General features: G+C 41.7%; 2 protein-coding genes across 2 annotated transcripts; one reads left to right on the forward strand and one right to left on the reverse strand.

Moving 5' to 3' along the window:
• Positions 1–6,897: 6,897 nt before the first annotated feature.
• On the reverse strand, positions 6,898–66,215 carry CAGE1 (cancer antigen 1). The gene is given in 15 exon segments (XM_046004139.1): positions 6,898–8,026; positions 8,028–8,054; positions 8,056–8,112; positions 8,323–8,362; positions 11,058–11,126; positions 18,797–18,867; positions 19,845–19,949; positions 34,854–34,934; positions 36,976–37,086; positions 39,315–39,446; positions 46,375–47,430; positions 57,721–58,232; positions 61,942–62,029; positions 64,774–64,991; positions 66,136–66,215. Coding segments are annotated over 15 exon segments (2,703 nt in total). The 5' UTR covers positions 66,149–66,215; the 3' UTR covers positions 6,898–7,903.
• A 238-nt stretch (positions 66,216–66,453) lies between these two features.
• RIOK1 (RIO kinase 1) lies at positions 66,454–90,011 on the forward strand. Its single transcript, XM_046006826.1, has 17 exons — positions 66,454–66,729; positions 69,554–69,758; positions 71,536–71,626; positions 72,811–72,880; positions 74,513–74,555; positions 76,437–76,529; positions 77,281–77,393; positions 77,495–77,575; positions 79,107–79,193; positions 79,628–79,765; positions 80,334–80,437; positions 80,645–80,751; positions 82,854–82,919; positions 85,998–86,117; positions 86,971–87,024; positions 88,613–88,765; positions 89,666–90,011. The coding sequence occupies exons 1-17, from the start codon at positions 66,659–66,661 to the stop codon at positions 89,774–89,776; spliced, it is 1,707 nt and encodes a 568-aa protein (XP_045862782.1). The 5' UTR covers positions 66,454–66,658; the 3' UTR covers positions 89,777–90,011.
• The last annotated feature ends 35,202 nt before the right edge of the window (positions 90,012–125,213 follow it).

Below are 125,213 nucleotides of genomic sequence, written 5' to 3' on the forward strand. Positions count from 1 at the left end.
TCCTGTCCGGCTCCTCACTTAGAAGGAGGGCTTATATTCCCTCTCCGGTCTCCCAGGCATGCTTCCCATCTGGTTCTCTTTCTACACAATTCACAGACCTCCCCAGATCAGATTTCCTTGAAAAGAACTGATGGACAAAAGCATAGTCACCTGATCACTGTCCACAAAACCCGCCACTTACCTCCATTTGTACACTTGGCCTCTGCCCTCCATTCTGTTAAGATTAGAAATGTTTATAGGCCTACAAAGGGCACCCACCATCTGTTGTCTTTGTCCTATGGTCTGCTCAGAAACGTGTAATTCTAAGAAAAGCTCTCTCTTCTCTACCTCATAATAAATTTCTATCTCTCCAGTTCATCATTCCGGTCAACATTCAAACATACCCATCTTAAACAAAACTCTCTGTGGCCACTATCCCCTTCAGCAACAGCCTCATTTCTCTGCTTTCTGACACAGTAAAATGTCACTATCTCACCTTTCAATCTTCTCCCCCACCTTTCCAACTAGGCTTTTATTTTCACCGCTAAAACGTCTCCATCTTGCTAAACCCCAAAGTCTTCATCTGAGCCCTGCCGTCTTTCATACTTGTTTTTCTAGGCTCAGTGACAAGCTTACTCTCCTAGTTTTCTTCCCACTTCACCGGCCCTTCCTTCTCCTCTGCCTGCCCCCTAAATGTAGGCTTGTTGGAACAGATGTACTATGTAAGGCTGGAAAACTTATCAGCTCCCATTCTCTGAGAGGACCTGGAAAAGACTCCATGTACCAAAGAAAGAAGGAACGCACAGGTGAGAAGGGCTCCAGCCTCACTGAGAGGAGTGGTGGGCTGACCTCTGGAACTCAGCTGAGGGTTAGAGACTCTGTTACAGAATGGGGCTGATTACAGTGAGGATGAGAGGATGAAAATGAATGGAGGCCAGGTGGGACCCCTTAACCATCAGAAACAAGGTGGGCTCAGTAATCACCAGGAGCTGCGAAGTCTGAACAGGGGAGAAGAGTGGAGAACAGGCAGGAGGAGTAACCTGGAGTGAGACAGTGGTTACCAAGATCAACAATACTACCCAACTTAATGTTAACTTATACCATTAAAGAAATCAAGAAAGATCATGAGGAGGCTGAGGGCAGTTGTCCAGTAAAGTCACGATCCCCTCCAAACCCAGGCATGACCCAATTTTGAGTTCCAGAATCCAGTAACTGAAGAGAAGCCAGGGTGCTATGATGAGGAGCCTTGAAACACAATTCAGTAGTGAATGTGCCATCTTTCTTCGAGGGGGCCTATGGACATTTGCTCACAGTAATCGTGCATGGAGTAAAGGGGAACACCCAGACCTTTGGAGGATTGTTGGACACATGGTCTGAACTGATGTTATATCTAGGACCAACACAGCCCCATTTTAGGGTAGAAGTATAAGGGATCCAGGCAATAAATGGAATCCCAGCCTGAGTCCAGCCAACAGTGGGTCCTTTAGGTTATCAGACCCACCCATATTTGGTCCCTCAAAGTACAAATGGAATGGACATACTTAGTGGTTGAAAGAACCCTTACATTGGTTCCTAGGGGGCCATCAAGAGTATTAGGATAGGTGCCCGGGTGGCTCAGCCGGTTAAGCGTCTGACTCTTGGTTTCAGATCAACTCGAGCCCCGAGTCAAGCTCACGATCAGTGTGGAATCTGCTTGAGATTCCCTCTCCCTTGGCCGCTCCCCCATTCATGCCTGCTGTCTCTCTCTCTCTCCAATAAATAAAATCTTGGGGAAAAAAGAGTATAATGTGTAGGAAAAGCTAAGTGGAAGCTTCTCAAACTGACACTACCACTTCCCTTCCTAACAGAGATAGTAAATTAAAAGCACACCCAATCCCAGGGGAAAGGGAAGGTGTGTGCCACTCCCATAGTGGTGGGGGGCTCTGTCAAATTCCTATTTAATTTGCCAGCTGGCCCCTCCCAGGACTAGAAGGATCGTGGCAGGTAACAGGGAAGTACCGGAAGTCACCAAGTAGCCGCCCCAGAGCCTCATGCTCTAGCCCAGCAGCTGATCTGAGTTTGTCCTACTAACCCTTCTCTTGTATGTTCCCCAAGAACGAGATTGACCAGAATCCTGAGGAAATGGGGCCATAAGCAGTGACTAACTGCAAATAGGCTGGAGGAGATTGGGGGGGGGGGGGTGTGATGGAAATACTCTAAAACTAGGTTGTGGTGATTACTGCATGAAATTTACTTCATAAATCACTGAGTTTTACACTTAACATGGAGGACATTTACAGTATGTAAATCATCCTTCAATAAAAGGAAGAGTATATTTAAAGATTTTATGTATTTGTCTGTGAAAGAACAGAAGCAGAGGGAGAAGCAGGCAGAGGGAGAAGTAGGCTTCCACCGAGCAAGGAGCCTGATACAGGACTTGATCCCCAGATCCTAGGATCATGACTTGAGCTGAAGGCAGATGCTTAACGGACTAAGCCAAGCAGGCATCCCAGGAAGAGTATATTTGAAAAGATATATTTATTAGTTGTAGTAATTCCTTGTACATTTATGCACTGTAGTTTTATACTTACTTGTGAAATAAGAGAGACTATATATATACTGGTCTCTGCCCTGGTTCCTGGCAGAAAGCACCTGAAACTTTTGTATATTCCTTCGTGGGGCTCTGTGCTCAGACCAGACTCTGCTTGGGATTCTCCCTCTCCCTCTGTCCCACCCCACCCCCCCCATAAATAAACAAATAAAATCTTTAAAAAAAAACCTTTAAAATATATATATTCTAATTGTTCTTTGTGCAAGCTTGGCCTTGCTAAATACAAGAGGATCTGTGTTTCATTTCACAGCTTACCCCCGAGGTACCATCGTGAATTCACACTGACTCCCAGAGTCCTTTGTAAGGATTTCAGAGTGGAGCTGCTAGGCTTGAATTACACACGTCACTGGCTCCTACCCAAAGTTGCGCTTCTGTAGGCAAACATCACTATCTTTTAAAGATAGACATAATATACAAAATATTTACATTTTTGCAATAATATTAACACAGTCCTATAATTGTTAACATAACGTGACTATGAACTCCGTTCTCACAACAGCTATTACGGGGGAGCTGGGTCTTGAACCTGAATCTTATGATTCGTTGGTGAGGGCTATTTTTTCCTGCAGGACAGTGTCTTCCATGTGCTGTGGTTTAGAGAAGAGCCTGCTAAATACCATGAGAAAGTCTCAGGTAAAATAGAGGAGAGGCACGTGGCTGGTTCAGCTGGTGCAGCATGCGACTCTTAATCTTGGGGTTGTGAGTTCGAGCCCCACGTTGGGTGTAGAGATTACTTAAAAATAAAATCTTTAATAAACAAACAAATAAATACACTGATTGCTTTCAGATAAGGATGAGGGTGATATTTAAATTAGGCATTGAAGGGTACAAATGTGTTAACTATGAGGAACTGGTTGGTAGGGGTGCGGAAGGGAGGAAATTTCGTTGAGTTAGGGCAGGGAAGGGCATTCCCAGAAAAGGTAACAAGATGGGCAAAGGCACGCAAGTAGGGTGGGGCCAGAGCATGTAAAGCAATAGATGTGGGACTACAAAGTAAGAATTCGAAACTGTGTCTTTAAAATATAATTCAGTAAATTATGGTACACACAACACACACACACACACACACACACACACACACTCCATGAAACATTATACAGCCTTTAAAATTGAGACGGGCATATTGAGACGGCCAATATAGAAAAACATTCATCCAGAAACACGATGAGTCGAGATGCCTGGTTGGCTAAGATCAGGTGCTTTGTAAACTGTCGATCATTTCTCAGAAGGTATAACGGGGCAGGAAAAGAGCAACCACGACAGCATTAGAGGACTGCAGGCAGGATGTTTTTCAGGCAAGAGCAAGAATTCAGTGGCGAGTTACAAACTAAAGGTGGGAGAGAATCGAAACAATGGATGAGGCAAGTCATGAAGAAGGTACAAGGAACAAGGAACTAGAGGGAAGGAGAACCAAGTGGAGAGAAAAACAGAAATTGTGAGGCAGAGAGGAAATTGCACCTCCTTGTCATATCCTGTGATGAGACTCAAAGCTGTGCTCTCTGAAGGCAGAGGCTGTGCCTATTTCAAAACTTCGCCTCCCCTTTTGAGCCTCCAACTGCAAGAAGAGAGTGAAGCTTTCAGCCATGAGCTCCCACTTAATGACAGCACAGCCCCTGGCTGCCCTGAGCATGCCTATCCTGATTTCCTTTCTTCCCTGCTCAGTAGAAGAGGTGTCCCTGTTTCTATGAGGTGCTCGTGAACCGAGTCTCTCTTTCTGCTCCAGAAACCTTGACTCATCAATTAAACTCTGCTCTTCCCTTTATCTTTAGTCCCTTCCCTGGCCTCTGGATCCTTCTCCGCGTATATGTAACGACTTCTTAAATATCTCCTAGATGTTTCACAGCAACCTCACACGCATGCTATCTTTCCCTGCAAACCAGCTGTCCCTCTTGTGTTCTCTACTTCAGTTAGGACAACACAACCAGAACCCTGCTAGGTTTCCCAGGCTTCTCTGTCTTTTAGCTCTGCAGCTAACCAATTACCAAATCCTTTTCACTTTACCTTTGACATCGCCAGGCATCCATATATTCCTCTTGATTTTCACTGTCATGAGTTTAGTTTCTGGTATCAGTATTCCTTGCCTGGAGCCCTGTAGCTGTCTCTCAACAGGTCTTCCTGGTTCTGGCATCATCCGTCACCACCGTACCCTTCACCCCACTTTTAGCGTGATCTTTCAAAATGCATATCTGACCACATCACTCCTCGACTTAAAATCTTTCAGAGCTTCTCATAAGGATAAATTTCACATTTTTTGGCAAGGCATACGATGTTATATTCATCATCATCTTCGTCTCCTGCCATATGAAGAACGTGGGCTTTTTTTGTTATTATTTTTTAAAGATTTTATGTACTTGTCAGAGAGAGAGAAAGAACACACAGGGGGAGCGGCAGGTGGAGGAAAACGGAGAAGCAGGCTCCCACTGAGTAGGGACCCCGATGCTTGGTTCCATCCCTGGACCCCGGGATCATGACCTAAGCCAAAGGCAGACACTTAACCTACTGAGCCACCCAGGTGTCCCAAACATGGGTTTTAGACATGACTTGTGGTTCAGGGGATATGACACAGCGTGCTCTGAGTGTGCCTCCGTGTTTGGAGTGTGCCGTGGCTTTCCTCTTCCATCTGTCTGGGGACTATCCAGTCGCGATAGATCTGGCTCATGTATCACCCTCTCTGGAAAATCTTCCCTGAATTTCCCATACATAGTCCTGAGCCATTTCATCTATGCTTCTAGAGCACCCTGGGCAGGTACACCAGCACCCCGCTCTAGAACAGAGTCTGTCTCCCTCAGTAGATGACGTAGTCCTTGAGTATCTTTGCCTGGCTACATTGTGTCCTTGGCATCTGACACTGATGCTATCACATTATTTATTGAAAGTCTCTAAATGTTTATTGAAAGAAGCACAGGCTTAGACTCTGTGTCCTTGAGTCATGTACCAAAGGAGGTACATTCATTTTGAGACAACCCATGGGTAAAAGATCATAAATGTCTAATAATGTACACGGCAAACATAGAGCTTATGCATGGGCTCGTTTGCAGATGACCTATCTTAGTCCTTCCTTTCCAACTGCTTCATCACATTCGTGTGCGGATCCCAGAACTGCCTTAGCCATCCTTATGTTAATATTTGCCCTTCTCCTATCAAATTTTAATTTTTCTTAGAGGATCTCCTAAAACTATTAATAATAATGTATCTTTTAAAAAAAGATTTTATTTATTTATTTAACAGAGATCACAAGTAGGCAGAGAGGCAGGTAGAGAGAGGGGGAAGCAGGCTCCCCGCTGAGCAGAGAGCCCAACGTGGGGCTTGATTCCAGGACCCCAGGATCATGACCCAAGCTGAAGGCAGAGGCTTGAACCCACTGAGCTACCCAGGTGCCCCAATAATGTATCTTTTTAAAACCTGAATCACTTCTAGAACTTTCAGTGCTTAATGTTCTGAAACACAGCACTGTTGCAGTTGAAACGGGCTATGCATTTCTCATCATTCGTCTTAAAAGGTGTTGCAATTTGCTGAATTTTGTGAAGTTTACATTTAAGATTTGTCTTACAGAATTCCTCAGCAAAAATGACAATAATAATAATAATAGCTTTTATTTATTCATTTAAGTCCAGATATATATTCTCTGTATATTTTCCTCTTGTACTTAGCTGAGTAATTTAAGTGCAAAACTAATTTCAGCAAGCTAAAATCATCTCTTCCCTTCCAATAGTTGATTCAACAGCTACCTCGCCATCCTGGCTTTAAGATTTATCAAAAGAATAATACGCATGTATGTATATTTGTTTTTCTGATACATCTCACAAAATCAGTTGCCGCTGGTTCCTTTGTTTAAATTCAGAACTAATTCCTGAAAACTGTGTTAAGGTAGAATTATGAGGGTTACATCTTAGACCAGTCCTCTCCTTTCATCTGGGTTTTAATTCCAGAGGATTTCAGAATTAGTGTCTTAAAATTTGGTTGGTAGTAGGAAGAGCCTGCCTAGAAGAAAAAAGGATCTGTCCAGGGGGAAACAAACAGTTGAAATGAGATAAATTACTATTTTTATGTGTCATCCAAGAATTGATAATATGGAAGTGCTATTCTGTGTGAATGAAAATAGACATTTGGAAAAGAAGCCACTGTATTCCCTTGTTTATGCCAAAGTAGAATATGTTTCATTGTTCATGGGAATAAATTAGAAGAAAAGTAATCACATTTTTTGGAATGTAAAATTTTATCATTTATGTAGATTTTAATGTATTATTTATATGATGGACCTGGGTTCTATACTTAGTAATAATGACTCTGTTCCTGGATTGGTTGACAAAAATGATTAATGTTTAATCTTCAGTCCTGTTTAACCTAAATAATTTATATTTTCTTCTAAAACAACTGGCATCTAAAAACGAAAGGAAAAAATATATCTTTTAATTTTTAGGAAACACAGGCATTCAGTGATAGAACAGCTGATTCTTGATTCCATGTGGAATTCTTGATTACACATACAATTCTTATTCCATAAACAGCTAATTCTTAAACACACGTGGAAAAGGGATACGACCTATAGATAGATGAACTTCTCAGAAAATACCGATACTATATTTTAATAAGGATTTTTATTTGTTTCAACCTTTTTGCCATTAAGGAACATGACAAGGAATAAGGATGGTTGAATTTCCTCTTCCTTGGTTTGGTTGCCAGTTGGCAGAATGAAGACAAAGGAACAGAAGCAAGAATCTAAGTAATTCATGAAGTGACTCATCAGTACAGTATAACAAAGAGTTGGTAGTGTTAAGGTATTCTCATAACTCAACTATTAGAACAGCTGGGGCTCGGTGGGGCATATAGAGACATGCCCTTTGATTGTACCCTCTTCCACAAAGCTATGCCAGATATAAACCATGGGTTTTCATGAACACATACTCTTGGCCCAGGGTGGGACAAGGGCAACAGTGGCTGTATCTTCTATTAGAATTACTCCAGCATGGGTAGCATTGGTAATGGGTCCTGAGTCTGCCTAACACTCCCTCCTATTTCCTACCTATTCTGGGGTAGGTGCTTGGGAATACCAAAATGAACACGAGATAATCCCTGCACTCAAAGGGTTCTGGTCAAGCTGAGCTTGAGCTGGCAGATAAGTTTGTAAGGTGGGAACTAAAGTAAGAGGACACATTCTGAGAGAGAGCATTCTTGGCAGGGGAAACTGTATAGGCAATATCAGGAAGGCACGAAAATAACATAGCATGTTTGGAAAGGGGCAAGTGGTTTGATATAGTTGGGAGAAGGAAGCAGTGAATCAGAAGACTGGATAGGAAGGCGAGGGCCAGGTCATAGAGGACCTTATGTGCTATATTAGGGAGCTCGAACTGATTCAGAATGCAAAAGGGAACCATTGAAGAGTTTTATATAGGGAAGGGGCTTCATCTTATTTGCTTCTGAAAGATCTCGGCCTACTTGGTGGAGGATGGAAGGAAGGGGCACCCAGCTGGAGGCAGAAACACCAAGTAGATGTCTGTCATCCGCCAGAGAAGAAATGATGAGGGCCCGACATGAAGCAGTAGCTGTAGGGATGATGTGAAGACACCGATACAAGGAAAATTTCAGAGGGAGGGCTTCCCAGTTACAGGACGTATGATGATCAGAGGCCGAAGAGGCCTCATCTGAGGACAGAAAGGAAAACTAAGCTGAACATTCCTGAAATTTAATCTTGTGCTACTGTCAAATTACATGGAGATACAACATTCTTTATAGCAATCATCAATATGACTTACCGTGGTCAAGGACTTTGGGTGATTTTCTAATCTTCTGGGCCTGTAGGGAAGAGAAGAAGAATGAAGTTAAAAAAAAAAACAAACAAAAAACCAGGTGGTGGCAAGGAGGGCTTAAACAGTGAACCTAATGAACAAGGATGCCATTATTTGATAAATTCGTGCCCTCACTTTCAAGGAGAAATTGCCACTTAGTATAGAACTATCAGACCCTAAAAGATCAAGCTTTTCAGTGTATGTCATATATGGATCAGTCTCATTGCAATTGAATAAACATATTGAGCCACAGTCTTGCTATGTTTTAACATTCTCATGGATTTCTTTAGGATAAGATTATGGCTCCTTGAAAGTGATGAAGAACTAGAGGCCAAAAAAAAAAAAAAATCTGAAATTATTAACATGCTGGGCTCCCTCTTATCTCCTTATTTCCCACTCTTCCACTCCTGAACACAATCAGCACCAGGAGCACCATAATTCTGAGACAGTGCGGAAGTAGTCTAAAGCACATTCCCATTGTTGAATTTACTGAGGCCCATGGGAAGCTTCAGGGATGGGGACCGAAGGCTCCCGTAAGTCTCCAGTTTTCTAAGAAACAGCTTTGATCAGCTGGAAAGGGCCTTGCGAGGTCTTTAGCTCACCTGCCTTCCCCACCCCCACCCCTGGGCTTCAAGGCCAGTCTAAATCTATACAAAAGGGCCTCAAATCCACTTTATAATTGGCTAAATATCCGTGAACAACTATCTGAACTAGTGAAATATGTGAATTTATATACTAACTTTCTAATTTTAAAAGATTCCGGGGGAAAAAATATTCCACAGTTTCTGTCAGCAACTCAGAGAAGACTCATACTCAGTTTAAATCAGCAATTACTGAGCATCTGTAATATGCCAGGCATCAGATCATGTTCTTTCATATTAGGAAAAAAACCCTCATAGTTATCACTTTGCAAACACTAGTATAAATCTGCTAAGGGGTTTTACTTTTCAAACATAGTTGTATTGCAAATAGTATGCTGAGTATTCATGTCTTGCGACAAAGTCCAAATGCAACTTTAATGTCTGCCTCCCGTTTCTACTTTAGACTTTCTGCACTCGGGAGATTTTCCTTTGCCGACAGCTGAATGTGCAGCAGTCCCAGTGAGGTTTTGCTTACTCTGAGATAAGGTCAGTCCTCCCTGTGAGGCAGGCACACAGTCTCAATTTGGTAAGCAGCATGTCCAAGACTTAAATGTTAATCCTTTAATCGTCATTTAAAAGTGGGGTTTCTCATCCCCTCCTCTAAGTTAAGCCTTGTAGTTGGTGGACACCATCTGCCATTGGAGGTCAACTTCTGCTCTCTCTAGGTTTTCGACCTTATCCATTTGCAGGAGGAGGGAGGAGAAGCAAGGTGATAGGACATTTTCACTTGGCTTGGTGGCTTCAGAGTCCCTGGGCCTGGAAAGTAGCTAAGCTGAGTCTTTCTCTGTGCAGCTAACCAGGGCGAAGGACCTCTGTCCTACAGTTGCCCTTGACTGAGGCTGATGCATCTCTCCTCTGGTGGTCACTTGATACTCCTTCATCAGCTTGTAAGAATCTGGTATTCCCTTCCTGACTCTTGCTGCTGGTGTCCTTCCAGAAGGCTTTGGGCAGAGCCCAAGATAACTCAACTCCCTCCTGCTTGGTTCTTAACAAACTATCACACACATTTTTGGTCCTGGGGACAAGCTCAGAGAGAACAGGCAACCCCACAAAGCCCCTCTGGGGGGCTGCCACGGCTTGCTTTAGTTTTCTCAGGCAGGGTGCATCACGGATTCCCTGTTCCCCAAATTTTAGGAAATGCAGATCAAAGATCTCCAGGTGATCTTCTGGAAACCCCCTCACGAGGCTTTCAATAAAAGAGGTAGAATTATTTGAGGGCGATGGGAGTCCACAACATGACGGATTCAAAGAAATTTCTTCTCTAGTCTTCCCTACTCTCCACACTTTTTATATATGGGATCTGGCCAAGAGATACGAGTCATGAAACAGGTTCTTTGAAATTTCCTTCAGAAACTCTACATATGGGGAAAACTCACTCTCACTTTAAGAACGGGTGACTGGGGGCTCTTGGGTGGCTCAGTTGTTTAAGCGACTGCCTTTGGCTCAGGTCACGATCCTGGAGTACCAAGATCAAGTCCCGTATCAGCCTCCCTGCTCAGCAGGGAGTCTGCTTCTCCCTCTGACCCTCCACTTCTCCTGTGCATGAGCTCTCTCTCTTGAATAAATAAAGTATTAAAAAAAAAACCAACTTGTGACTATTTTATTAACACCTCAAGGACTAGGCCAGGAAGAATCCCATTTTAATATTCTACTATGGTCTTAATCAACCCCATATGGTTTGTGCATATCCCTTGCAGCATCAAATCCACAGAAATAATGGGTGGTAAGTTTGACATTCGTATAAGAAAATCTGGTCATAAAATACAAATGTAAGCTGTTTTGCTGTAGACAGAATCTTAGCTCATAATCTTTATAGCATCTTCCTTAGAGGAGATTGTAAGTTCCATGAGGGTAGGTATTCTGACTTTCCAATTCAAGTCCTACCAAAAACATTTATCAAGAAACTATTTTATGCTAGGTAAAATACCAAGAACTTGCATATATAGTTTATCTTAAGTTAAGAGAAGGAAAAAAGGTTTTTCTGATGTATTATCTATATGCTTATGTTTTAAAGTTAAAGACATTGTTATTTAGAAAAAAAAGAGAGAGAAAAAAACTTACCGTGGTTTTCTTGCTTTCTCTCTGGGCCTCCTAATTAAATCTTCCAAATGTTTATTTCTCTCTTCTAAACTGAAGGGAGGAACAATTGAATTTTATGACTAAAATTGACTTTTCCAAACTAATATTTTGTTGGACGATTTGAGAAGGGAGGATTTGAAAAGGTGAATTTAAATGGCAAACTAACTTTTTGGCAAAGTCTCTCATCCATCTACCTCAGCATATGACAATTTGGAATTCTTTCCTAGCAACTCCAATGATTTAATCAGCCTCTCCCTTTAGGGGGTCCAGCAGTGAGGAGGGAACGCAGACAGTGGTAAACCCACGAAGTGACAGTTCGATGTCCTATTCATTTATGCACACTGTGGGTAGAGAACTGATCCCTGCCAACATAATCCTGGGGGGTAACATGTTAAAAGCCACAGCCCCTGAACTGTGAACTGCTTGAACATGGGGAAATGTGTAGTAGCGTCATAGGAAGGATCACAGCACTCAGGGGCCTGTCGGATATTTACTTCTGTTCTACTTTAATGGCTTCCAGTAAGAATGATACTGGCAGGTTCCCTTCTTGCCTCTAGGAGGGCAAATTAATTAAAATAGTCTCTTCCCAAACTGCTTTCCCGGCCAGGGACAGTTTATCACTTTCCTGCAGCTGCTGAACAGATTACTACAACCTTGGTGGCTTGGAACAAGGCACATTTATTCGGGAGGTCAGAAGTCTGAAATCAGATGCACTGGGCTAAAATCAGGGTGTCAGCAAGGACATGCTCCCTCCAGAGGCTCCGAAGCAGTATTCTTGGCCTCGCCTTTTCCATCATGTCTGGCTGCAGTCCTAATTCCGTGGTTCCTGGCTTGTCAGCACAGCGCCTTTTCTGCCTGCTTGCTTGCTTGGTCATACTGCCTTCCTCCCTCATCAAATTTCTCTCTGCCTCCCTCTTACAACAATTGTGACTGTCTTTAGGGCTCCCCTGGATAATCTAGGATAATTTTGTCATCTCAAGATCCATCATTTAATCAGGTGGGCAAAGTCCCTTTTGCCAGATAAGGGCACATTCACAAGTTCCAGGGAATTTGGCTATCTTTGGGAAGCCATTACCCAGCCTACCACAGAGATAGGAAATTCTCTTGCGGAAGTCATAACCTCCAATGCAAATACCTATGGAAGAGTCAGGCAAGTATGTGAAATGAGTGCAGCCAGCTAAGGGGGGATTGGGGCAAACCAGAGAGCGTACACCCCTATTGTAGAGTCCTCTTCTAGACAACAGGTTTGAGCAACAGAAAATTGATCAAGGCAAAAGGGCCCGAGATGACCCCAACCCCTGAAATGAATACAGACAGGCCTATGAGGCAACTCACCTCGAAATATCCAGAAGCCCTCACTAACCAATGGGCTACTTACAACCAAACACAGTTACCCAAAAAGGGAAAATTCCAAATGTCCCATATCTCATTCCTTTTTCCTTTAAATACGGCTCCCACCCACTGCCTCATGGCAGACAGGGTCTGCTTTGATGTCCTGCCTACCACTTCTCTGCCGTGTATACAGTTGGATTTACTGAATAAACTCCTGTCTCCTTTGTTCTGCCTCCAGTGAATTCTTTCATGGCCTGAGAGCCCCAGCTTCCGTCAGATTAGGTCACCCCACATTCGGGGGCTCCCATCTGATGCGAAGAGACACCACACCTATTATCTGCCCGAAGAACAAAGTGGCAACTTGCGTCTTGCCTGATGTTGCCAAGTGGGAATGTTACAGCAATGATGGCAGATCTTACTTTTAAAGAGGAGCTGGAAATCAACATTTTTACAGGAAAACTTCCTTTTTTTTAATGATTATTTATTTATTTATTTGACAGAGAGAGATCACAAGTAGGCAGAGAGGCAGGCAGAGAGAGAGGGGGAAGCAGGCTCCCCGTGGAGCAGAGAGCCCCCGATGTAGGGCTCGATCTCAGGACCCTGGGATCATGACCTGAGCCGAAGGCAGAGATTTAACCCACTGAGCCACCCAGGCGCCCCGGAAATCTTCCTTTTTAAATATTGGCAGTCTTTCAAAAATAAGCATTATATGGGCAAAACAAAGCATATATCTCAGGATAAGACATGTAGGGTGGCATTTTGAAGCCTCTGCATTACTGTCCAGAGATACCAGGCTTTTGTTTTCCAAGGTTAGAGAGGAGACATTGTCCAATCCAGGAGGAGATGACAATCTTAAATAGGCCCTCTGTTTCCAAACAGCTTGAATCTATCATTTTGTCCTTCTTTCTCAGAGTTCTTTTGACCATTCTATGGTCCTTTGAATTTCCATATGAATTTCAGAATCAGCTCGTCCATTTCGATTTTGAAAGCCTGCTGACTTTTTATTGAGATTCCATTGACTCTGTAGATCAGCGTGAGGAGAAACGAAGGCTTCACAGTAATGATTCTGAAGAGCCATGAAAAGGTGTATCTCTTCATTTAGCTCAGTCTTCTTTATCCTCTCTCTACAGTGTTTTATACTTTGTATAGTCTTTCACATTTTTTGTCAAATTTATCCCTATGTAATTCATATTTTCAATGCTTTTAGAAATATTTTTATTTTTTAATTTAGATTTCTGATTGCCCATTGCTAGTATATAGAAATACTATTGATCTCATGTTCTGCAACTTTGTTCATCTCTCTTGTTTTTTTTAATAAAGATTTTTATTTATTTATGACAGAGAGTAAGAGAGGGAACACAAGCACAGGGGAGCTGGAGAGGGAGAAGCAGTCTCCCCGCCGAACAGGAAGCCCATATGGGGCTCGATCCCAGCACCCTGGGATCATGACCTGAGCCGAAGGCAGATGCTTAACTGACTGAGCCACCCAGATGCCCCTGTTCATCTCTTAATAGTCTTTTTTGTAGGGGTGCCTGGGTGGCTCAGTGGGTTAAAGCCTCTGCCTTCAGCTCAGGTCATGATCCCAGGGTCCTGGGATAGAGCCCCGCATTGGGCTCTCTGCTCAGCAGGGAGCCTGCTTCCCTCTCTCTCTGCCTGCCTCTCTGCCTACTGGTGATCTCTCTGTCAAATAAATAATAAATAAATAAATAAATAAATAAATAGTCTTTTTTGTAGATTTCATCATATTTTCTACACAGATGATCATGTCATTTAAAAAACAAATACATGAGGGTTTTGGAGGGGTGAGAGGTGGGAGGTTGGGTGAGCCTGGTGGTGGGTGTTATGGAGGGCATGTATTGCATGAGCACTGGGTGTGGTGCATAAACAATGAATTCTGGAACACTGAAAAGAAAAAAATTAAAATTGAAGTAAAAACAAAAAACAAAAAAACAAAAAACCCCCCACAAATTCATGGGCACCTGTGAGGCTCAGTCACTAAGTATCTGCCTTCAGCTCGGGCTATGATCCCAGGGTCCTGTGATCGAGCCCTGCATCGGGCTCCCTGCTCAACAGGAAGCCTGCTTCTCCCTCTCCCTCTCTCCCTGCTTGTGTTTCCTCTCTCGCCATCTCTCTCTATCAAATAAATAAACTCTAAAAAAATTCATTTACTTGTTCATTTTTAACTTGAATGCCTTTTATTTCCTTCTGGTTGCATTGGGCAGAACTTCCAAGTACAATATGAATAGAAATCATTTCTGATCTTGAAAAAGTATCAGTCTCTCATCCTCAAATAGGACTTTAACAGTATTTTTTCTATGGAGGTTCTTCATCATATTGAATGAGTTCCCTTCTGTTCCTAGTTTGTTTGGTGTTTGTATCAGGAGTGGCTTTTGTGAAATGTTTTTTCTGATGATCACAAGCTTTTTCCTTTTTAATTTTTTGTACGTTGTCCTATGTTAACAGGATTACTTCACATAGAGCTGACCCCCCCCCCCCATTTTTTGCCCATATAAGGTAACACTCACAGGTTTCAGGGATTAGGACATTATTATCTTGTAGGGAGCCATTTTTTCTATCTGCCGTAATTACTGTTCTGCCATTTACTTTTACCTCTTCTTTTTCTCATGCCAAACTTTTTTCATTAAAAAAGAAAAAAGAAGTCAAAGAAATACAATGGAATTGTGATTATAGAGCACTGTCAATGCTCTTTTAATATGTTACATATCTAAATGTGGCTATTTTGTTGGGGTTACATCTTAAAGGTTAACAACTGTTCACTTTATTATTCTCTGTGATCAAGATATAAAAACCATGGATTTTAAAAAAGATTTTATTTATTTATTTACTTGGTGGGGAGGGGCAGTGGGAGAGGGAGAGAGAGAATCTCAACCAGACTCTATGCTGAGCGCAGAACCTGACTCAGGGCTCAATAACATCACCCTGAGATCATAACCTGAGCGGAAACCAAGAGTCGGATGCTTAACTGACTGAGCCGCCCATGGATTTTTAACTGGGTGATGGGCATTTAAAAAAACCTCTGGGTTTTTTTTTTTATTTTTTATTTTTTTTAGATTTTATTTATTTATTTGACAGAGATCACAAGTAGGCAGAGAGGCAGGCAGAGAGAGAGGAAGGGAAGCAGGCTCCCTGCTGAGCAGAGAGCCCAATGTGATGCGGGGCTCGATCCCAGCACCCTGGGATCATGACCTGAGCTGAAGGCAGAGGCTTTAACCCACTGAGCCACCCAGGCGCCCCAAACCTATGGGTTTTTAAAAGCATGTTCAAGCCAGAAAAATACTATTGATCACCCTGTGTTTAGACTATAATGGAATTAGGAAGAAAGGTTATGGATTTACCCTCTGGAATTTTCTGTGATTTCTGATTTGGTTTTGCACAGAAAAACATTTATAGGGACTTCACATGGCTAGAAACCACAGGTGCTGTGAAAGGGCAGGAACTGTTATCTGTGAATGCAGTGTTGTCTATAAGAGACCTGCATGGCCATGGAAGTATGCTTTGAGGACTCAGTAGGTACTCTGGATGATAAATAATGACTACATTAATGTAAAGGAGACTGACAAGTGCCCTCAAAGCCTATAGACTATGGTCCACAATGGTCCACGATGGACAGACAATGAAATGGAAGATCACCCAGAATAACAAGGTAGCATGGCTGGAGAATATGGGAGGCCAGGATAGGAAAATGAACAGAGACTTTTTTTTTTTTATAACCCTCTACCCATTACTCCATGGGTATTACTGTGCCCCACTTGCTTATTCTTTAATATTCCAATAAGGACTAAGGTTTCTTCCCAAAGTTCATGCATATTTTTGCTAGGGAACTTTTGTTTGCTATTATATAGAGAGTTTAAAAAATTGGAATTATTTACAACGTGTTGCTCATGTACAGAAATTCAATTGACTTTGGAAGTTTTTCTTATAATTGTCAATTTTGCTAAAGTCATTTATAAATATCAGTAATTTATCTGTAGATTGTTTTGGGCTTTCTTTGTAGACAATTATATCATTGGAAAATAATGACAGTTTTGTTACTTTCATACCAACCTTTAGGACTTTTATTTCTTTCTCTCTTCTTATAGCACTGGTGAAGACTGCTAGCATCACTATCGCTAACTGCTATCGCTAAATAAAATTGGCAACAACCATGGGCTTATTTATCTTGTTCCTGAATTTTAGATGAAATACTTGGGAGTGTATCAGTTGATTATTATATTGGCTTTGGTTTTTTTTGGATGGAGGGATGGAAACGTAACTTTTTATCAAAAAGTAGATTCCCTTACTTGTATTTTTGTTATGAGTTCTAAAAAAAAATTCTTATTGTATACTGCTGTAGAATTCCAAACGTATCGAAATGGTATTTTCTCCTTTAATCAGTTAATGTGGTGGACTTAATAGACTATTAATAGACTTTCTAACGCTGATCCTTTCATTGTTGCAATAAATTCAATTTGCTCAGGATGTACTGTTGGTTTTTCTTTTCATTGCTGGATTCAGTTTATTTATGATTTTTGTTTAGAATTTTTGCATCTATATTTATGATGAAATTAGCTTATCAGTTATTTCTCAGGCTGTCCTTGTCTGTTTTAATGTTAAGATTATATTGTTTTTCTTTTTTTTTTTTAACAGAGAGAGACACAGCAAGAGGGAACACAAGCGGGGGGAGTGGGAGATGGAGAATAGGCTTCCCGCAGAGAAGGGAGCCTGATGTGGGGCTTGATCCCAGGGTGGTGGGATCATGATCTGAGCCAAAGGCAGACCCTGGTGAGTAGAATTTAGTGATTCATCACTTACATGTAATACCTAGTGCTCATCACAAGTGTCCTCTTTTTTTTTTTTTAAGATTTTATTTATTTTATTTGACAGAGATCACAAGTAGGCAGAGGCAGGCAGAGAGAGAGGAATGGAAGCAGGCTCCTTGCTGAGCAGAGAGCCTGATGCGGGGCTGGATCCCAGGACCCCGGGATCATGACCTGAGCTGAAGGCAGAGGCTTTAACCCACTGAGCCACCCAGGTGCCCCACAAGGGCCCTCTTTAATGACCACCACCCAGTTACCCCATCCCTCACCCACCTCCCTCCAACAATCCTCAGTTTATTCTCTATTGTTAAGAATCTCCTGGGGCTCCTGGGTGGCTCAGTGGGTTAAAGCCTCTGCCTTTGGCTCCGGTCATGGTCCCAGGGTCCCAGGGTCCTGGGATCAAGCCCCACATCAGGCTCTCTGTTCAGCGGGAGCCTGCTTCCTCTCTCTCTGCCTGCCTCTCTGTCTACTTGTGATCTCTCTCTGTCAAATAAATAAATAAAAAATCTTTAAAAAAAAAAAAAAAAAAAAAAAAAAAAAAAAAAAAAAAAAAGAGTCCTTATGGTTTGTTGCTTTATGATTTCACTCATAAGTGGAACTGAAGAAACAAAACAGGTGAAACTATGGGAAGGAGAATGGGGAGGGGGAACAAACCATCGCTTTTAGATAAAGACAAAAATTCTTAACATGGCCTTATCATCCTGAAGATGATACGGTTTCTGCCTGCTTTTCCAATCACATCTTGCCATTCCCCCTGCCTTGCTTTCAGCCACAGTGGAGATGTTATATCTCCTCAAATGTGAGTTAGCCCTGTAGAAATTTCATATTTGTGGTATCTTCCTATGTAAGATTAGACCTTTTGTTTAAGCTCTAGTGATAGCACGGTATAAATGAAATTGTGGGAAGGATTAGGAAACAGCTTATGAGAAATGAGGATAAGAAATGAGTGAAAAAATATGCAGAATTTTGCGGGGCACCAGGGTGGCTCAGTGGGTTAAGCCTCTGCCTTTGGCTCAGGTCATGATCTCAGGGTCCTGGGATCGAGCCCTGCATTGGGCTCTCTGCTCAGCAGGGAGCCTGCTTCCCCCCACCCCCGGCTGCCTCTTTGCCTATTTGTGATCTCTGTCTGCCAAATAAATAAATAAAATCTTTAAAAAAAATAAAAACACAAATTTTGGAGTATTTTCAAGCTGAATCCCATTCTAATGAGAGTTTAGTTTCATGCATGTTTCATGTGGTGTGCATTCAGAAACTTTTTTTGGATAAAGTCTAAGCATTGCAAGGTTATTTTACTTGAATACCAGGGAATAGCTTCTGAAGTTTTTGGATGTCTCTCACTAAGTCCGTCACCTCCTACCTCCCTGAAATCAAAGGGAGCTCTGAGAAAGGAAAATGAAAATCCAGTGATTCAAGCAGTCAGACGTTACACATACTATTTCATTGAAGAAATGGTCTTAATGTACAAAAACTGTACATTTTTCCTCCTCCTAGGAGATTAAGAACAGAAATTTGGCAAGCCAGAGAGCAATATGAGTACATGAGTACATTAAAAACTATGCTTTTTCAACTTACTGTGCAATTTGGGAGTGGGATATCGTGAGCCTTTGGTTAGCACATTCGATGATTTCTTCGTAGGATGTAACCTTGAGAAAAGAAGCTAAAAATTATTCTCTGACATAGAGTTTTTATTTTTTGCTTTAAAAAAACTCTACATACTGACATTCAATTATGTGACTCCCACCAGTAGTTTTACAGTAGGCAAAACAACTTTCTTATAGTTCTGAAATCAGGAATGTGAATAGAAATAGAATTATAAAGTGCCTACTCATCATGAAGGAGTGAAGTGTCAGAAAGCGGATAACTGTAGTGGGTCAACTATAATCCAGTTGTCCGGGTGCCTGGGTGCTCAGTGGGTTGAGCCTCTGCCTTCGGCTCAGGTCATGATCAGGGAGCCTGCTGCTTCCTCTCTCTCTCCCTGCCTCTCTGCCTACTTGTGATCTCTCTCTGTCAAATAAATAAATAAATAAAATCTTTAAAAATATATATATATATATATATATAATCCAGTTGTCTTCCTTACAAGCAGTGGATGTATCCACTAAGGGTAGGAGCCTGTTTGGTTAAAGTTAATGCAGCTTTTAGGAGGTAAACTAGAACGTTAAGTTGGCAAGATTTATAATTACCCTCAAAATGAAATCGCAATGCTAAGACTTGAAATTGCTGATGGCCGAGGTAAAGATACACAGAGTGTTCTTTGCTAGGTTGTCAGCTAAAAAAGCTAATGAGAGGGTTTTATAATGTCATTAAGAAGTAAAAGGAATCAATATAAATATTTCCATCACTCCTCAGGTACTTTGCAGCACCAAAATTCTATTATTTTAGTATTTGGCATAAGATTTCATTCATTCATTCATTCATTCATTCATTCATTCATTTATGAGAGATAGAGAGAGGGAGAGACAGAGGGAGAAGAAAGCTCCCTGCAGAATCTTGATGTAGGACTCGATCCCAGGACCTTGGGATCATGACCTGAGCTTGAAGGCGGACACTTAACCAACTGAGCCACCCAGGCACCTGGCATAGTTTTTAAAGGCAAAGATTTCTATAAGAAAATTTGTACCTTATTTATTAAGTTGCCTAAATGTCTTTGATATTTGTCATTTTCTTCAATGAGTCTGCTGCAGTGGTCTTCTTTTGATTCTAGAAGATTTCCCAATTTTGCAATCTATGGAGAAACATCAGTAAAAATACTAACCTAAAAACTGTCGTGTAAACCACGGACTGAGAATAAATGAGAACAGTGACCTAATCTTTATTCCAGGATTCTCTTAAACCAAGTTGTACCGTAAGTGAATCAATAGATGCTAATCCTAGTTAAAATGCATTTAGATAAGCAGAAATTATAATTTTATAATTAGTTATAATTCTCTCCAGTTTAACACTATGAAACAGCTTTGCAAATAATTTCACACTTGTTAGTGAATCCAAATGTCAACCCAAATCTTTACTACCCTACTACCTTCTTTTTTTTTTTTACCCTCTTTCCATTTATAACCAATACATAAACATATTTGATTCTGTCTAAAGCGCTGATGTGCTTGAGGATGCATGTTCAGGCTTGATAAATATTCTCAACTTGCATTAATAACGGCAAGTCTTAAAAAAAGTTTCAGTTCATATGTCATGTTCTGACCTAAGATCCAATGTTTAGTTGCAAAAATAAACAAACATCAAAAATTGTATTTCTAAAAGTGACATCTTGGACTGATTATCAAGAAAGGGTATTCACAAGTTCCCTTAGCAGTTACTTTAATTTTCAATTATAGAAGAAAAATGACAAAAATGTCCCCATTAAATACCAATGTTAAGGGGCACCTGGGTGGCTCAGTGGACTAAGACTCTACCTTCAGCTCGGGTCATGATCTTGGGGTCCTGGGATTGAGCCCTGCATCAGGCTCTTTGCTCAGCGGGAGCCTATCCCCCCCCCCGGGTACTTATGATCTCTCTCTCTCTGTCAAATAAATAAATAAAATCTTTAAAAAAAAAGAATGGCCATCAATCTTCTAATATTTTAGATATACTTATGTGTCTGTAGTAAAATCCCTTAGGAGAAGCAATGGCCAAACAAATTTCCAGCAGAAACAGCAGCTTTTTTTTTTAATATTTTATTTATTTGACAGAGAGAAATCACAACTAGGCAGAGAGGCAGGCAGAGGGAGAGGAGGAAGCAGGCTCCCCGCGGAGCAGAGAGCCAGATGTGGGGCTCGATCCCAGGACCCTGGGATCATGACCCGAGCTGAAGGCAGAGGCTTTAACCCACTGAGCCACCCAGGCACCCCAAACAGTAATCTTCTTATTCTTACTTTTTAAAAAAGATTTTATTTATTTATTTGACAGAGAGAGAGAGAGCGAGCACACATGAGCATGAGGAGGAGCAAAGACAGAGGGATGAGTAGACTCTGTGTTGAGCAAAGAGCCCAGAGGGAACCCAAAGGTCTCAGGACCCTAAGATCATGATCTGACATGACGTCAAGAGTCAGACCTTCAACCAACTGAGCCACCCAGGCACCCCTTATTCCTACTCTTTTTAAATGAATGGGGTCAATACCAAGTTAGTGATCCTATTCCTTTGACTACAGACATTATTTAAGGCAGGGAGTACAGATATTATACCTCAATTTAACAGATGAAATCAAGGTGAAGAAAATCTAAAAGTTTTAGAAAGGTATGTTTAGAATTGGAAAGACTGAAATCCATATTTATCAACCATTAGCATAGGGTTTTTCCCATTTTAGTCCTTTGCTTCTCCTCACCTGGACTCCTCACCTGGAGCTTCATATAGCTAATGGCCTCTTACTGAGGCAATATGGAATTGTTTCTTACTTCTGTTTTTCATTACAGACTTCATGACAGCATTTGGATTTCTTTAATGGGTTTCAAGATAAGAACACTTTTAAGTCCTTGGATTGAATTTTTAAATTTGCTAATCTCAAATTAAAGGAAGAAGAGGAAAACATTTTTAAGGGATATTTGTTTTAGAAATAAAGGAATAAAGAAGAGCCATCTGTACCCCAATGTTTATTGCAGCAATGGCCACGGTCGCCAAACTGTGGAAAGAACCAAGATGCCCTTCAACAGACCAATGGATAAGGAAGATGTGGTACATATACACAATGGAGTATTATGCCTCCATCAGAAAGGATGAATACCCAACTTTTGTAGCAACATGGACGGGACTGGAAGAGATTATGCTGAGCGAAATAAGTCAAGCAGAGAAAGTCAAGTATCATATGGTCTCACTTATTTGTGGAGCATAACAAAGAACACGGAGGACATGGGGAGATGGAGAGGAGAGGGAGTTGAGGGAAACTGTAAGGGGAGATGAACCATGAGAGACTATGGACTCTGAAAAACAACCAGAGGGTTTTGAAAGGGCGGCGGGGGGGGGGGGTGGGAGGTTGAGGAACCAGGTGGTGAGTAATAGGGAGGGCACATACTGCATGGAGCACTGGGTGTGGTGCAAAAACAATGAACACTGTTATGCTGAAAATAAAAAAATTTAAAAAAAATGAAAAAAAAAAGAAATAAAGGAATAGCTCTTGTAAAGCAATTTTTTGAATTATGGTGAAAAAGAATCAACATTTTAAGTTTTTGCTGAAGCATGTAAAATTTAGCTGCTTCAAGAGTATGAGAACATGATAAATTGCACAGATTTAAAAAGAGTATAGTTTGTTAAATTTTCACGTATGTGTACAACTATGAAGCCATCACCACAATCAAGATGATAAGCATATCCATCACCGCCCCTCCTCTTGCCTCTTGGTAATTCCTCCCTCCGGCTTGCCTGTCTTCCCTAACTCCCAGCCTCTATGGGAGCCCTGGGCAAATACCAATCTTGCTTTCTGTCACTAATGATTTGTCTTTTCTAGAATTTTAGGGAATAGAAGCAAACAGTATTTATTGTTGTCTGGCTCTTGTCATTCCACACAATTCTGAGATTCATCTATGTTGCATGTGTATCAGTAGTTCATCCCTTTTTCATTGCTCAGTAGTATTCCACTGCATGGACATGCCATAGTTAGTTTATCTATTCATCTGTTGGTTGGCATTGGAGTTGCTTTCAGTTTTCGGCTATTATAAATAAAGCTCCTAAGAAACTTCATGTGTAAGTCTTTGTATGAACATATGCTTTCTTATTTAACAAATATTTTATTTATTTGAGAGAGAGAATGTAAATGGTAGGGAGGGGGAGAGAGAGAGGGAGAAGCAGACTTCCTGCTGAGCAGGGAGCCCAACATGGAACTTGATCCCAGGACCCCAGGATCCTGATCTGAGCCCAAGGCAGATAATTAATGGACAGCCCCTGAACATATGCTTTCATTTCTCTTGGGTAAATACCTAAGAGTAGACCGATGGTATATCTTTTTAAGAAACTGCCAAAATGTTCTTCAAAGTGGCTGTACCATATTACATTCCCATCAGCAGCATTCCCGTCAGGTGCTCCACATCCTCATCAATCCTTGGTGTGGTCAGTGTTTTAACAGACACTGTAATAGGTATGTAGTGGTATTCATCATGGTTTTAACATGCATCTTAATGACGGCGAGTTTCTCTTCAGGTGCTTATTTGCTATCCGTGTATCATTTTAGTGAAGCATCTGTTAAAATCTTTTTGCCCACTTTTAAAAAAAAATATTTTATTTATTTATTTGACAGACAGAGAGGTCACATGTAGGCAGAGAGAGAGGGAGAATCAGGCTCCCCACTGAGCAGAGAACCCGATGCGGGGCTTGATCCCAGGACCCTGAGATCATGACCTGAGCCGAAGGCAGAGGCTTAAACCACTGAGCCACCCAGGTGCCCCTCTTTTTGCCCACTTTAAAAACAAAGATTATATTTGTTTTGAGAGAGAGAGAGAGAGAGAGCGTGCACACACACACACACACACACACACATATACACACACGCACACATGAGTACGGGGAGGAGCAGGGAGAGCTGGAGAGAGAGAATCTCAAACAGACTCCATGCTGAGCACGGAGCCCAACACGTGGGTCCATTTCACGACTCTGAGATCATTACCAGAGCCCAAATCAAGAGTCGGACACTTGACCCACTGAACCACCCAGGTACCCTTTTGCCCACTTTTTAAACTGGGTTATTTTCTTATTACAAAGTTAGGGTGCTTTACATATTCTAGATACAACTTATCTATTAAATCTGTGATTTTCAAATGTTTTCTTCTAGTCTGTGGCTTGCCTTTTCATTAAGACCTCAAATTTTAAAGCTTAAAAAAAATTCCAAAACAGAAAAGTTGTAGAAGACAGGGTACTAGAGCCAAATTACCAAAAAAGTCTAAAACATTTTCATGAAAACATACCAAAAAGTACTTTTTAATGTATAAAGTAATATTTACGTAATAATTTAAAGGATGTGGGGGTGGCAACATTTCTCTTTGGTAAAGGAAGATAACACAAAATAACATTGAATGTGGCTATTTGACTAATATTAATGAAAGCTTTCCTTTAATGTCATGTCTTTCCCTTGATGTCTCAGAGCTGCTGTTATGCTTCAGAGCTAAATGCTAGGAAATCTGAACCCACACCAAGTCTCCATCAAAAGAAAGCAGATTTGAATGAAGGGAGAGAAACTGAACATTAGTAAGGTGGCTTTCTATGTGCTTGGCTTAAAATGGCAGGAGGTAGGGGCACCTGGTGGCTCTGTCTGTTAAGCATTTGCCTTCCTCCAGGTCATGAACCCATGGTCCTGGGATTGAACCCTGAGTTGCGTCGGGCTCTCTACTCAGTGGTGAGTCTGCTTGTCTCCCTCTCCCTCTCCCTCTGCTGCTCTCCCTGCTTGTGCGTGCCCTCTGTCAAATGAATAGATATAAGCTTTAAAAAAATATGGCAAGATATAGGGGCACCTGGGTGTCTCAGTGGATTAAAGCCTCTGCCTTCTGCTCAGGTCATGATCCCAGGGTCCTGGGATCGAGCCCCGCCATCGAGCTTTCTTCTCCGTGGGGAGCCTGCTTCCCTCCCTCTCTCTCTGCCTGTCTCTCTGCCTACTTGTGATCTCTGTCAAATAAAAAAAAATATGGCAAGATATATGAGTCAAACAGATGACAGAACTCTGATTCACCAGATGGTTCACAGAGAAGAGCCTTCCCCGGGCTCTATTCTAGCTGGCCCTAAATTTCTGGATCCATAGATACTATCTATGACTGGAGCCACTGCCCCACCCCCAAGTTTGGTCAGTAATTCTTGTGGCTTCCGTTCTAGCCCTTTCACATGACATCTGTGCATGGTTTTGGCCCTGTTTCGTCTTAGTTCTTTGATTTTGGCATCCTCTGTTGCCCCCAGTGAGGATCTCTGCTCTCACTGGGAAACTCCTCCCCCTACTCCCACACCTTCAGCCTCCCCAGACAGTCACCATAACTAAGTGAAGGTAGAAGAGAAATCAGATTTGGGGACAAGCTAAATTGAAGATAAAGCAAAAAATCTTTAGATGGGTATCAGGCCCAGGAATAGGTATCGTACAAATTTAAAACACTATGGCTTGGAAGGTGGTGTGAAATCTGCACATAGTGGATATTATTAATTCTATCATAACTCTTATTCCTGAAAATATGTGTGTGTTGAAACCTGTGTTAAATGACAATTATTAAACTCCACATATATTAAAATCTACAGGTGAGACCATCCCACAGATACAACGGAAAAAGCAATATACTGAAAAACGTTCCATCTTACTGCAAGTATAAAGTAAAAGGCCAATTGTCTAGAAAAATTTCAGTGATAACATTTAATACTGCAAGGTTTTGGTGAAATAGTACCATGAACACACTGCTATCTGCAAGGTAAAGTTTAAGTCTTGAAAATTCATTTGATAGTGTACATAAAGCTCCACATGCTTCTTTATAGCTTGAAAAGCAGTAATCCCACTTTGATAATTTATTCTAAGGAACTAACACAATGGAAAAACCTCTCCAGGTAAAAGTAAAAAGAACTCAAATATCCAACAAGGGGAAGGGCTCAAAAAATATTTTATTTTCACTCTATGGAATATTGTGGAGTCATTGAAAATGATATGTACTCTACATACAATCTCTAAGGATAGCATAGTAACTTATAACTATGTAGCATAGTAGCATAGTAACTGATACTTAATTGAAGCAAAACTCAAGAGTTTACATACAGTATGATTTCAAGTCTGTAAAAACATGTGGACAAAGACTGGATGTATCTGAAATGTTCTAGTGTGAGCTACGATTTATTCTTATGTCAAAATACTACAAAGGCGTGGAAAAGGGTAAGTTACATCTACACCTATCACAAAAAAGAATCTTGCAATTATAAGATTGGGGGGGAATTCAGGAAAGGATATATAAGATGCAGTAAAGAAGACAGGCAAAACAATATGCACATCGTTTAAAGATAAATAAGCAGGAAACACAGACATGCATGGTAAAGGTAAACACTAAATTCAGGATAATGGTTACCACCGGGTGGAGGGGAGAAAAATGCAACTGGAGAGGGACACAGCGGGCTTCACCCATATTCACAATTCATTTCTTTATCTGGACAGTAGGTACCTGTCTATTTATTATATTAGTTTTTACACGGTTTGTTGTGAAATGTTTAAAATAAATACTTTTTAAGTTAGCATCAAAGCCCTCATAAAGTCCAGCAAGACCTCCTCACCCCAGGGTACATGAGGGCTGACAGCGGGGCAGTGGCGTGCTCTCCCATCTCCCCAGCACCTCCTCTTCCGTGGCATCTGCCCACGTGTGCTGGAGGGCATGGCACAGAGGCAGACCCACGGCAGCGGGGATGGGCCTTGACAATCAGCCCTGAAGCAGCAGGTTCCAAGGGTAGGGCTGAGTAAGGCAGAGGAAGAGTACCCATGTCTGGCCCTGTCCACAGCAACGTACACTTGACCAGAGCACAGCAGGAAGTTCTCTTGGAAAGCTGATTTCCACGATGTGTGGACGTGGCACTGAGCGGTGGAGAGAGAGGTGGAGAAGCCAGCCGGCTGCCAGAGCTGGCTGAGGGGCCCTCAGTCCAGGTGTCCATGTTCAGTCATGAAGTCCTCCAGCAAAAGATTCCCTAGGTGGGGTCCCTGCTATGCCCCTCCCCCATGTTCTAGATTTGTAGAATCAGTTCCAAGTTAATAAGGTATGAACTGCTCTAATATATTATGAGGCACTGAAATCCAGATTGCTAAAATAAATAAGGTCAACATATCTTGTATTAGTTTATTGGTGCTGTAAGAAACCATAAACTTAGTGGCTTACACTAACATAAATTTATTATCTACAGTTCCGTATGTTAGAAGTCTGACAGGGGTCTCCTCCTTTGGCTAAAGTTAAGTGTCAGCAGGTCTGTGTTCCTTTCTGAAGGCTTTAGGGAGATTTTCCAGCTGCTGAAGGCTGCCCACATTCCTTGGCTTGTGGTTCCTTTTCCTCATCTTCAAAGCCAGCAATGTTGCCTCTCTTACATTCTTCAGTCCTATCTCAGACAGGGCTGGATGCCTGAGATTAGATTGGGCCCATCCTGATAATTCAGGATAGTCTATCTCCATATCTCAAGGTCCTTGATTTAATCCCATCTGCGAAATCCCTTTTGCCACAAGTGCCCAGATTTCTTATTTTATTAAGGGATGCAAAGTCCCCATTGCCTTGTTCCAGGACTAGGATGTGGAGATCTTTGGGTGGCCATTACTGTGCCTACCACACACCCCTCTACTAGGATCACTGAGACCTTCTGTGATGAGGGGTACAAGTGGCCTGGTTGATACAGTCAAGCTAATTGGCTCTACCTAGTTCATAATTCCAGGTTTCCTAAGGAAAAAAAATGTTATTTTGCTTCCGTTAATACTTTTTCCCCATGTGGGTTATCTTACATTCTGCTCTTGTCAACTTAGAGAGAAAGTGTGTCAATGTAGAAATAACATTTCACCAGAACAGTAGATGTATCTATCATTGTTATGAATGGCCTAGGAGACTGGGACATCTGAAGGCTGACTGATTGATTGATTTTTTATTTTATTTTATATTTTTAAAATGTTTAAAAAAGATTTTATTTATTTATTAGACACAGAGAGAGAGATCACAAGTAGGCAGAGAGGCAGGCGGGGGGGGGGGGGGGGGGGAGGGGAAGCAGGCCCCCTGCTGAGCAGAGAGCTCAATGCAGGACCCGATCCCAGGATCCTGAGATCATGACGCGAGCCAAAGGCAGAGACTTAACCCACTTAGCCACCCAGGGGCCCCTGATTGATTGATTGATTGAACTTCCCTATAGCTAAAGTAAAACTGAAATCTGGCCATTTACATGGGTTTCATTATTAATGTGATGCAAACACACCTGTTTTCTCAAAGGAAGCTCTTATCCCCATGGCACTAAGTGAAACAATAATCTCTAAGAAATGGAGAAAGAGGTTTCCTAAGATTGCTGAGGGCATAGCACCAACCACCGCTTGGTAAAAGCAATTCTGTGAAGGCCAAGCCAGCATGTTCCACACAGCAGCTGAGAATAATCATGACCCAGTTTGTGACTCCTTATTAAGCAGTGAAATGAATTTATGACCAACACAAAAACATGGAATAGAAGAATAAAAAACCAGTGTTTCTTCTGTGTAGGGGTACATATGTATCTGACCAAGAAGCGAACTGTGTTTTCTACTGTGCAATACTCCGAGTGCCATGAGATGGCTGCACAGACAATCCTTCAGGGATGACAAGTCCTTAAACAAACTCTGAGTTGGTCAGCAAATAGGTTGATATTAGATCCCACAACAAGGGTCCGAGGTATAAGCATTGGTTCTTACGCTAGGGTCAGAATAGGATTTAGGAAAACTGAAGCCAGGAAGTTGAGGAATAGGGTGTGGTAGGCACAGTAATGGCCACCCAAAGATCTTACACCCTAGTCCCAGGACATGGCAATGGGGACTTAGCATCCCTTGATAAAATAAGTGCCCAGGGTGCTTGAGAGAGCAAGGAAACAGATGGTAAGGTTGACATCTTCCTGTGGAAACCAAAGAGCACACGTTGTACCTGACTGGACAGCCATCTCATCTGTGTGGCTGGAGTTCAAGTGAGCCCACAGTCTTCCTCAGGAGGCTGCTCAGTGGCAGAGAAGCCCACTAAACTCTAAAGCTTGCTCAAGGGAATACTGTGTCCAAACCCAGGAACTGGTGGGTATGTTTAATATTCAGAGGAACCATAAGACACTGGGTTGTGACTGTTTTCTTTTGTCTCCCTTAGAACATTTTTCCTAGAGTAGTAATTTTCTGTCTTACATCATATTTGTTTCCTTATTTTGTGGTTATAGGAGATGAACATGAAAATAATCTGCTACCTTCTAAGTATTTCCTTGACTAGAAATAAACATCTAACTGTGAAGATCATTAAAATAATAAATTAAATGTTTTATGTAATGCAGAGAATACTATAGTAAAGTGTGTGTGTGTGTGTGTGTAGTGAAGTGTGTATATATACATAGTAAAGTATAGTGAAGTATATGGTATTTTTTTAAATCTTCAACTATTATATAATAACAGTTAAAGGATATCTTCTATATTATCGGTTTAAAATATTTTATTTTATTTCTTTAAGGATTTTATTTATTTATTTGACATAAAGAGATCACAAGTAGGCAGAGAAAGAAGGGGGAAGCAGGCTCCCCGCTGAGCAGAAAGCCCGATGCGGGGCTCCATCCCAGGACCCTGAGATCATGACCTGAGCCGAAGTCAGAGGCTTAACCCACTGAGCCACCCAGGTGCCCCAGGATTTTATTTATTTATTTGACAGAGAGAGAAAGAGTGTGTACCGTACAAGCCAGGAAGCCACAGAGGGAGAGGGAGTAGCAGGCTCCCTGCTGAGTGGGGATTGCATCCCAGGATCCTGGGATCATGACCTAAGCTGAAGATAGATGCTTAACTGACGAGCCACCCAGGTGCCCCTAAAAATTTTTATTTTTATAAAAAGATTACTATTTTACTGAAGATGGGCTCTAGGAGGACCTTGTGGAATCATTATTATTAGCCTAACCTGAACCTTAAACCCCAGCACTATTAACTAGACTCTTGTCTGTTCACTCTGACCAAATCCCTGACTTCAGTGTACTTTATCCAAGGCTCCTAGGATCAGGAGACATTTTTGTCCCTGACAGTTAAATACACGTGGTGTTATTAGAGCCCAGCAGCAGGTGAAGCTGGGGTCAAAGACCCTATCTCAAGCTGGAGGAGGTCAGGAGGTGAAAGGAACAACGGGAAGTTCAGACTTGTGAAGAACCAAAAGCAAGGGGTCAGAAGGGCCACGAGATAAGCACATGACAAATAGTAAAGGACATATAAGCCATCAAATTTCACTCTAGCAGACCATGTCTTGCTGGCCTAGAGTTCCTTAGAGAATGAGAAGTGAGCCTTCTGGAGCATGCTTCTGCATTTCAAAAACTCTTTTACTTCAGAAAATTCCAAACACATACAAAAGTAGAGCAAGGAGTATAATGAAGCGCTGTGTGTCCATCACTTCACTTCAACAATTATCAGTATTTTTCCGTTGTCTTTTCATCTGTCTCCAACCTCCCGCCTCCCCAATTCTGCCATCTTTTCATTTCCCTGGAGTATTTAAAAGCAAACCTACTCACTCTATAAGAAAAGATACTTGCAAATGACATATCAGATAAAGGGCTAGAATCTAAAAGCTATAAAAAACTTACCAAACTCAACACCCAAAGAATAGCCCAATCAAGAAATGGGCAGAAGATATGACCAGACTTTCAAAGAAGACACACAAATAGCCAACAGACACATGAAAAAATGTTCCGCATCACTCGGCATCAGGGAAATACAAATCAAAACCACAATGAGATATCACCTCACACCAGTCAGAATGGCTGAAATGAACAAGTCAGGAAATGAGAGATGCTGGCGAGGATGTAGAGAAAGGGGAACCCTCCTACACTGTTGGTGGGAATGCAAGCTGGTGCAGCCACTCTGGAAAACAGCATGGAGGTTCCTCAAAAAGTTGAAAACAGAGCTACTCTATGACCAGCAGCTGCACTAATGGGTATGTATCCAAAAGATATGAATTTAGTGATCTGAAGGGGCACCTGCACCCCAGTGTTTATAGCAGCAATGTCCACAGTAGCCAAACTATGGAAAGAGCTCAGATGTCCACTGACAGATGAATGGATAAAGATGATGTGGTATATATTTACAATGGAATACTCAGCCATCAAAAAAAATGAAATCTTGCCATTTTTGCAACACTATGGGTGGAACGAGGGGATATTATGCTAAGCAAAATAAGCCAACCGGAGAAAGACAATTATCATATGGTTTCACTTATATGTGCAGAAGATCATAGGGGAAGAGAGGGAAAAATAAAACAAGATGAAATCAGAGAGGGAGAAAAATCATAAGAGACTCTTAATCATAGGTGATGTATATTAAGGAGGGCATGTGATATAATGAGCATCGGGTATTACATGAGAATGATGAGGAATGCCTGGGTGGCTCAGTCAATTGGGTGTCTGCCTTCAGCTCAGGACATGGTCCCAGGGTCTTGGGATCAAATCTGGCATTGAGCTCCCTGCTTGGCTGGGAGCCTGCTTCTCCCTCTGCCTGCCATTCCCCCTGCTTGTGCTTGTGTGCTCGCTCTCTCTCTCTCTGACAAGTGAATCTTAAAACAAAACAAAACAGAACTAAAAAGCTGTACTGGCTGTTACCCTCTTCACTTATACTCAAGCTTTAAAAAAATAAAAAGAATGATGAATCACTGAACTCTACTTCTGAAACTCATAATACATTATATGTTAATTAATTGAATTTAAGAGAAAAAAATAAAGCAAAATTAAACATTCTATTAATTCACTCATAAGTACTTTTCTATATGTAACAGATAAGGGGTTTTAAAAACACAATGATACTTGGGTCCCTGGCTGGCTAAGTCAGAGAAGTATACAGTTCTTGATTTCAGGGGCTGTGAGTTCGAGCCCTGCATTGGGTATTATGAGATTACATAAATAAAACTTTAAAAAAATTAACTAAAAGCACAATGATATCAATATTAAAATTAATGATATTAAAATATTAATATTATCTAATACCAGACTGTGTTCCTTTTTCTGCTATCTGACAAATACCTTTTTAGAGTAGGTTTGTTCGAATCAGGACCTACACAGGTCACACACTGCATTTGGTTGGTGTGTTCGTTGTCTCCACTGTCTATACCAACTATCCCTTTACTCTCCCTCCCTTTTCTCATACCAAGTGTTTACTGATGCAAATCTTCCCCACTCTGGATTTGTTATCATGGTGTCATCTATATTTATCCACGGTCAAGGTAGTTCGGTCTAGAAGCCTGCTTTCGGATCCAGCAGTTTTGGTGAGAAGACTTCATAGATCTGCGATGCCTGTCCTCTTATATCACATCAGGGGGATGTGCACGGCTCACCTTTAGCGGCTTGAGATTGATTAACAAGCTCAGGTGCTTGTCAGGTTGACCCATTCATTAAAAGCTCCCCTCAGGGGCGCCTGGCTGGCTCAGTCGGTTAAGCATCTGATTCTTGATTTTGGCTTGGGTCATGAACTCAGGGTGGTGAGACTGAACCCTACATTGAGCTCTGCATCAGGCTTTGTGCTGGATCTGGAGTCTGCTTGGAATTCTCTCTCTCTCTCTCTCCCCCTCTCCTTCTGTTTCTTCAACACCACCAACACCTCTCTCAGGAAAAAAAAAGCAAAAGCTTCCCCTCAGTCTTGAATGTAAGGTTTTAGCAGCCATTATAATTGCCCCCAAAAGATCCCTTTTCTTTTCTTTTTTTTTTTTTTAATTTTATTTATTTATTTGACAGAGAGAGATCACAAGTAGATAGAGAGGCAGGCAGAGACAGAGAGAGAGAGGGAAGCAGGCTCCCTGCTGAGCAGAGAGCCCGATGCGGGACTCGATCCCAGGACCCCGAGATCATGACCTGAGCCGAAGGCAGCGGCCCAACCCACTGAGCCACCCAGGCGCCCCTCCCTTTTCTTTTCTGCTTTTAGTAGCTTACCTCTTCAGTGAGAGGCTCTCCCTCCCTCATCAATTATTCGGTTTCTCTGAGAGACAGTTTGTACAAGTAGCCTGCGGCACATTTTAGAAACAACATAGTGTGTCTGACATGCTTCTAGCTGTGTCCTTTTCTCATTCCAGCTTCCCACTGCTGGGAAGAGGAAGGTCCACTTGTATTAACTTTTATGCCCAAGGCATAGAAACTACTAATGAATGACAGAATTGATTGAGGGCTCTCCTCTCATCTCCCTATGCTCAGATTTTATTAGTCTTCAAAGTCCAATTGCCACTGCCTTCATAAGGTGTCCCGTGACTCCCCCATTTGGACAGTATCTGTTCCTCATCTGAGCTTATCATTAGACAAATACTGCCTCTGTTAGACACTGGTCACTGTATCACTTTTTAAGGAACTTCCCCTTTATCCCTCGTGAACAGTTAGTTATGTATTTTATCTTCTTTTCCAGGTTTCTTAGAAGCAGAGATCATGTTTGATTTTGCGTTCTGCCCCCATAGTGACTAGCATTTTTAGCCTTTTGTGAAAAGTCAATAATCACTTGTTAAATTTAAAAGAATAGTGAATTCTGAGAAGCTTTTGAGCCCTCACCACATGAACCTTCTCTCTCAAAGATGAATGGTTATGCTATGAATTTATTGCAGAATGCCAATTTTTAATAATTTAGAAATATGGTAGACTTCTCTAACTGCTGTTAAAAATAAATTACATTAACTAATCACCTTTTCTTATGTGAGATCCAGTTGGATTGCAACTCTGTAACTACCTAGATACCAAGATCACATTTTTTTAAAAGATTTTATTTATTTATTTGATAGAGATCACAAGTAGGCAGAGAGGCAGGCAGAGAGGAAGGGAAGCAGGTCCCTGCTGAGCAGAGATTGATGTGGGGCTCGATCCCAGGACCCTGCGATCATGACCTGAGCTGAAGGCAGAGGCTTTAACCCACTGAACACCCCCAAGATCTCAGCCTCCACGATCACATTTTTACTTTCTTATAACATATTTTTCCTGTTTCATCTGCCTTTATTTTTTTTTCCAGCTTTATTGAGATACAACTGACACATAGTACTGTGTAAGCTTAAGGTGTCCAGCATGCTGATTTGATACACTCTGTACTGCAAAATGATCACCACCACAGCCGTAGCTAATGTCTCCATTAAATCACATAATGACCGTTTCTTTTCTGTAGTGATGTCTTCAACTTTCGATGGCATCTAAAGTGAACTATTTCCGAAAGTACTCCTTAATCATAGCTGTTGTAAACAGCTACTGATAAATTAAGAATGGTGGTGGCTGGCTCAGTCGGAAGAGCATATGCAATTCTAGATCTGAGGACTGTGAGTTAGAGCCCCATGTTGGCTGCAGAGATTATAAGTAAGTAAGTAAATAAATAAATAAATAAACACACTAAAAAAAAAAAAAGAATGGTGGTAGCATAAATGTGTTTCAATCACTGTGAAAAACAGCACCCCTTTTTTGATTTTTGCATTTGGAAAGAAATAAATCTGATTAGTCTAAACAAGAGTCAGGTAGAACAAGATGTAAAATTTCAAAACCTGAAAATGCAAACTTTAATTCTGTGTTTTTATGGTCGAATGAGACTGCCACAGTGCCAGCGTGTGACTGTTTTAATGAACGGTCTGATATAGTACGAATGGTGGTGGCTTAAACTTGTTAATAAAATGGTGCTGTGGATAAAAATGCCAGCAAAGCCACAAAAGGTGTTTCCTATCAAGAAATCAAGTTCTTCATTCAGACTGTGGTACTTATTCAATTTGGCTCCCAGTAAGACAGGTACATCTCCAGCATTTGTGGCTTCATCGGAATCAAAACCTGTAAACTGAGATTAAATACATTTGTGCTCACTTCCAATACTGGCACATTCCTTGGGAAATTTGATAATAAATACTTTATAAGCGTAACAATCAAAGAGCTCTTCAGTGGCTAGAATAATAGAAGTGTAGAACTTGGAGCTAGAAGGATTTCAACAAATATACCAAGAGAACATAAATGGTGGAAATCATTTTTTGCATGTTAAAGACAGTACATGGGAAATGTTAAACTCACCTCAAAAACCTGATCTTGAAGTGCTTTTTCTTTTGCAATTAACTCTCTAAAAGCTGTGATTTTGTCTTTATGTTCCAATAGCTAAGGGAAAAAGCATTTTATATTTCAGAAAAGGAGAAGAAATAAAACTACATTCGATAACATTGATAATAAAATCATCAAGCCATGCCCTGTCTAGTCCCTGGTCTCCAAAGATCTACTGTTTTTACAGCTCTGGTGCAGAAGAACGTTCACACAGCAGATCAGAGACTGCTCCCTTCAGGAAGGCCTGCTCGTCACGCTGCCCCCGACTAGCATCTGGGAATGGGCATTGCAGGAGGAGTGCCATCGTTCTGTAATCTGAATGGCTCGTTGTGCCTAACCTATCTGTACAGAACACGTCGTTTATGCTGAGTGCCTCTTTCCTTCTGGAGGGTCCAGTTTGGTACATGCTAGGGGGACATGCCTACCTGAGCAGCCCCCGATAAAAACCCTGGGTGCTGGGTCTCTAATAAAACCCCGGTAAAAATTTCACACATATTATCACAGCTCATTGCTGGGAAAATGAAGTGCATCTTGTGTGATGGGGAGGGGCTCTTGGCAGCTTGAATCTGGCTTCCTCTGGACTGTGCCCCAAGCCCCTTTCCCTCTGCTGACTTTGCTCTGTAGCTTCTCATGGTGAAACACAGCTGTGACTATCACCGGGTCCTAGCAGATCACAGAACCTGAGGGTGGGCTTGGGATCTCTGGGAGCTTATCCCAATATTCAGTTGTTTTTACAGTTAGGCTATCAGAATTCTTCTTTAAAGGGGGAAAAAAAAACGACCAACTTTTCCTAGATGTAATTTATAATCATTTCTTATTTGTTCGTTTGCTCCTTTATGAAAATGACAATAAATTTTAATATTCAGTATTCATATTTCTCCCCAAATCAGTGAGGCAATCTCTGCACCCAGTGCGGGGCTTGAACTCACAACCCCGAGATCAAGAGTCGTATGTTCTACCGACTGAGCCAGCCAGGTGCCCCTCAAATCAGTGAGGTAAAGTGTGATGCACAGAATTATTTTTATTATGAACTATTTCCAGTATTTATTTTTTAATTTTTAAAAAGATTTATTTATTATTTATTTGAGAGAGAGAGAGAGGGAAAAGCAAACTCCCTGCTGAGTGTGGAGCCCTACACAGGGCTTGGGGCTCGATCTCATGAACCTGAGATCACGACCTGAACTGAAATCAAGAGTTGGACATTTAACCGACTGAGCCACCCAGGCACCCCCCAAATTTCCAATATTGAAAAAAACAGAGAAAAAAAAATGGAATGAACCTCCATGTAATTATCACCCAGCTTCGACTACTGATGGCTAGTGGAACGATATTGTATCATTTATACCCCCAACCATGCCCTCTTCCCTCCAATCCCCCTTCAGGGAGTCAAATTACAGACACCACATCATTTCACCTGGCAATATTTCAGTAAATTTACCAAAACAACACAAATATCTGAAATTGTATTTCTGTAACATCCTGCTCCAACCCTCAATGGGGCTTATTTTTGAAGGTTGGTTTAAAAAATGGAGAACAGTAATTTCTCTGTGTATCTGTTATTCCTTCATCAGGTTAGCTAGGAGACAAAGAGACTCCACAGAGTACCCATAACAAATTTTCTATTCACCTCAGTTCAGAGAATTAATTTCCTCATAACACTGGACTGAATTTGTTTCTACAATCAAAGATCCCATATTCGACGATGTTTTTATTCCATTAGCTGATAAACTTGCCACTTCTGTATTCCTCTCACATTAAAACTGGCACAAGTTAACATCTTGCTATCGCCTTTTCTTTTAGAGAGAGAGAGAGAGAATGAGCGGGAGGGGCAGAGGAAGAGGGAGAATCTCAAGCAGATCCGGAAGCTGAGCAAGAAGCCTGACATGGGTCTCAATCTCACGACCCTGAGATCATGACCTGAGTGGAAACCAAGAGTCAGATGCTTAACCAGCTGTGCCACCCAAGTGCCCTGCCAAAAACAACTTTTTTAAAAATCCCAAACTTGCAGAATTTCTTTATACTATGATGTTATCTTTTTCTTTGATGATTTTTTCACCAGACATGATACAATTTTTAGAATAAACAATAAATACAGTACCTCTTTATCTAAACTTTTCTTCTTAAGATGGAAGAGCTTCAATTTTTGTAGCATCGTGTCACTAACTTTCTCGCTCTCTTTGAAATGTTCAGCATCGGGAGTGGTGATGTCCTAAGAGGAACAGTTTGAGAAGCTGTATTAAAAAGTTTTCAGTAAAGCTAAAGGGAGGACAGAAACACACACACAAAATTTCCAGAATAAGTGACCAAACCAAAAGAGATAAAATACTGAACCCAATTCTTCAATTACTTGTAAGACATCCAGTAAAGTGTTAGTGTGGAAAGAATTCTTATAGAGTCACACTTGTATATAATCTGTTATCGGGCCAGAGTAGTATAATCGCTGGGAAGTTAATACTCATCTATAATAACAATACATGCTTTCACATTCACACATACACCCCGCTTAGCCTAGCCTGGTCAGTTTATAAATCCAAACTTCAGCCAAATTGCTATATCTGGCACCAGAGTAACCAGATACCCTCAACAACACTGAAACTCTAGATATTTCAAGGGTACCCAGAATGAAGGTAGTTGTATTTATAACCTCAGGGTCAAAAATGTGTGCATGAGTGGACTGCCTGAGTTTGTATCTGAGTTCTGCTGTTTCACCCTATGTGAGACTTTGGATAAGAAACCTGACTGTTTTAAGCCTCAGTTTGTTTTTCTATGTTTTATTTTATTTTATTCTATTTTATTGTTTTATTTATTTTATTTTTATTTTTATTTTTTCCATTTAAAAAAAAAAAAGCCTGATGATATAAAGAATGGTATAAGGACTGGAGGGAGATAACCCACGAAAAGCAGGGAGCAGTAAACTTGAAAGTCTTCAAGGACAGGTTGAGTGCTGATTAAGGGTTCAACCTGTATTAGGGACAGGGCATACAATGTACCACGTCTCTGATGTTGAAGGCTTCCGTTCTAGTGGATGTGGGAGACCCAGAACAAGCAAACATAATGTTTGTTTGATGTGGGAGGACACTGACAGGAGGGCTGAGGACACATTTTTCCTTGGGAGGTGTGACAGAGAAGCAGCCCCCTTCAAGTAAGGCAGAAAGAATAGTAGCCTCCAGTGACATAGGTGGGAGGTGGGGAACCAAGCCTTACGGTGAGTAAGCAAATGTTCAAAGGAACAAAGTGGGATGGGAAGGTTTGTATCTAAGAAGAGTCTGTGCTACATTCAGACTCACATGTGTAAAAACAAAATTTCAGGTGGATATAGTCAGTGGGCCACCACTTTGTGATCTTCTGCATAAAATGCTTGGCTCAGTTTTAGCACTAAATAAATGCTAGTGTTCAACAAACGTTAGCCGAAACTCAATAAAAATAAGCATTGTGTTGGATCAGGAACATCACAGACCATGCCCCCGCAATTTTGGCTCAGATGACTGGACTTAAGATCAAAGAAATGGTGAACCCAGGTGGCTCAGTTGGTTAAGCGTCTGCCTTGGGCTCAGGTCATGATCTCAGGTCCTGAGATGAGTTCCATTTCAGGCTCTCTGCTCATCTGGGAGTCTGCTTCTTCCTTTCCTTTGCCCCTCCCCTTTGCTCATGCTCTCTCTCTTTCTTGCTCTCAAATAAATTAAAAAGAAAATCAGAGGGGTATTTGGGTGACTCAGTGGGTTAAAGCTTCTGCCTTCAGCTCAGGTCATGATCCCAGGGTCCTGGGATTGAGCCCTGCATCGGGCTCTCTGCTGGGCAGCGAGCCTGCTTCCCTTCTTCTCTCTCTGCCCCGCTCTCTGCCTACTTGTGATCTCTGTCTGTCAAATAAATAATAAATAAAATCTTTTTAAAAAATCAGAAAGATGGACATTAAAAGAAGAGGAAGAAAAATAATAGTTCATTTGAGAAGCTAGCATATGCCATGCCCTGTAACACGTTCTCTCGTTAAATGCAGTGCTTGTCACCTCCCAGGGCAGTGGCAAGTATCATTTCTCCTACTTCGGAAGAGGAAGCTAAGGCTGATAAAGATAAAGTCACTTGGCCAAGTCACACAGCCAGGAAGTGGTGAAGTCAGGATTTGAACTCACCTGACACCAACTTCGTTCTTTATTCCACCAATGTACACAACTCCCTACTGCCCTCCCTCTGCCCCAAAGCTAAATTTTGGGTTGGGTGAGCAGCTTGCTGATAGGAACACTTACCAATCACTAGGAGCAGACTGATTCAGACAAGACTGCTCTGATAGAGTTTCTAGGACATGTAAAAAGTATTAAATGAAGCTTCTTCCAGTTTTTGATCCCATAACTTAACTCTGTGGCTTTAGATTGCCTCTTTGGTTTAGTCTGACCTTGATATTTTTCCCTCCCCCAATAAAAAATATGAATTTTTTAAAATTACCTGGGATGTGAGAAGTCCTACCATCAGAGTCGGAACACTGTGAATTTTGGAGACTAGCTGAGAAGTTCTTTTCACATCTGGGGGACTCAGGCATTTTTCACCAGGTGAGCAGTTCAGGAACAAATTAGAATCCTAAGTGTACATAATTCAGACATGTTGGGATAAAGATAAAGAATCTGGATTGCTCTTTAAGTAAAATGCTGAATTAAATACAACTCTTAAAAACTCTGAGCAAGGGTGGTAAACAAGAAAAAATATGAAGCCAAGAATACTTTATCTGGCTAGGATGTCACTGAAAATAGAGAGCTAAATGCTTCCAGAACAAACAGAAACTAAAAGAATTTGTGATCGCCAAAGAAGCCCTAAAAGAAATATTAAAAGGGGTCATCTAAGCAAAGAGAGAGCCCAAAACTAACACAGACCAGAAAGGAACAGAGACACTTTACAGGCAATACAATGGCACTAAATTCATATCTTTTAATAGTTACTCTGAATGTAAATGGGCTAAATGCCCCAATCAAAAGACACAGGGTATCAGAATAGATAAAAAAGCAAGACTCATTGATATGCTAATTGCAAGAGACTCATTTTAGACACAAAGACACCTCCAGATTGAAAGGAAGGGGATATTAAACCATTTATCATGTTAATGGACATCAAAAGAAAGCTGGATGGAAATCCTTATATAAGAAAAACTAGATTTTAAGTCAAAGACTATAATAAGAGATGAGGAAGGACACCATATCATAACTGAAGTGTCTTTTCAACAAGAAGATCTAATAATTGCAAATATCTATGCCCCTAACATGGGAGCAGCGAATTATATAGACCAATTAATAACAAAATCAAAGAAAATCATCGATAATAATGCAATAATACTAGGGGATGTTAACACCCCCTCTCATTGAAATGGACAGATCATCTAAGCAAGAGATCAACAAGGAAATAAAAGCATTAAATGACACATTGGACCAGATGGCCATCACAGATATATTTAGAACATTACATCCCAAAGCAACAGAATACACATTCTTCTCAAGTGCACATGGAACATTCTCCAGAACAGATCACATCCTGGGTCAAAATCAGGTCTCAACTGTTACCAAAAGATTGGGATCATTCCCTGCATATTTTCAGACCACAGTGCTTTGAAACTGGAACTCAATCACAAGAGAAAAGTTGGAAAGAACTGAAGTACATGGAGGCTAAAGAGCATCCTACTAAAGAATGAATGGGTCAACCAGGAAATAAAAGAAGAATTAAAAAAAATTCAGGTAAACAAATGAAAATGAAAACACAACTGTTCAAAATCTGTGAGATACAGCAAAGGCTGTCCTAAGAGGGGAGTATATAGCACTACAGGCCTTTCTCAAGAGAAAGGTCTCACTCAAATGCACAATGTATCCTGACATCTAAAGAAGCTGGAGAAAGAGCAGCAAATAAAGTCTAAACCTAGAAGGAGAAGAGAAATAATAAAGATTAGAGCAGAAATCAATGAAATAGAAACCCAAAACAAAAACAGTAGAACAGATCAATGAAACTAGGATCTGGTTCTTTGAAAGAATTAATAAGATTGATAAACCCCTGGCCAGACTTATTAAAAAGAAAATAGAAAGGACCCAAATTAATAAAATCATGAATAAAAGAGGAGTTCACAACCAACATTGAATAAATACAATTATAAGACCATATTATGAGCAACTTTATGCCAACAAATTAGGTAATCTGGAAGAAATGGATGTATTCCTAGAGACATATAAACTATCAAAACTAAACCAGGAAGAAATAGAAAACCTGAACAGACTCATAACCAGCAAGGAAATTGAAGCAGTAATCAAAAATCTCCCAACAAACAAGACCCCAGGGCCAGATGGCTTCCCAGGGGAATTCTACCAAACATTTAAAGAAGAATTAATACCTGTTCTTCTGAAGCTGTTTCAAAAAATCAAAATAGAAGGAAAACTTCCAAACTCATTCTATGAGGCCAGCATTACCTTGATCCTAAAGCCAGATAAAGACCACCAAAAGGAGAATTACAGATCAATGTCCCTGATGAACATGGATGTAAAATTCTCACCAAAATAACTAGCCAAGAGAATCCAACACTACCTTAAAGGGATTATTCACCCCGACCAAGTGGGATTTATTCTTGGGCTGCAAGGTTGGTTCAACAACTGCAAATCAATTAATGTGATACAATACATAAATAAAAGAAAGGACAAGAACCATATGATTCTCTCAATAGATTCAGAAAAAACATTTGACAAGGACAGCATCCTTTTTTTTTTTCTTTTCAGCATAATAGTATTCATTGTGGGTAATAGGACAGCATCCTTTCTTGATTAAAACTCTTCACAGTCTAGGGATGGAGGGTACAAACTTCAATGTCACAATAGCCACCTATAAAAAACACACAGTGACTATCATTCTCAGTGGGGAAAAATGGACGGCTTTCCCCTAAGGTTAGGAACACAGCAGGGCTGTCCACTGTAACCACTGCTGCTCAACACAGTACTAGATATCCTGGCCTCAGCAATCAGCAAACAAAAGAAATAAAAGGCATCTGGATTGGCAAAGAAGAAGTCATACTCTCCCTCTTTGCAGATGACATGATACTCTATGTGAAAAACCCAAAAGACCCCACCCCAAAATTGCTAGAACTCATACAGGAATTCAGTAAAGTGGCAGAATATAAAATCAATGCACAGAAATCAGTTGCATTTCTATAAGCCAACAATTAAGCAGAAGAAAGAGAAATCAAGGAGTCAATCCCATTTACAATTGCACCTAAAACCATAAGATATCCAGGAATCAACCTAATCGAAGAGGCAAAGGACCTGTACTCAGAAAACTATAGAATTCGCATGAAAGAAATTAAGGAAGACACAAAGAAATGGAAAAATGTTCCATGCTCATGGATTGGAAGAACAAATATTGTGAAAATGTCTATGCAACCTACACATTCAATGCAATTCCTATAAAAATACCATTATCTTTTTTTCACAGAGTTGGTCTATCAAAATACCATTACCTTTTTTTCACAGAGTTGGAACAAATAATCCTAAAATTTGTATGGAACCAGAAGAGACCCCAAATAGCCATAGGAATGTTGAAAAAGAAAATCAAAGCTGGTGGTGTGGCAATTCCAGACTTCAAGCTCTATTACAAAGCTGTCATCATCAAGACAGCATGGTACTGGCACAAAAACAGACACAGAGATGAATGGAACAGAACAGAGAACTCAGAAATGGACATTCAACTCTATGGTCAACTAATCATCAACAAAGCAGGAAAGAATATCCAGTGAAAAAAAGACAGTCTCTTCAACAAATGGTGCTGGGAAAATTGGACAGCCACATGCAAAAGAATGAAACTGAACCATTTCCTTACACCATATAAAAAAAAATAGACTCAAAAGGGATGGAAGACCTAAATGTGAGACAGGAATCCATCAAAATTCTTGAAGAGAACTCAGACAGCAACCTCTTTGACCCTGAGCACAGCAACTTCTTGCTAGACACATCTCCAAGGACCAGAGAATTATAGGCAAAAATGAACTATTGGTACTTCATCAAGATAAAAAGCTTTTGTGCAGCAAAGGAAAGAGTAAAAAAGAAAAAACCCAAAAGGCAACCAACAGAATGGGTGAAGATATTTGCAAATGACATATCAGATAAAGGGCTAGTATCCAAAATCTATAAAGAACTTAACCAAACTCAACACCCAAAGAACAAATAACCTAATCAAGAAATGGGCAGAAGACATGAACAGACATTCCTACAAAGAAGACATCTAAATGGCCAGCAGAACATGAAGAATTGCTCAACATCACTTGGCATCAGGGAAATACAATCAAAACCATAGTGAGAGAGCACCTCACACCAGTCAGAATGATTAAAATTAACAAGTCAGGAAATGACAGGTGTTCTTGAAGATGCAGAGAAAGGGAAGCCCTCCTACACTGTTGGTGGGAATGCAACATGGTATAGCCACTCTGGAAAACAGTATGGAGGGTCCTCAAAAAGTTGAAAATAGAGATACCCTGTGACCCCGCAACTGCACTACTGGATATTTATCCTAAAGAGGAATGAAGTGATCCAAAGGGGTGTGTGCACCCCAATGTTTATAGCAGCAAAGTCCACAATAGCCGAACCATAGGAAGAGCCCCGATGTCCATTGACAGATGAATGGATAAATCAGATGTGGTGTACACACACACACACACACACACACACACACACACACACACACACACACACACAGGAATATTACGCAACTACCAAAAAGAAATCTTGCCATTTGCAATGACATGGATGGAACTAGAGAGCATTATGCTAAGAGAAATAAGTCAATCAGAGAAAGACAATTATCATATGATCTCACTGATATGTGGAATTTAAGAAACAAGGCAGAGGATCATAGGGGAAGAGAGGAAAAAATGAAACAAGACAAAATCAGAGAAGGAGACAAACCATAAGAGACTCTCAATCATAGATGCAAAGGGTTGTTGGAGCGGAATGGGTTGGGGGGATGGGGTAACTGGGTGATGGACATTAAGGAGAACACATGATGTAATGAGCAGTGGGGGTTATGTAAGACTGATGAATCACAGACCTGTACCCCTGAAATAAATAATACATTATATATTAATTATTGAATTTAAATTAAAAAAAAGAAAAAAAGGGGGAAAAACCCCAAAACCTCTGAGCAGCCCTAAAAACATGGCACTCAAATTTAAATTTGTATAGATAAATGTTAAATTTATTAAAAAAAACAAACAAACTCTGAGCTGTGGTTCTCAAACTTTGGATTCTCAGGACCCCTTTATAGATTCAAAAATTTTGAGAATCCTAAAAGGCTTTTGTTTATGTGGGTTATATCTACCAATATTTATTGTATTAGATATTACAACTGAGAACATTTAAAATTTATTTGCTTACTAATCCCTTCAAATAACAACAAATCCCTTGTATAAATATAAATAACAATTTTAATATGAAATTACCACATTTTACAAAAGAAAAAATTCATGAAAAGAGTTGCACTCTTTATATTTTTGTAAATATCTATAACGCTGACTTCATAGAAGACAGCAAAATTCTCACATCTGCTTCATACATTGGTCAGACATAAAAGCAATGAATGACACACAGTTTCTAGAAAATTCCACTGGAAGCACTTGTGAAAATGAGAGTAGTAGGCTCACAACACCTTCCTATTACTATGAAAATACTTTGACTTCATAGATATACCAGACCATACTTTTGAGAAAACTACCTAGAGTTCATAAAAGCAAAACTAAAAGCAGAGTAAGGATGATTTGGGCATATTAAAGAAATTGATTTGTCAAGATAAAACAAAGAACTTTACTTTTTTTTTTAAAGAAAGCTCAAAAAAAAAATGTACTGTGATAAACTTCTATACAGTTGTGCTAATTCATTCAGAGTTTACCAATACAAAATTTATGATGATTTGTTTAGCAGCTATTTGGAAGACAAAATACAGACCCTTAAGATGACTTAAGGTCATCTCTGCTTAGGTTGGTGGTTCTCAAAAGTGTGACCCTTGGCCCAGCAGCGTTGGGGAGACTCAGGATCTTGTTAGAAACATGCATTCTTGGGCCCCACAGCACACCTACTGAATCAGAAACCCTGAGGCAGACCCCAGAAATCTGCATTTTCACGGCTAGGGCTGATGAATGCTAAAATCTGAGGAGCATTGGCTTAGATAACCCTAATTTCTTTCTGGAGAAACGATTACAGAGAGAATTCTTTAAACAGAAGAGAACAATATTTTCCTGAGAATCATTAAAAAATAATAGAACTATTTACTTGCAAACAGTACTTATACTAATTAAGGATTCCTGAAAAAAATCCCTCTAAGGACATCCTCAAGGGAACACAATCAGCTGAACTTAGTATTAAGAGTTTTAAAATAAACATACATTTTTCTAGTTAAGATTAGCCCTCTTTCTAAGTAGTCAGAATTAATAAGGTTAAACTGTAAATAATTTAAAACAGGACTACAAAACTTTAATAGTATAAAAACAATAGATGTGCTCTGGCTTGTGAAAAACATTTTATCTGCCAAAAAAGCCATCTGAACTGCAGAGAATACAATATTATATCCTCTCCAAACCTACTGATATGAGGCTCTCAGGCTGTTTTTTTTTTTTTAAGATTTTATTTATTTATTTGAGAGTGATCACGAGTAAGCAGAGAGGCAAGGCAGGGCGGGGGGAAGCAGGCTCCCCGCTGAGCAGAGAGCCCCATGTGGGGCTCGATCCCAGGACCCTGAGATCATGACCTGAGCCCAAGGCAGAGCTTCCTGTTTTTTTAACAGGTGTTAACTAGACTTATTGTGGTGATCATTTTGCAATATATACAAATATCAAATCATGTTACACACCTGAAACTAACGTTATATGTCAATTACATCTCAATCACCAAGTTTATAATGTCACAAAATTAACATGTGATATATAATATTGGCTTGTTTGACCTTGTAAACCAACCATCTAATTGCATTATTTAGTTTCATTTTTAGGCAGATGTGCATGAAAACACTGAGATCCCCCACCTAGAAGATCCTTTCTCAAGGGATGCTTGAGATGATTGATCACAGGTACCCAGAAAATTCCCACATTAACTTTCACTTCTACCAAAATAATCACAAGAGGCCAGAAATGGCTCTTCTTTACCTGGGTACCCAAGAACCGCAGAAACTTCTGTACACCTGTGGTACATTTTCCATTCTCTCGTTTTCTCGTTAATAATTCTTTCTACCAACAAATGTGAGTGCAGTGTCTAAATGTGCATCAGCCGATTGCCAGCAACTCATGAAATTCTGAGCTTGAAATTCCGAATCTGTGCCGGTACTTTATTTATTTATTATTTATTTATTTGACAGAGATCACAAGTAGGCAGAGAGGCAGGCAGAGACAGAGGAAGGGAAGCAGGCTCCCTGCTGAGCAGAGAGCCTGATGCATGGCTCGATCCCAGGACCCTGGGATTATGACCTGAGCCCTTAACCCACTGAGCCACCCAGGTGCCCCTGGTACCTTTTTGATATCCACCTCGACCGCTTCTCCAAAGTGCTCCATTAACCAAGCTGTGTCAAACCCAGGGGCATCGTTTGGCTCCTGGCTCCTTGCCACCTGTTGCCGAAACCTTGTGTTTTCCTGTTTTAGTTCGTTGACCTGCTGCTGGAGTTGGGCGTTCTTTACCTTCTGGTTTTCAGATACGAACTGCAAATGATTAACTCGAGTAAGCAGCTTTTTGAGTGTTGTTTTCAGTTTCTGTCTTTCTTCCAGGTGTTCCTTCTCATGCTTCTGAAATTCCTCCTGTAAAGACTGGAACTCCTGTTCTTGGGCCTTCTCCCTTCTCAGCAAGTCCAGAGTGGAGGTGGTGGCCTTTTCCAGCTCCCCCTTGAGTAGCTGCAGTTTCTCCACCTCCTCTTCTTTCTCCCTTAGGGTTCTGTCCATCTCTAGGCACTGACTGACGGTTTCATCTTCCTGTTGCATTTCAGTCATGTACCTTTCCTGTAGGTGAATGTAATTGCCCTTGATCTTCTTAAGCTCCAGCTCTAAGGTTTCCTTTTCATGCCTAGCTTCCTGAAGATGCTTTTGGGTTTGAGTTAAGACCTCGTGCAAATTCTGCAGTGTCTTGTCAGTGTCATTCTTCTCTAGCATCACTCTGTATTTGTCTTCAATTAATTCTTCCATCTTGGCCTTCAGCTTATTTATGATGTCCACGAACACCTGCTGTTTGGTAGTCTGCTTCTGCAGTTCTTCGACCTTCTTCTCTAAATACGTGTTGCTACTCTGCAGGTCTTGGATCCAAGTTTGCTGCTGTTTGTTAGTGTGCTGTGATTTCTGTAAGACTTCATGTAAAGCCATATCCTCTTCTGGAAGTTGTAAGCTTTCCAAGCTCTGCTTTGTGTCAGGCATCTTGCCATCATCTGGAGATGCTCCACTACCCCAAGTAGTGCCTGCAGGAGACCAAGGTGAGCCCATCCGTGGCCTGTCCACACCCTCCACAGCGACCTCATTATGGTGACAGACTGGCATTTCAGGAATATCCCCAAAGGTCTGTACTCCTTTCGAAGACACTGAGATCTATAAATTAGAGTATATGAGTGTGAAAAACAGTATAAAGATCATGAGTTTTGAAATCATATATAGCTGGATTCGAATCCTAGGCCTCTAGTTTAGTTACAAAAGTTATAACCTCAGTCATAAAAGAGCAATGATAAGGTCTTCTTCCAATAAAATAACACCTACTTTTTTTTTTTCTATGATTTTATTTATTTATTTGACAGAGAGAGAGAAACTGTGAGAGAGGGAACAAAAGCAGGGGGAGTGGGAGAGGGAGAAGTAGGCTTCCCCCCGAGCAAGGAGCCCAATGCAGGACTCGATCCCAGAATCCCGGGATCATGACCGGAGCCGAAGGCAGACACTTAACAACTAAGTCACCCAGGCACCCCCAATAATAATACCTACTTAACAGACATACTTAAATAGTAACTACTAAATGTATATGTAGCACCCAATACCACAGCAGAGCACAAACAGTAGTTATTATGATAGAGGTATGGATCACATTTACTTTTTCGGAAGAAAAACTCAGCTTTGATACCAACTTTTCTGAACACATGTGAGGTACTTTCTTTAACTTCAAATGAATTCAAAGAAATTTATCAATTACCCTATAGTCTGTGATGCCTCTTTTGAATGAATACTTCTTTTGCTGCTCATTAAATCATGATCTCATGGCTATGACTCCTGTGAATCTAAGAATGTCAGATGAACATGCCTCGTGATTGATTTTCTCCCACAATACAGGTTTTGGGGGCTTTTTCAAAGGATAATAAGTGATAGTAAGAAAATGTTCTAATGAGTATGATATTTAAAACCCTGTAAAAGGGGGTGCCTGGGTGGTTCAGTTGGTCAAGCATCTGCCTTCAGCTCAGGTCACGATCCCAGGGTCCTGGGATCAAGCCCCACTTTGGGCTCTCTGTTCAGTGGGGAGTGTGCTTCTCCTTCTCCTTCCGCTGCTCTCCATGCTTATGCTCTCTCTCTCTCTCCCTCTCTCTGTCAAATAAATAAAGAAATACATACATACACACATATATAAAATCTTAAAAAATAAAATAAAACCCTGTAAAAGATATCTGCAGGGGTGGGCGTATAACTTTCTAGAATTTAGAGATACTGGATCCCTGTATTTTAATGGTTTACCATTAAATGGTAAAATGGTTTACCATTACCATTGTTCTGGAATAAAGATAACTATCCCTACTGAGGCCTACAAGATGCCCATGTCTGGTCTTGATGCCTGACCCATCCTCCAGATGAGAACAGATGAGGACCTGTCCATCCTCATCTACTACCTGCCACCTTCGATCCCAGAACACTGGGCTCCTGCCAGGTCCTAGTGAGTGCCTTGCTCCCTGAAGCCACATGTTACTTCTGCATGGAATGCTATTCCCACCCATAGTTATTTTAACTCCTAACTCATCCTTCAGAGCCCAGTTCAATTACCACTACCTTAGGAACAGTAAGATTCCCATCATTTTATTCATAGCATTTACCATACTTACAGTTTATAGTTTATATGTAATGTTATGTAACATACACAAACTTTACATACACTTTATATTACTATTCATAGCACTTACCATAGATGAAAGTTTACATTTACTTTTATCATTAATGTGAGTTTCCTCTATTAAGCTGTTATTTTATGAGGACAAAACCACATTTTTTAAAAACCATTAACAAAGGGGGAGGAGTCAAGATGGCGGAGAAGTAGCAGGCTGAGACTACATCAGGGAGCAGGAGATCAGCTCGGTAGCTTATCTAAACATTGCAAACCCCTACAAATCCAACGGGAGAGCGAAGAGAAGAAGAACAGCAATTCTAGAAACAGAAAATCAACCACTTTCTGAAAGGTAGGACTGGCGGAGAAGTGAATCTAAAACGACGGGAAGATAGACCGCGGGGGGAGGGGCTGGCTCCCAGCAAGCGGCGGAGCAACGGAGCACAAAATCAGGACTTTTTTTTTTTTTTTTTGTTTATTTACAGTATAACAGTGTTCATTGTTTTGGCATCACACCCAGTGCTCCATGCAGTACGTGCCCTCCCTATTACCCACCACCTGGTTCCTCAACCTCCCACCCCCCCCACCCCCCCACCCCCCGCCACCCCTTCATAACCCTCTGGTTGTTTTTCAGAGTCCATAGTCTCTCATGGTTCATCTCGCCTTCCAGTTTCCCTCAACTCCCTCTCCTCTCCATCTCCCCATGTCCTCCATGTTATTTGTTATGCTCCACAAATAAGTGAGACCATATGATACTTGACTCTCTCTGCTTGACTTATTTCGCTCAGCATAATTTCTTCCAGTCCCGTCCATGTTGCTACAAAAGTTGGGTATTCGTCCTTTCTGATGGAGGCATAATACTCCATCGTGTGTATGGACCACATCTTCCTTATCCATTCATCCGTTGAAGGGCATCTTGGTTCTTTCCACAGTTTGGCGACCGTAGCCATTGCTGCAATAAACATTGGGGTACAAATGGCCCTTCTTTTCACTACATCTGTATCTTTGGGGTAAATACCCAGCAGTGCAATTGCAGGGTCATAGGGAAGCTCTATTTTTAATTTCTTCAGGAATCTCCACACTGTTTTCCAAAGTGGCTGCACTAACTTGCATTCCCACCAACAGTGTAAGAGAAAATCAGGACTTTTAAAGTCTGTTCCTCTGAGGGACATTGATCCAGAGGCTAAACCGGGTGAAGCCCATGAGGGGTCAGCGTGGTCCCAGGTCCCACAGGGTCACAGAAGGATCGGGGGTGTCGGAGTGTCACAGAGCTCGCAGGTGTTAGAACGGAGAAGCCGGCTACAGAGACAGAGCCGAGGACTGAGCTCTCAGCTCGGGGTTACCTTGAATTGGTCGCCTGCTGGGTGAGCTCGGAGCGCGGCTGGAGGCTGGGGATACGGGAGTGATTGGGTGCTGTCCTCTGGGGGCGCACTGAGGAGTGGGGCCCCAGGCTCTCGGCTCCTCCAGGCCGGAGACTAGGAGGCCACCATTTTCATTCCCGTCCTCCGGAACTCTACGGAAAGCGTTCAGGGAGCAGAAGCTCCCAAAAGCGAACCCAAGCAGATTACTTAGTCCGGCCCCTGGTAAGGGCGGTGCAATTCCGCCTCGGGCAAAGACACTTGAGAGTCACTACAACAGGCCCCTCCCCCAGAAAATCAACAAAATATCCAGCCAGGACGAACTTCATCTATCAAGGAAAGCAGGTTCAATACCTAAGACAGCAGTGGAATTCCAGAGGAGGAGAAAGCAAAGCACGGAACTCATGGCTTTCTCCCCATGATTCTTTAGTCTTGTGGTTAATTCAATTTTTTTTCAAATTTTTTTCTTTCTTTTTTCTTCTTCTGCTAAATTTTTAAAAACTTTTACCCTTTTCCTTTTTAACGTTTTTGACTAGTTTATCTAAAATATATATTTTTCTTTCTTTTTTATATTTTTCCTTTATTTTATTTTTTAAATTTTTTTCTTTTTTTTTTTCTGAACCTCTTTTTATCCCCTTTCTCCTCCCCCACAATTTGGGATCTGTTCTGATTTGGTTACAGCGCATTTTTCTGGGGTCTTTGCCACCCTTTTAGTATTTTATTTGATCCTTCATATCCTCTTATCTAGACAAATGACAAGGCGGAAAAAATCACCACAAACGAAAGAACAAGAGGCAGTACCGAAGGCTAGGGACCTAATCAACACAGACATGGGTAATATGTCAGATCAAGAGTTCAGAATGACGATTCTGAACATTCTAGCCGGTCTCGAAAAAGGCATGGAAGATATTAGAGAAACCCTCTCTGGAGATATAAAAGCCCTTTCTGGAGAAATTAAAGAACTAAAATCTAACCAAGTTGAAATCAAAAAAGCTATTAATGAGGTGCAATCAAAAATGGAGGCTCTCACTGCTAGGATAAATGAGGCAGAAGAAAGAATTAGTGATATAGAAGACCAAATGACAGAGAATAAAGAAGCTGAGCAAAAGAGGGACAAACAGCTACTGGCCCACGAGGGGAGAATTCGAGAGATAAGTGACACCATAAGACGAAACAACATTAGAATAATTGGGATTCCAGAAGAAGAAGAAAGAGAGAGGGGAGCAGAAGGTCTATTGGAGAGAATTATTGGAGAGAATTTTCTTAATATGGCAAAGGGAACAAGCATCAAAATCCAGGAGGTGCAGAGAACCCCCCTCAAAGTCAACAAGAATAGGTCCACACCCCGTTACCTAATAGTAAAATTTACAAGTCTTATTGACAAAGAGAAAATCCTGAAAGCAGCCCAGGAAAAGAAGTCTGTAACATACAATGGTAAAAATATTAGATTGGCAGCAGACTTATCCACAGAGACCTGGCAGGCCAGAAAGAGCTGGCATGATATATTCAGAGCACTAAATGAGAAAAACATGCAGCCAAGAATACTCTATCCAGCTAGGCTATCATTGAAAATAGAAGGAGAGATAAAAAGCTTCCAGGAGGGGCGCCTGGGTGGCTCAGTGGATTAAAGCCTCTGCCTTCGGCTCAGGTCATGATCCCAGGGTCCTGGGATCGAGCCCCACATCGGGCTCTCTGCTCAGCAGGGAGCCTGCTTCCTCCTCTCTTCCTCCTCTCTCTCTCTGCCTACTTGTAATTTCTGTCTTTCAAATAAATGAATAAAATCTTAAAAAAAAAAAAAAAGCTTCCAGGACAAACAAAAACTGAAAGAATTTGCAAACACCAAACCAGCTCTACAGGAAATACTGAAAGGGGTCCTCTAAGCAAAGAGAGAGCCAAAAAGTAGTAGATCAGAAAGGTACAGAGACAATATACAGTAACAGTCACCTTACAGGCTAATAATGGCACTAAATTCATATCTCTCAATAGTTACCCTGAATGTTAATGGCCTAATGCCCCAATCAAAAGACACAGGGTATCAGAATGGATAAAAAACAAAACCCATCAATACGTTGCCTACAAGAAACTCATTTGAGATGCAAAGACACCTCCAGATTTAAAGTGAGGGGGTGGAAAACAATTTACCATGCTAATGGGCATCAGAAGAAAGCTGGGGTGGCAATCCATATATCAGATCAATTAGATTTTAAGCCAAAGACTATAATAAGAGATGAGGAAGGACACTATATCATACTCAAAGGGTCTGTCCAACAAGAAGATCTAACAATTTTAAATATCTATGCCCTTAACGTGGGAGCAGCCAACTATATCAACCAATTAATAACAAAATCAAAGAAACACATCAATAATAATACAATAATAGTAGGGGATGTTAACATTCCCCTCACTGAAATGGACAGATCATCCAAGCAAAAGATCAACAAGGAAATAAAGGCCTTAAATGACACAGTGGACCAGATGGACATCACAGATATATTCAGAACATTTCACCCCAAAGCAACAGAATACACATTCTTCTCTAGTGCACATGGAACATTCTCCAGAACAGATCACATCCTGGGTCACAAATCAGGTCTCAACCAGTATCAAAACATTAGGATCATTCCCTGCATATTTTCAGACCACAATGTTCTGAAGCTAGAACTCAATCACAAGAGGAAAGCTGGAAAGAACCCAAATACATGGAGACTAAACAGCATCCTTCTAAAGAATGAATGGGTCAACCAGGAAATTAAAGAAGAATTGAAAAAATTCATGGAAACAAATGATAATGAAAACACAACAGTTCAAAATCTGTGGGACACAGCAAAGGCAGTCCTGAGAGGAAAATATATAGCGGTATAAGCCTTTCTCAAGAAACAAGAATGGTCTCAAGTACACAACCTAACCCTACACCTAAAGGAGCTGGAGAAAGAACAAGAAAGAAACCCTAAACCCAGCAGGAGAAGAGAAATCATAAAGATCAGAGCAGAAATCAATGAAATAGAAACCAAAAAAAAAAAATAGAAAAAATCAATGAAACGAGGAGCTGGTTCTTTGAAAGAATTAATAAGATTGATAAACCCCTGACCAGACTTATCAAAAAGAAAAGAGAAAGGACCCAAATCAATAAAATCATGAATGAAAGAGGAGAGATCACAACTAACACCAAAGAAATACCGACAATTATAAGAACATACTATGAGCAACTCTACGCCAACAAATTTGACAATCTAGAAGAAATGGATGCATTCCTAGAGACATAGAAACTACCACAACTGAACCAGGAAGAAATAGAAAACCTGAACAGGCCCATAACCAGTAAGGAGATTGAAACAGTCATCAAAAATCTCCAGACAAACAAAACCCAGCGCCAGACGGCTTCCCAGGGGAATTCTACCAAACATTTAAAGAAGAACTAATTCCTATTCTCCTGAAACTGTTCCAAAAAATAGAAATGGAAGGAAAACTTCCAAACTCATTTTATGAGGCCAGCATCACCTTGATCCCAAAACCAGACAAGGATCCCACCAAAAAAGAGGACTACAGACCAATATCCTTGATGAACACAGATGCAAAAATTCTCACCAAAATACTAGCCAATAGGATTCAACAGTACATTCAAAGGATTATTCACCACGATCAAGTGGGATTTATTCCAGGGCGGCAGGGTTGGTTCAACATCTGCAAATCAATCAATGTGATAGAACACATTAATAAAAGAAAGAACAAGAACCATATGATACTCTCAATAGATGCTGAAAAAGCATTTGACAAAGTACAGCATCCCTTCCTGATCAAAACTCTTCAAAGTGTAGGGATAGAGGGCACATACCTCAATATTATCAAAGCCATCTATGAAAAACCCACCGCAAATATCATTCTCAATGGAGAAAAACTGAAAGCTTTTCTGTTAAGGTCAGGAACACGGCAGGGATGTCCATTATCACCACTGCTATTCAACATAGTACTAGAAGTCCTAGCCTCAGCAATCAGACAACAAAAAGAAATTAAAAGCATCCAAATCGGCAAAGAAGAAGTCAAACTATCACTCTTTGCAGATGATATGATACTATATGTGGAAAACCCAAAAGACTCCACTCCAAAACTGCTAGAACTTGTCCAGGAATTCAGTAAAGTGTCAGGATATAAAATCAATGCACAGAAATCAGTTGCATTTCTGTACACCAACAACAAGACAGAAGAAAGAGAAATTAAGGAGTCAATCCTATTTACAATTGCACCCAAAACTATAAGATACCTAGGAATATACCTAACCAAAGAGGCTAAGAATCTATATGCAGAAAACTATAAGTACTCATGAAAGAAATTGAGGAAGACACAAAGAAATGGAAAAATGTTCCATGCTCATGGATTGGAAGAATAAATATTGTAAAAATGTGTATGCTACCTAAAGCAATCTATACATTTAATGCAATCCTTATCAAAATACCATCCATTTTTTTCAAAGAAATGGAACAAATAATCCTCAAGTTTATATGGAACCAGAAAAGACCTCGAATAGCCAAAGGAATATTGAAAAACAAAGCCAACGTGGGTGGCATCACAATTCCGGACTTCAAGCTCTATTACAAAGCTGTCATCATCAAGACAGCATGGTACTGGCACAAAAACAGACGCATAGATCAATGGAACAGAATAGAGAGCCCAGAAATCGACCCTCAACTCTATGGTCAACTCATCTTCGACAAAGCAGGAAAGAATGTCCAATGGAAAAAAGACAGCCTCTTCAATAAATTGTGCTGGAAAAATTGGACAGCCACATGCAGAAGAATGAAATTGGACCACTTCTTTACACCACACACGAAAATAGACTCAAAATGGATGAAGGACCTCAATGTGAGAAAGGAATCCATCAAAATCCTTGAGGAGAACACAGGCAGCAACCTCTTCGACCTCAGCCGCAGCACCATCTTCCTAGGAACAAGGAAACAGTTAACAAAACCAAAAGACAACTGACAGAATGGGGGAAGATATTTGCAAATGACATATCAGATAAAGGGCTAGTATCCAAAATCTATAAGGAACTTAGCAAACTCAACACCCAAAGAACACAAACAATCCAATGAAGAAATGGGCAGAGGACATGAACAGACATTTCTGCAAAGAAGACATCCAGATGGCCAACAGACACATGAAAAAGTGCTCCATATCACTCGGCATCAGGGAAATACAGATCAAAACCACAATGAGATATCACCTCACGCCAGTTAGAATGGCTAAAATTAACAAGTCAGGAAATAACAGATGCTGGTGAGGATGCGGAGAATGCGGAACCCTCCTACACTGTTGGTGGGAATGCAAGCTGGTTCAACCACTCTGGAAAACAGCATGGAGGGTCCTCAAAATGTTGAAAATAGAACTACCCTATGACCCAGCAATTGCACTACTGAGTATTTACCCTAAAGATACAAATGTAGTGATCTTAAAGGGCACATGTACCCGAATGTTTATAGCAGCAATATCTACAATAGCCAAACTATGGAAAGAACCTAGAGTCCATCAACAGATGAATGGATTAAGAAGATGTGGTATATATACACAATGGAATACTATGCAGCCATCAAAAGAAATGAAATCTTGCCCTTTGTGACGACGTGGATGGATCTAGAGGGTATCATGCTTAGTGAAATAAGTCAATCAGAGAAAGACAACTATCATATGATCTCCCTGATATGAGGACGTGGAGATGCAACATGGGGGGTTAGGGGGATAGGAGAAGAATAAATGAAACAAGATAGGATTGGGAGGGAGACAAACCATAAATGGTTTGTCTTAATCTCACAAAACAAACTGGAGGTTGCTGGGGGGAAGTGAGGTTTGGAGAGGGGGAGGGGGTTATGGACATTGGGGAGGGTATGTGCTATCGCGAATGCTGTGAAGTGTGTAAACCTGGTGATTCACAGACCTGTACCCCTGGGGATAAAAATACATTATATGTTTATAAAAAAAAAAAAAGAAAGGATGCATACCCAACTTTTGTAGCAACATGGACGGGACTGGAAGTATTATGCTGAGTAAATAAGTCAAGCAGAGAGAGTCAAGTATCATATGGTTTCACTTATTTGTAGAGCATAACAAATGACATGGAGGACATTGGGGGATGGAGAGGAGAAGGAAGTTGAGGGAATTTGGAAGGGGAGGCGAACCATAAGAGACTATGGACTCTGAAAGACAACCTGAGGGTTTTGGAGGGGCGGGGGTGGGAGGTTGGGGGAACCAGGTGGTGGGTAATAGGGAGGGCACGTATTGCATGGAGCACTGGGTGTTGTGCAAAAACAATGAACACTGTTATGCTGAAAATAAATAAATAAATTGGGAAAAAAAACCATTAACGAACAGAGAGTACAGGGCCCAGCACATAATAGATTCCTGAAAGAATTTATTGGCTGAATAAATAACTAAATGCAGTGGAAATAAGAAAGAGCAATCTTGAGAAACACTAATTAAACAGATTTTTAAAATGTCATTTTCCAGAATCAACACAGGGAAATAAAGAAAGTTCTCTTTTATATACTGCTTCCAAATAAATGAACAAAAAAACAGCTCATACTTGCAAATGAAACATAATAGTCATAGCTTTTCTTATCACACTTAAAATAAAAAGGTACTGTTTTTGTTATTCTAGGATTATACCTATTTGCCCAAACCAATTCTTAAAATTGTTACTTTTTTTTTTAAGATTTAATTTATTTATTCGACAGAGAGAGACACGGCGAGAGAGGGAACACAAGCAGGGGGGTGGGAGAGGGAGAAGCAAGCCTCCCACTGAGCTGGGAGCCTGATGGGGGGCTCGATCCCAGGACGCTGGGATCATGACCTGAGCTGAAGGCAGCTGATTAATGACTGAGGCACCCAGTCATTACCTTTTAAATTGTTACCTTTTAAAAATTTTCAGAGTACGTAGAATTTATACTATTGGCATCTTCAGAGTTCTTAGGACACTACATGTGTGTTGGGAAAGAATAGGCCAACAGACAAATTAATATTTTCACTTTGGTAGAAAAATTACTATTTTGTGCTTGTCACAGAAATAAGGTTTTCTTGTCAAATGACCTAATATCACTCTCCTTCTTCTTTTCAACCTTTTCCTTTCTATAAACTGAATTCCCGTCGATTTGATTCACCAAACACAAAAGCCTATTATATTCAAGGCACTATGTAGATGCTAAGATACAAAAAAGTATGAGCAAGACAGAGCCCTGATCCTCAAGGAAATTCATTTGGTAGAGCTAAACTTCCAATATGGACTTGATTTTATTTGAGAAATTTTGTTTCTAAATTAAGAACTCAGAAGGCATCTTCCCAGAGAAGCAATGTCCTTTGTGATTAGATTATCTAGCAGTACTTCAAGTCTCAGATTATATTGCATAATAGGGAAAGCACATATTTTAACACTCTACAAATTATACTGACCATCAAAAATCTTACCTCCTCTGTTGTATAATCAGCTCTCAGATCAAAGAGGTTAAAGCTATTCTCTTTGTAAAATGGTTTTTCAACATCTCTGTGCACAATCTCCTCATACAGGAAGCTTTGAGGTTGACTAGACTCCATGTAAGCACTTTTAGGCAGTGACATTTCCCTGAATTTCAGTGTTTCTCCACTGCTGTGGACTAGAGGTGGGCTTCTAGAAGGCTGTCTGACACATTCGTGAGCAAGCTGGTCTTCATTTGTGGAGCTGCTAGTTCCCACTGGATTTTCTTCCTTAAATGAATCTTCCTTCACATTGGTGTCTTCTGCACAATTACACACACAACTTTGCCTTTCTGGTTTCTCTGTGTAAGGTAAGCTTTCTGTCGGATTTTGAAATGTTATCATTCCATTATTAAGTGCTTCTCTGAGATGAAATTTGCAAATGGGTTCAAAGTGCCTGAAGGAGGAAATGCCGGTGTCAGCTGGCTGAGTTAGTAGGTTCTGTGAATCATTTCCAATGCTGACATCTCATTAGAAAGAGAAAGATGGAAATAAGAATTAGCTGACCGTAAACTTATATGTTAACAGTTATATTTACATTTATGAAACTGTTGGAGTCTATTTAAAATTACATTAATTTCAACATTTTTTATTGAGTGGATTTCAGCATGACTCTGTGCTAGCAAACAAAACAGAACTGCTTTTCCATGGGGGCTGGAAGTTCTCATATGACTGCTACAAAAAAGCTTGTTACAGTGATTCTGGTAAATACCACTGCAACAAATCCTAAGGTATCTTCAAAATTCTTTTGTTATACTGTAATTTTAAAATGTTTTGATTACGTTTCCAAAGAATACACAAGCATGATAGAATAATAACAAACACATATAAACTTGTTTCATCTCACAACAATCCCATGAACTAGGCATTGTTATCATTCCTGTTGTTTAGATAAGGAAACTGAGACATAAGAGATATTAAGTCACTTACTTGCCTAAGTTCACAGAGTAGATAAGCAGTACAGCTGCAATTCTGGAATACTGTTTCTTTTCTTTTTATTTTCTTAAATATATTCATTTATTTTTTAAAATTTCTTTTCAGTGTTCCAGAATTCATTGTTTATGCACCATACCCAGTGCTCCATGCAATACCTGCCCTCCCTAATACCCACCACCAGGCTCCCCCAACTTCCCACCCCCCTCCCCTTCAAAACCCTCAGTTAGTTCCTCAGAGTCCACAGTCTCTCATGAAGTTAGTTAACATATAGTGTAGTATTAGCTTCAGGGGTAGATTTAGTGATTCATCACTTACACACAATACCCAGTGCTCATCCCAACAAGTGCTCTCCTTAACACCCATCACCCATTTAGCCCATCTCCCACACCACCCCTCCAGCAACCCTCAGTTTTTCCCCATAACTATAGTTTCTTATGGTTTGCCTCCTTCTCTGTTTTTTGGTTTTTTTAATTAATTAATTAATTTATTTATTTGACAGAGAGAGAGGTCACAAGTAGGCAGAGAAGCAGGCAGAGAGAGAGGGAGAAACTGGCTCCCCACTGAGCAGAGAGCCTGATGCGGGGCTCGATCCCAGGACCCTGAGATCATGACCTGAGCCGAAGGCAGAGGCTTAAACCACTGAGCCACCCAGGTGCCCCTCCCTCTCTGTTTTTATCTTATTTTTCCTTCCCTTCCCCTATGTTCATCTGTTTTGTTTCTTAAATTCCGCATATAAGTGAAATCATATATTTGTCTTCCTCTAACTTAATTCACTTAGCATAATACCCTCTAGCTCCATCCACATTGTTTCCAGGGGCAAGGTTTCATTTTTCTTGATGGCAGAGTAATATTCCAGGGTATTTATACACCACATCTTCTTTACCCATTTATCTGTCGATGGACATCTAGGCTCTTTCCATAATTTGGCTATTGTGGACATTGCTGTTATGAACGTTGGGTACATGTGCCCCTTTGAATCGGTACTTTTGTATCCTTTGTATAAATACCTAGAAGTGCAATTTCTGGGTTGTAGGGTAGTTTTATTTTTAACTTTTTGAGGAACCTCCATACTGTTTTCCAGAGTGGCTGTACCAGCTTGCATTCCCACCAACAGTGTAAGAGGGTTTCCCTTTCTCTGCCTCTTTGCCAACATCTGTTGTTTCCCGTGTTGTTGATTTTAGCCATCTAGAATACTATTTCTAAATGCTATGCTATACTGTTTCTCAATATGATAAATTATCCAGACTTAATGGGTTTTCAAAAATCAGAAGCAGAAGTGGAAAGAAACAAAGTGTTACAAAATTAATGATGCCTCCTTTCTATCTCAGTTCCCTCCTTTCCCCCTCCCCAGAGAATAACAAAAGATGAACTTATTTTTCTACTTTCCATGTACCTTAAATAACACATATCAACTTCCCAGAATTTCTCATTTTGTGACATCTTACTGTCTCAGTAGTTTTTCACAGCACCAAAAGACCAAAAGAAATACCTAACAGTTCCATTTATTAAGTAGTTAAGCTCAATGTAAGTATTTTCCCTGACTAGATATTTGAAAATATACATAAACTGAAAGAAAAATACAATGTTTTATATCATTCTTATACAACTGAACTTACTACTTGGATGAACTATTGGATACTACATGTCTCAAATCTTGGAATCAGATAAGATGATTTTCTCACTTTCTATTCCACATTGATTTCATTACAATACTTGCTTTTTATCATGGCAACCTCCCAAAACCCAGCTTTGCAAATGATATTTTATGGAAAGGGCTGGAGTATGGTTTTACATTGAAATAATGAACTCAAGTTAGTATTTTGTGGGTCCCACAGATGTCCAGTTTCATATTTCCTAAATATTTCAAAAGCTCCTGCAGCACCCTGGGTTAACTGTGACTATATAGTATTACTTTCTGTATTTTAAAATTTTATGTAATTAGAATCAAATTATATTTGTAACCTATCTATTACAAATAAAAATATATATGCATATCCATATAAGGGTCTTTATTTCACTTAAAATTTTGCTTTTCAGATTTAGCCATGTAAATACATGTAGATCTAGTTCATTTGACTGAAGGATTACACTTTCTTTCCTTTTTGTTAGACATTCGTTTCGAATTTTGCTACTAAAAACAACCCTTCAGTGAAAATCCTTGTACGAGGTTCAATGTATACTAAGAATTTTTGTTTAGGTTCTGGGTGGAATTGCTGGATTATAGAAAATATGTATCTTCAACTTCACAAGACATTGCAAAATTACTCTTCAAAGTGGCCGTTCCAATTTATACTCCCACCAATAGCAGAAAAGTTTCTTTGCTCTGCTACATCCTTCAAGGCATGTTAAACTGGTATGTATGAAATGGAATTCTGTGGCCTTTTTAATAATCTTACAGGTTTCTTTTTCTGTGATCTGCCTATTAGATACCATTGTGGTCTGCACTGCATCTCTTCAAAATTATTTTGTTGAAAGCTTACCCCCCAGTATTTTAGGATATAAATATACTTGGAGGTAGGGCCTTAAAGAGGTAACTAAGGTTAAATGAAGTTACGAAACTGGGGACCTAATCCATTATGACCAGTGTTCTTAAAGGAACAAAAGACACCAGGGAGGCATAGGGAAAAGGCCACATAAAAACATAAGATGGCGGCTATCTGGGAGGTCTAGGATAAACCAACTCTTCCGACACCTTGATCTTAGACTTCCTGCCTCTAGAACTGTGAGAAAATACATTTCCGTTGTTGAAGTCACTTGTGCTGTAGTGATTTGTTTTGGCAGCTCTAGCAAGCTAGTATGAATTCTTTGCCTATTTTTCTCTTGAGTTATATGTGTCTCTTTCTTTTTGGAGTTTTTGTCTTGGATACTAATCTTGACAATGTACATATTGCAGGTATCTTAGTCTGAGTCCTGTTTTTTTATTTTCTTGATTATAATTTGGTCATATAGAAATTCTAAAAAATTTTAATGGAGTCAAATGTGTTGCTTATGGTTTGTACTTCTCAAGCTACTCTCTGAGCCTCAGGTTTCTCATCTGTAAAATAGAGACAAAACAACCCTTATTCAAAAAGAAAAAAAAAAGTCCTATTTCATAGGATTGCTTGTAGATTAAATGTAATTGTGCATATAAAGCATATATTAGCACTTGGCTATTACTATTACTATTATTGCTGTTATCACAGGACACATATCAAAATCTTAGTGTCTCTGTTTGCATACTGCCAACAAAGAGATACTCACCACCTAACCAATCATCTAGTGTGCCATACATTTCTTCACAAAGTGTGAATTTAGACTCATCTTCCCTTTCAGCATTCTTTGTTTCATTCTGTATTAATAATTAAAAGGTATTAATATTACTATTTCAAATAATATCATAAGCCTCTTCTGAACATGGATATGCATTGCTATGTAACTTGTTAGTATTTTTTGTTGCATGGGTAGAATGTAATTTCTGGTACCCTTCCCTACTGTATATCTGAACTCCTTTTTAGTAAAACCATGCTAATGGAGTTATGATGGTAAATGACATTAAGCAAGTATCTTGGTATTTTAATATCTTGGTTTTTTGGTAAGTCAAATCATGTTACTATAAATATAAGGATGTTTGATAATGTATATATCTTTGATCATCCTTTGAAGTTTGCTAAATCTGGTCTAAACAACTTCTAGGATACTTGTTATTCAGGTTTTGACAGTGAAGATCCAAGGTTCCAATAATGAATTGAAGCATGATTTCAATTGATAGAAATCTAAAAAATTCATGGAGGGCTTATTCTCAAAGTTACCTTAATGTTATCTAGGATAAAGGTTTTGTGAAGTAAATTAATAGTATAAGTAAGATAGTAAAGAAAGTCTTATTTTGGACGTTGGAGGAAAGTATTGGTTTAATCATGGATAGTGTATAAAGTATGTGAGACCCAGAGGATGTTCTAAAAAAATTGTATCTCTTACTAAAGTCAGCTGGTTACAAACCTCTATTCAATCATGCTTTTTATAACATTGTTGCACTTTCTGAATGTACCTCAAGTACAAGAAAAACTGAGTTATATTTTACAACAATTTGTTTTTTAGACTTCTTGGTAATTTAGACCATTCCTGCTAATGCGATTTTAAAAATATCAAGAACAATATGCTCGAAAAATAAAATAGCATTATTCACATGTATTGATGTTATATTTACACAAATTTCTTGGAACTCCACTACTTGTCAAATTTCAGAGCTCACTTCTAACTCTAGCCTTCTACGATAATACTATTTTTAACTAAAATATGCCTTTTGTTTTTTTAGTCTGTAAATTTTTTTTAAAGAACAAAATACTCAGTGAATTCCAAGAAAGAGAACCTCATTACATAATTTATGACACTCATTCTTTATAATTTGATAATGTTAGACCCTGATTATACTACTATAACCAAATTTTCTTTTAAAATGGAAATATGATGAAATTATCATTATAAAAAGAGTCCTTAACATTATTTTTAAAAAGAAAGTAAAAGAAAAAACACTCAGAAGCCCGCTACCCAGTGAGAAGCAATGTGATCATTTTTCTATAACAACAAATATACACTTCATCCTGGAACAACATGAGTTTGAACTGTCCAAGTCACTTATAAAGAGATTTTTTGGAGAAACACAGTATAGTGCTGTAAATGTATTTTATTCTAATGATTTTATTTTTTAAAAAAATTAATTAGTTTATTTGACACAGAGAGAGAGAGAGAGAATAGGGGGGAGGGGCAGACTGAGAAGGAGACAAAGTCTTAAAGCAGACGCCATGCTCAGGACCTGAGCTGAAACTGGGTCAGATGCTTAACCATCTGTGCCACCCAGGCACCCCCACTCCTCATGATTTTCTTAATCACATTTCTTTCCTCTAGCTTACTTTATTGTAAGAATACAGTATATAAATAAATATAACACACAAAATATGTGTTAACTATTTATATTATTGTTAAGGCTTCCAGTCAATAGTAGGCTATCAGTACTTTGGTTTGGGGGGCCTCAAAAGTTACATGAAGCCTTTTGACTGTGAGGGGAGTTGGTACCCCTAAGTCCTCCATTGTTCAGGGGTCAACTCTATCTGTATTACCATATTTAAGGTTTACACCTTACATATGTAAGGTGTACATCAGTGAAGTAATTTAACTAGTTCCCTATTGATAAAAATTTAGGTTGCTTCTAATGTTCATTTATTTTTTATTTTAAATGATACCTTTTTAAAAGTTTATTTATTTTAGTAATCTCTATACCCAACCTGGGGCTCGAACTTAATGACCCTGATATCAAGAGTCACATGCTCTTCTGACTGAGCCAATCAGGCACCCTTAACATTTATTTATTAAGGGTAATTCTGAATGTATCTCATTTGCATACTTCCTTGAGGTAGAATTAAAATAACACGTGTTTTCTTATCACTAAATAGCCCTTTAGACAGGTTATGCCAATTTATGGGCTAACCCACATGAAATTGCTAATATTTGTCCATTTTAGAACTACAAAAAGTCAATTACATATGGCACAACTTAATTCACTCCTATTATTTACCTACTTGCTAATAATTGTGAAACATTTAGAACAACATTCAGTTGCTCTAAATACTGATACTAAATACTGATTTGGGACAGTCTAACCTTTTATTTTGTGAGAAAGGGCACTTAGAATTTTCATTAAGATAGAAAATCATTGACATGTAGGGTCTTGTCAATGCCATTAGGAATGACATTTGAATCATTTGCATACTGATGTGTTAGAACACGCTCTAGACCAGATGTCCGGTCCCTTGGACTCTTTTTCTGCCCCTGTCACTAGTTGTCATGGCCATGTCCTCTGGTTGCACACTTAAGACTTCACAAGGAGGCTAGAAAGGATCAGTTTTAACATTATTTGTACAATTCTCTCTTTCTTTGTACACTAAGGGAACTGGGAAAACCAAACCCTGTATTCCCCTCCTCTGAGCCTCTACTGGAAATTCTTTTATTGTTCCCCATATTTTTGAGGAAATTTTCATATGGAAAAAATGTGAAAGCTGCATACATCTGTACCTTCTAGAACTTATAAGCAATGCACACCTGAGGCAAGTCTGAAGTGGTACTGTTGGTTTCCATGTAGAAGGGAGAATGTGAGTGGGTTAAGTCTTGAGAAAGACTGCAGAAATTCATGGCCTCCACTTCCGACACGCTTTCTAATTTTTCATGAGAAACATCCGTTTCAAAATGTACAGGATCTGAAGATGACGACAAAACTTTTTGATAGTCCTTGTTCCTAACTGTTGAATGATGGAAGGCTTCTTTAAAAAAAAACAAAACACATAACTTTAATGTTTATTAGTATATGCAAACAAAGGGTTCCACCCCCCACCCCAATCCCTCCTTGCATTAAGAAAGCAGCAACACTCCTTGTCCTAAATTTTTAAATGTCCATTGTCAGGTTATTAGAAAAATAAAAATTTTCAGTTTGAGTATACGATGGTCACTTCGTGTAGTAGTAAATACTGATTTGAACAAAAACACATCAATACACATGTGGCTACTATCCAATAATTTCCTAAAAGATCTAGGAGGACGAAGGGACCCCTCAGTTACTTAAAACATATTTTCAAAATATTATCAGAGGACAGGGCGCCTGGGTGGCTCAGTGGATTAAGCCACTGCCTTCGGCTCAGGTCATGATCTCAGGGTCGTAGGATCGAGTCCCACATCGGGCTCTCTGCTCCGCGGGGAGCCTGCTTCCTCCTCTCTTTCTGCCTGCCTCTTTGCCTACTTGTGATCTCTCTGTCAAATAAATAAATAAAATCTTAAAAAAAAATATTATCAGAGGACAATCGGGTTCCATTATACTACATACCTGACACTACTATGTCATTATCTAATCAAATCCAACATTGTAAATCAGTTTTCTTCCACTTTCCCATCCGACACTATTCTCTCAGGCACTTGGATTGGAGAACTTGGGAGACACCTTTGGTATTCTTCTACCTCATCATCTGGGCTATCCAGTTACCAAGTCGTATCCATCTCTCCTTTAACAATGTTTTTTCTAACCCATGCTTTCCTTCCACCTCGTACATCATCACTTCCGATTACACTTTTAGAACTTTGTTCATATGGCACCGTCTGTCAGCTGACATTTTTTTAAAATACTTTATTAATTTGATAGAGAGAAATCACAACTAGGCAGAGAGGCAGGCAGAGAGAGAGAGGAAGCAGGCTCCCTGCGGAGCAGAGAGCCCGATGTGGGGCTCGATCCCAGGACCCTGGGATCATGACCGGAGCCAAAGGCAGAGACTTTAACCCACTGAGCCACCCAGGCGCCCCTGTCAGCTGACATTTTAAAAAATTTTTTCAGTCGTATCACAAACTTTTAAAGTCACTTATCTTATTTTCCCCTCAAAACAATGCACCAAACTACTTAAGTCTAAAAAACGTGCTCACTTCCAGGGTCCATAGTTTCTGGATCCGCAGTAAGGGTTTCGTTCTTCCCCCCTCCGCGTACGGTTTTGCGGGAGGAAGACCAACACTTTAAAGAGCTCTCCCACCGAGGCTATTAAAAACTAGCAGAAGACAGGCAGGCGGGCTGGAACGACCCTGTGTGATGTCAGTCCGCTGCGCCAGCCAATCTCCGCGGGGAAGTCAGACGCCCGGGCTCCCACGCCCTCGTCCCCGCCCCTCGCCCTCCAGAGTTAGGCTGTGGAGGGCGGGACTTCCGGCTGGGCTGAGACATCCGGTCGAGCGGGAGTTTCCGGTCGGGGAGATCCTGCTTCCTCCCGTTGCAAGTGCGTTTGCCTTTTAGCACGTGGCGCTCGCTTTTAGCTTCGGAGCTTCTTAGTGGTTTGCTAGGAGGGCATCTGCCGAAAGGCGGTTTGGTGGCCTGCGGGTAGGACTGTCCCTGTGGGGTTCCTGTTTCAGCGCTGGGCGGACGGCCTCACCGGGCGTCGAGGCTTTGCGCGCTTCCGTCATGGACTACCGGCGGCTGCTGATGAGTCGGGTGGTCCCGGGGCAGTTCGACGACGCGGATGCCTCCGACAGGTGGGCGCGGGTTGGACACTGACTCCGCTGGGATTCTGCTGTCTTCTCCGCCATCCGCCCTCTTGGGCTTTTGAGGGAGACCGGTAGTTGTTCCACTTCTTTCTCCATCCCAGCCGGGTCTTTTATAACCTGCTTTGCGGCAGAGTTAGCATCGCGGGCACACACAGTTGGGATAGCGGTTAGGAAACACAGATTTTTGCTCTTTAACTGTATTGAGCGTTCAGAAATATTTGAGCACCTATTGTGTGCCGGTTTGGTGCTGGAGATGGTGATGAACAAAACTAAGTCCCTGCTGTCAATGAATTTTCCTTTGTACTTGGGAGGGACTGACAGTTGAGTATCTAGAGATATTAAAAAAAAATAGACACTATGTAAATAATTAAAATCAGTTGGTAGACTAACGACAATGTCAGGAGAGAGCTAAGTCAAGATTTGAACGACGAAAAGGAACTAATCTCAAGAAGAGCAGAAGGAACAGTCGTTCAGCAAAAGACAACAGTGCAGAGGCTTAACGTTGGTATCGCTCTTGGCTGTGAAGGGGAGATTTAGAGGCCATTGTACCTAGAGCACAACAGAAGTGGTTGAGAAGATGGCTAGGTATGATGTAGAAGTGAGAAGGAGCCAGATGGTGTAGAGCTTTGTAAGTGTTGAGGAGTTGGGATATTTAAGTATTAATAGAAAGCCATAGGAGAGATTTTAGCAGGGGAATGACATATGACTTATGATTTAAAGGAATTGCTCTGTTATGGAGAGGGTGGTTTTGGAGGGCATGAGTGGAAGCAGTTCAAAATTAACACAGTAGGGGTGCCTGGGTGACTGACTCAGTTAAACATCTGACTCTTGATTTCAGCTCAGGTCATGATCTGAGGATTATGAGATGAGTCCCGCATCAGGCTCCACACTGGGCATGGAGCCTGCTTAAGAGTCTCTCCCTCTCCCTCTGCAACCCCCCACCCCAACACATGTAAGCTCTCTCTCTTAAAAAAAAAAAAAAAAAAAAAGACAAAAGTAATTCAGTTCAGACTTGATGGGAGCTAGATACAGGGTAACAGGATTATGTTTTAAGTAGAAGTGATAAGATTTGGTGTATTGGATGTGGGCTACCTGTGAGGCAAAAGGAATTAAGGATAACTCCTACATGAAACATTGAGAGTTCCTTTGGAATTCCAAGAATACCATTTTTACTTTGTGTTTACAGTAAGGATTCTTTACATATAGATTTATTAATCAGTTGGGGATTTTTTCAGTAAATATATGTTGATCGTTTTCTGTGTGTCAGATCTAACATTCGTGGGTAGGGATGCATTGATGAACACCAACCTGATTGACACAGGGCTTGCATGGTAGGAGGGGAAACATTAAAGGATTAGACAATTGATATTTGTATTAGAATCGGGTTACTAGTACAGAGGAAAAATGGGTGAGGAATAAGGAATGCTTCCATGAGCAAATGATCATTACTGGGAGGTTACATTGGATTTAGCCAGAAAAATAAGATTTTATTTCAAATTAATTGCAGATTTTTGTTTCCAGATAAGCATGTATAAGGCTTTAGGGAAGAAGTAGCAAGGTGAAACACAGCCCAGTGTCACTGGTGAATAGTTGACAGTAATGAGTGGACGCTGGTTTACCAACCGTCACTGGATATTGTGAGGATAAACCAGTGGATTTTAAACATCCTATGAGGCACAAAACGACCTTCCAGAATAAAAAAATTGTCCAGCCAAGGTTGAGAAGTTCTGGTATAAATGAAGTATAACTTAAACATGCCACTCTAGGTTACTGGCAATTGAAGGATCAAATTAAGGATTGTATTTGCAAAATCATAGTAACTATAAATAGCAGGTGTGTAGTGATTATTTTCTTCCCATCCATATTTATGGAGATTTGGAGCCCTGTAAGCTGTGGCTAATTAATAATCAGGATTGATCATCTGAATTTACTAAACTCTCATCTGTTTTTTAAGCTAGTAGTTCACATTATCAGCTGTTCTATGGGGTTCTATCTTTGTTTTCTACATGGGAGGTCAAAACTGGTAGTTCCTCTATTGACTATTACCTGCGGACACATATTTTGTTTGGTATGCAGTGTTTTGTTAAAATTAAATGTACCAGTTAAGTAGGATTTGCCACAAAAATCCACACTTCTGGCTTCTCTTGAATAACTAAGAAGATACGGTAGCACTTGGTCTGAATTTTCCCATGGCAAGAAAACACCCCATTGGTTGTGCTCCCATTTTACTCTGGACCTGTTCTCTGGTTTGGAGACTTACCACTTCCCATACTGCATTACACGCATACTCCCACTCTCATTTGTGGTGCTTGTGTTGTTCAACATTCCTTCGCTTCGCGAACAAGGGTGATTTAAAGTTCTTTGTCTGACACAAATCTTGATACAGCTCCTTTTGTGGGAGTGGCATTAAGATCAAGGTAAGGCTGCTTTAGACTTACTCTCAAATTTTGTCAAAAAGCCCTTCCCCCCCCTCTTAAGGCATATCTGTGAATGGTTTTTCTGGAGGCGGGTCTGGTGTATTGGTCAGAGTCCATTTGTTCAGCAGAGAAAGTGACAGCGTAAATCCTAACTTCATTAAGGCAGAAGTGGGTTTCATACCGGCTGTATTTCTCCTTTAGTAGGACCAGGAGAAGAAGCAAACAACGGGAATGGCACTGTGAAAATCAGTTTGGTGTTGAGTTTATGGGGAAGTACTTTGGAAGGAAACTTTTAGATTTATTGGTATAGATTTAGTCTGTTGTATCACAAATAAATACATATGTAGACCCAGTTAGAGGTATGTGTAAACATGCTGAAACATTGTTATTTCTAGTGAAAGCATTGACCTGAAGACCATCAGAGAACAAGATGGTGTTCTGTTTGAAGACCTGCAGAATGTGTCTGAGAAGACGGGGGAAGGTGAGATGGAGGAGGAGGAGGAAGAGGAGGAGTATGATGATGATGACGACTGGGACTGGGATGATGGAGTTGGGAAACTCACCAAGAGTTGCATCTCAAATGCAAGGAGTAACCCCCAGGTATTTTATAAATCATTTTATAAATACGTTACTGTTTACGTTGTCTTTTTTCCAAAGAACTTTTTGTCATTCTGGGATTGACTAACTGAAAGATTTCCATCACGTTATGTTGCCCTGTAGTTCTAGGTTTTAACCATTTTCATTCTTCATCCTTTTTGTATTTCTGATAATTTCCTGGATGTAGATTCCTTTCATAATGAGTACATTTAAAAAGAGTCATTTAAATTATGATGACAAGCTTTAAAATGTGCACAGGAAAGGATGTAAATAGGCAGTTTACTACAAATGGTTAGGAAGCATGGAGAAAAAAGTTCAACTTGCTTAATAATTAGAGAAGTGCAGATTAAATATATAGAGATGCCATTTTTTTCCCCTATGAAACTGACCAAGACCCAAAATTATAATTGCTGATTGAGTAAATAAGCACAGTTATTTGGAAGATAAACTGGTATGTGAAAAAAAGTATTTAAAACATAAAATAAGTGCTTTGACTCAGCAGTTCTTCTAGGATGTGCCAAAAATAATGTTAAAAGAATGATCCTCCGGTATTGCTTATAGAGAAACATTGGAAGTAAACTTAATTACTGAGGGACTGATTTCCCTCATGGGATCCCTGATGGGATGTTATGCGACTTTAAGATACGTTGCAGTGGAAAGCTATATTAATGACATACGTTTATGATCTACCATCTCTGCTGTGTACAAAATGTGAGTTACCAAACTACATAAAGTCTTCATCTCAGCTGGAAGTGCTTAATGTTTTAGGAGTTTGCAGAGTCCTAGGATTAGCATGGTACATCTTCCTAGAACATAACAGTTTCTGAAAGAGATGGAGGGGGAAAAAGCCAAAAATATTTCTTTGACTGTTGAGACTATTTTGTGGACTAGAATGCTAGCAATTAAAAATAACCAGATGAACTTCACACTAGTGGTCTTGTGTTGGTAACTCTTCCATTGATTTGTTGGTGAGACACTGAGCTATTTCAACTTAGAGTGTAATCCCTTTGAACAAAGCTAGAAATACAAGTAATTATACGTCTTTAAATGTTAACTATTAATCTTGGGTGTTGGGAGTTATAGGTGATTAAAATTTTACCTTTGATTTCTACTGTGAACCTGTATTTAGAAATGTTTTAAAAATTGTATTTAGTAGAAAACTTGAAAGAGGTCTGTGCAAACAAGAAACAAGTCAGCCTCACACTTCCAAGTTGAGATAACAGGATTAAGTCAGCAATTATTATGGACGCTTTTTATCTGTACTGTATTCTCTTATTTATGGGTTTTTTCTTCTCTTTTTGCTATTACTTAAGTTTGTGCGTAGTGCCAGTCTAAGTTATTAAGTCTCATACTTAATCTTTCCCTTTCTTGAGATAGTAGACCCAAACTGAGATTCTTAGAACCAGTTTCATGTTGGTCTAAGCTCTTCATTATACACTTTGGGTATAAATGAACATTTTCAAATTTTGAATCTATAAAGCAAACAAAAAAATGCATTTAATTATAATTTGTTATTTGTAATAATGAGGAATACATTGTAGAGAGGTTAAAAAGAGGCAGATGGTATAGACTCCTTTAACCACTAATTTTGTCCTATTTCAGATGTCTTTAAAAAATTTCTTGCACAAATGTGATTGATTCTTAACCTTTTATTGGGGTACTCATTCAAGTATTGATTCTTTAATAGTTAACTGTGGGCTAAGGAAAAAGGGATGTGAAAAAGAACCTGACGTCTTTATTTAAAACTAGTGCCTTCAACTCTGAAACTCGTTTCTTCTAGGCAAATCGACAGACTTCCAATTGCAATTCAGCCAAAATGTCTACTCCAGCAGACAAGGTCTTAAGGAAATTTGAGAATAAAATTAATCTAGGTGAGTTCATAAAATAAATTTGGGATCTGAGGAAGTTCTTCAGAAACCATAAAGTATTACAAAATGTTATTAGATCAAGAAATGAGCGTATTCAGTGTTACCTGCTGACTGATTACATTTAGAGAAGATAAAACGCAGTGACTTAAAAGCCTGGCTTCAGGAAGAGACTTTAGTTTTGGCTTTTTTAGTTCCGTTTTCTTCTCTGCTGTAGAATTATAAAATTACAGGTGTCTGTCCAAGTTTTTGTCTGTTTTGTATTAGATTTTATGGTAAGATTATCTAATAATAAGATGTTGAAAATACACTGACCCTTGAACGTAAAAGTTGGGATGCTGACTCCACACAGTTGAAAATCCATGTATAAGTTTGACTCCCCCCAAAACTTCACTACTAACAGGCCACTGGTGACAGGAAGCCTCACTGATAACACAAACAGTGGATAGACGCGCAGTTTGTATGTTATATGTGTTACATACTTCATTCTTATAGTAAAGCAAACTAGAGAAAAGAAAATGTTAAATCATAAGGAAGAGGAAATACATATGTGGTCCTATGCTGTGAAAATTCTGCATGTGAGTGGGCCCGGGCAATTGAAACGCATGTTGTTCACGAATCAGCTATGCTAGAATACAGAACCCAAGTACATTTGGCTTTACTAGACACTCAGTGTGTAGGCGTCAGTCATTCAGTGAGCTGTCGAATGCTGATTTGAACCACCAGCTCTTGAAAAATGCAGGGTCGTCTTTGTCTTGCAGACGTTGACTCATTATAAACCTAGCACGTCTCTCATAGCCCATCGTTGACCTATAATTTAAAATGAAACTTGAAGTTTTTAGAATTCGACTTGGAATTCAAGCAGTTATTTTGTCTGTATTAGTCGTGTAAAGTATGAACAAGTGTCTGAAATTCAGCATATGCAGGTGAAGTATTTTGCGGGGGAGGCCTGGGTCCGGGTTTCTGTGACTCAGAAATCATAGCTGTGGTGATGACAGTGACAACAATTGTCACTACGGAGACACAGTGTCATGCCCATCTCTAAAAACATGAACATTTTTTTAGTATGCAAAGATACTCTCTATACAACAAAATATTTAGAAAATAAGGAAGAGGGAAGAAGTATTCTATTCAGACTGTTGTCTTTTTGTCTTAAATGTTGTTTACATTGTGTGTTTTTTAATTTTCAGATAAGCTAAATGTTACTGATTCTGTCATAAATAAAGTCACCGAAAAGTCTAGACAAAAGGAAGCAGACATGTAAGTAATATTTTAGCTATAAAACATGGCTGATGGGGACTAATTTGAGACAAATAAAGTAGCATCTTGGTCATAAATCTTTTGGAAAGGACATTTCCTTATATACTTAAACCACTTTTTTCGTTTTGTTTGTTTGTTTTTTTGTTTTTAGCTTAAGAGAGGGTATCCTTTCCTTTATAAGTTGAAAATACTGAGTCTTAAGATACGTATGGTCAAATGATAATTTTGTGAAATTCACAGATACACTCAGGAGGGTAATGGTTTTAAACTAAAATATAGATTGTAGTTTAAAGTAAAATGTTAGAGCATAAAAATACTCCCTTTTTAGAGCTTATTAAAATTTCTTCCTTTCCATGAAATATTTTTAAAAATTCAAGGGAAGTTTTAAAACTGAATAGTGATATAACTAAGAACAGTTTTTGTTTATTCTTCTCAAAAATCAGTTGTTTAAGATCTGGCTAACTTCTATGTCCTAGTAACTCTAAGGCATTAACAATATATTGTAGAAAGTGATATTAAGGTTATACAACTAGTAGTATTGCAACCAAACTTAAGGAGCACTTGGGTGGCTCAGTTAGTTAAGTGTCTGACTCTTAATTTTGGCACAGGTTGTGATCTCAGGGTTTTGAGGTCGAGCCCCTCATTGGGTTCAGCAGGACTCTGGTTGCAGAGTCTCTCTTTCCCTCTGCCCCTCCCCCTGCTAGGCTGTGCATGTACATGTCCACTCTCTCCCTCTAAAATACATCTTAAAAAAAAAAAAGAACTGAACTTAAAAATCAGTTTTCTTCTGGTTTATTGCTATACCTAGGAGATAATCATCTTTTCTTTTCTTTTTGTAAAAATTTGTTTTGAGAGAGAATGTGCACCCCCACTGGAGAGGAGGGAGGGGGAGAGGGAGGGAGAGAATCTCAGGCAGACTCCCAGCTGAGTGCAGAGTGTGGGAGGGTGGCGGGGGGAGCTTGATCTCACAACCCTGAGATCATGACCTGAGCTGAAACCAGGAGTCTGACACTCAACTGACTAAGCCACCCAGGCACCCCAAGATAGAAACTTTTTGAGAACGGCCATAATCACTTGTTATTTCATGAAAGTGTTTGTTTGAATCTTTGTGTTTGAATCTTTATGAGTTTAGATGAGTGCTAATAGAGTCACTTAGTGTATGAGCTGAAACCAACCAGAGTTTGCATTTAAACGTAGAACCCAGTAAATATCTTAAGATGATAAAAACTTGTGTCTTTATAAAAAGGAACTCTAAAGAGAAGGCAGTATCAATGACTTTAATCTGTGTTAATAGAATCATTGAAGATTTAAGGACAGTATTAATAGACTCGCTATTTTCTCTTTTGCGGCATAGTTCACTTTATCCCAGCTGTTCTTTTTATCTAATCCTTCTGAAATAAGGACAGAAATATGAATGAAATATGCAGATGTGTTCCTTTTGCTCTAGGGAACTGAATTGATGATTAAGGGGACATGAAAGAATCATCACTGAGCAATGAAACTACAATGAGATTATGAAATCTGTTATTAAAGAAACTACCCTTACAGGAATTTCAGGGAATGATACATTTGGAAACTTTATTTTGGCTTCTAAATTTTGAATGTCCCATATACTTTTTTGGTTTTGTTTAGGTATCGCATCAAAGATAAGGCGGACAGAGCAACTGTGGAACAGGTAAAATTTCAGTGTGCTGCAGGCTCTCTATTTTATTTATTTTATTTTATTTCATTTTATTTTATCTCATTTTATTTTATTTTAAGATTGTATTTATTTGAGAGAGAGACAGAGCATGAGCTGGGCAGAGGCAGAGGGAGAAGCAGATTCCGGTGCTGAGCAGGGAGCCCAGTGTGGGGCTCCATCCTAGGACCCTGAGATCACGACCCGAGTAGAAGCAGACGCTTAACTGACTGAGCCACCCAAGTGCCCTGCAAGCTCTCATTTTAAATGAGCATTACTTTTCTCTTGGGTTATCGTTTGCGTTCATTCTTCTTGCTTAATGCTAATGTTACCTAAAACTACTCCTTCCTGTAGTTTTGAGTTTAGAAATCTACATTTTTGCTTTATTTATAATAGGACTGTTAACAGATAAATTAGAGTCATGCCCGGCTCTGGCCATCATGCAGTGCTTCCCTCTTCTGTGGGGAAGCAGAATTCATTGTAAGATCGGAATCTTGTCTTGTCTTAAGGTCAGGAGGAATTTTTCTGAGCTTTCGCAAAGGATAGGTATCTGCCACAAAGTGGGGGTATATGTGTGTCTGTAATTTTCAATTAGAAATTCATTACTTGGTTTAGAAATTATACTTGTTTTTATTCTTTCTATTCAAGAGTTGGAGAAGAATTTTCTTTATTTTCCCATATGTAGAGAGTTGTGATTGGATGTTAGCATTTGCCCAGATTTTTGATGTGAAAAGGTGATAGAAAGGATCAGAACATGGCTGCAGCCACCTCAAGATTGATTGCGCTGACTTCAAAGGGGACCCTTTCCCTGATTTATTCATCTGTTGCAGAGGTGTGCAGACTCCTTCTTTAAAGGGTTAAATACTTTAAGCGTTATGGCTTACAATTTTTTTTTTCTCTTAACTATTTTAAAATGTAAGGACCATTCCTAGCTTCAGGCTATAGAAAAACAGGCTGTGGCCTGGATTTGACTCATGAGCTGTAGGGTGCTGACCCCTGATTTTTTTTTTAATTTTTAATTTTTTTTTTAATTTTTAATTTTTTTTTAATTTTTAAAATTTTTTTTAATTTTTAAAATTTTTTTATAAACATATAATGTATTTTTATCCCCAAGGGTACAGGTCTGTGAATCACCAGGTTTACACACTTCACAGCACTCACCATAGCACATACCATCCCCAATGTCCATAACCCTACCCCCCTCTTCCGACCCCCCTCCCCCCAGCAACCCTCAGTTTGTTTTGTGAGATTAAGAGTCTCTTATGGTTTGTCTCCCTTCCAGTCCCATTGCTGACCCCTGATTTAAAGTTGCATGTCTGGGACAGCAGCCACTGAGCACTTGAGATGTAGTTAGTCTGAATTGAGACGTGCCGTCATTGTCAACACACTGGACTGTGTGAGGGCTTGGTGTAAAAAATGCAGTGTTAAATCTCTCACTGGTAACTTCTTATATCAATTGCATGTTGAAATTGATAGCATTTTAGATATATTGGGTTAAATAAAATAGAACAAATTTTACCTGCTATTTTTTACTCCTTATTATAATGTTACTAGAAAATGTAAACCTAGTTATGTGAATTGTATTATATTCTCTTAGCTAATGTCAGTCTATGGTCAATTCTGCTTCCTTTTGACTTGGTAGACTTTAATTTCTGTGACTGAACTTGTCGGTTCGTCTCTTGTCTCTCTGGCCTTTGTGTCTCATTTTATTTACTAAAATTCAGAGTGAATAAAAACACCACAGTTGATACTTATTGAGTCAGCCAGGATGGCCTAGTACTTAAGCTCTTCAAATTATTAATGATCAGCTGTTTTAGTGAGAAATATTTGGTACTGTCTCTCTGAACTTTCTTTTTTTTTTTTTTTCCAATTTTTTAGGTGTTGGATCCTAGAACACGAATGATATTATTCAAGATGTTGACTAGAGGAATCATATCCGAGATAAATGGCTGCATAAGCACAGGAAAAGAAGTGAGCTTTTCTTTGGATGCCCAAATGTTTTCATACTTCAGATACTAAAGGGAACTAAGGCACTTGGTACAAACATGGTGCCTTTAAAAAGTAAAGGAAGGGGGAAAAAAAAAAAAAAAAACCACACAAGTCAGAATAGCTTACTCTTTCCAAAAACAGCTTTATTAATATTTATGGGTGGGGAAGGAGTTGGGCACACAACTGTGCATTTTCACCTCCGTCACAGTACTGGATCACTGGGTCCAGGGGTGCCCAGGGTCAGTGCAGATGGTCTGATTCCTGCAGGCCCGAGTCCTTATTGCATAGTTACTAATGGGGGCAGGGGCTTAGTCTGGTTTCTGTGAGTCAACCAATCTCTTTCCTGTCTTTCCTTTGCACATGGATATGGAGAAAGACCGACACAGCATTATTAAATTAGCAACTCATTCTATGGGAAGCACTTCTCAGTAAAACTCAATTTATAAATCAGATGTAAGAGTGTCTTAAAATATTTTTCAGCTACTTGAGATACAAAAATGTTTGGAACGGCCTCTTGTATATAAATTGGATCTTAATATATACATAAATTAGAGCCCTACTTACTGTACCGTTTGGTGATGATGTTTTGGATGATGATGTTTCTCATACATGTTACTTCAGTTCGCTTGACTTTTTTTTTTAACTTTTGAGAATAGAATCAAATAGAGTGAAAAATTGAAATACTATGTGTAGCTATTTAACACAATGTCCTTTTGTTTTTTACACAAAATAGGCGAATGTGTACCATGCTAGCACAGCAAATGGAGAGAGCAGAGCAATCAAAATTTACAAAACTTCTATTTTGGTGTTCAAAGATCGGGATAAGTATGTAAGTGGGGAATTCAGGTAAGCTCCAATTCTTTTTCCAGTTGGCCTAATTTCTGTATCCTGAAATACAGACTGAAATAATGGAATGATTGGAATAACAAATATTTTTCTCGTTCAAGATTTCGTCATGGCTATTGTAAAGGAAACCCCAGAAAAATGGTGAAAACCTGGGCAGAAAAAGAAATGAGGAACTTAATCAGGTGACTCTCTGGGGGGTGTGGCTGTGCTGTGTCGGCCATACTGGCCCTCGCTCCTTCCTGCTGGCAAATCCCAGGGTGGTTCTGTCCAAAAGTGGGGAATCGGAGTGCTGTTCATTCCTGTTAGATCCAGCACATTCCTGGACAAATAAGAACTACCTTGTCTTCTCTGTTTTGGGAACCCAGTAAGGAAAAATTCATATTTATTCAGCAAGGCTGGGTCATTCCAAGCACCTTGGAAGCCATGTGAAAGCATTTAAAATTTATGATGGGGATGATAGGGGGCTGTTGCAAGATTTTAAACAGGGAAATGACACCGTCGGGTTTTGAGATTGATGTGTCATTTTTTATAGGCGTTGGAGTTTTAGACAATTTTGTTATCATGGTTACCTTTTTCTGATTTCAGCCCAATCTTGGACATATTTATCCATTCTTTGTGCTGACACTTTTATATCAGGTGAGGGCAACTTATCGAGCTGAGACCAAGTTTTCTCAAAAAATTGAAGTTTTGGGGTGCCTGGGTGGCTCAGTTGTTTGGTGTCTGCCTTTGGCTCAGGTCATGATCCCAGCGTCCTGGGATTGAGCCCCACATTGGGCTCCCTCTCGGCCGGGAGCCTGCTTCTCCCTCTCCAGCTCCTCTGTGCTTGTGTCCGTCTCTCGCTGTGTCTCTCTGTCATAATAAATAAAATCTTAAAAAAATTTTTTTTTGTAGTTTTTTTTCCCCTCTTTCAAATACCTTTTTAACGTTTTATCTGCAGTGCATTAATGACATACATTGGATATTTTAGTATTAAATACTTGTTTTGAAAGTACTTTGAAGGGGCGTCTGGGTGGCTCAGTGGGTTAAAGCCTCTGCCTTCGGCTCAGGTCATTCACCCAGGGTCCTGGGATCGAGCCCCGCATCGGGTTCTCTGCTCAGCAGGGAGCCTGCTTCCTCCTCTCTCTCTCTGCCTGCCTCTCTGCCTACTTGAAATCTCTGTCTGTCAAATAAATAAAATCTTTAAAAAAAAAAAAAAAGAAAAGAAAGTACTTTTGAAATCTTCCTGTGTTTAGCTAGCAATTATGTATGAGTACAAGTGTTTTTAAGTAAACTGCACCCAGTGTAGGTGGGGCTCTAACTCCCTACCCCAGAATCAAGAGTCACATGCTCACTCTACCATCTGAGCCAGCCAGGTGCCCTGAGTCCAACTGTTTTATTAATTGTTGTTGAGGCTAATCAACTCAGAAGACAGATCTACTATAGTTCACCAATTCCAGGATGCACAATTCACAGTTTCAGATCCCTGGAATTGGGCTGAGCCTTAGAGGCTGTGAGATGTAGGTTAATTGCCAGTGTTTTGTCATTCTTGGTTGTGCATCACGGTGCTACCCAAAGTCTCTGGGGTCTTCAAGTTTCTGAAATGCAGTAACACCGTTGAGACATGTTGATACTGTTTCTTAACAGCCGTATTAATCTTGTGTTCTGTAGCTGTTGTCATTTGTTTTGGATACTGGGTCACCTTTTCCCTTGTCCTTTTGTCTTTGAATACCACAGGCTAAACACAGCGCAGATCCCGTGCCCAGAACCTATCCTGCTGAGAAGTCATGTTCTTATCATGGGCTTCATTGGTAAAGATGACATGTGAGTACATGGAAGGCCTAAGAATTACATGCTCAAAAGTGTATTTAAAAAAATTTTTTTTTCAGAAATGTATTTTTAAGTGCTTTGAATTATCCAATATAGGACTCTTTCCCATTTAAATAGCTCCTTTCATCTTGGAATTTTTTTTGTGAATCTTTTCTGCTGTACTCGTGCATAGAGTTACTCATTTATTCTACCTTTTTAAGTCTCAGAATGCTTCAGAATAACAAAATTCACCCTGTTTTGAGGAATGTTTTACACAGTAAGCTGGGAGGACACCTGTTTCTAGACAACTTTTCGGATTGGTACATCTGCAGTGGTATAGTTGTTCAGTGATAAGTTGTTGGAAGTAAGTCCATGTAGCCATGCGTGGTATAAAGCAAGAAAACTTGTTCTGGGGCATTTTATCTTACTTTGTTTTGTTTGTATTCAAGGCCAGCACCACTGTTGAAAAACGTCCAGTTATCGGAATCCAAGGCTCGGGAGTTGTATCTACAGCTCATCCAGTATATGAGAAGAATGTACCAAGATGCCAGACTTGTCCACGCAGATCTCAGTGAATTTAACATGCTGTGAGTGCGTTTTGTCCCTTAGAAACCTCCTGTACAGCACCTTGTAGCCTTCAAGAAAATAAAATCCAAAGCAAGAAGTCATTTTTATTTTATTTTAAAATTTATTTATTTGAGAGAGAAACAGAGACAGGAAGAACACGAGCAGGGAGGAGAGGGAGAAGCAGACACCCACCCGAGCAGGGAGCCCAACCCGGCCCTCCATCCCAGGACCCTGGGATCATGACTTGAGCCAAAGGCAGACGCTTAATGCTGAGCCACCCAGGGGCCCCCAAGAGGTCATTTTTAAATTCTAGAGTTTTCAAGTTGGCTTTCACATGGTCATAGTGTAAGATGTGTTCTGTGCCCTGCAGTGGCCTTAGTCACAGAACTGACCATCTGATCCTTAACAGACTCATAGGACTTTAGAAATTGTCTCAATTTTCATCTCCGCTAGTCAGAGTGGCCTCTTACCCTTACCCACCTTGTTCGTTCTATTGGTTATTTCCTTTGTTCTTAAGATAGAATTTTTTTGAACAAAAAAAATGCAGGAAAGTAGTTGATCCCAAGTCCCTGTGTGTCTGGCCCACAGGTACCACAGCGGAGGTGTGTACATCATTGACGTTTCTCAGTCCGTAGAACATGACCACCCACATGCCTTGGAGTTCTTAAGAAAGGACTGTGCCAACGTCAACGGTGAGTGGAAATTGGAATTTCCTACCAAGTTACCTGTGTCTTAGTTCTGCTGATACCAAATCAAGGCACTAAATCATTTCATGTAGTGATACTTCTACCATTTGCTGGGAGATGGTATATTTTTATTCTTCTCTTTGTTTTTCCATAAAGTAGTTGGAATAATAATCTTTCCCCTCCTAAGGCTGTACTGTATTTTCCTTCCAACAGATTTCTTTTTGAAGCACAGTGTTGCTGTGATGACTGTGCGAGAACTCTTTGAATTTGTCACAGATCCATCCATCACACATGAGAACATGGACGCTTACCTCTCAAAGGTGAGATGGGGCAAGAAAAGGAAAGAACAAAAAATAGTAATTTGCACTCAACGTGCTAATCAGAGGGATTCTGATTGCTCAGTGTATGTTCGTTTCAATAGCTTCTTGAGACCTCTTGATTTCACACGTAGGGAATCAGAACAGTAAAAAGCCAATGGGAAAGCCAGGTTTCTTGACTTGAAGCATTGGGCAAGATCACGTAGACCACCAAAGTTCGTGAATCTTTAGTGAGAAACTGGTTTGGCTTTCGGTCTTTCCCTTGTTTCTCAGGCCTTTTTGAATTCTAGAACTTTTGCAAGTGTGGCAAAGTGCACATAGTGTAAAACGTACCATTGTGACCGTGTGTATGTGTGTGGTCCAGTGGCATCGTGTACATTCACACTGTTGTCAGCTGTCACCACTGTCCGTCTCCACAACGTTTTCATCTTGTAAAATACAAACTCTGGCCCATTTAACGTTAACTCCCCATTTCTCCTGCCCTCAGCGCCTTCTGCTTTCTGCCTGTGAGGTTGTCTACTCTAAGTACCTCCCATAAGTGGAATCATGCTGTTTTGTTTCCTTTTTCTGGTTCCTTGTTTCCCTTAGCGTAGTGTCCTCAAGATTCATTCATGGTGAACTGCCACACCCTGTGCACCCATCCGTCTGAGTGGACACTGGGGGTGCTTCCGAAACCCCTTGCGTGTTGCAAATAATGCAGCTGTGAACCTGGTCTCTCTTCAAGACCCTGCTTTCGGTTCCTTTGGGTGATACCCAAAAGTGCAGTTGCTGTATTAGCTAGTAATTCTGTTCTAATTTTTTTGAGAAACTGCCATCCTGTCTTCCTTAGCAGTGAAACCATTCTACATTCCAGCCCAACACTGTGCAGACGGTTCCAGTTTCTCCACATACATCCTCACCATGTTCTGGTTTTGTTTTTGTGTTGGTCTTTCTTTTTTTCTTTTTTTTTTTTTTTAACGGAAAGAGAGCACAAGTAGGCAGAGAGGAAGGCAGAGAGAGAGGGGGAAGCAGGCTCCTCACTGAGCAGAGAGCCTGATTCGGGGCTTGATCCCAGGACCCTGAGATCATGACCTGAGCTGAAGTCAGAGGCTTTAACCCACTGAGCCACCCAGGCGCCCCTTTTAAGTTCTTTTTAATGTTGGCAGCCTCTGCTAGACCGTGAGCCCACACGGGGCAGCAGGCTGATTCTTGTATTACCAGTACCTAATCAGTACCTGGCACTCACTAAACAATTACGTATGTTAATTGAATAAATTCATACTGTTTTTATTCTTAAATTTTTTAGCACTAATTTTAGTGTCTAACTGTAAAACCAAAAACCCTAGTACAGTTCTTTCCTTTTTTCTATGTATTCCAAGTAGAGAACAGATCTCCAGTTTTCCAAGGCCAGAGACTGTCACCTTTGATGCAGCCACTGCTCAAAGAGATTCCTCTGGCAATTTATTTTTCTGCAGCGTTAGACACACGTGCTCGAAACTAGAGGACAGTCCACTTTTCCTCTTTGATTCCCTTCATTGACTGCTACAGAATTAAAGGGTGGTTCTTCCATTCTTTGGGTCTCAGCTGTCCTTTAGTAAATATTTTTGCTAATCATTTAAAAATTAGGAAAAGTCAGGTCTTGAATTCAACCCCCGCAGTGGGCATGCAGCCTTCTTTAAAAAAAAAAAAAAATTAGGAGCACCCAGGTGGCTCAGTCGGTTGAGCATCTGCCTTCAGCTCAGGTCCTGATCCCAGGGTTCCTACTCAGCGGGGAGTCTGCTTCTCCCTTTTTCTCTGCCCCTCCCCCTGCACGCTCGCTCGCTCTCAAATAAAATCTTTCAAAAAAAAAATTTAGGAAAAGCAGTTTTACTCTTGAGGAAAGGAGTAGGGATTCTGCAAGGCCAAATAGTTTGATTTATGCTGTTACCTTTGAGCTGAGAGCAGCCTTTTTGGTGAGGTCTGACAGAGAGAGCCAACCTGTATCACCCCAGGCCTCGGAGTCCTTTTTCTCAGAAGTGAGAGGTGAAACTGAGAACGATGAGAGCAAGTTTATACTAAAACTCAGAAATGGATGCATCTTCTGTAGGTCGACTATAAAGGAATGTAACTTTTGATTTCTTTCCAAGGCCATGGAAATAGCATCTCAAAGGACCAAGGAAGAACGGTCCAGCCAAGATCATGTGGATGAAGAGGTAAGATGGATTATCTACCCACAGTTGGAGGAAACACTTTTGAGTTTTTGTTTTTTAAGGACATGCTAGGTCATGAACTTGATTTTAAGAGAGAAGCAGTTTTCAGATGATGAGAATATTTCCTTGTACATAATTGAACCGAGCCAAATTGGATAAATCACATTTCATTATATCATTCCACTCAGCAGCCTATTAGCACATTGTCTTAGAGAGCTTTACTTATTTGTTTGAAGAATAGTTCATGCACGGTGTTGTATTACTTTCAGATGTGCAGCACGGTGATTCGGCGTTTATGTACATTACTGAGTAGTCTAGTTGCCATCTGTCCCCATATATATTATTATAATGTTACTGACTATATTCCCTATGCTGTCTTTTAAATACCTGTGATTTATTTATCTTAAACCTAGAGGTTTATACTCTTAATCTTCTCATTCCTCCATCCTCTCCCCATCTGGCACCCACCAGTTCTCTGTTTTTCTGAGCCTGTTTCTGTTTTGTTGTTCATTTGGTGTTTCTTTTTTTAAAGAGTCCACATATAAGTGAAATCCCATAGTATTTGTCTTTCTTGGTCTTATTTCACTAAGCATAATACTCTTAGGTCCATCCATATTGTCACAAATGGCAAGATTTCACTCTTAAGACTGAGTAGTGTTTTATTGTGTGTGTGCGCGCACACACACACACACATTTTATATACACATATGTGTATATATATACATATATATATGTTTTTATACATATTTTAAAAACATATATATACGTACACACACATAGATAGATACACACACATACATTTTCTTTATTAATGGGCTCTTAGTGTGCTTCTTCCTTACTTTGGCTATTGCAAATAATACTGCAGTGAACATAGAGGTGTATGTATCTCTTCAAATTAGTATTTTTGTTCTCTTTGGATAAACACCCAGAAATAGAATTGCTGAATCTTGTGGTAGTTTTATTTTTAGTATTTTGAGGAACCTCCATACGGTTTTTCATAGTGGCTACACCATTTTGCATTCCCACCAGCAGTGAATGGGGGTTCTCTTTTCTCTACATCTTTGCCAGCACTTACTTCTTTTTGGTAATAGCCATTCTGCCTGGTGCGAGGTGATCTCTTATTGTGCTTCAGATTTGTATCTCTGCAGTGAGGCTGAGCATGTGTGCATGGGTGTGTTGGCCATCTGTATGTCTTTGGGAAAATCTCTGTTTGGGTCCTCTGCCCATTTTTTAAATCGTTTTGTTTTGTTTTTTGGTGGTGAGTTTTTGGAGTTCCTTATATCTTTTGGATATTAACTCCCTATCAGATACATCATTTGCATAATTATCTTCTCCCACTTGGTAGACTGTCTTTTCATTTTGTGGGTGGTTTCGTTTGCTCTGAAAAGGTTTTTAGTTTGATGTAGCCCCATTTGCTTATTTTTGCTTTTGTTGCCCTTGTCTGAGGAGAAAGGTCCAAAAAAATACTGCTAAGACTGTGTTTAAGTGTACTATCTTTGTTTTCTTTTAGAAATTTTAAAGTCTTGGGTCTTACATTTAGGTTTTTGCTCTTTTGTGAGTTTATTTTTGTGTGGTAACATAGTCGTCCAGTTTCATTCTTTTGCATGTGGTGGTCCAGTTTTCCCAGTACCATTTTACTGAGGAGACTGTCCTTTCCCATTACATGTTCATATCTCTTTGTTGTAAATTAATTGACCATATATGCATGGGCTTATTTCTGGGCTCTTTATTCTGTTCCTTTGTGTCTGTTTTTGTGCTAGTGCTATATGCTGTTATTACAGCTTTTTTTAAAAAAGATATTATTTATTTATTTATCAGAGAGCGAGCAAGATTACCAAAGAGTCAGCAAGAGAGAAAGAGAGCACAAGAGTACAAGCAGTGGGCGTGGGAGGGGCAGCAGGCAGAGGGAGAAGCAGGCTCCTTGCTGAGCAGGGGTCCCAATGGGGGACTCGACCCCAGGACCCTGGGATCACATCCGGAGCCGAAGGCAGACGTTTAACTGACTGCACCACCCAGGTGTCGCTTATTAGAGCTTTGCAGTGTAGTTTGAAATTAGGGCATATAGTGCTTTAGAGAACATTTTTAAAGAACTCATTGAAACATGATTCAAGGGGCGCCTGGGTGGCTCAGTGGGTTAAGCCTCTGCCTTCAGCTCAGGTCATGGTCTCAGGGTCCTGGGATCGAGCCCCGCATCGGGCTCTCTGCTCGGCAGGGAGCCTGCTTCCCCCTCTCTCTCTCTCTGCCTGCCTCTCTGCCTACTTGTGATCTCTGTCTGTCAAATAAATAAATAAAATCTTAAAAAAAAAAAAAAGAAACATGATTCAAGAAGGAAGAGCCCATTTCAGTTCACAAATGTGAATTTTTAAATGATTTAAATGTTGATTTTGGTACCATTGTAGACTTTAAATATTTATGTGTGGTGAAAAAGAAAATTATTTTAATCTTGGGGATCAGGGTATTTTTTAGAGATTTATTTATTTGTTTGAGAGAGGGAGAGAACAATTGGGAGGGGCAAAGGGAGAGGGAGACAGAATTTCAAGCAGACTCCACACCAAGCTCCAAGCCCGACATGGGGCTCGATGTCAGGACCCTGAGATCATAACCTGATCTGAAGCCAGGAGTCCATCTCCCAACCAACTGTACCACAGGTGCCCCTATAGTGGACTTTTTATCAAAAGTTCTCAGACTGTTAGTGTGATGGATGAATATAAGGCACCCTGTATTTATCAGCACCTGTGAATTTTCACTATAGTAGGTGTGATTTCCAGGTAAGACCATGTTCCTTGGTAAGGCATGGCCAGGGCAGTACTTGCTAACTGCAGCTCCATTCCTTTCTTTCCCACTCAAAAGCTTTTGGGAATGCAAACAAGGGGAAAGAGGGTACTTCAAATCATTTCACATTTTATCATTAGTAAAAAGTCCTTTTGGGATGCCACACAGCAACGCCACTGTGCGCAGAGAGCCTGGCTGAGAATCAGTGCTGTAGATGGTGATGGACTGCTCTGACAGAGTGGGGGTGGGATGCTCAGGGAATGAGAGAAGCATGTGAATAACTGTTTTGATTTTCCTTTTCTCCGTTAGGTGTTTAAGCGAGCATATATTCCTAGAACCTTGAATGAAGTAAAGAATTATGAAAGAGATATGGATATAATGATGAAATTGAAGGAAGAGGACATGGCCATGAATGCCCAACAAGACAATGTGAGTAGCTTGGTTGGTATGTAGATTTATCTTGTAGATAAGTATCTTATAGATATTTATATCTTATATCTCATAGAGGAAGCTCCTGCCCCACACCTGCCATCTTGAATGGTTGTTTTCTGATCTTCCGAGATGGCTGATTCCCTTTGCATTGATAGGTCCTCTGTGCCCATTGGATGTAAAGGGAATTCACTGGTATTTGTGAAAGAAAATGGCACATTTGAGTCCAACAGACTATATTTGCAAAAAATGGAAGATCTGTGTAAAGTCTGGGCTGTAAATAACTATTAACACTAGGTCCATTAACATACATATTTCAAGGTCTGCAACATTTCTTCCTGTGGAAAGGCCAGATAGTAAATATTTTAGACTTCGCAGGATAAGAAGCAAAACTGAGGTTATTATTATAGGTCATTATAAAATAAGAAAAGAAATTTTTTCCAAGTTTTTATTGATGAAATTAAAAGCCCTTTAATAATAATTGAATACAGCTTTTCATGATTCTTAATACTGCGAGAAGAATGGAGTTACTTCGGGGAGGAGAATACGTTCCATTTAATTGAGAATCAAAGTTAGAGTTTTGTATTATACAATTGGTGGCAGAGGTTCATTTGTAAAAACGGTCAGGCTGTGGGTGGGTTGTGGGCCAGAGGTTGCTCATGCCTATATGCTTGGGGGGCAAGAATAATACACCACGCTGTAAACTCTCTGTGTTAGCCAGGGGATAAATTTAAGCACCTTTTAATAATCATAGAAGATTATGAGCCCACAGTGTTCACTTGTAATATTACAATGTGTGTTTTTCACTGCCTAGCTTTATGTTGATTCTTCTTTTTGTCTTTCTCGTTTTAAGATTCTGTACCAGACGGTTACAGGATTGAAGAAAGATCTGTCTGGAGTTCAGAAGGTATAAGAACTTGTGTTACTGCTCATTTACACAAATACCCTTTGGAGGTGTATAAAACCTACTGCATACTAGAATTAAACTAACAATAGTATTACTAGTATAGATACTTTAGAAGTTTTTGAGCATTTTCAGAAATGCTATATTTGTGTTCACTTTTTTTAACCGTAAAAGTGAATTATAGGAATTTGTGGCTTATTTCTGCCTCTCAATTGTTCTGTTTTTGTTGCTGAGGCATTGATACTTTTTATATCCTGGTCTTTATTTATGGAGTTTTTAATGATAACCAGGTGTTTCTTGATGTTTTCACAGTAACAACAACAAGGGTATCTGGTCTCCTACTAGTATAAAACCTGTTGCAGACCATTCCCACGGGTTTAGCAGTCTTACAGTTCTGGATTTCTGTAATGTTTTTTCTCGAAACAATCTTGTTTTGTTTTACATTTTTAGAATGGTGTGGATTAACTCTAACATAAGCAAAAATAAGCCACTTTTTGTTTATTTTAATGTTTTGTTTTGTTTTTACATGGGCTCCATGTGGGGCGCCCAGGTGGTTCAGTTAGTTAAGCATCTGCCTTCGGCTCAAGTCATGATCCCAGGGCCCTGGAATCAAGTCCCACATTTGAGTTCCCTGCTCAGCAGGGAGCCTGCTTCTCCCTCTGCCTCTGCCCTTTCCTTCATCCTTCCCATGCTTGTGCTCATTCTCTCTCTCTTCCTCACTGTCTCACTCTCTCTCTCCCAAGTAAATAAAATCTTTTAAAGAAAGAAAGTCTCCACACCCAGCATGGAGCCCAGTGTGGAGCTTGAACTCATCTGAGATCAAAACCTGAGCTGCGAACAAGAGGCAGACATTTAACTGACTCAGGCACCCAGGCGAACCTATTTTAATACTTTTAATTAAAGGCTGAAATATGAAGGATCATAGTTTGCTTTTCGAAAATTTACTGTCTTTGTTTTTGGAAGAATTGAATTAGAAAAACTCACACGTTCAGTACGTGTTACGTCTAGTAAGTGCTATGGGGCGGTCGTGCCTTGAATTCCAGCCCATGAAGGTTTTGTGAAAACTTGCTAGAAAACCTTTCTGTACAGTTGCGTTTTAAAGATCATTTTTTCTTATAAAAGGAAAATCTCTTGCTTTTTAAAAAATGGTTCCTGCTCGTTTAAAAACTGCTAAACTTCCTCGGGGAGAAAAAGCACAAATTTCTCTTGTTTAAATATTGTTTTCCCTCTTGATTGGAGTAATAGTAAGTGTTGCTTGAAATTCAGTTCATAGGGAAACAGCTGTGAAGTTATCCAAATAAATATTTCTTCACTTTAATCTGTATTTCTCGTCCTTCCAAACCCCAGCTCAGTTCTGTTGGTGATCTGGGTCCCCGTGCAGCCCCGGTTCCTTCATTTGGGTGTGTTCTGGAGCCTCACTTGATGTGCTGCTTCCTCGCGTCCTCTCTGATGTCGCTTCTGTTGTTCTCGATGTTTCAGTACAGGATGTGATTGTTCACCGTATACCTGGAAGGCTGAAAAATCTGAATTCTGGCATTAACGCATTGGACAATAGTGGTTTAGAGTAACATGGTTTTGTAATATTTTCAAGGTCCCTGCACTTCTAGACAATCAGACCAAGGAAGAGGCTTGTTCTGATTCAGAAGATGCTGGAGGCTCTGAGTGTTCTGACACAGAGGCTGAAGAGCAGGAAGACCAGGCCTGCGCCAGGAAACCCACTGCAGATACCGAAGTTGATAAAAAGGTGAGCCAAGGATGGAATGTCTCTTGTTCTTCAGCATGGCAGCAAAGCCAGTTTCGTTTCTCTGAGCGCAAGATTAGTTGATTAGGGAAAAAAAAAAATTAAAAAAAAAAAAAAAAAAAAGATTAGTTGATTAGATTAGTAGATTGTAATGGCTGGAAATATTACTGATCAGTAAGTACTTGTAGTTGTAGTGCTAGTTTCTACACGTGAACTTTGCCTTTGGAGGTCACATCGTGTGGAGATTGGGCTTCTCTTAGGAGCTCCCTGGGCACTGCCTAGAGAGAGGACACACTGAATTCATTGATTAGAAATGATTGTCATTCACTTGAAACACAACTGATGTTGGAGTTGTCCCGTGGTAAAATCCTGAAGGGCCATTTCGCAGGGGATTTGCAACTAAGCCAGTGTTTCCAGAATCTAAAAGACTGATTCCACTCTTAGCCGTCAGCATGAGACGAATGATACATGATTGCTGTCTAAATGTTACTGTTCATTCTTAGCTTAAGCCTTTAAACCCTACAATGTTCTGGTCCCTAAAACTTCTGAGAGACATACCCAAGTTAATGCTCACATTTTCTCTCTTCGTCTACTGCAAATACTTTGTCTCTTTCCAACATTTATTTCTGTTAGAATATGCAACTGATGAAGAAACAGTTGCAAACATTTAATAGTCCTCCCAGATATTTCTGTTTGGTATGCTTCAGATTTCTATTAAGAAACCCTAGAGACAAATTTGGAACCCAACTGCACCACCCCATCCTAATCATTTTCATCTTTTCCCGTTATACTCACCTTTATCCTTTCATGTATATTTTCTTACTTAGTTGTAATAGTAAAATGAATACTCTTGAATGAAATCTGCAGGTTCCTTTCTTTATTTTGTTTTGTTTTGTTTTACAGGAAAGAAAAAAGATGGTCAAGGAAGCCCAGAGAGAGAAAAGAAAAAACAAAATCCCAAAGCATGTGAAAAAAAGAAAGGAGAAGACAGCCAAGATGAAAAAGGGCAAATAGAACGAGAACGCGAGACATGGAATAATCTTCCATCAGTCGCTTTTCCCACTCGCGCGTGTTGAGCTGCGTCTGGAAGGGGTTCTCACGGCGGTGTCGTGAAGACGGGGTCACATGTTCTCATGTAATCATGTAACAAGCTCTAAGCTCTCCTGTCTAGAGCCTCTCACTGCCTCTGGGTGGTACTGACAGGATTTATTTAAACTACTATTTTAATGAAGAGCTTTATATAATTTTATTTTTATATGTATTTTTTTCTCCTGCAATACGTTTTTGGAAGCATCATGAATGTTTAAATGTGACCAACGTCCGTAGTCTTAACGTAAACATCAAGGCACTCTGGACAGACTTGGGCGGATTGTTTTCGCTTTGCTCGTACCTATCAGAGACCCATCTTAACCCTCTGATCCCAGGGCCACAGTTTCTGTAGAAGAGAGTTTCGCTTCTAAGAGGATTCAGTTGGCTCTTGATGTCATCATCCACTGGGACTCTGTGCTGTTGCTGCTGGTTTGGGATGCCCTTACTCCTTGCCTTTATTACTGTTTTGGTGAAGACATCGCAGTCCGTGAGCTATTTCACATTCAGCTCTTTGGCCTGTTCGCTCGTTCATCGGGTATTTGAGTGTTTTAGGTGCTAGGATACAGCAGGAAACAAAACTGAAAAATTACCGCCTTCAGGTACTTCACATTTTGAAAGCAAGACATTGCACAGATAAATAAAAAAAACAATGTATCAATAGGTGGTAAATTCTGTGGTGAGAAATAATGCTGAGCAGAGAGAATGCCTGGGGAAGTGGGAGTTTGCAGTTGAAAAACAGGCCGCACGGAGCAGCTACATTCGAGCAAATACTTGAAGAATGTGAGTCATGTGCATGTCAGGAGAGAGGAGTGTTCCGGGCAAGGCAAACAGCAAGTGTGAAGCCCCCGAGGCAGAAGTGTGCCTGAAATGTTCCAGAAACAAGAGGTTCCCATAACCAAGAAAGAGATCAGGTGGTGCGAGGCTCTTAGAGGGTTTTGAGCAGAGGAATGTTAGGCTCTGACTTGTGTTTTGGAAGGCTCTCGCTCTCTCTGGCCTTGGTGGGGACCTGAGTTGGAAGCGAGGGTGGGAGACCAGGGCTTGGTTACTATAGTAACCCACGTGAGAGCTCGCGATGGCTCGGTTCTCACACAGTAGCTGTGGACGCAACAGTGGCGGGAGTCTAGGTTTACCAGAGTGGAGCGAACTGGATGCACTAAGGGAATGTGGGAGGCGTCTGACTGAGGGATGGTTTCAGGGTTTCTGACCCACGCGACTGCGAGGCTACAGCAGTTGTCACTTCCGGTGCTGGGAAGCTGTGCGGCTGGGGCTGAATTGGCAGTAAGCTTCCATTGCAGCAGAGCGCGGAAGTCCAAAGAAATGACTGACTTTTTAAATTTTTCTTACTGTATATTTTCTGTTGGAAATCCTACTTTAGCCCTTGCATCAGAAACAATTGCTACAAATAAATTTAGTTTCCCTGAAACTGAAGCTTGCACCTGGTTGTTTTACGGTTGGTGGGCTACTAGGGAGGGCGGGGCACGGTCAGCTGAGCTTTTAAAATTTTAGGTCGTATTTATTATTGTTCATATTCTCCTCCCCTCCTGAATTTAAAAAAGTTCAAAATCCAAAGTGTAATTTCAGTGAACTACAACAGTAGCCCCTCTGAAATAGTCTACAGTTAGCCAGAGAGAAACCGACTTAGCCATCCTGTACGCATTCAGGGATTTTATGTTCAGGATCTTCCTTTTTTCGTATGTGTTTGATCTTCCTCTCGGACAAGGTGTGTTTGGGGGGTCAAGCTCCTCAGTGTTCTCTTTTGCTGAATCTAATGTAGTTACAGAGTTTGTAATCCACGTCTCCTGGGTAGAAGTAGTGTCAGCAAGGTAACAGGAACAGTACATTCTCATTGGCATTACTGCGGGGAGGAAGTGGCTTGTAAGACCCCAAAATTTGGGACTGTTGGGGGGTTCTAATTTGAGGAACATTCTTCTGATAACTGTCTTGCTGATAGGCCATTCCTTGTTTGGATTCAGGGCTGCAGGCTGTACCAACCAGTAACCACTGCTGATCTTCCTGGGAAACTTGTTTGAAACCGTGTTTCCCCGTTCCTGTCTTTCTCACCCGAAGGCTTGGAAGAAGGAGCCTATTCTTAAGCAAACCTAGAGGGCTACTTGCTGACTTTGACTGCAGTTGAATTTTGAGTGCTTGCAGGTTTGAAGTGCCCACGGATTCATTATTGGTACAGTTACTTTCCTTCTGGGGAGGTGGGGTTTGGGTCTTGACTCAAAGGCTGGGACATAACTTTGTCTGTTGTCGATGTGTCTGATTTCTTGTCCTATTTTGTTGATATTTAACCCTTCCACATAATGTGTTTCTGTTCACTGTGAGAAATTGGGGTCAGTTCTTTAAAGCACAAAATCACAGATCTCTCCTGTGCCACTCTAGTTGTCCTTCTTCCTTTGCTAAAGCAGTTTGGGCACAGAACTTCCACCGGCCCAGCATCTGAACGTGGCCTTGCAGTGAAGAGACGTGGACTGTGGCAGCTTTTTGCCTCAGTCTGACCAAATGGGAACCCAGGGTTCTGGGCCGCTGTCAGGTTTCCTTCTGCTTTGTCTCTACTCGATGGAGATGGACTCAAGAGGTTGGAAAACTCTGTGGTTTGGTACTAAGTTGTTTGAGACCATCTCTTCTTCTCATGAATGTTCTACTGAATTCGGTGCAAGCAGCTTGCTGTTTCTTGGTAGCAGGCCCATCCTGATTTTGTGGCTGTGATTTCATTAATCTTTCGACTCAGAAAAGGAAGAGTTGGAAAAAAATTCTTCTAAAAGCCGGTTAAAGTTCAGTTTCAGGATAACTCTAATGTCATGACTCCAAATGAGGACATTAAAATCCCTCATTTTCAAAAGCTTGACAGGTTCTCTAATTTTTCGTTGTCTGTACGTAGTAAATAGAGACCATGCCTATTCAGAGTTGCCTTAATTTCTGGGGGTTACTTTTTGATGATGAAAGAGTTGCATGGATCAGCAGCTTCTCAAAGTTTAGTTTCCTAGGAAGATGTTTGGTGACCACATCAGATGGACACAGTTTTCAACCATGGGCCATCAGGAAGCAGGAGCTCTTTATGTTTTGTCTCCAATCAGATTGAGTTACCACACTCCCTACATTTGGCTTGCAGTTTTTAACTCCCATAGCCTTTGAGTTTATGTTGCCTTGGATAAAAAGGCTTTTATAAATGTCCCAGGGAGGGACGCCAGGGTGGCTCAGTTGGTTAAGCATCTGCCTTTGGCTCAGATCTTGATCCCAAGTTCCTGAGATGGAATCCCACATTGGGCTCCCTTGCTCAGCAGGGAGCCTGCTTTTCCCTCTGCCTGCCGCTCCCTCTGCTTGTGCGCTCCCTCTCTCTCTCTCTTTCTCTCTGACAGATTTAAAAAAAAAAAAAAAAATTGTCCCAGGGGAAATTGTAGGACAGGGTTATCAAATCATTTAAGCTAGTTTCCAAAGGAGAAGATGCCTTTCTTGCATCTGTGTCCTCCAGAGATCTCAGTCCCCGTTGACAGTGGTGTGGAAACCTCTGGACTTGAATGTGAGGAACCAAAATTTGAATTGATGGAATTCTTGACTGGTTTTTGGCTTTCCTTTCCTTCACTTTCTGCATCACTCCACATCCTGCTTTGAGTGCTGGCAGGCTGTGATTATGAGCAGGTGGTTTTCCTATGGCTAGTCTAATCACACAGCCTTGTCCTTGTCCTCAGGTTTTTTTTTCTCCCCAGAATAGTAAGGGGGTCATTTAATGTGCGAGCAGAGCTATCTCTAGCTCTCTAGAGAGGTTTCCATGTCTCATTAGTGCTACTTAGTAATTTTGTTTAAAGGCTGACCAACTTCATCTACTTTGGGTGAAATTTTAGCCTTCACAAATCCTGTATGTGAACGTCATGGGGTTCTAGATTTGTCGGTGAAAAAGATCCTTGGGGCCAAAGAGTTGTTGGAATCAGGATGCTGGAGTGCAGAAGCTGGAAAGAGAGGAGGTGAGAGATACTGAAGGTCATGCTCGTGGAGGGTTGCCCTTGGTGTGACATCTGTTGGTGGCCGCAGGAAGGGAGCAGACGAGCACTGAAGACTGGAAGGTCAAAGACCTGCGGCCAGGTCTTGGCAGGGCCATCTGTGTTAGGACAGGCCTCGCTTTAGAGCATCAGTAAGGGCCCTGCTTGAATCCTCAGGGTGGGAAGGGAAGTGGGCCAGGAGGGGGTGGCATCGATGCCTGCCCCCGGGAGGTGAGTGGTGTCCGATGACCTGAGATTCACGGTGGCAGGGCAAGCAGTGACCTCGGGAGAGCCGGAGTATAAATGGGACAAGGAAGAGGGAACCCGCAGAGAAGACGCCGAGGACACAGGGCTTTTTGCTGGTGTCTGACCAGGAGTTCCGAAAGGCCCCGCGGGAGTATTTCAGGACTTAGAAAGATGTGAAGGGGTCTCTGAGCTCAGGTGCAGGCTCCTTGGTGGTGTTGGTGGCTTCAGGTTCTCAGAACCTGCTCCATTAAGTAGGCAAACGCCATGACTATGGTGGGGACAGTAGCTGTACCCACCTCACAGAGTTGGTGTGAGGGACGCTGAGGAGAGCTGCAGGCAGCCTGGGGAGGCTGTTACTCACACCTCAGTCACTGGAAAGGGAGCAGCCAGGCACGTGGGGGCTTCTGTTGTGGTCTAGGGAGAAGCACACATGACCGCCTGTGAACTCCCTTGCCTCCTGCAGAAGCCACCGAACCCGAATCCAGGGAGCTTCCTGATGTCAGCAGCAGTGACAGGAAATACACGGCTCACAGGGACGGGATGACTGATGCTGGGAGCAATTCGTTCGCCAAATCCAAGTCAGAAAAGGTCTGTCTCGGAAAAAGGAAGAGCTATTGCAAAACGTGAAAGCAGTCGAAGAGACCTGCGTCCCAGCGCTGGGGACTTCGTTTGGATCCCAATTAGAGCAAACCAGTTGTAAAAAGATGGATTTTTTTGACGCCCGGGTGGCTCAGTTGGTTAAGCGCTTGCCTTTGGCTCAGGTCATGATCTCGGGGTCCTGGGATCGAGTCCCACATCAGGCTCCCTGCTCAGCGGGAAGTCTGCTTCTCCCTCTGCCTCTGCCTCTCTCTATTCTCTCTCTGTCTCTCTGACAAATAAAATCTTTTTCAAAAATACTTTTTTTTGTTAGACAAAATATTTAAAATGGAGTAGGTATCAGATGATAGGACAGAATTGTAATTTTATTAGATAGGATAGTAGTATGTTCCATTTTAAAAATTGTGCCTCCTATGGACTAAAGTCTGTATGCATCTAAACAAATATGTCTGGGATTGCTTGAAAATACACCCATTTTTTTTTTCGTTTTTAAATTAACATATAGTGTAGTATTTGCCCCAGGGGTACAGGTCTGTGAATCATCAGGTTTACACGCTTCACAGCACTCACCATAGCACAGACCCTCCCCAGTGTCCATCACCCCGCCACCCTCTCCCTACTCTGCTCCCCCTGGCAACCCTCAGTTTGTTTCCTGGGATTAAGAGTCTCTTATGGTTTGTCTCCCTCCTGAACCCAACTTGCTTCATCTTTATCCCTATCCTTACCGTAGACAGAACAAGATCAGCAGAACATCAATAACTGCTAAAGCTGAGTAATCGAGGTTTTTCACATAATAGCAGTGTCTATATATGAATTGTAACGCCTTCCTGGTGCTGCACTTGCTTGGTGTCCCTTGAGATGACCTTTTGGCTCTGAAATCCAGATGCTGCTAGTAGGATGCAGTTCGAGGACGTGTGTATTGAACAAAGACTAATGGAAGTTTTAGCTCTGCCAAGTCCGATCCTTGTTTTAAAATACGATTCCATCTTCAGAGAGTCTGTCCTAATCACTCGGTTTGGAATTGCAGTCTGCCCCCTTCCCGGCGGCCCCTACACACCTGTGCTGCCTTTTCTCCACACTATTTTTCTAGGGCTCCTCTAACAAACTTACGTATTGAATTTACAGATAGACGTATCGTGTCTTCACTCACCTCCCAAGCTCCGACTAGAATGTAAGCTTCATGAGGGCAAGGATGTTTACCTTTGTTCAATTTTGTATCCCAGCACCTAGCATGCTATCTGGAACACAGTAAATGCTCAGTAAATACGTAAGTGATTAGTAGGTTGTGTTTCTAAAAAACAAAAGAAGGTATTACATCAATACGCACCCCGCATGTTTGTAGCAGTGAAAAGTAGAAGTTGATGTGGACTGATTTGCACCTCTCTAGCCCTACCCTGACCAGCGGTGTCCATTTTAAGGTGTTTGACCTGAGCTTTGTCTGGAGGCCCCCGTGGCACTCAAGCTGATGGAAGTGATGGGTTTTAAACTAGATTGTTATTTTGATTTTGACCATGTGAGACCATCTGACCATTCCAAAGTGCTCAGCCAAAATTCAACTGACTAATGAAATATTCAATCCCAAATCACCACAATATAAGACAGTGGGAGTCTTTGAAACTAAGGCTTAGAATTTACACAGTTTGCCATCTCTTCCCAAATATACACTGAGAGTTTTTAAGATAAATTTATCTTATTAAAGATTTTTATTTATTCATTTTTGTGTGAGAGAAAGAGCATGAGCACAAATGGTGGACAGAGGGAGAAGCAGGCCCCCTGCTGAGCAGGAAGACCACAGTGGGACTCGATCCCAGGACCCCAGGATCATGACCTGTGCCAAAGGCAGACGCTTAACTGACTGAGCCACTCAGGTGCCCAATAAATTTATCTTAAAAGGTCGTTGTGAGGGCACCTGGGTGGCCCGGTGGGTTAAGCCTCTGCCTTCAGCTCAGGTCATGATCTCAGGGTATTAGGATCGAGTCCCACATCGGGCTCTACTCAGCAGGGAGCCTGCTTCCCCTTCTCTCTCTGCCTGCCTCTCTGCCTACGTGTGATCTTTAAAAAAAAAAAAGGTGGTTGTGAGTGTAAACAAGACCTCTGCTTATTTGACAGGCTGACAACTACCCCAGGGAAGCACCGTCCTGATCCTTTTCTTCAACAGGGCATAAAATAGTTTTCCAGCTGCAAGACACTGGCATGATTGTTGCTTTTTGGTCCTGCCCAACATGGTTCATCATAAAATGATACCAGTACTGGCAGGAGTCTCCTACTTGGGAGCTTGTCTCCTGTTGCCCCACCACGTAAACATTGTCAAGTCTTGCTTGAGGGGAACCCTCTCTTGGTGGGAGAAAGGGTGAGTCACTTTCCTTTGGAAGGAAATTTTTCATCTGTAGACTGAGAGTCAGACCAGGTAGTCATAAGACTTTTTTCTTTATAATTCCATTATTTAAAAAAGTGTAGCAGATCAATGATTTAGAAAAGAACTTTCAAAGCCAAGTCACCAAGCTAGAATGCCATATCTTAAAAGAGAAAGATACAGTCAATGGGTTTAAGGGGCCAGTTACACACAAGGCAGGTTTGCTTTTTATATGAAGCATGATCTCAAGGCCCCCTTTTCTTACTGTGTGCCCTGTCAATTTCCTGATAAGAGTTCTGTTCGTTGTCCCTGCAATAACGTTTGCTCCTCTAGAGGGAGCTGTGCTCTTGAGTTCTAATTATTAACCCGTCCTTTAAGCCGCATGAAAAGCCTTTGGGCTGCTGATTGCCAGAACTTTCAGACTGCCCAGGGTGCACAGGACCGGTCAAGTCATCTCTTTACATTCCCCTTCAAGAAGGGTTAAACGAACCCATCTTGTTGACAGCAGGTGCATGTTTGGTGGCTGAGTTTTGAGTCTGGTCTCTTAAAGAACTGAGGAGTAGCTTTTTTCCCAGAAGTTGTAGCTCCTTCAATTAGGAGTTGCTTTCCTTTAAAACAGCACCCAGGGGGCACCTGGGTGGCTCAGTGGGTTAAAGCCTCTGTCTTCGGCTCAGGCCATGATCCCAGGGTTCTGGGATCGAGCCCCGCATCGGGCTCTCTGCTCAGCAGGGAGCCTGCTTCTTCCTCTCTCTGCCTGCCTCTCTGCCTGCTTGTGATCTCTCCCTCTGTCAAATAAATAAATAAAATCTAAAACAAACAAACAAAAAAAACAGCACCCAGGCTTTGCGAAAAGAGTAACAATCACACAAACACAGACTCCTGAAGAGTCTTAGACTGGGAGTCTGGCATGCCGTGAACTTGCTAGGGACTCACTTTCTCTTCCTGGGCCTCAGCTTTCCCATCTATGAAAGGAAGGTATTGGAGTGATGAGGACTCCCGAGTCCTAGAGCTGCGTCTGTGGTCGCCCCTGGTCACAGGAGACTGTTGAGCCCTTGCAGTGTGGCTGGGCGGGATTATAAGTGCAAAATTACACACTGAATCTTGAAGACTCAGTATGGAAAAAGAAGAATGTAAAGTGACACTCTAGAGGAATGTAAAATGAATGTAAAGTAACTTTTTAATATTGATTACACGTTGAAATGCTAACCTTTTGCATGCAGTAGCCACCCCCCACCCCCGGCCCCATACCTGTGGTTCCAGTTACCCGTGGTCAACCGCAGTCCAGAAGCAGGTGGTCCTCCTTCCCACGCATCCTTGGAAGGTCAGTAGTGGCTTAGCACTGGGTCACAGTGCCTGAGTCACTCACCTCTCTCCCTCTCCTCACATGACATTTTATCATCAAACATTATTATTAACATCAAACATTATCCCAATAAGAAGGGTGATATAGTACTATAAGATATTAGAGGGAGAGAAACCACATTCAAATAACTTCTGTTACAGCATTATTATTGTTAATCCCTTACTGTGTCTAATTTATAATTTATAAATTAACCTATTATACGCACGCACGCGTAGGAAAAAAGGATACATACAGGGCTTGGTACTATCCGTGGTTTCAGGTATCCACTGGGGGTCTTGGAATGTCTTCCCTGTGGATACAGGCCAGGGGGACTGCAGTATATTGGGTCAGAGAAAATAGATTAAAATTAATTTCACCTATATTTTGTGGGGTAGAAAATTTTAAAATGTATACATGAATATGTGGTGTGCAGGACAGAGCAACCTACAAAGGAAGGAATGAGCAAAGGGCTCCCCCCAAATCTGTCAAAATCAATCTTCTAGAAGATATTTTAAAAATTCCGTATTTAGGAATATTTATTATTTCTGAAGAAAAATTGCCCTTCCACTTGGTTTAAATACAGATAATATATATAATGCGTGAGGGGAAAATGGGACTTCTTAATAAATGAATATAAGGAGGCATTAAATACTTGTTTTTTCCTCACAGTATTTTGTTAGCTTTTTAATGTGCTCCTTACACTTTCCTCCTGCAGGTACTCCCTGGGACAGAAGAACATGACCCCAAGCTGCTTTCCACACTGCCACCAGACATGACATTTTCAAATCTCTTGTGTTGGCTTAAAAAAAACAAAAAACAAAAAATAAAAAAACATGTGAATTTTATATCCTACTTCATACTAAATTCTGCTAAAAACTTTTTTGAAAGTTTAAAATGATAATTAATTAACATTAATGCTCCAGGAAGTTGTGCCCTGAGTTTAACTTGAGGTTCCCTTGTGGACCATCATAGTTGTATTTGAAAGTCCGTTGCTAGTGAGGACAGTGTGGCAGGATCTTTGTTTGAAAATTGTAGGATAATAGTATCCATTATGTTGAAGTAAGGGTTAAATGAGATAAAATGCAGATAGGCCCTTTAGCACACAATAAATGTTTAATAAGAAAAAGTCAGTATTGGGGCACCTGGGTGGCTCAGTGGGTTAAGCCTCTGCCTTCAGCTCAGGTCATAATCTCAGGGTCCTGGGATCGAGCCCCACATCGGACTCTCTGCTCAGCAGGGAACCTGCTTCCCCCCCCCCCCATCCGTTGCTCTGCTTACTTGTGGTCTCTCTCTGTCAAATGAATAAATAAAATATTAAAAAAAAAAGAAAAAGCAAGTATTGGTTACTTTTCTCATGTGGTTCCTAAAAGGTGCCCATTTCCTATAAAATGAAGGAGTAGAGGCTATAGGATTTCTCTTGGGAAATGTAAGCCATACTGGGAGAGCATACATGAAGTTACAGTACTGTATCCAGAAACAAGTAGGAAACCTGCTTCCCTCTTCGTTTTGTTCATCTTCTGCAGGTATCCGTAGACGGCCACGTGCTGTAACTCTTGTCCCAGATTTGAATTAAGAAACTGAATTCTAGTCTGGGACCTAATATTCCTCCTTATTTTATTTAGACTTTATACCCCATCTATGAAGAATTTCGAAATGGTTTCAGTAAGGAGCATATGCAGTCCTATCAATAAAATCTTTTTATGATTTTATGGCAAAGCCATTCGGAGGAAGGAAGAGGTCACCACAGCAAAAACCTACGGGCAGATAGATAATTGTTGCCTGGCTCAATGTCCCGAGCTTTTGGGCAAAGGACCAGGGAGCTTGGGCAAGTCATTTGCCGTAAGCTCTTGTCTTGCTCAGCTCCAGAATGGGGAGGACCAGTGGACCAGGTGATTGCTGAGGCTTTTGCATTTCTAAGCACCACACTTGCAAAGTTAGACAAATCCTGATGGGTTCAAATGCCACCACCAGTGATCTTCAGAGGATGAACAAACCGAACTTTCTGAACTTGTTCCTTCACCTGAAAGGAAGATGATACGAAAATCAAATGTGGTATCAGGGAAAAGTCCAATGCTGGACTCTTAGGAAGGGATCGCTGCTGGTTTCCCAGAGGAATTCTAGGAAGTTCGAATGCAAGTGGACTGACAGCGCCACAGTTTTGCTCTGGTGCCCTCTCCCAAAATAAATATTTTATTTACACACAGGATAAGTTGGAACTTCAAAGCCAAGATCTCCAGAGCCAGTGGTCGTGGCGTCGGTGGCACAGCCCTCGAAGGAAGGGGGATCTCCGAGGAAATGACCTACACCACCAACACTGCTTCTGGGACTGTATTTTTAAGAGCAGGTGAGGGATTTTATTTCAATTCGAGACCAATTCTCACCCAACTGTAAAAGGCTAATTTCTGTTGAGCAGATTTTAATGAGGTGCAGGGCATTGGGGTGTGGTGGGAAGTGGGAAAGGTGCAGAGCGGGGAGGGTGGAGGAGTCCAGAAGCCAAACTTACTGACTTCACAGTTTTACTTGGGGTCGGCCCTGCCCTCCCTTAAAACAGTGGGAGGAGTCGGTTAACTTCGGGGACCTGCTCATCCAGTTAGGAAACCGCTCCCGGTTTGGGGCATGGGATCGCAGCCTGCGCTCCTGGGTAAGGTGGAGCTGCTTCAGGGAGCCCACACCCAGCAGCTGGCTAGGAGAAGCTGGCCTTCCAGCCAGGTGCCCAAGAGCGTGCTCACCCCAGAGGGTGGGCTGTGCAGCGGAGGCTGGGAGATCAGCTGCGCAGAGGGCGGCGCCCCCCGCCCCCCAACCCCGCGAGTCCGTCTGGGCCTGTGGGCCAGGCTGTAACGGGGATTCTCCAGTAGAGCTGTGGGTTGGGTTCTTTCAGTTGGTTTTCTTTTTCTTTTCTTTCTTTTTTTTTTTTTTTTTAAAATTTATTTATTTGACAGAGAGAGATCACAAGTAGACAGAGAGGCAGGCAGAGAGAGAGAGAGGGAAGCAGGCTCGCCGCTGAGCAGAGAGCCCAATGTGGAACTCGATCCCAGGACCCTGAGATCATGACCTGAGCCGAAGGCAGCCGCTTAACCCACTGAGCCATCCAGGCGCCCCTTTCAGTTGGTTTTCAATTTTGCTTTTTGGCTGTTCGGTTTCAGTCATGGCTGTTTTATAGCTCAGTGAGAGGTAGAAAGCCAGTAGCTCTCCCTTTTGCTGGAAAGCCCAGTTCTGGTTAGGATCCCACCTTCCATCCTGCTTCTCCAGTTTCAGAGTGAGTACGCATGATGGGTGCTGCTTAAATTTAGCCTGTGCCGCCAGGGAAGAAAGCGTCCTCACTGAAAAAGCAGTGAGCCGTCCTGGGCGTCGGCTGGATTCACCCTCCCACGGCTCTCTGAGATACTTTATACCTTGGGGAGTGGGTCTGGGTCCCCGGGGTGGGCCAGAGTGGGCTTAACTGGTCCTGCCTCTGAAGTCTGGGGATGGGCCACAAACAGCAGTTCTCGGGGCGCAGCTCTGCAGAAGGAAGCAGCTTCTCAAGGTGTCTCAGAGATGGAAATCCAGCTCTCTGACTTGACACGCCTGCTGCGGACAGGACAGTCTGGAGGAAGAGGGAAAAAAAAAATCCAACAACCTTAACAATGGGAAAACATTTTGGTTAACAAAGAAAGAGCAAGTCCCTACAAGAAGGCAAGTGCAGAAAAGGAATGGCTGTATTTGGGGTTTGGGATTTCAGCTCCTTGTATCTTCAAGTCCGAGGGAGGCCCCGCCCAGCCTCGGCGGGCACTGTCTGGTCCAGCCGCGTCTCCAGGAGCCCTGGGCTCCTCACGGGTGCCGATGAGCCAGCCAGTATCAGCAGCCCAGCAAGCGCAGGAGTCTGTTTTCCAGAACCAGGTGTTTTGAGGGGAGTGGGAATCAGAGCAGATGTCTCTGGGACGCTTGGGCTGCTGCAGCTGGAGGCTGGGCGCCGGTGGGGCCCGTGGCGCTGCCGGGGCGCGTGCTGCGGTCACGTGGAGGCGGCGACCCACGTGTCCCCAGACAAGACCTCAGAGAAGGCTTGCCGGTGCTTGTGAACGGGTGGGGCGGGACGCATCGGGACTCCTTGGCATTTAGGAACATGCGCAGCCAGTGCTCCCGGACGTCCGAAGGAGTGGAAAGTGCACCAAGCTTGGCAGTCTTGGTGGTCTGGCCCCCCAGCCCCCTCTTGGTAGTCGTGCTCCCCACTATCACGTCACCTCCCTGAAGCAGGCCAGGAAGGTCCAGAAATCTAGGCCCTTGAGAGAGCCTTGAAGCACCTCCTGGCCATGACTGTTGTCCCCAGCTCAGGGGAGGCCGGTCACAGGGTCTATGCCCCTGCTGTGGAAATGGGGTCCACTTCCCAATGGCCTGTTGGAGGCTTCTTGAAGGGGTTTGAGATGCTCTCTCTCGCTCACAATTCCAGGAAGGCCAGGGGAAAGTGGAAAGTTGTAGATGTGATTGCCAGCCCTCTGCTCTAGTTCTGAGGGCAACAGCTGTTGTGGCCTGACTGTCCCCCTATCCCCAACCCCACCCCAAGAACAGCCAGGCTGCCCTGGCGGCTGGTTCCCTCGCTCCCTGACGCCCTGAGTCTGTTCTGGGTTCTGTGGTGGTGGTTTTTTTGAAGTAGAAGATGTGGACAGCAGAATGATATGCCATCCAGAGCCGTCCTGGAGCTCTGGTTTATGTATCGTTCATGTCACATTCTTAGAGAGGCTTTGGCCACGTGAAGTGTGCTCTGAGGTCACAAGGGAGGTTGGAGAGCTTGGAGTCCATTTTTACCACAAACATTGACTTGCATACTTTAGATTTATTTTTCCAACACCGATTCCCCCACCAAAATAAAATAAAATAAAATAAAATAAAATAAAAACAAATCCCCCTAGAAACAAATATAAAGTTAATGAAAATCAACAGTAGCTGTATTACTCATTTGCTCATTGTGTGTGTGTGTGTGTTTCTGAATTGAATAGCATTCTAAGTCTGCAGACGATATGCTACTGGGGGATAGACCAGGGTTATACCTCTGCTCCTGCCCTTAATATTACTGTTTCCTTAGGGAATAACACACGCACACACACACACACGTGTGTGTGTGTGTGTATGTTCATGCGTATACACATTATTTGTATACACATTAGTAATGTGTATACACATGATTTCCTAATTGCTCTGTATACACGTGTATATACAGAGCAATTAGGAAATAATACAAGATGTTTTAAGTGCAAAATTGTGTGGCATAGGCACTATATGGTGTAGCTGTACAGAGCGGGGAGCAAACTGGCTGGATGGGGCTGGAGCTGGATCAAGGAAAGGGTTCATTTGGTTGGGAATAGGAGGCTGAAAAGCTAAGCTACGTGGAAGAGACCCATCCTGGAAGGGCTACTCTGATTGGTAAGAAAGGGTCCATTAACATGCTTTTGGTTGCAAGTAACAGTGAACCCTGACCCTGACCCATGTGGCTTAAACAATAAAGACAAAATTAATTTTTTAAAATGTTACACCTGTTTCAGCATACTTTTTTTAAAAAAGATTTTATTTATTTATGTATTTGTCAGAGAGAGAGAGAGAGAACACAAGCAGGCAGAGCGGCAGGCAGAGGCAGAGAGAGAAGCAGGCTCCCTGCTGAGCAAGGAGCCCGATGTGGGACTCAATTCCAGGATCCTGGGATCATGACCTGAACCGAAGGCAGCGGCTTAACCAACTGAGCCACCCAGGCGTCTCTCAGCATACTTTTTAATGCTGTAACCAACCAGAATGGCCTCTGGTGATGGTGATGGTGATGGTGGAGGGTCCTGGAGTCCTCTGCTATGGCCAGAGTTTACCCATTGTGGAGGGATAAGGGAAAGCCTAGCAAATTCCAGGGGAGGAATGAGGGGCAGGGGTACTAGCAAGACACACAGAAGGCTCAGGACAGCAGCTGTTAGCAAAGCAGCTCAGACCTGTTTCAGTTTGCTGACAACCAGTATGACCTGTGTGCTGTGCTGAGAAGGAGCCCTGATGCATTATCTCCCATGTGCGTTTAGAGGCAGACCCTTTCTGGATGCTTTCCTTGGCGATCCAAAGTCTTCATCCAGGACCTGGTTCTTTATCTCATCCTGCTATCAGCAGTGTATAGCATGTTCATGACAATACCCAGAGGTAGAAAGGACTTTTTCCCCATCATCCTTTTATCAGCTAAGTATACGTTCACCAGAGGTCTCCTTGCAGATTTCCATGTGAATTGCATTTCACTGCCAGTGACTGGCCCAGGAGATGGCTAGGACTAACGGTGGTTCTCCCCTTGGGATTAGGGCTGGGCCACTTTCCCAAAACCCATGGCCACCCCCTTCCCACCCAGAGGAAGGGGGTGGCCACTTCTGGATATATATCTTTAAGAACTGAAAACAATCCATCCAGAGGATAGATGCACTTGGGGTTCTTTCAAGGGGAAAGAGGAAATGGCGCTGGGTCGGCAGTCAACAGGGTGTGCTTAGCGAGGTTACATGAAGTAAGAGGGACCCAGGTTACAGAAGACCTTCTCTGAGTGCAGAAACATGGGCTTAATCACCAAAGCCATCAGAGTCATGTTGGAGACCAGTCAGTGAGCACTGACTAGGTGTGCCGCTCAAAGACGTCAAGTGCATTACCATGCTGAATTCACCAGAAGGTTATACACCCTGCACAGGTCACACAGGCAGACTGTGAGAGTGCTAGAGCAGGCCGCTTAATGAAAGTGACATTTGAGTTCAGCGTTGCACGGAAACTGGTGGTAGGGAGAGGTTGATGGCACGGGTACCAGTTAGGGAGCTCTGGGAAGAGTATGGAGATATGAAATGAAACTTTGAGCACCTGTTAAATGTCTGTTAAATGTGATGTACTCCACCAGGCAGCGTATCTTGTTTAATTACTTCATTTTCACAAGGATCCCATGGGATAACTTTTCATTGTGGTGAAAAAACCCCTGACATGAAATTTATCATCTTATCTATCTTGGAGTGCTGTTCAGTAGTGTTAAGTATATTTACATTGTTGTGCAACAGATCTCCAGAATGTTTTCATCTTGCAAAACTGAAACTCTATACTCACTAAACACTAATGCCCCTTTTCCCTTTCCCCAGCCCTAGGCAACCACCTTTTAATCTTTTGTTTCTGTGCTCTTGAGTACTTTAGATATTTCATACGAGTAGAATAATGCGGTGTTTGTCCTTTCGCATCTGGCTTGTTTTGTTTAGCATAGTGTCCTCAAGTTCTAATGTGTGCCAGGATTTCCTTTTAAATGCCTGCATAAGGGGTGCCTGGGTGGCTCAGTCAGTTAAGTGTCTGACTCTTGATTTCGGCTCAGGTCGTGATCTCAGGGTCATGAGACTGATCCCTGCATCAGGCTCTGTGCTCAGCAGGGAATGTGCTTGAGATTCTCTCCCTCTGTGCTGCCCCCTTCACTTGCAACATGTGAGTACACTCTCTCAAATAAAAATAAAAGAATCTCTAAATAAATAAATAGAATGTCAGCATAAGTTCCATTGTGTGTGCATACCACATATTCTTTATCCATTCTTCTGTGGATGGGTACTGGAATTGCTTCTGCCTCTTGATTATTACAAATAGTGCTGTTATCAACATGGGTGGGGGACACATAGCTCCTTGAAATATTGTTTTCAGTTCTTAAAGATATATGTCCAGAAGTGGGACTGCTGGATCATCCAGCAATTACAGTCTTAATTTTTTGAGGACCCTCCATACGGTCTTCTGTAATGGCCGTACCATTTTACATTTCCACCAGTCATACATGAAGGATGCCAGTTTCGCCAACATTTGTTAGTCTATTCTTTTGATCGTAGCCATCCTAACGTGTCTGAGGTATGATCTCTCTGTGGTTTCAGCCTGCACTTCTCTCATCATTAGTCTTGCTGAATATCTTTTCATGTGTGTGCTAGCCATCTGTGTGTCCTCTTTGCAAAAGACACACTTCTTTGTCTATTCAAATCTTTTGCCTATTTTAAAATCACATTGTTTATATTTTCGTGGTTGTGTTATAGACATTCCTTATATATTGTGGCTATACCCCTTATCAGATACTTGCAAAGGTTTTCTACCATTCTGTTGGCTTTCTTTTCACTTCCTGATTGTTTCTTAGTGTAAGATTTTTTTATCCTCATTACTGCAATTGAATAGATTGATGATTGAATAAAGACTTCATACGGCTTTCTCCTCAAGTACGCAGTGTGATACTTCAGAGACTTTGTCTTGCCTTTAAATCCCTAGTGTCTACCAAATGCCTGCCCATGGATGAGAGAATAGACAGAGCCTCAGAGGTCACACGGCTTTCTCAAAGGCGCACCACTACCAAGAGGCAGCATCAAAATAGGAAGTCAGGCTTTGGATCCGACATACGTTTCCTTTTGCTATACCAATGATTGTTAGTTCACTTTCAGATATCTTCCTAACCCCAAAACTTGAATCCATTCTTTGATTTCGTGGGCAAATGATGTACAATTCCCAATATTTTCCATTGTTTAGTATGGTAAAGGCCACTCACTATAACCTGTTAAGGGAGTTAGCAGATGTCACTAAAACATGTTATTCATAAACCAACATTAATGCATCACTTGAGATTCCTGCAGACTCAACATCCATATTTCTCTGAAGAAGTCTGGCTGCCACTTGAGGCTTGGAGAAGTTGCCATTTTTCTTCTGCACATACATGGATAGCCAGACCAGGACCTTTGGAAACTGTTTGGCATTATCTAGAAGAGTCGGAGTTGCCATACTGATGACTCACCAATTCCAGTGTTATGTACAGCCTTGGACTTGTGCTGCCTGATGTGGTTGCCTTTAGGCAGCGGGTGACTATTTAAATTTAAATTAAGTAAAATTAAATAAATAAAAATTAAGCTTTTCGGTTGCATTGGCCATATGTCAAATATATGTAGCCACATGTGGCTGGTGGCCACTGAGTTGGCCAACACAGATATAGAAATTTCCATCATTGCAGAAAGTTCGACCAGATAGCACTGCCCTAGAGAAACTTGTGTACGTGTGTCCCTGGAGCAGTATATAGGAATGTTCCTGGCCCGGTTGCTCGTACTAACCCCAGACTAGAAGTAGCTCACTATTTACCAGCAGTAGAATGGGGAAAGCAGCTCATTCCCAAAACATTGGGAATTGTATAATGAAATATGATGCAAATGAAAATGAATAAAGAGAGGTGTATACAGCAAACAAAAAGATTGAGCAAAAGAAATAAGACATGGAGATACACACAGATGGATCCTCAGACAGTTCAGTCGCAAGAACTTTAAAATGATGCCGAACTCTATTATTTAGTACACTATGGTAAAATAAAGGAAAGCAAGTGGTGAATGCTGTGAAGTGTGTAAACGTAGCGATTCCCAGACCTGTACCCCTGGAGCTAAGAATACATTACATGTTAATAAAAAACTTTTTTAAAAAAAGGAAAGCAAGATCATCATCCTAAATATTGGTGCAATGTTAGGATAGTGGTCCCTTCCTATCTGGTCTTCACAGAGAGCTATGCCAGTGGTTTGGTGAAGGAAATGTTTCTATTCTCTTAGACTGCTGAGAGGAAGAGAGTAAAGCAGTGAGTATCTCAGTTAGTTAATCAATCCCTGTAAGAATTGTCTAAGAAAGTGCTACAGAGGGCTGCCCAGGTGGCTCAGTGGGTTACGTGTCCGACTCTCCATTTCAGCTTATGTCGTGATCTCAGGATCCTGAGATCAAGCCCCGAGTTGGGCTCCATGCTCTGTATGGAGTCTGATTGTCCCTCTCACTCTGCTCCTTCCTCCTCTCTCTCTCTCCTGCTCTCTCTCTCTCTCTCAAATGAATAAATAAATAAAAACAAACTTAAAAAAAAAAAAGAAAGTGCTGTAGACTGAATGTTTGAGTCTCCCCGAAGTCATATGTTGAAACCTAACCCCCAATGTGATGGTATTCCAAGGCGTGGGCTTTAGAAGGTGATCAGGTCACAGAGCCCTCATGAATGGGGTTAGTTCCTTTACGAAAGAGAGCTTCCTGATCCCTCCCATCATGTGAGGACACCGTGAGAGCACGGTGGTCTGTGACCAGGAAGCAGGTCCTCAGTAGAGGCTGAATCTGTCAGCGCCTCGATCTTGGAGTTCCCAGCCTCCAGAACTGTGAGGAATACATTTCTGTTGCCTCTAAGCCACACCCTATCTATGGTATTCTGTTATAGCAGCCCGGACAGACTAAGACAGGTAGCTCTTAGGGTTGGGAATTATTTGATTTATTATTTTAAAGTGAGGGTCATATAATTTACCATTTCCTCCTGGATGGGATGACTTTAAAAGTTTACAGGTATTATAACCATTTTATATTCCATTAAAAATAAAATCCCATTTATGCCTACACTAAAAGTTTTGCCTCACTTCCTACTGCTGGTCATTTGGGGCAGGAAGAGGAGGAAGGGTAGGAAGTAAGTGTAAGGTTTCAACAGTTTTTGATGGACGAGCAATGCTAAATTCGACCATCAGTGCTTGAAACCATCCGACACTGCCGTCAGCTCTGCACACATTTATGGGGGGATCAGTGTGCTGCTCTGCCCTCTGGAGGGGCTCCTGTCCCGGGCCAGCAGCCACCTGGAGACATGGCTCTGGGGCATCAGGCTTGGTGAGGGGCACAAGCCTTGGTGGTGGGGTGCTCCCAAATTTGCAGACAACCCAGTTCAGCCCAGCAGGATTCGAGGATGGAGGACTTTGTTGTTCTGTTAGTGTTCAATTTCTAGATAAAATCACTTCCGTGCTTTTGTCAGATGGCCTTATCTGTGACTCTTACCTAGACCAAAATGTTGGTCAGTGTGTGACTTGGTCCTTTCAGGAAGAAAAAGCTGTGGGTTGCCTTTAGGAACACACTTAGCTTCCATGGCTAAGAAACCTTCAAGTCAGTGCAATCGAGCAGGGGATTCTACTTCACCCCATCCCCCTTTGAATTCTTGGAGCTGCCTCGGTTTGGCGGACTGCATGATTAAGCCACTTCAGAACACAGCAGAAACCAGCCAGGCCCTGTGGGCTGACTCAGAGGGCAGCCACCTTACCCTCATCTTCGATCCCACCTCTCAGCCAGGAAGAAATGCATTTCCAAGACTCCAGTGTGTTTGGACTAAGCGTAACCTCTGTCTCTCCCCTCTGCCTTCCACGTGGTCTCCAGTCTCTTCCAAAGGGCAAACTCCCCAAGAATCAAACAGTATTTTTGGTAGCTTTCCCCATGCTGTGGCCATCACTTCTTCAAACATTTCCCTAAGAATGAACCACTTACAGAGGCATGTAGGGAACATGGATCTTATTACCAAATTATGGAACTTGCCTGAAAACACAAGAACGCTAGGCTCTTGGGTTCACATATGGAATGCTGGTGTTTAGAGACTAAAGTAGACTTATGAATTTGTGGAGGGGGCTTTAAGTCTTAAAAAATGAGAAAGTTGGGGCACTTGGGTGGCTTATTTGGTTAAGCATCTACCTTCAGCTCAGGTCATGATCCTGGGGTCATGGAATTGAGTTCCTCATCGGGCTCCTTGCTCAGCGGGGAGTATGCTTCTCCTTCTCCCTTATCTCTCCCACTCCTCTCTCTCTCTCTCTCTCTGTTTCTCTCTCAAAGACATAAAATTTTTAAAATATAAAAAAAGGAAAGAAATTGAAAAGCTATCAGTTCTGGATATGCAGAAGCAGATGAACCCCAGAACTGTCACTGTGTCCTTAGAGTTCTGGAGGTAGCCTTGGGTTTAAGGGAGAAGAAAAGAGATCGTCCTACAGAGTTTCTCAGACTTGCTCCGTGAGTAACTGGTCTGAGAAGTAGTCCCAGGTGCCAGGTGTGTGTTGGTGGGATGTGGGGGTGGGGAGCCGCATGGGGACAGGAAGGAGAGAGGTCATTCAGAGGGAGAGTGACTGCTGAGTATGGAGAGGACAGGGAGTAACAATATGGCGGGGCGGGGGGCGGAGATTCGACCACATCTCTGAACTTAGAGGAGTGGACGCAGGGTGTGAGGAGGGAAGACCAATCCAAAACCCAGTTTAACATGTGAGTCTTGAGAATAACTTTATCCAAAGGTAAGAAAGAAAAGCTGTAGTTCCATCTGCCTTGTGGCATGGCTGATAAACCATGCTTGCTGTGAGGTTCTTCAGAGAAAGCTTGGTCAAAGACATAATATCCCAAATCCTGGCTGGGAGACTTATAGTTCAAAGGGTCTGACCCTTCTAACTCTTTGAGTTTGAAAGTCAGTTTTTACCTCAGTTGGGATAAGAGATTTGGGGAGAGTTTTCTTTCGAGGTTGAAAACTCCTAAGGACTATCCTATTTTATATATATACTGAAATATGGAAAATTGGCCTTTACAAAAATTGGACTTTACAAAGTCTTTTAGTTCTGTAAAATCATTAGTAGAAAGTATGCTTCTTTTAAACGTGACTTGTATTTTCTACAGATAGTTCATGTAATTATTACCATTCTTTCAAAAATGTGAATTTCTTACAATTGCATAATTCCAGGGGGTGCCTGGGTGGCTCAGTCAGCTAAGTGCCTGACTCTTGACTTCAGCTTAGGTCATGATCTTGGGGTCAGGAGACACAGCCCCATAGTTAGTCTGTTGGTTGGTTGTTTGGGGTCCTCACTCAGCAGGGAATCTGTTTCTCTCAGTCTCTCTGTGCCCCTCCCCCTCTGTGAAATAAATAAATCTTTAAAAAAGAAAAGAATGAATAATTCTACCTGGTTAAGGTGAGGAGTTTGACTCACTTTGGTGTTAGCCAGAGGATTCTTTCTTTACCTAAAAAAAGTCTAAACTTTATATTAATCAGTTGCTTTAGTTTAAACACATTTTCCTCTAATAAGCCTCATATTTCTTTGTTTTACCTTTTGTCAAGTGTATGTAGTATTTATTTTAAAAAGTTAGGTAAATCATCATGTTACCCAGAAAATAGTCAAAGCTCACTTTCCCTATGCTTTCCCCCTTCCCCAATTATTCCTCCCTTGGTATTTACTATGTTTTTCAAGTTGGTTCTTGGGTATTTGCCCCTGTTTCTCCAGTTAACAAGCTTGTATTTCTATTGCTTTATTTTCGGATTCAGGCATTAGTTATTTTCCTTCATCTATAAGAGATGAGAATTAGGTCCTGCTCCTCCCTCAGCCCTGGCTCCTCCCTGGCCCACACACTTATTCCTCCTTTCTTCTCCCCATCTCCAGTACAGTTATATTTCATATGAGTTCCGATATTTGTGCTGGTGGGGCTCTCTGCTGTTCAGAGCAGAGCCTGAACCATACTTCTTTCCCTTCCAGCTATTAGTTTTTCCCTCAATGAATGCCACCCCCTAATGTGTCTCTTTGGCATGTGGATCATTTTAGGTTTATTATTTTTAAGAAACAGAAGGCTCGGGAAGAACCTTTGGCCTGTCTCCTAACTGCGTGGAAGAATTTAGTCAGAGGACCTGCTCCAGGAAGGGAAGTGTCAACATTGACAACTACAGTATAAGATAAACTAGGTGTAGTAGACAGGAAGGAGCTTAGCAAAGTCTGTTTGTTAAAATTCCTCCCTACTTCCCAATGTTTCTGAGTGGCCCAGCAAACATGTGCTTAACAAACATTTATTCTTTTTCATCTTCCTGTGAATTGTCTTCCCTGTCTTTGAAGTTCCAGACCCCTCCCCCCTTCTCCTTGTTCAGGATGACCTACACCTCATTTTGCCTGACTGTCTTTTTGTTTATATGGATTTATATGGATTCTCTGTTTATATGGATTCTCTTTGCATGTGTAATTACATTTGGCCTCATGCCAATTTAACTCTTAAACCAGCCAAAAGAATGTTAAAGGGTGTAGGAAACTTTTTCCTCCCCAATATTAACAGCTATCTTAAAAAAATTTTGTTTTGCTTACTTTTCTCTGTGGCTATGACTAATTCCATCCCAAATTCTCTACTAATTGTCTAGGTCCCTTCCTCAAAATATTCCTTTTCATCAAATATCCTGTCAATTTCATCTTCACAAAAGTCCTTTGGCCTGGTTGCCCCTGTGCGGGTGCACACCTGTCATCCTGGGGTCTCTTCGTTGTCTCATGGGGGTCCCTTCACCTCTTTCTTACCTTGGATCTCTAGTTCCCTTCCTTATTTTTCATCGCTCTGTCTTTTCGTTCTGGGAGGTTTCCAATCTTAAATTGAGTTTTCATTTTTAAAACGTGCTGATTTCTAATAGCTTTTGAAAAATTCTCTCACCACAGCCTTTTCATATGATCTTGTTCTTTCATGAATATACTTTCCCCCCATATCTCTGCAATATAGTTACAAAAAGATGCTGTCTTGACAAATGATATCTTGATCCCCCCTTAGGACAGTCCAGCATCCTGCTTAGTGGTGAGAACCTGGCTCCTAGCATCTGAAAGCCTTGCACCTTTAATTGTTTCATTATCAGTGTGTAAATATTCATACCATCTTCCCCCTTCGGTAGAGTCTCCTCACCCCTTACTGTGCCTGGTGTTCCCCAGAAGTCCCCCAAAAGTCCAGAGAACTTTTTTTGCCTTCCCCTGAATATCCACATTTTTCTGTGGTGATGGTGGTGGGGAGGGGGAGAGTTGGAGAGTGGGAGAGAGGAAATCCATGGATTTAACCACTTCCTAAACAGCTTTCATGTAGTCGTCCCTCAGATGGAAGTCATACCTCTTTCACCCCTAGTTTCTGAGATACCTGGTGCTGCCATTTCTGGAGTGTTTTAAGGATTCTTGAGGTGTTAATCAGGTTGTGCTCAGCATTTTCCATTTGTTCAGTGTTCAGCTTTTCAGGTCAGCTAAGTCACTTGCCAGTGGTCCATTTCCAGCTTCCAAAGTTCTATTTTGTCTCCCCTCTTTGTCTCCTCATTCCTGGGCAGGTTTTGTTTGCTTTGTTTTTAATGTTTCAGGAGGGAACAAAATAAGATTGTGTGTGTGTGTGTGTGTGTGCGCGCGCGCACTTATCACAAACTTTACCCAGAACTACACTGCAAATTCTAACAGAATTGTTTAGTTAGGGAGATACAAACACTGCAGAAATGGCCTAGAAATCTTTTATTTCATTGGTGTGAGCCCTTGAGAGAAGGAAATAAAAAATATTATATTTGAATGAGTGCCTAATTCTTTCATCTTCATGATCTCTCAAGAATCTTTTCAAGCAGGCCAAGGAAGGAAGGCAAAGGAGAGGTAGCACCGAGTCGTCAGTCAACAGCTTTTTCTGGTCCCTGCCCTTTTAATTGAGAAAGCTTTAAAGATCATACATATCTTCACTTATGAAGGTGGGGGGAAAAAAAGAAGAATCACAGAAATTGTCTGTAACTCTTCATATTTTTCTATCTCTATAAAATTCTCCATGTGGAAAGGAAGGGTCTCCTCCGATCATTTCCATGGAGTCATGCCTTTAATACACGTTTATTGAGAACCAGTGATGTGCCAACCCTGTGCTGGGAGCTGAGGGACACAAAGCTAGTTAAGACTTTCATCAGGGAAGGGCGCCTGGGTGGCTCAGTGGGTTAAAGCCTCTGCCTTCGGCTCAGGTCATGATCCCAGGGTCTTGGGATCGAGCCCCTCATCAGGTTCTCTGCTCAGCAGGGACCCTGCTTCCTCCTCTCTCTCTGCCTGCCTCTCTGCCTACTTGTGATCTCTGTCTGTTAAATAAATAAATAAAATCTTAAAAAAAACAGACTTTCATCCGGGAGTTACTCTGTAGTGTAACTTGAAAGAGGGACATCTTTTTAAAACTGCAATATGCAAGCTGTCGGTGGCCAGGGAGCGGGGCAGCGGGGCTGGAGCTGGGTGGCTCAGTCGGTTAAGTGTCTGCCTTTAGCTCAGGTTATGATCTCAGGGTCCTGGGATCAAGCCCCACCTCCAGGTCCCCCATCAGCAAGGAGTCTGCTTCTCCCCATCCCTCTGCCTGACTCCCTCCCCCACAGCTTGTGCTCCCACTTTCTCAAATAAATAAAATCTTTAAAAATATTTTCTCAGGTTTAGAAACAACTGCTTTAGGGAGTACAATTCCCACGGAAGGAATTGAGGTTGAGCGAGAACATATTGGGATTGGCATTTTAGAAATATTCCTTTGACCAAAATGTGGAAGTTGGACTGCGGGAGAGATTGCAGACGGAGAAGCCAGTCTGGAGGCTAGTGAGATGGAGAGGAGCACCTGCCCTAGGGCCGTGGTGGTCGGGATGGGAGGGATTAGACTTGGCAACCTGTGGGGGCTGTGTGGCTCAGAGAAAGGAGAGGAGTGAGTGGGTTTCTGGCTCCCACAGGAGCAAGGTAGACAGTGACCCAAACCATCAAGATGGGAATCAGGAAAGGAATCAGGTTTGGGGGAAGAGAACCAGACACTCTGGGGGCCCAATGAGCTGGTGCTTTCAGGGGGACAAGTGTGCAAACAGATGTTGCCATGTGGGTGGGTGGTGGTATTTGACCCCAGAAATAAGTGAGTTGCTCAGAGTATGAGTGAACCCAGTAACCAAAGAGTTAACAGGACAGATGAGCAAAGCTGCAACTTTCCCATTTCTGCCTCTTCCCAGAATGCTCTCTGCCTATAAGAATCCTATTCTTGCTTGACGCTCCCAGTAACCAAGAGTTCATATAGTGGTTTTGTGAGAAGTCAGGGTTTCATCAAGAAGCTGGCTGGAACCCGTTGGGACCACTCCCCTCCTCTTAGAGACCAACCAAAGGAGACCAGCCCTCCTTTCCGTAGTAACTTCCCTTATCTGATTTGGAGTCAGTACCTCCTCTCCCCCTCCTGTGGACCTTGTTCCTCTGCCTTGACAAAATCCCCAACTCTTCCCTTCCAGAGGCGGCTCTGAGCCTCTTGTCCCCCATCCCCTCCTCTGGTGGCCTTTTGGATAAACCTCTTCCTTGCTACATACTGATGTGTCAGCGATGGGCTTTGCTGCGCAACTGAGGGACAGCCTGGGGGTTCTGTTACAGGAGGAGTAGACAAGGGAAGAGAATTTTGCTTTCAACCTTGCCGCCAGGTAGGACAGTGAGCAAGGGGTGGGAGAAGGTGGGGGAGACTGGCAAACCGGCAAGGAGCTGAGAGATGGGAAAAAGGAAAGGCGTAGAGTCCTCCAGGCAGGGAGGACGGCCTTAAAGCAAGGTGTGGCCCTGCTGAGAGGGTGTCTCCCCAAAAGGCCCCCGCCCACTCTGCAAAGGCACCCTGGGAGGGGGAGCCACCCGCCCCGAGGGTAAGGCGAGGAGCACAGAGTTAGAGACCTCCCACAATTATTTTTAATCTCTTCGCAGATTCCGTCAAGGCTCAGCGGCGTTTTCCCTCCGAGACAAAAGCTGGAGGGTGCTTGGGGCCTGGGTGTAGCCACAGCAGCCTAATTGCTGAGTGACCCAGCCCTGAGGGAGGCGGATCACCCACTCTTCAGAAAGAGGCCAGTTCTGAGCCGTGCACTGGGCAGCGTGCTCCCAGCGCTCAGAAGTCCTTCTAGGCGCTGCAAAAAAGAGAGAGGACAGTAAAGAAGAAAATGGAAATTTCCCCTGTATTCTCTGCTCTCCACTTTCTTCGTTTTGAGTTGAAATGAGACGTTATGCTTCATCAAGGAGGGTAATTGAGGCCCCAGTGGTGAAGTGACATCGCTTTTATTCTGTAAGTTTGTTTTTTTCCCCCATCCAGGAAGATTTAGTGTTTTTCACCTGAAGTATCTCCAGTTTCATCAGGGATACCCATGACTTCCATCTATACAGTCCTCCCTGTGAAGTCGGAAAGAGCAGTTTTCTGTTCTGTAGAGCAATTCTGGGGATAGATGATTCGGGTAGATAACCAGGTGCTACGAGTACCTTCATTCACTTATTCATTCAGAAGGTATTTATTGGCTGCCTACTCTGTGCAAAATAGTGCCCTGCCCACAGGGACACAGCCAGCTGGGGAGACAAGATACAACATGCACATGAAGTTTTAAAAACACTGAAAAGAACAAGGGCCCGTGCCATCGCTTGCCAAGTGAAATGCAGAAGGGAAGAGCTCCTGCTTGCCTGGAGTGGTCCCTTAGCCCTGTCTGATCTGGCGGTGCTGGTGCTGGAGGAGGCCCTCCCAGTACGTAGACCCCTGCCCCTTGCAAGCGCTCACCCTCCTCCTCTCCAGAATGGGGACAACGAGGGGTATCCCACACTTATTAGAAACAGTAAGTATGGCTGATGTGACTCTTCCCCTTCTATTCCATGAGGCCCCCACGGGCTTGTGCTCTGCCCCCGCACCCGCCCCAGAACCCAGTTCCCCACCCCCATCCACTTCTCACACTGCCAGGACAGTCTGACCCTTTCTCTACCACCCTCCCTGGCCACGTCATGGGAAGTCTCCTCTCTTGGCACATAGTGGGGACTTGGTCAACATGTGTGGAATCGGGGAACAAAGAGCCTTCTGGGACAGAGAGTAGAAGCGTGGTCTGAGCTAAGGCTGGAATGTGCTTGGGTGATTCAGAAGACAGTGAATCAACCTGTTCGGTTGGAGTCGAGGGTGGGTGGAGGAGAAACAGTGAAAGACAGACAGGGATCCAACTGGGGCACGTCTTGCATGTCCATGCAGCAGGCTGAGGCTCAGGGCTTGGTTCTGCTGGGACAGGGAGACGTGGAGTGGTTTAGACCAGGGGGCTGGCTGTCGGGGAAACATGGGCGGAACTTCAACCTGGGTCACTGTGGGATGATGGGACGGGCAAATGTTTACTCAAGACAGGGTGCTGGCCATTCTCAGAGTGGGAATAGAAAGGCAAAGATACAGTAAGTGTGTGTGTGTGTGTGTGTCTATATTCCACTAAAGAGCATTTTAGCCACTAATCGGACAATGACATTTATAATTTAAAAACCCAGACAAGTTTCATTCAGGCTATGATAGAATGATCTCAGCCTCTGAGCAAGGATTGATCCGAAACTCTGACCTTTCACTCCTAAGGATGCCAGCCTTGTGAGTGAGGCCAGTTCTCTGCACTTGAATGGGATTCTCTCTGGAGAATGGATGGATGGGGAAGGAGCGGAGAGTCTGAGCTCCTTCCTATCTTTTGGGCTTTCTCTGACTCTCAGGAGACTCCTTGGCAAAGAGGTTTTTCTGGAGGGAATGTGAGTCTGAGTGTGTGTGTATGTGGTGTGTGTGCGTGCGTGCTCACACACACCCCCTACCCCCCACCACTGCCCAGCACTTGTGGGTGTGACTTCCCTCCTGCTTCTCCAGATCTTATCTAGAGCTAAACACTGTCCAGCTGCTGCTGATCCTAAACTCTGTTGAGAGAGTCTGGAAGGGAGGGGGAGGGATCCGTAAACCTGGGCTTGAAAAATACCACGAATCTGCACTTGTGGGAGAAGAGGGATGGGGCAGGTTTCAACAAACCTCTTGGCCTGCAGGCAAAGAGCTCATGGCAAAAATGACTATTTGAAGAAAGCTCGGGTGTGCCAACTTTTAAACTTTTTCCAGGATGAATTAATTTGGCAATGATGATTGCTCATGTTGGCAAACAGAGGGGGAATGGAAAATGCATGGTAAAAGAGGAGGTGGAGGGAGAAAGATGTGTGAGGAAGGGGGTACGGGGAATGCACGGTGGGAAAGGACAGTTGAATGGATCAGCAGACAGAGGAGAGAGGACACCAGGAAGGTGGCTGAAGTGCACGGCTGGGAAAAGGAAGATATACTCTTTCTTGGGCTAATCTGATCTCTCCAATCTCCAACTCCCTTTGGAAGTCTTGTCTAGAATTGCAAGTGGTCTTCTAAGGGCACAAAGGTGTCTGGTTTTTGATTACTTCCTTCTGAAAGGTCACTTGTGCTAATTTGAAACAAACAATAACCGCTGCTCTCCTGCGTTGAGGGGTTTCTACCTGGAAGGGCATTGCACATTTCATGATCATTACGGGTCTCTGAAGGATGCACGGTTCTTTCCTCCTCCACTTAGTTCTGAAGTCTGAGCACTTGGTGGTGAGTAAGTGACAGAGCTCAGAAGTTGAACCCCAATGGGCTGGCTCCAGAGCTCACCAGCTTAGCCAGCATCTAATCTGTTCCCTGTGCACATCTCCTAGTCCCTGTTTGTAGTCTATTAACAAGTCCATTGAGAGTTGTATACAATAGGCTTGTCTCAGATTTCAAAGGAAAAACACTTTTCGCTACAGCAGAATCCCTAGTACATGCCAGGAGCTGGGCTTAATGCTTATTTCCTCAAATACCTCCTATCCTTGGATGTAGCCATGACTTTGTCACTTACAGATTGAGTTTTAGAGGAAGGAGTAATTTGCCACAGGTTATACAGTTGAGTTTTGGCTGGGATCCAAAACCCAGATCTGTCTGACCTTAGAGCCCTTCCCACTCTTTTCCTTCCCACCACTTGTCCACAAGCCCTCGGGGGCTTTCTCAGACTCAGAGGCATTGCAGGATGGAGGTTGCTCAGGTGACTTCTGAGGCAGAGCAGGTAGGTTTCCTGTTATGTTCCTTCCCTTCCCCTCCTGCCTTCTCAACATCTCAGTAGTGTGTTCCAGCGTCTTACTACTCAACTAGGGTTCCCAGAGCAGTAGCATGAGATCACCAGGGAGGGAACTCGCCGGAAAACAGAGCTTCAAGCCCCACCCACCTGCCCAAGCTGACTCTGCATAACCCCCAGGAGACTCTAGTTCTACCAACGTCTGAGAACCACTGGTCTAGTCACAACTCCAAACTCTCCGACCCAGGAACTGGCAGTGCAGCTCCTACAAACAACAGTTATTGTATAGTTTCTATCTTTTTTTGGTGGGGGCGGGAGGTGTCTCATTCGATCTGGAGTATGAACCCAATTTCCAGGGGATACAGCTTCGGGGCGGTGGCAGGAGTTTTTAAGTCATTAACCCTCTGGAGTCTACCATGGACTTCTCCCCTCATTTCAGAAATAAAGCAGATTTAATTTATTCAGTGAATGAGTACTAGTCTATTATAAATTAATGGATTTCCCATTAGCGTCTCTAGCTGGACCATTTTAAATCTGAACTGCTCAGCTCCCTTCAGAGATATTCCTCTTTTTGGATTTCATCGTCCAGTTGGAGCTATCACTGCCTCGCCCTCAACCCAGGCATTCCTTTTGGCTCCACCTTCCTTGGCAATCTTTCACATCACCTACTCATGAAGGCTGAGCCATGGCCTTTCTCACTATGCTCCTTTATGCTCCCTTCCACCAGTTCACCTAAACAATGGTGTTAGCTCTCAAACCTTCTTTTCTTAACCTTCAAAATGAAAGTTTTTCACCAGCAAAAACGAGTTTATTCGGAAAGAGAAGAAAATCACAACTCAGGAAGCCCAAGCCACTGGGAAAGGGTGGGCACGGAGCTGATCCCTCTTTTATAGAGAAAAGGTGGGGTGGAGTTGGGAGTTATTATAAACTAAAAGCCCATTGGAGTAAGTTCTCAGCGTGATGTCTTCTCATTGGCTGAATTGTGACAGCCTCCCATTGGCTGGGCTGTTGCTGGGGAAGAAGGAAACCTTTCTTCCTCATGCTGGGGCAGTAAAGTCCTTGCCAGGTACTCCCTTGTTGTTGGGGGAGTCTGTGATGGAGCGTGGTTTTGTGTGAGAGCGCTCCCTGCTGGCCTCTGACTCAGTTTTAGTAAGGTTTCACCCTCCCCAACCTCTGTACTCCGAGTAGCACAGAGCACTAGGCAGCGGGCTTTCTCTCTCTTTTGTATGACTTTAGATCACTCCTTTTCCCATTTTTAAACACCATTAGTGGCTCCCTTTGGCCTACAGAGCAAAATCAAGATGTTTTCTGATTTGATTCTCTGCTACTTTTTAAAATTTCCTTCTGGTAGATATATTTTTTTTTCTTTTTTAAAATTTTATTTATTGATTTGAGAAAGATAGAGTGAACAAGAACACAAGCAGAGGGAGTGGCAGAGGGAGAGGGAGAAGCAGCCTCTCCACTGAGAAGGGAGCCCAACCCGGGACTCTATCCCAGGACCCTAGGATCATGATCTGAGCCAAAGGCAGCTGCTTAAGTGACTGAGCCACCAGACACCCTTGGTAGATACTTTTAAATGGAAACTTTCCAGTTCCAACCAGGTAGAAGCACCTGCTATGCCTCAACCTCCTTGGAGCTTTCTCATCTCGGAGCTTTGGCTCAGGCATTCATTGACCTGGAGTACTCTTCTCCCGCCTTCACGTGTCCCTATGGCTGCATCCCTGATTTCTGTCCCTCTCCCCACCCTGCCACTAGAAGTGATCTTTCCCTCCTCCAGACATCTCTGTCCCTTCTCTGTACCTCAAATATAACACTTTTCACCGTCTTCCTCAGACCTCATATTTCTTCTACTGGAAAGCAAGCTCTTTGAATAAAAGCCACCTGTGTACTTATTTAAAAAAATTTTTTTTAAACTTTTTACCACTATGACTTTTTAATTTACTTGAACTCTTCCTGTGGTAAAATACACATAACATAAAACTCCCGCTGAACAGGCAGCCCAATGCAAGGGCTCCATCTCAGGACCCTGGGATCATGACCTGAGCCAAAGGCAGATGCTTAATGATGGAGCCACCCAAGTGCCCCAAAACTTACTATTTTAAACATGTGTAAGTGTACAGTCATCAAAGCTAAACACAGCTGGGCATTTTTATTCACAGATCTTATTCACTAATGACTGTGGTTGGAGAAATAGCTGAGCCTCTCTCCTGATTTGCCAGGAATGACCCAGGATTTTATTTTATTTATTCATTTTTTTGACCCAGGATTTTAAAGAGAGATTCAGGAGTACACTTATCTTGATGAGCAGTGAGAAATATGTTGAATTGTTGAATTGTTGAACCACTATATTGTCCACCTGGAACTAACATAACTCCGTAACATCATGGTAGCGATGTTGGAATTAAAATAAAATAATAATAAAAATAAAAATAAAGGAAGAATGAAGGAGTGGGGAAGGGAAGCCAGCAGGGACTCATGCAGGGGCCGGGAGGTGAAATGTTACAAAAATCTGGTAAGAATATTTTTCAATGAACTTGGAGTTAGGCCAGCTGTGTCTTCGAATCACATTTATCGAAGGCTTCTACTTCTCTAAAGACTGGAAACCAGAGGCCCTATCCTTCTCGATGATGACATTTAAAAAAAAGGCTTTTGGGCGGCTAGGTGGCTCAGTCAGTTAAGTGTCTGACTTTGGTTCAGGTCATGATCTCAGGGTTCTGGGATCGAGCCTCGTTTGCTGTCTCCCTGCTCAGTGGGGAGAATGCTTCTCCCTCTCTCTCTGCCCCTCTCCCCTGCTCATGTTCTTCCTGTCTCTTTCTCAAATAAATAAACTCTTAAAATAAATAAATAAAAGCCATTAGGTCCTAGAGAAGGAGACTCCTGGGTTGTAGCAGAAACATACATCTCAACATCTCAACGGAGGAAAGATTTACAATTTGAAGCTTTTTTTTTTTTTTTTTGGTACATACTCTAAGAAAGGGAGGTAGCTGAAACTGAGGGCGAATTCTTCTGACAACCTTGAGTTTTTCCAGACAGGGTCTCAAGGTGAGGGCTGGGTTGGCGCAGAGACGAGGGCCTTGGCTGCCAGAAGCCCTGTCAGGGTTTGGTCAAGTCTCTTGGTGCAGGTGTTTGAATGGTGTTTGTCCTGCAGAGAGTTGATGGGGTACACGCATCCCCACCAGCCCTCTCAGGAACTTTTTTCATTCTGCAAAACAGATTCTGTACCCATGAAGCACTAATCCCCCCCCATTCCTTCCTCCCCTCAGCCCCTGGCAACCACCCGTCCACTTTCTGTCGCTATGAATTTGATGACTCCAGGTACAAGTGGAATCATACAGTATTTGTCTTTTTGTGACTGGTTCAGTTCACAGAGCATAATGTTCTCCAAGATTCATCCATAATGTAGCTTGTGTCAGAATTTCCTTCCTTATTAAGGCTGAGTAACAGTTCATCCCCTTGTATGTCTAGACCACATTTTGTTTATCCCTTCATCCGCGGATGGACACTTTGTTTCCACCATTTTGCTTTTGTGAATAGTGCTGCTATGAACGTATAAATATACAAATACTACTGCAAGACCCTGATCTCAATTATTTTGCATATTTACTTTTGCATCTTCAGGGCTGGTCCCCTTTTAGCTCCTCGATAAATGCTTGTTAAAAAAATTTTATTGAGTGACTTCCTTGGCAGTGGGAATGGCCATAGTAAGTTGGCTGAGGCCCACGGTGGAGAGATTCCCAGAGGTCCAAGGGGACCACACAGTCAGTGTCCTGGGGGTAACAGAGCTGGTCGCTGAGCTGAGGGGCCCAGCCGGAGAGGTAGGGCCCCTTTGCTGAGGCTGTTCCGGGCAGTGGCCTGTTGATCCCTCGCTGGCCTCTGAAGCCTGTGGCCTACAGTGGGCCTCTGTTCACAAGCTCCTTCTGCAACACTCTCACATCCTGTATATATGAGATCCCTTATCTCCTCCTCCATGAGGACTTCCCCAATGACCACAGCAGCCCCCTGGCCACCTCACTCTCTAGTGTAACACTCTGTTCATAACCTTTAGAGCCTTATTGTAGGTTGGAATTGTTTCATTCATTCCCATGTTTATTTACTATCTGCTCTCCATTTATGGTCTGGTCTCTGTAAGCACCGTGGGGATATGGGTCTTGTCTATCTGTATCCAAGCAGTGCTTGGTGCATAGTAGGTGGTAAAAAAAAAAAAAAAGAGGGAGTAATGATCTGTTTGTTTACACAAGGAATGTCCGCACTTCTGGTTGTAATCTAAACAGTGCTGGGGAGGAGGCATTGACCCCAACTGGTTGTCTGAGACCTCAGTGACTTGAGGAGGGTCTTGCAAAAGATCCCTGAAGCAAGCAGCTGGAGAAAGTTGTGGCAGGTGACTAGGACTCAGGCAACAGGATGATCTGAGTGGGGAGCTGGTGGTCCAGGCAGAGGACACAACAAGGACCTGGACCCTGAACCTGAGTTCAGGCACAAGGCTCCATTCTTTAGAAGAGCCGATGAGAGTGCACAGGACTTAAGCAAGATGAATCAGAGAAGAGGCTGGTGCCCCTGGACTGAATTGTTGAACCACTCTGGGCCCACAGAGTGCTGACAGGAGGGCCTGGGGGCCTAGGGCAGAAGGCAAGCTCTCTGTCTGTCCTGATTTGGGCAGGCTGATCCAGAGCCTGAGGTGGAGATAAACAGCTTCAGCATTGTGATTACAGAACAATGGGAGCCAGAAACCAGGCTGGCCATTATAGCAAGCTGTATACACACATGCCATGCTTATTTACACACACTCACGCCATACTTATTTATACATATATAAATTATAATATTTAATATTTTTATTTATATAATATTCGTACATTATATTATTATAATTTTATGTAATATAAATTATATGATTTATATATTTTTAATATATTTAAATATATAAAATGGTATGTATATATATGGTGTGTGTATAAATATATATGTGTAAATGTATATATACACATATATATTATACAAATTTTCTTTAAGTAATCTCTACACCCAACATGGGTCTCAAACCCACGTCCCCAAGATTAAGAGTTGCATGTTCTAACTGAGCCAGCTAGGCACCGCAAGCATGGTATATTTTTTAAATGGTGTTTCATGGAATATAAAAAACACAGACCCTAATGGAAAGGGTGAAAAGAAATGTGTTAAAACTTCAGTTTCTTTTTCATCAAAAGACAGCATAAGCAAGCAGAGAATCAAACAGATACGCGCACACCCACGTCCATAGCAACATTATTCCCACTAGCCAAAAGGCGGAAGCATCTGAAATATCCATTCACAGATGAATGGCTCAAAAAATATGGATATAGAGTGGTTATAATATTATTCTGCCACAAAACAGGAGTGAGCTGGAGGGGAGAGGGGATGGGGCTTAAGGAGCCTTAAATGATGGGGACAGAGTTTCAGATTTGCAAGATGAAAAGCATTCTGGGAGCGGATGGTGGTGATGGTCGCACAACAGTGAATCTACTTAGTTCCACTCAGCCGTGCATTTAAAAGTGGGTAAGGGGCTCAAGTTTATGTTCTTTGCACTTTACAATTGAAAGACACGGAAGGAAATTCAGACGCAGGCTACAGCATAGATGTGACTTGAAGACCTGACCTCAGTGAACTGTCACTTACAAAGAGACAAATACTCTTAAGATTCCACTGGCATGAGTTTCCTAGAGTGATCAGAGTCGGAGGGACAGAAAGTAGATGGTGGTTGCCAGGGACTGAAGGGAGAGGGGATGGGGAGGTAGTGTTTCATGTGTATAGAGTTTCAATTCGGAAGATGAAAACTTTCGGGAAATGGATAGCGTCGATAGTTGCCTAACGCTGTGAATATATCATGTCATTGAATTAATTGTACACTAAACATGGCCAAAATGATGAATTTAATGTATGTATATTTTCCCACAATGAAAAAAAAAGAAGATAGTCTACACAAAGGGAAAAGGCCAGGAGGAGATATCTGTTAAGTTTTTCTATCTGCAAACGTTTATTTATACTGGCTGGAAACATCAAGTTTCTGGATCAGAGAACAGACTGATGATTTGTTCACATATTGGTCTTGGTGCCAATTCCCAACAGACAACGCAGTGAGGGCCAGATGTACCCTGCATGTACCGGGACTTGAAACGCAGTGAGGAGCTCTAATATGATGGATCTCAGAGCATGAATAGAAGTTGCCACACATCTGTTCCTCCCACCCTGGAGGCGGAAGGAGAGACCTTTGCTCTCCAATGTCAACAAACCCACTCTGGGGAGAGGCGAGGAAGGTCTCTGGGTTTTTACAACCAACCGAAATGTAAACAGCTGGCTCAGGGTTTATCACCTTTGGGAAATGATGAGAAAATGGGTCTGGGGAGAAAGAGAGCAGTCTCTGTCTTTGTAGCATGTCAATATCTGTTTCTCAGAAAGGTTTGGGCGGTCTAGGA

The sequence above is a fragment of the Meles meles genome, chromosome 5, assembly GCF_922984935.1.
Source record: "Meles meles chromosome 5, mMelMel3.1 paternal haplotype, whole genome shotgun sequence".
Lineage (NCBI taxonomy): Eukaryota > Metazoa > Chordata > Mammalia > Carnivora > Mustelidae > Meles > Meles meles.

Excerpts from the sequence above, each read along its gene's own strand:
- RIOK1 (XM_046006826.1), top strand. The coding sequence starts at position 66,659 with ATGGACTACCGGCGGCTGCTGATGAGTCGGGTGGTCCCGGGGCAGTTC. Across the intron at positions 82,920-85,997 it reads AAGATCATGTGGATGAAGAG|GTGTTTAAGCGAGCATATAT; the intron begins GTAAGATGGATT and ends TTTCTCCGTTAG. Across the intron at positions 86,118-86,970 it reads TGAATGCCCAACAAGACAAT|ATTCTGTACCAGACGGTTAC; the intron begins GTGAGTAGCTTG and ends TCTCGTTTTAAG.